Raw genomic sequence first — 144,179 nt, forward strand, 5'->3', positions numbered from 1 at the left:
TTTAAACATGAAAGAAAGCTATTACTTGAAATTTTATTCATTGATTTAGAAGAGATGACATAAATATGTTAACACCTTTCATCTTACTTCTCTATTTATTATTTATTTCATTTATGTTCATCCAAACATATGATTAAGAATATACACTTTCATTATATCAATTATTATAAAATTTAATAATTTTTATAATTTATTTAATCTAAATTATATGATTTAAATATAGTCTTGTAATTTTAGGTGGCCTGGTTTTTGTGACTGCTAGTAATGAGACATGGTTGACTTCATTGTTAGATTTGTTTTCCCACTATTTAAAAAATAATATTGTATATGGAATAAAGAATAATATGAAACACGACATTTTCATAACATTTACTATTTCTTATTTATTTTATTTATTTTCATACACATAATTAAGGATATAAATTTTCATTTTATCAATTATTATCAAATTTAATAGTTTTATTTATAATAATAGTATGTTATGAATAACATCAAAATTAATAAAAATTACAACATTTTTATAATATTTTTTTATAAATTTTATATATGTTCATACATATAATAAAGAAGATCAATTTTTATCTTATTAATTATTATTAAATTTAATAACTTTCTTATTTTACTGAATTTTAATTTAAAAATTGAAATATAGTCCTAGTATATTATGTATAGCATAAAAAATAAATATAAAATATGACATTTTTATAATAATTTGGAGTTGTCTTTAGTGTGACTTTTTGGACTTTCCTAATGGAATAATTTGAGATGAAATTTTGGCTTTTGTTATTTACAGTCATAGTATATTGAATATGGTATGAAAAATAATATGAAATACAACATTCTCAAAAAAAAATATTTTTTACTTAATATATTTATATTCATATATATAATTAAAAAGATAAATTTCCATTTTTATAAAATTTACTAACTTTCATACTCAATTTAATCTTAGTTTTATAATTAAAATATAGACCTAGTATATTATAAAGCATGAAATTTTCATAAAAAATATATTTTTTTATTTATGGTCATCATTTGATAACCACTTTCAACACACAAATCATATATATATAACTTTTTAAATTGATCAATTTTTTTAACTTTTGCATATGGGGTCAATTTAATTGGTCATTGCCATGTTATAAAGTAATGTGAATCATGAGATTGTATATATCATATTGTAATAATAATTGTACATACAAAAAAATAACTTAATATTATTTTAAGTTTTAAATTTAAGTTTCATAATTAGTATGCAGTTTTAAATATATAATATAAGTTGAGTGAATTCAAATCATAAACATGTATGAAGATCAACTTGATTACTCAAATGATTTTACTACAAAGATTTTCATCTTAGCTTCACCATGAGGTCCATGCACCAACATGTCTCTTTCACATGCCATCAGAAAATATTTCATATTATTAGTAGTATGGAGAATACCTTCACTTGTGGCAAGTTCATAGTAAATCATCACACATCAAGCCTTAGGGGAAGGTCTATAATCGGCCATGGTGGCAAGTGATTTTCCCATTGTTCTTCTTCCTTCAATTCCTTCACTTGCAGTGCCTACTTAGTCATCCTGTCCACTTCCTATTCTTCCTAGTGTCACTCTATCACTAGGTTCCTCACTGAATTTTCAAAAAAATGGATCTCGTTTATGCTTTTTGGATTTCCTTCCTTGTACTTTGCTGCTAGTTATTTACGTGTCTTTTATCTTGGAAATTTCCTAAACAACCTTCTCTCACTAGAAATGTTTAGTGGAAGTGGATTACAACCTATTCCTCCTCAAAAATTAGTCCCTCCATAAAACAAGGTAAAAACTGCACTAAACAGAAGATAAAGAAACATGCACACATACTTGGGGTGGACATTCAATTAAAGATATCCATCAGATGGAAAAATAAATATTGGTGGGATATTTCACTATAAAACAAATTCTTAAGGTTCTCAAGAAATGGACTAAACAAAAATTCCTCCAGTTGTTGGGTTATGCCCCAAAATACATGATTCTAGCTAAGGACTATATGGGATGGATCATGGCCATTGAGAAAGAGGCTAAGAAAATTCTAGGAATTAGATACTTATGGGAAACCCAACAACACTTCACTCAAAAATTAGTCGATAAAATTTGATGCATGATAAAAAAAAATGGACATTATCCAAATTTGGAGAGGACCTTAGGAAGGCGATTCAACTTGGAGAATGATCTAGGACATAGTGGCATTTAGCTGGTACAACAATTGACCCTAATAGTGTTGTAGTTGGTCCATGTGTTAGTTAGCAGCCCCACAAAGACGTGTAATCATGCAGGTGTGGTCACAAAAGAAAACAGAAGGCACTCATGCAGGTCTCTTCAAACTTACCAGAAAACGAGATATGGTGGATCACAGGTGTCATATGTAGTTGCAGTGAAAGATAAATAATGAATATGAAGAGAAATGTGGATCCTCACGAGACACAAAACTGTGGAGTAGAGTCCCTAGAATATTTCAAAGGTGCACAAGGATAAAGTGTCATGGGTTAATGCTTGGGCTAGTAATTGGCTCTGTGTAGGCGTAAAGACCATGAGTATGTAAGCTTTGTGAGTAGTGGTTAATCCTTCAATGCTACCTCACATAGAGGACCTAGTGTTGGTTATACTATACAGAGGACCTAGTGGAAGGCGAAAAGTCCTCACCAACTTATTGCAGGGGGGCTACACTGAGGGAGAAATACCATATCAAATGCATTCATATTGGGGGGTATTTATTGAGGAAAAATTGACATAATATAGTGGGGGATATATAGGGGGTAAAGGGGTTTTATATTGACAGGAATGAAAATGGAGATAGAATTTAATGAAAACCTATAAAGGTGTATAAAAAATTCTAATGAGAAAATGGATACCTACAATATCTCATAAGAGTAGGGGTTTTTTAAATTGGGAATCATATTGGTAGGGGGTTAAATAATGCTATTTTTAGAGATATTTTCCAATATCTAGTCAAATTTAAGGTATTGTTTAATATGCCACGAATGCATGTGATATGTCAGAGGTTCATTGAGTGAATACCCCATGACTTGAGGTTGAGGTCTATAGAGTTACTCGCAAAAACATTATTGGTTTCACACCTTATGAATTGTTATATGGTAAATAGGAAGTCCTTCTTACTAAATTTGAAATTAAAACATTAAGGACAACTCTACAAGTTTAGTGGACCGCTCTGGAGCTAACGAGTATCGATTAGACCAACTCAATGAACTTGAAAAATTACACCAAGATTTTGTTCAGAAAAATTACAACAAGAATGGAGAAAGTGGTATGATAAGATCATCAAAAGGAAGAAATTCAAAGATGGATATTAACTCCTTTTGTTTTATTCAATACATAAATATTTGAAAGGGAAGTTTCATACCCAATGGATAGTTCCATACGATATTGAAACTATGTTTGAGAATGGTTTTAGAAGGCTTCATACTATTAATGATGTTCAAACACCATTCATGGTCAATGGGCATCAATTGCAATTATACAGGAAGCCCAAATCTAAGGAAGAACTCATCAAGGAATCATTAAGTAATTGAAGAAGAAATTCGATTTAGATATGATGGAGAAGTTTTCTAGTCAACCCTCCTGTATGATTCCATGATTTTTCAATCCCACTGAAGAAAGAAAAAAAAATTATGCAGGTGAAAACCTACTCTTAGGCGCCTCTAGTACCTAGTTTCATTGGAAAAATGAAAACCTTTATAAGGTGGAATATGATAGGATTTCATTGGAAAACCAAGAAACTTCCTTATATAGACTGCCAAAAAAAAGGAAAATGAGAAAAGAGAGAGAAAGACAAAGAAAGAGGAAAAAAGGGATAAAAAGAAAAGAGAATATCTATATATATATATATATATATATATATATATATATAAAACCTTTGTTTGGCTGTCGATACATATTTCTTGTGAGAAACACCTAATGTTAAAGGCTGCTTGTTTCTAGTGCAGGTTATAAGATTCCATTAGAGAACATGGACATAAATATCTTTCACAACCACAACATTATCAAGGTTTCATTGATCACCAAGTGTTTTCTTTATCAATATTTTGGTTTTTATTTGAAACAAGGAGTCTATGGTTACTAGAAAAATAACATGCATACCTGAATATCTACATCCTTAAAGGATGTCATTCATCCTAAACGTTTTTATCCATATTGACCTAAGAATTACTTGTACCTCTCATTTCCCTAATTTCATTCCTTCATTATAAACCTACCATTTGAAATTCCAAAAAATATTATGAGAACATTATTTTTATTACAGAAGGATCAAATATGTGCTTAAAATTCCTTTCTTCACACCAACCTAAGCATGAAAATCCTTTAATTCATATACCCTCGTACTTAAACCCTTTAGTCTAGCTTATACACCTATTCAAAGAAAATTTACCAACTCAAACATAATTTTAATTATACCATTCTTATAAGTCGCTGAATCCAATAGATATCATGTAATATTGTTTTGAATTAGTCCAGCTCTCAAGGGTGGTATATCATTATCCAACTTAGCCAATATTATTCAATATTGACCAAGGTAATGACATGCATTGTATATAGTGGGAAATAAATTATTTTCCATCATTTTGTTGTATACATAATCATGTTTCCATAGCCACAAATATTTGGAAAGATTTTTGTTTAGAGCACAATCCTTTGTTGGGGTTTCTATAAAATGGATAGAAGACGGAGATAACAGTAAGGGTTTCGATCGACGTTACACCGGAAAGGAGTTATGGGGGCGATCTGTGAACTATGTAGAGCCTAATAGTCTTAATGACGCCCAAATTACATCTAAAGTATGGAAAGTTTTTGTCGGAGCAGGATGGGACAAATTCTAAGGTTGCTTTGAAGGGAATGACACTACCATTGCACTGGAATTTGAAAATAAAATTGATGGATTGAGGCAACTCACTATTATAGTGAGTGGAAAAAGTATGGGGGATGTAACCATATTTTGCCAAGAAGGATAAAGATGGTCAAAGAATTATAAAATTTATGGAGTATGTTGCAGTGCATTTCTATAGGAACCATCTCCTCCGCTAGATTTAAGGAAAGGAATATGTAGGGAAGCTCTACTTCTGCTCTAGAAAGATGTGGTTTAGATTTTTATGAAATTTATTTCATGTGAAGGAAGGGTTACTTTGGTATACCATTACCTTAATTAGATCTTAATACACCTTTTTGGGCACAAGCCACTTAACATGCCTCATTTTCTATTAAAAATCATGACGACTATGGTCACTCTGATTCATAAGAGAAAGGATATTGAACATAGTTTATGTCATGAGGGTTTAATTAAAATGTTGATCATCACAAAGCTTCAGAAATTAGAAATCCCCTATTGTGCGCAACCCAACTTGGACTAGTTTTTTATGAAGGCTCTGCATTTTGTGGAGAAGAGTGTGCAGTGAAGAATGTAGCAGATTGCGAAGTGGACCACACAACAGAGAAATTTTGGATATACCATGTAATATAAGGGCTTCGGGATAGGGCACAGACCCTTCGTTTTGTAATGTTGTAAAAGATCAATGGTTTTCAAACCATAGTTTCTTGTATTAGGGTGTCCATGGTATGTGGACCATGGTATTGTAATGATGTACCCTCAATGTAATCATATATATAATGTCAAATAATAAAGAAGGGAAGTATCAAATTGATCCATATCTGTGTTATGGTTGTATCATTGTGATATGTGGTTTTGTGGACAAGGGAAGGCTCTACAGCTAAATGTGCAGAGGTCTAAATCTGCATCTGATTGTGTAGATGACCTGCAGTTGAATTCTCAAGTCAAGAACTATTTGTTGTACAATAATTATTATTATAAGCAACATTTCTTGTGGACATATTCCCACATTGGGTTTAACCATGCTAAAATTGGTGTCTTGATGTGTATATTTACTTTTTACTCGTTGTAGCACAACAATTTATTACAGTTGCATATTATTATAGCAGAATGATGTTTTATTAGTTTATTTGATGTGTTTAAGTGTTTAAGTTAATGAGGTGAACTAATGTATGCATGTCAAGAGTAATAAAACACAATAATACCACATATCCACATCCTTCAAGGTTGTTGATCCAAGTGGATATTGGTGGCAACCCACCTATTCCACATAGCTCTCCAGTTGGTTTCATTTGTTTCCTTGTTTATTTCATGATTACTATTTTTAGCATTTTTTCGGGTCCTGAACTTCAAGAACACTTTTTACCCCCTAAAGAAATTTATATGAGGTCTGCTATAGGCTCATTGCCATTGGTGGAGGCCTACATTGAAACTTGAATTTCTCGGAGAGACATTTCCAACAACGTATCGTATGCTCCAAATGGAGATAATATAACGAAGGTATGACCTTCAAAAGTTGGCTGCCCAACTAACCCCAATGGGGCCGACAAACGTTTGTCATTACATCTCCTAAGGTTAGGGTTTTTCTTGTTTAGGGTTTTCTCATGTTTTTCAATAATAAATAGGCCCTTGAGCCTTATTGTAACATAGTTCAGAGGCATGTAGCCACCACATATGTTCTTAGAGCTAAGCTACCATCGCTTGAGGTAGTCTTATTTCCCTTATGTTTGTAAGCACAGTTCAACATTTGATATTAATGAAATGAAGTGTTATTTATGATGTATCTTTGTATTGATGGTTATATTTGTAATCTATTGCATTCCTATTTAAATTCGGATCAGTGTTATCATAGCGGTCTAATCTTTCCCTATTTTTCTTTGCATGTCCCCAACGAGGTTGGGATATAAGGAGTTAAGGCTTGAACTGGTCGAACCTTTGCAAGACTAGCCCCGCAAATCCTGATGACCTCCCATGGCAGAAGAAAAGAAATGAGGGGTTAGGATATCCTTTCAAAATATTGCTCGAAGAAGGCCTCAAGCAATAGAGGAATGCGATGATGGACAAGTTTTCCCATATCCTTTAGCGTCTACCTAAGGGTGACACAACTACTTCTAGCGGCTACTCTAGAAATGCCACACCCTTTAAGGTACAAGTTAGCTTTGACATTTCCATATTTGAGGGTCAGGTAGATGCATACGTCGTAGATAAATGGTTAAATCTTCTACAAGGATATTTTTCTGTTCATGATTTTTTCAGTCGGGAAAAGATTACCTTTTCTCTTCTCAAAGATGCCCCCCAAGGATTGGTGGGAAACCTACTCTGAGCAGAAAGATAAAAGTATGCCCTCACTATTTTCTGTTGCACCCACTTGGGATTTGTTCTGGGACACCATGAAGGGGTAGTACTACCCTATCGAGAGCTATGAAGATGAAAAACTAAAGTGGACCACACTATGATAGGGAAGGGACCAAGACATGCCAGAGTTGACCACTTTTTTTTATACCCTTCGCACAAAGATGGGTGTCAAGGACCTTGAGAAACATTTGGTTCTCAAGTATCACAGTTTCCTACATATGTACATCCAAGATGAGACGGAGTTCCTGCACATCTCCTCGGTTGGCACAACATACCGATACGTTGTAAAGATTGAGCAGAAGCTTAAACAAAAAAGTGAGACTTTCGATCTACGAATCCAAAGCAAGGGAAAGGTGCCCCAAAGTTGTAGAGAAAGGGGAAAATCCAAGGTGGGATGACCCAAGACAACTCGTCGAAGCCACAAGAAATGAACAACACCAAGAAGACAAAGAAGGAAATGGTAAGGTGGTGTGAGTTCCATAAGAGCTCCACTCATAACACAAGTAAGTGTCGGGCCAAGCAGTCACTAGTGGCTGAGCTAAAGGTCTCTGTGTTCGACACATGTTCTGACTTTGTGTCAGGACCTGGCAAGGGGAATGACAAAGGGAAGAAAATCATTGATGCAGAGACAAGTGCCACTATGGCCACCACCAAGATATAGAATATTGAGCCTGAAGATTAAGAACGGGAGGAGAACCTATTCCACTCATACATGTGAGTGAAGGGTTCTCTATTGCAGTTCATTGTCAATAGCAAGAGCCAAAAGAACCTCATTTTAGGAGAGGTCATGAAGCAATTGGGCCTGCTAACCACAACACATCCACACTCTTACACCATCGGGTGGCTTCACCCTGGATGATTTCTCCACGTCATCCAGCAAGTTGGCCTTCCCTACAACATCAATCCCTTCATGCATGAGGTATTGTATGATGTCGCTCCTCATGAAGTTTGTGATGTATTATTAGGAAAACCATACTTATGGAAGTGGCATGTTGTATATGAGTCTAGATCTCTCTCTGTTATTATTTCTTTGGGTACTAATTTATACATGATACTAGAGGTAGCCCCACCTACCGCCATCTCTTTGATCTTTGCTAAGCAATGCAGTAAGGTCATCTCCCAAGCTATGAAATTTGTTTCCTTTCTGATTCATTGTCAAGGTAAGGGGGAGGTTATGGCCACATCCATGGCCCCTAGAAACGGTTCCTCCAAGATATAGAAGCAGGTGGATACGGTCATGGAAGAATACAGGGACATCTTCTCCTCACCCACAGGGGTACCCTTGCATTTTTAGATCAAGAATTCAATCGGTCTGACTCTTGGAGAACCTCTACCCAACGGGCCGATATATTGTCAGTTAATTTTGGAAAATGAAAAGATCAAGTGGAAAATCCAGGAGTTGCTACAAAAAGGGCACATCTTACCAAGTTCCTCACCATGTGGGAGCCCAATTGTACTTGTACAGAAGAAGGATAGGACTTAGAGGCTCTAGATTGATTACCAGGAATTAAAAAAATCACTTTTAGGAATAGGTATCCAATCACACATATTGATGACTTGCTCGACCAACTCAAGGGGGCCAATTATTTCACCAAGATTTATCTGGAGTTAGGTTATCACCAGGTTCCAATACAACCCACAGATCTATGGAAGACCACCTATAACTCCAAGGAAGTTCTTTTTGAATGGTTGGTTATGACCTTCGGGTTGACAAATACCCCTGCTACTTTTGTGAGGCTAATGGATGACATCTTGCGGCCGTTCACCAAATCGTTCATGGTGGTTTACCTGGATGACATCCTCATCTTTAGAAAGAGTTGGGAAGAACACTTGCAACTCACTTGGTAGGTCCTTCAAACCCTTCAACAACACAAAATGTGTGCCAACTTGGAGAAATAAACCTTTGGCATGATTTAGGTCCAATACTTGGGTTACATCATAGATGAGCATGGCGTGCATGTCGACCCGACTAAGATACAAGTCATTTGGGATTTTCAAGCCCCAACCACTTTAATCGAGCTTCACAACTATTTGGGCCTTACAAATTTGTATCGGAGGTTTGTGTTGAGATTCTCCCATATTTCTTGGCCTTTGAGTTAGATTACTAAGGACGTGGCGAAATAATTTTTTCCTTGTTCTGAGTCCCAATAAAAGGTGTTCAATATTTCTTGGCCTTTGAGTCAGATTATTAAGGATGTGGCAAAATAAATTTTTCCTTGTTCTGAGTCCCAATAGAAGGCGTTCATTGCGCTGAAGCACCCCCTCTTCTCTACACTGGTACTCACACTGCCAGATGATCCAATATCTTTTTCTTATAGATGTGTTAAATAATTACATGCATAAATTGTAGCTTAACATAGAAATTTAATGTGCACATGAGAGAAGAGGAGAGGCACATAAAGCATGAAAGAAGACAACAAGATTTGATAATGAAGTTCTTCTGACTTGGACTACGTCTTCAGGCCCTGCTCGATCAATGGGGAGGCCTTCATTCATTAAGCGGCATGAGAATGAAGAGTACAAGCATCAGTTACAAAAAGGATTTTTATACCTCCATACTAAAAAATGGCCAAACAATGCAGAAATTTGATGGAGAAGTGGATAGCTCCATTGAGTTTGTGGTGTCGAGAAGTGCTGAAACCATATAGAATTTTTCAAAATCTGACAAAGTGAAAATTCAGCACTCTTGCAAAATTTTGCCTCAAACTACGTGCATTGCCTCTTCTGCCTGGGCACACTGATAATCTACATTTAAAATATAAAAGGGTGACAAATTCTTCAAGGATTTAATTGTGGTGCATTTGTTGAGGAGTTGTATAATAGGGAGGAGGTTGGGTGATCAAATCCCGCCTCCTCCTTTTTTTATACACCAAATCTCTTTAAATTTAAACAGACCCCTTGTTAAATTAAATTATGGGTTGGGTCGTGCCCGCCTTGTGTGGCCTGCCTACTGTACCCACCTCTTTCGATCTTCATTAACTGATGGCGTGTCCTTTGGGCATGGTTGGGTCCGTGCCCCAAGCGTCAGCCCACCACCCACTATATATATAATGCAATGTTGTTTGGTATGAGTTGTGGGGAGGCGGGGTCGTGGCCGCTCACCCCCGTTTTGGGATGTGGTTCTGTGGGAGGGGTCGGGGTTCGTGGCCCACCCCCCCACCATATATATATTAATTATGTTTTGTACGGAGGAGAGTTGGGGTGGCAGGATTAGTGGCCCTGCATCCCCTTTTTTTATATTTTTTTTGTTATATAAAAACAAATTGTAGATTTCGAAAATTCATTTTTTTGGACCGAAGGAGTCATTTAACGAGGCACCAATTTTGCCTAGAATCTGGCCAGATTTGGCCGGATTCTGTCCACCAAAAAAGTCCAAATTTTGCCCTCGTTAATCCTACCATCATCGAAAAATCAACAACTTTGACTGCCTCTATCTCCTTCATCCAGACTTGGATTGGAGTGTCATTTGCACCATTGGAATCAGGGTGACAAGCACTTCGACATGATGTCACATTCATTGTCTTTACACCACTTTATATTTTGAGTTTTGTCCATGCCACTGGTGTTTGAAGATCCACCTGGATCAATCCTCCCCATTGAGGAGCTTTTGTACCGCCAAAATATTTATCAAACAATTGGAAAGTGAGGGAATTGTTCCCTCACTTTTCCTTTTTCCATCCATTTTTTCCTTGCTAGGGTGCATCCCCTTGAAACCAACTTGAAGGTATTCCAAATCTCATCGTCATGAAGTCCTAGTTCTTCTGTCAAGGATGATGTCTTTAGGTAACTCATCGAGATACTAGGGTACAAAGTCATCAACTATAGGACTTTTGTCGAGCCCTTTGGTGTCCCTAACCAATGGTGGCTCATACAACTTTAAGTTTTCCACATTCACTATGGAGTACATTTGCATATATATCGGCAAATTGAGATGAAAGGCATTGTTTCCAATCTTCTCCAAGATGGTGAATGGACCATACAAGATTTGTCACAACTTCTTCCCTTCTCCCTTCATCCTTTACTTTTTGATGTGGAACCACACTTTGTCACCTGATTGAAATTGATGGTCGACTCAGTGTTTATCATGTTGAGTGTTGGGTCCCTATAATACTAGTGATTACCCCATTACTATTGTAGTTATACCCCTTATTTATATTTTTGTACCCCTATGACCCCCATATTGTTATTTCTGTGCCCCATAGAATCCCTCTATTGTTATTTTTGTGGATTTATATTATTATTGTTAGGTCGGCTAGATTATATTATGACTCCTTATACTCCTATATATAAAAAGGAGGTTTTATCATTTGTATCATCCAAGAATTGTTCATTTATGTAATGTAAAGGAGGTTTCCCCCTGGAAGGGGCTGAATTCTAAGGCGTTGATCTATCTTTTCTATCTTTTCTTGAGCTGGTTTCATAACATTTGGTATCAAAGCTTTGGATTCTAGGGTTTCGCTGCTCCAAACAGGTCATCGTGGAATTTTCGCTATAACTTTTTTTCTGTGACGTTTCAAAAGTCGCAAATAAAACCCATTTGAGAAAAAATCGCGTTGAACCTTGGGTCCGAATTTCAGAGCTTTTAGCGTGATATTTGCGGAGATGTGATCTGAGGAAGTTGGCCTTTTTGCAGACTCCTGAATTACATTCAAAACAGGTGACCTGGGGAAAATCGTCATGACTTTCTCTCTGGGGATCAGATTGAAATTTCGTAAGAAGCTACAGAAAGAGGACGGACTGTAGTTTCTTCTTTGTGTGTTTTAGATTCAAAGGTTGAAACAGTGACTCGTGGCACATCGTACAAGTTCGCTCTACTGAACCAGTATAAAAGCATGTCACTGTGGGAGATTTCACATAACTCTTCCTTGGAGAATCCAATTTGGCTCAGACTTGTGGCATTGGAAAGAGGACACAGAAGGCTACTACAGGTAGCAATTTCAGAATTGGATGATCCGAAATTGCAGAGATACATCAGATTTAATATCAGGCTTCTATAAAGTGAAAAAAGGTGTGTAGTTTTTTTTTAAATTTTTCTGTAAGCTTGGTTTAACGGAATTCAAAGGGCATAGTAAAGCATTATTATCGGTAACTGATGCCTCGAGGAAATAAAATGCAAACAACTAGTAAGGAACCTGAAAGCTCTAGCATGACTCATGAAGAAGAGGAAGAAATGCTACATGATATATCAAAATTACAAGAACAAGTGCAACAAATGTCACGCTCACAAAAGCTAACAGAAGCTAAGATAAGTGGCATGGAATCTAAGATAAATGGTGTGGAATCTAAGGTAAATGGCGTGGAATCTAAGATAAAGGGCATGGAAGCTAAGATGGAGGATTTGATGGCAAATTTGAAGATAGATTTGAAGACAGACATGGAAGAATTGAAGAAGTTGCTACAAGAAAGGGTCACTAATGGTGAAAAGGTAGTAAAGGAAACTCATGATGAGAACAAAAGAAATGTTAATCATGATTCCATAGACACTAATGTTGGATTGAAGAATCACCATATTCCAAAAATCGATATGAGGAATTTTGATGGCAAGGATCCCGCCACATGGATATTACAGATGGAGCAATTCTTCGATCTCAATAATGTGCAAAACGCACAAAAGGTACGTATGGCAACTGTATATTTGGAACCAAATTAGTTTGTATGGTATCAATGGCTTTGCTCTCGTAAAAAATTTATCACTAGGGCAATTTTTACGGAAGAATTGATAGCACATTATGAAGATACAAAAAGCAACACTTTTTTTAGCCAATTGATAAGTCTCAAACAAAAGGGTTCAGTAATGGAGCACATTGAGGAGTTCCAAAAATTGAACATAAGGGTAAAAGATATTCCAGAGGAGCATAGGATTGATGTGATCATAGGGTCTTTAAAGGATAATATCCAACATGATGTTCACCTTTGGGAACCTGATTCATTAGAGAAGGCATTCAGGTTAGCAAGAAAAATGGAGAGCAAAATTATGGCAACAAGGAAGCATACCACTCACAACTATAAAGACGGAAGTGTTGTTGCCCCTAGTCTTCCACAACCTATAAGGTTGACACCACAACAATTGGAAGAAAAAAGAGCAAAAGGGCTTTGTTACAGTTGTGATAGCAAATACACTAAAGGTCATAAGTGTGCTAAGAAGAAATTATTCTACATAGATTGTGAAGAGGAAGAAGAAAAGGAGCAAGAAAGGTCAAAAGAAGAAGATATACTCCAGGAACAAAGCCTAGATAAAGAAAAAATAAATCCAACCATATCTTGTAATGCATTGGTGGGAATTACCACTCCTCAAACCATCAAGATAGAAGGACAAATCAAGAAGAAAAAGGTAATAGTGTTGATTGATTTAGGAAGCACCCACAATTTTATTCATTGAAGGGTAGCAAAAGAATTGAATTGCTTCCTATATCCAGCACCAGAGTGTCAAGTGATGATTGCAAATGGAGGAACAATAAATTTCTCTAGAAAGTGACATAATATCAAACTATCCATGGGAGAATATGTATTGACTAGCCCAATGCTTTCCATTCCAATGGGAGGTGCTGATGTTGTACTAGGAGTCCAATGGCTACAATCCTTGCGTACAATAGCTTTTAATTTTCAAGAACTTTTCATCGAATTTTCTATGGAAGGAAAGGAAGTTGAATTAAGGGGTATTGCAGGGAAACCAGGAAAGATAATTAGCTCTAATGGCATGACTAAGCTTCTTAAAAAGGAGCAAAGAGGTGTAATTGCACAATTATGTTCACTAGATGTTTCCACATTGGAATCATCTATTTCTCCAGATCTCCAAAATGTCCTGGACAATCATTCCAAGGTATTTGAGACTCCCAAAGGTCTCCCACCTATGCATGATCGTGATCATGCTATTCCTCTTATTCCAGGAAGTGTTCCTCCAAACATCAGGCCGTACAGATATCCCTATGCCCAAAAAAGTGAAATAGAATGTATGGTTGCAGAAATACTAGAGGTTGGTATAATTCAACCAAGTCAAAGTTCTTTCTCAGCTCCAGTAGTATTGGTGCACAAGAAGGATGGATCATGGCACATCTGTCCGGATTATAGGGAGCTCAACAAGCTCACTATTAAAGATAAGTTCCCCATTCCTGTTATTGATTAATTATTGGATGAATTGCATGGATCAATTTATTTCACCAAGTTGGATCTTCGTTCGGGATATCATCAAATCAGAATGAAGATTGAAGACATTCCGAAAACGGCATTTAGAACTCATGAGGGTCATTATGAATTTTTGGTCATGCCTTTTGGCCTTACCAATGCACCTTCAACATTTCAAGGTTTGATGAATTCAATTTTCAAACCATTCCTTAGAAAATTTGTGTTAGTATTTTTTGATGATATACTAATCTACAGCAAGTCTTGGAAGGATCATGTTGAACATGTTGACAGGGTGCTACAACTATTGGAGGAGAAACAATTATATGCAAAAAGATCCAAATGTTTCTTTGCAGTCCAGGAGGTGGAATATTTGGGTCATATTGTATCTCATGAAGGAGTTAAGGTAGACCCTAGCAAAATTAAAGCCAATAAGGAATGGAAAATCCCCACATCCATAAAGCATCTGCGAGGATTTCTTGGGTTGACAAGGTATTATCACAAGTTTGTTAAGAATTATGGGAGAATAGCAGCACCTCTAACAACATTATTGAAGAAAGATTCATTTTCATGGACTCCGGAAGCAACAAAGGCCTTTGAACATCTTAAAGAGGCAATGTGCCAAGCACCAGTCTTAGCTACGCCAGACTTCACAAAAACCTTTATTGTGGAATGTGATGCTTTAGGAAATGGAATTGGTGTTGTTCTAATGCAAGATGAAAGACCCATTGCTTTTGAAAGTCATCCAATCAAGGGAAAGTTTTTAAGCAAAGCTATTTATGAGAAGGAAATGTTGGAAATACTCCATGCACTTAACAAATGGCGACCCTACCTAATGGGAAGACACTTCAAGGTAAAAACGGATCATGATAGCCTTAAATGCCTTTTAGAACAAAGATTATCCTCTGAAGAGCAACAAAAGTGGGTCACAAAGATGTTGGGTTATGACTTTGAAATCATCTACAAAAAAGGGAAGCAAAATGTGGTGGCAGATGCACTCTCAAGAAAGGATGAGGATGTGGAAGCATTGTTGTGTGCCATTTCTATTATCCAACCAGATTGGATAAACGAAGCAAGGGAGGAATGGAAGAACGACGAAGAAGTGTGGGAACTTATTCAAAAACTACAACAAGATTCCAGTACTTCTGATACATTTAGCTGGAAAAATGATTCGTTATGGTACAAAGATCACTTATACCTCTGTAAGAATTCCCAGCTAAAACAAAAGATTCTTATGGAATTGCACACTTATCCCTTAGGAGGGCACTCAGGATTTTTAAAAACTTACCACAGGGTTAAGAAGGAATTTTTTTGGGATGGCCTTAAATCAGATATTCAAAAGTTTGTGGCGGAATGTTTGGTTTGCCAACAAAATAAAGTTGAAACAATTAAGACACCAGGTCTATTACAACCTTTATCCATTCCAAGCCAACGTTGGGAGGAGGTTTCAATGGATTTTATCACAGGTTTACCCAAGTCTGAGGGAAAGAGTGTCATCATGGTGGTAGTTGACAGACTTACCAAGTATGCACACTTTTGTGCATTATCACATCCATTTAAAGCCAGTACAGTTTCTACTGCATTTATGGAAACAGTTCAAAAGCTACATGGAAACCCAAAGATTATTGTAAGTGACAGAGATCCCATTTTCACTGGAAATTTTTGGACAGAATTATTTTCTTGTCTTGGTACTCAGTTAGCTCATAGCTCATCTTATCATCCTCAATCTGATGGGCAAACGGAGATAGTAAACAAATGTTTGGAAGGATATCTTCCTTGCTTTGTATCTGATAAACAGACACAATGGGTCAAATGGTTGCCTCTGGCTGAATGGTGGTATAACACTTCATTCCATACAGCAACAAAAATGACCCCATTTATGGCACTTTATGGGTATCAATCACCATCCATCACATCATATTTAAGAGAAAATTCTAAGGTTCTGGCAGTGGAACATCACATCGAACATCAACAACAAGTCCTCCAACTCTTAAAGGATAACCTGGTGTTGGCACAAAAAAGAATGAAACAACAGGCATATCAACATCGCAGTGAAAGAAGTTTTGATGTAGGTGATTGGGTATTCCTATGGCTACAACCATATAAGAAAATGTCCCTAAAGCAAGCTAAGAAGGATAATAAATTATCACCAAAGTATTATGGTCCGTACAAGGTGTTGGAAAAGATTGGTACTATGGCATACAAATTGGAGCTTCCTGCAGCTTCTCGATTGCACCTAGTTTTCCATGTTTCATGTTTAAAGAAGGTTATAGGTGACAAGCTCCCAATTCAAACAATATTGCCAGAACTTGACGAGGAAGGAAAAATTATATTGTAACCGGAAGCAGTCATAGAAACAAGAACTCGACAGCTACGAAATCTATCAATTTCAGAGTATCTTATCAAGTGGAAGAACTTATCCGCTGAAGATTCCACATGGGAGGATGAGAATTTTATGCAGAAGTATCCAGAACTTCTCAAGCGTTGAGGACAACACTTTTTTGAAGGAGAGGGGCATGCTGGGTCCCTATAATACTAGTGATTACCTCATTACTATTGTAGTTATACCCCTTATTTATATTGTTGTGCCCATATTACCCCCATATTGTTATTTCTGTGCCCCATAGAATCCCTCTATTGTTATTTTTGTGGCTTTATATTATTATTGTTAGGTCGGCTGGATTATATTGTGACTCCTTAGACTCCTATATATAGAAAGGAGGTTTTTTCATTTGTATCATCCAAGAATTGTTCATTTATGTAATGTAAAGGAGGTTGCCCCCTCGAAGAGGCTGAATTCTAAGGCATTGATCTATCTTTTCTATCTTTTCTTGAGCTGGTTTCATAACATTGAGCCTTGTATCGGGCTTGACTTTTCTCCAACTTCTGCTGTACTGCTTGGTGAATCAGCTGGATCTGTTGAATGAACTACTGCACTTCATCTCTCTCATCACGTCCATTGGAGTCATCTTCCCTTCCAAAGACCATATCGAAGGGCTCTTTTGGAAGGTAGCCAAAACATGTACCAAATGGTGAATGATGCATAGATGAGTGTATTGCTCGATTGCAAGAATGCTGCACATATGGAAGATGCTCATCCCACAACTTAGGATGTTTCCCACAATAGCCTCTCAACAAGTGTACCACAATACGGTTGACAACCTATGTCTGTCTGTTAGTATCTAGATGAAATGCCACGTTTCTTTTCAACTTGGTGTCCATCATCTTCCACAAGTTGGTCTAAAACTCTCCGAGAATGCAAGAGTCCCGATTTGACACAATCGATGTGGGCAACCCAAAATGGACCCAAACATGCTGAAAGAAAAGATAAGCAGTGTTATTTCTAATGATTTGCTTTTTAGAAGGCATTAAAATACACATTTTACTAAAATGGTCAACAACGACATACAAATAGTCGTGACTTTTTCTAGACAAGGGAAAACCTCCTACAAAATCCATGGAGACACTTTCCCATGGACGACTCGGAATAGGGAGTGGTGTGTAGAGCCCAAGTTTTCTATTAGAGGGTTTTGAAATAGAACACATCACACATCCCTTTACATAGTGAGTGACAATATTCATCATATGAAGTAAAAAACAAAATATTTGTACGACACAAAGTTTTTTCAATACAAGAATGACCAGACACAAGGGAGGTGTGGGCCTCCCGGATTACATGTACCCTTTCTTCTATGGGTATGCACAATTTTCCAAGGTGATACAATAGTTTCCCCTACAAGTGATAATTTTCCACCTCTGAACCATGGGTTAGTTTTTCATAAATCTCCTTAAATTCATCATCACTAACATATTTTTCAGCATAGCTTTCAAAAGATAACAAAGCATTATGAAAAATAACAGAAGTAGAAATAGGAGGGTGAGATAACATATCAACCACTTTGTTGCTAGTGCCCTTCTTATAATTTATTACCAGATGAAACAATCGAAGAAAACCCAACCACTTGAAATGACGAGATTGCGACAACTTGGTTTGTGACTGAAGATACTGCAAGAGCTAATGATTTGTATGGAGGATGGTCTCCTTGCAGATCAAGTATTGTTTCCACTTTTTCACACTCTGGACCAAGGCATATAACTCCTTGTCATATGTGAGATAGTTTATCATAGCCTGAGAGAACTTCTATGAATAGTAACATATCGGCTTCTTTCGTTGCATCAATACAACTCCCATGGCATATATGTTGGCATCTGTCTTGATCTTGAATGGTTGTTGGAGATCTGGTAAGGCGAAGATCGGTGTGGTGGTGATCTTTTATTTTAATGTTTCGAAGGATTTTAGTTGCTTTCCTCCCCATTGAAAGACTTTCTTTACACTTGTCAATGCGTGTAAAGGTGTTGCAATAATAGATAAATTGGAAATAAATCTCCTCCAATACTATACTGCACCCAAAAAGCTGTGAGCCTCAGTTACAGTAGTAGGTTTAGGCCAATTTACAATTGCTTCAACTTTAGAAGGATCAATTTTTAGCTGACCATGACCAACAATATGACCTAGGTAAACCAAAGAAGTTTTCCCAAACTGACACTTTGACAATTTACATAGAGTTTTTCGTTTTTCAAGACATCAAGCACATTCTTCACATGACATACATTTTCATTCCAACTTTTACTAAAGACAATAATATCATCTAGATATACAAGAACAAATTCGTCAATGAAAGGCCTAAAGAAATCATTCATGACTCTCATGAAAGTGGTTGGAGCGTTTCAAAGTCCGAATGGCATCACCATCCATTCAAACAACCCATGTTTAGTCTTGAAGGTGGTTTTGGCACACATCCTGCTCTGCAATTCGGATTTGGTGATAACCACTACACAAATCCAAGTTCGTGAAATAGATAGCATTCTCTAACTGATCTAATAAGTCATCAATGTGTGGAAGACGGTAACGATTTTTTACTATGATTTTGTTTAGTGCTCGATAATCCACACATATCCTCCATGAGCCATCTTTCTTTGACACTAAGATAATCAGTGAGCCACATGGAGAAGTACTCAGCCTGATGACCCCTTGGTTCAATAGTTCCTACACCTACCTTTTGATCTCGTCCATCTCAATGATCGACATCTTGTACATGCCAATATTTGGTAAAGGAGTGTCATGCTGCAAATGGATCTCATGTTGGATTTTCCTCTTCAGAGGTAATCCCCTTGGTTCCTAAAACATCTCATCATAGTTAGAAATTAATTCACATAATTCCTTTTTATGAACATGATCACAACCCTAGAAAGCATCAAATAATTCTACATCTTTTCCCCTTACAACTATAAGCATGCAACCCTTGCTAGAATTCACCAACCTCTTCATTTGTCCTGCACTTACAAGGCTGCCATTGATTTTAGTTTGATGAGCCCTATGGAATCCCTAACACCATGCCACAGATATCCAATGGTATCACATCAAGTTTTACCTCATCTAGTAACTTAGAAGCGATCACAAATTTAACCTTGTACTACTTAGTTACATTCAGTTTTACTTTATCATGTATCCATCCAAGTGGGTAAGGTTTTGGATGTGCTTTGGTTTCCAAGCCTAGCTTCTTTAGCAAGGACTCTGAAATTAAGCTTTCTTAGGATTTGGTATCAAATAGAGTTTCCAGTTTTGTATGATTTATAACAACTCTAATATGAAATAGCTCAATTATGTTTCATTCATTAGGAAGAGACTAATATATTGAACTAGTGCCTTCATGTGATTCATAATTAACATGAGGTGTAAGAGTACCTTTTGTTCTTGCTACTGCGATCAATGATTAATCTTCGGAATCGAATCCAAGGTCTTGCTGCACAATTGCCACTGTCTTCTGCTTGCCTTTTCCTCCATACTTCTTTGGTCTCTTTTCTGGGTATTGTTTCCAACAATGATCTTCGTCGTCACCTTACTTTTTGAAGTGATTGCAATAAAGTCTTTCTCCTTCATCTTTCTTGGTTGATGTCATCCTCTTATCCTTTCCTTTTCCTTTCACTTTGGGTTTGCAATTTGGAGGTTTGAAAGGTGGTTTCTTGAAATGATCATCTCTTTCATTTTTTCCCCTGTTCTCAAGATGGATGGCCTTTACACTGGTCGAGTCAAATAGTAGTTGGTTCAAATAATAATAATGAATTTCTAAGGTAAATATATAATGATCCAATATACTTAGTTACTACTTTAGGTGAGTCAAGAGCAATGCCCAAATTAAGTGCCTGTTTTCTAAATTCCTCTGTAAAGCTTTGAACATCCTGACCTCTGCCTTATCTTAAGTATTTCCAATCCATAAAGGATTTTTGTTTATAACCCAAGGGATAAAATTGTTCCTTTAATGTAGAAATGAACATATGCCATGAGGAAAGAAGATTACCCACACTCTTACTGTTTCACAATTTTCTCTCCCACCAAACGAGAGCGGTGCTACTTAGTCAATGAGAGGCCAGCTGAATCTTTGCCTCATCCTCTTCGATCTGTTGAATCCTGTAGTAAATTTCAACCTGTCTAATCCAGTTATTAATATTTTTTGCATTACCTTCACCATTAAACATAGGAAGATAAAATTTGACATCTAATTTAAATAAAGGTTTCTTAGATGCATCCCTTGAATTTCTATGATGATGGTGATGAGAGGAAGAAGAACTTTCACTCCTGGAAGGAGAAGGAGGCAGTTCTTCTCGACTATTTACATGCACTGAACGTTGTTCTTCTAGATTTCTCTCTTTTTCTTTCTCCAGCCTCGAAAGATATTGACCGACATTCTCTGCCATTGTATAGAAGGTTTGGCAGAAATTGTGCTCCTCTTCATGACAAGCCTCTTCATTTGCCATGTTTCTCCTTCGATGTGCATGCCCTGCTTTGGGATCGAAAGAATTTAGTTTCCCTTCACCTCTTCGGAGCCTGTTTATTGTTAGCATACAAACATGCAATTCACATCTAAAAAGACCTTCTTTGATACCACTTGATCCAATATCTTTTGCTTATAGATGTGTTAAAGAATTACATGCATAAATTGTAGCTTAACAAAGAAATTTAATGTGCACATGAGAGAAGAGGAGAAACACATAAAGTGTGAAAGAATACAACAAAACTTGATAGAGGAGTTCGTTTGACTTCGACTATGTCTCCAGGACCTGCTCGATCAATGGGGATGCCTTCATTCATTAAGTGGCATGAGAAATAAGAGTACAAACATCAGTTATAAAAGGGAGTTTTATACCTCCATAATAAAAAATGGCCGAAAAATCAGAACTCGGATGGAGAACTGGACAATTCCATTGCTTTCATGGTGTTGAGAAGTGTTGAAACCATATAAAATTTGTCAAAGCCTAACAAAGTTAAAATTCGGCCCTCCTGTAAAATTCTGCCTCGAACTGCGTGCATTCCCTCCTCTACCTAGGTGTACTACTAAATTGTGTTTAAAATATAAAAAGGAGATAGATTCTTCAAGGATTCTGTTGTGTCAATTTTTTTGAGGATCTGTTTAATAGGGAGGAGGTTAGACTGTCAAACCCCACCTCCTCCCTTTTTTATACACCGAATCTTTTTAAATTTAAACAAAACCCTTGTTAAATTAAATTATGGGTTGCATTAGGCCCGCCTTGGGCGGCCCGCCCACCGTACCCACCTCCACCAGTCTTCATTAACTGATGGTGTGTCCTTTGGGCATGGTTGGGTCCATGCCCCAAGGTTTGGCCCACCACCCACTATGTATATAGTGCAATGTCATTTGGTATGAGTTGTGGGGTGGTGGGGTCATGGCCGCCCACCCCGTTTTGGGTTGTGGTTTCGTGGGAGGGGCCGGGGGTCATGGCCCACCCCTCCACCATATATATATATATATATATATATATATATATATATATATATATATATATATATATATATATATATATATATATATATATATATATATATATATATATATATATATATATATATATATATATATATGTGTGAAGAGGAGAGTTGGGGTGGCGTGGTTGGTGGCCTGCCGCCCCTTTTTAATATATATTTTTGTTATATAAAAAAAATTGCAGATTTTGAAAATTTGATTTTTTGGACTGAAGGAGTCTTTTTAACGAGGCAACAATTTTTCTCGGAATCTGACTGGATTTGGCTAGATTTCGTCCAGCAGAAAAAGTCCAAATTGTGCCCTTGTCCATGCACAGTCATCAATAAGTCAACCCAACTTTGACTGCCTCTATCTCCTTCATCTAGGCTTGGATTGGAGTGTCTTTCGCACCATTAGAATGAATCTAGGCGACGAGCACTTCGAACTGATGTCAATTTCATCATATTTTTGCCACTTTGGATTTTGAGCTTTTTCCATTGCACTGGTGTCTGAAGATCCAACTGGATCACCAAACCTAAAACATCGATTTGAAATTGATGCAAAAGCATCAAACTATGCTATTGGTGCAGTCCTCGCCTAGCACTAGCATCTAGTGGCCTATCGTAGTGAGACACTTTACAATACAATTCAGAAGTACCCCACCTATGATAGAGAGATGTATTGCATTGTACAGGCTTGACGATAGTGGAAGCACTACATTATGGGGAAGGAGATGATCATCCACACTGATCACCGACCTCTTTAGTTTATATAGACACAAGGGATGTGGCAGAACAATCACCATCAGAAGTGGTCTACATATTTTCAAAAATTCCACTTGAACATTAAAGACAAAAAGGGTAGAACCAATAATGTTGCACTCTGCCTCAACCAGTCCCTAGTTGCAACACTGATTACTATTCTCAATTGTTTTGGTCATGAGACCTCTAGATGGCTGCAACTATACAAAAATGATCGATAATTCACCTCCACATACTAGATGGTAGTAGATGGAAAGAAGGTTCCTAATTTCCATCTCCAGGATGCATTATTATGCTACCTGGGCTGACTTTGTGTTCCTTCAAGTGAGTGTGCCAAGATGATTTAGGAGGCACACTATAGTCGGGTCACATGACACTTTGGTGTGGAGAAAAAAGTGGTTGTACTACAAAATTACTACTATTGGCCCAAACTCTGACTCAATGATGGGAAATATATTAGATCCTTCATGGCTTGCAGCATCGCCAAGTCAACCATCAAGAAGAAAGGCATTTACACTCTTCTTCCTACTCCCAACCAGAAGTGGGAATGCATCTCCATGGACTATATGTCTGACCTCACTTCTACCAAGCATGGTAATGACATTGTATTTATGGTCGTGGACATATTTACTAAGATGGAAATATTGGTGGCATGCTAGAAGAGTATCACCGTAGAGGACACTCCCAAACTCTTATTTGAATGGGTATGGGTACATCTTGGGATCCTAAAGACCATTATATCATATCGGGATAGTAGGTTACTAAGCACATTCTAGTCAAGCCTTTGGACACTATTGGACACCAAGATCACCAAGTCGACTACCTTCAATCCCCAAACTGATGGCTAGACGGAGGTCATCAATAGGATGATAGTGCACATAATGTGCATGTACAACTCCAAGCATCCTTCAACCTGGAATGGGAATATTCCATATGTGCAACACAATTATAATAGAGTTTTCCATACCTCGACTAGTCGCAGTCCCTTTCAAGTGGGTCTAGGATTTCAACCATTATGCCTAATTGATGTTGTCATGCCTCACGCGACTACACAAACATAATCCACACATGTATTATTTGATGCTGATAAAGTGACCAAATTTATTGAACGCATCCAACACATCTACTAGTAGTTTCATGACATCCTGGAGAAGTCAAATTCCAAGTACAAGTAGTGTCATGATCAACATCACGCGCCACACAAGTTTCAGGTGGGGGACAAGGCTTGGTTGCATTTATAGAAAGAATGCCTTACTGGATCCCATCAGAAGCTCAAACCACTCTGATATGCTACTTACACCATTACTAAGGATGTGGGAGACAATTCTTATGAGCTTAGCATTCCCCCATTCCTTGGCATGCACCCAATATTCCATGTGGATCGCCTTCGGCCATACTTCCCACAATTATCGAACACATCAAACATTGCACAATAGCTCACACCAATAGAGTTAAACCCACATTACATGGAACAGTCCATAAGTAATCAGATTACACGCACATAAGTCAAGAATGCTTGCCAGTAGAAGATCCAAGTATATTGGGTTTTCAAAGCTAGTTAACTCCTACACCAAGGCAAGTGGCTTACGAAGGACTAGGTTTAGCAGAAATTTGCTCACATAATGGAGACTCTGCACACAATGGGGAACATTTCTTCCTAAGGGGGGAGGAATGGTCTAGGTTGATAATGGTGGCAAACCACCTATTCCACCTAGACCTCCAATCGGTTTCATTTTTTTCCTTGTTTATCTTAGCATTTACTATTTTTAGCAGTTTTTTGAGTCCCAAACTTCTGGAGCAGTTTTGACCCCCTAAATGGCATTTTTTGAGGTTTTTTATCAGCCCATGCCTATCGACAAGGGCTAGTGAAAAAACTTGTAGTATTCATAGAGACCTTTCCAACAAGGTATTGTATGTGCCAAATGGAGATAATATGACCAAGTTATGACCCCGGGAAGTTGGTTGCCAAACTAACCCCAACACGGCCCACAAACTCTTGGCATTACATCTCCTAGGTTAGGGGTTTCTCATGCTTTTCAATAATAAATAGGTACTAGATCCTCATTGTAACCGAGTTGAGAGGCACGTAGATGCCACATATCTTCTCATAGATACGCGACCATCACCTAAGCTAGCCTTATTTCAATTCTGTTTGTGAGCACATTTCAGTATTTGATATTAATGAAATGTGGTGTTATTTATGTTGTATCTTTGTATTTCTGGTTATATCTATAATTTGTTGTATTCTTGTTTTAATTCAGATTAGTTTCAGACACCTTATTCTGCATCCTCCCATAGTCACTTAGGGTGATACTGTGATTTGCTTGCAGGTCATTGCAGAAAGGGCCAGTGATTGAGGGTTTTTTTGGTGCACAGTATAGGTAGAACTTAGGTTTGCCCAAAACAAACCAAAAAATGTTCTATTGCCAGGACTGGGATTTGTTTGAGGGATATGTTTATCTGGAATCCATCAAAGAAACAAATTCAATATTAGGTAAAACTAAAGGAGCATGAATTTGTGAATCAAGATAACATCAATCCCTCTTTAAAAACTGAAGCTTGGTCACAGAAGTATATTTGTATAGATCAATATTAAATTTTATTCACTTCATTCTCTACTGATATTTTCAAGTGGATATCAAGATTGATCGAAAGAAAGACTTTTTTTAAAGGTCGAGAATCTATGACATGGACTTCTGCACTGAATCTCAAGGAAATTTTAAGGATAGAAAATTTTCTTGCAGTTTAAAAGCATTAGTGAATATCATTATTAATCCCTAATATGCAAACTATAAAATGTTTATTGATATATTTGTAAAATTATTCAAATTTGTAATGATTATATATATAGTCTCTATATAATCTTCGCAATTTTTAAGGTAAAATAATCTTATATTCAAAAATTTGGGCGAATCATATTTTCTAAAAATTGGAAATTGGTGAATCTTTTTTGTGGAAAAAACATGGAAAATTAGCCCACTGGGTGAACATTAGCCCCTAAAAAATTCCATGGAATTGATACAATGAATCAAGAGCACTCACAATAATATTTCAAGAATTTTTGATTTCTATACTGGTAACATCTTGAGAAGATTCATTATTGAGTCCACGATAGATTCGACTGTATACTACAACAAAGTAGAACGATGATTCAACAAGGGACATTGTGGTAAGTATTTTAAATATTTGAAACTCTGGATTAAGATGCTTCTGCGTGGAAAGGGAGTTTTATAGATGAAACTAGATTGTTAGTTTGCTTATGTTTGGAAGAAGAGGCAGTAAATCTTAACCAAACATTGAAGTAACACAAAGTGGAAAGAGATGTAGAGAATATACAAGAAAGAGATCTTGTGGACATGACTTGATGACTTTTGTAGAGATTGAATATAGCCCTCTTTTGAGTGAATAACAATGTAAACTTTGAAACGGGAACTATAAACTCAAAACAGGAACTCTGGCTAAAAACCCCCAAAAAAACATCAAAAATAATGCTAAAAATGAAAAGTGTGTATACTGAAATGATGTTTTTATTTTTTAGGTGTTAATTTTGAACATGTTTTAAAAATGGCAGTGACTATGAAATTTTTGTGCAAAATAAAGCTTCAAAATGAAAGTGATGATACTGGAATAATGATTTTTTTTAGGGTCAATTTTCAAAATTTTAAAAAAATGCTAATAAAACCAAATTTTTATGTGTCAAACAAAGTTGTTTATGAGGAAGAAAACACAATAATGTTTTTGGTAGAATATCATTTTTCTTTCCTAAGTATAAATTTAACATGTTTTCAACCATAACATGTTAGATACAAAAGAAATTGAAATTTTTTCAACCATAAAATTAAAAAACCATGACATTATTAACAAATTATATCACTAAATGAATTCAAAAGTCATTATTTGTATATTGAATAAAACATACATTATATCTCTCATTTAATATTGCATTGTAGATATTTAAAAAAAAAAAAAATTATCATAATTAAGACATATAATCCAACAACATAAAAATGCCTCAAAACTTCTCATTTAACACCATATGGAAAAAGATACGATGCATACATCACTGATATAAACTATCTCAAACAATTATTCAAAATCACTCATATTTTCTTTCACACCATCAGAATTCACATCTTCAGATGACTGACTGGATGTTGACGAAGATGTTCCATATTCTTCTCTTTCATTAACTAGTGCCCCATCTGGGTCCACATGCTTGCCCAACATTTCAGGTTTCAAAATACTTCTAGATCGACGACTGGTTTCAACAGACCCCCATGTCAACATTCTTCCTTCTGGTAACAACCTTTTTATAATCTCTATCGTCTTGAAGCGAAGAGTTCCCCTCTTTGTTAAATTGAAGTCATAAACAAGTATGTCAACATCCTCCAATTTTAATATGTCTGTGCAGCGAAGATTTATATTTGCACCCTTTCTTTTTCTTTTTCCGCCATTTTTTTTTGTCAACTACCATCTCTGGCTTATACACACCATTGAATGGTTGTGTATTTGTGGCATACCAATGTACTTCAACACTTGTAAAATCCTCATTTTCTGTAAAGACCTTTATAACTTTAGCAACCCAAAATGGATAGCCATTGGGATCTCCATCTGCTAGCACTGCAATCATGCAACCCTCCTTAATACCCTGTACTGAACCCATATAAAGGTCTTCCATGGCTTCACGTTGTGCACGAGATCTTCTGGAACCAATACACATCTCTCTTTCCGCTGCCTGTAAAGAATTAATAATACCTTGAGATTTTTGTTGTTCAACAATGTTTACTTCCTCGTGTTCATTCAACACATTTTGTGGCCAAATAAATGGATTTTTCAAAGGTATATCTTCATTTGTTGTTGTTGAAATGAGTTCACTTTGATTATTAAAAAATGACTCCCACCAAACTGAATAAGCAACGTCAAAGTACTCATATGTATATCTAATACATTTTTTAATTTCTTCTAGGCAATCAGAATAATTTATATCTATGTTCTGTCTGCGTGCATTATGAACTTCACCAGCTAATTGTAATAACAATATTTTTTATTCAAATATTGGATGATCTGGAATGAACTTCAAAAATTGCAAACCTGATGATGGTGCCCATTCTGCAGTAGTTGAATACTTCTTGCCCCATATTAGTGTTTTCCCATCAATTTTTTTGATACGAAATTGATGTTGGAAGCTAATGTCATTAAGTTGTTCAATGCATTTCCCCTCACCATATGATCCCAGAATAAACCTTCCCATGTCAATAGTTTCTTCCAACACATCAAAAGTAGGCTCTGGCATGTATGATTTCTTAATACATTCAATTAGTGATGGCAAGCTCCCAACTTCCTTCCTCCTCAATGTGACTGAAAAACGACTGAACATCTGATCAATATGGTCATGAGTGTGCCCAACAAGAAGGAAACCAACCTTTACCTTTTGAAAAATTCTCAATTCAACAAGCATGTTTAGATATCCAAAAACAACCTGATTTTTGTTTTCACGGCAAGTGTTGTCCAGTTGTAGATACAAAACTTCAGGAAGATTACCAGACCAATGAGAAATCACATCATGAATTATGGTTATGGTCAGATTTGCATCATTATGAATATTTGGAGCTGTGAAGTACACCTTTGGCAACATTTTCCTATTGAAGACCATACAACCAACCAAGTGAAACTGAATAAAATTTTCCTCCTGTAAATTTTTGGGTGTGCGAACAAAATGTGGTAAAAGCATTTTCTTCTGGTCCATACCATCAATTATCAAACCCAAATATTTATTTGGATTATCATAACACTTCTTTCAATGCTTGTACAATTTCTTCCTTTCGTTTGTTTGTTGTTCACGATGCTCCTGAAGTTCTTTGACAATTACATCTACACAACATAAAAGAAATTCATTAAGAAATACGCTTTCATAGTTGATGACTATACAATTTTAAAAGTTAAAGTTATGAACGCTTACCTCTTTCTAAGCCTTCACATTTTTCCCTTTTTTATTTAAGAGAAGCACATGTACTGCAAATCCCCATCCTTGTCTTCTTAGGAATACGAACATTGTTGAATTCTTTCTTCCATACCTTCACAAAATATTCATATGTAATAAAGTGGCCATGTCCCTCAGCACCTTCTGCATATTCTTTGTATAAGTTGTAGATTTCTCATCTTGAAAATTATTTGGAATATGTATTGTCTCTCTATTTGGCATACACTCTCCATGCTTTGAAAAGAAATCTTTCATCCATGACATTGCAATATTTGATAATGGCCCAAACTGTCTTTTATGATGTACTTCTAAATAAAATGTGGGATCCTTTTCCAAATTTTCTTGAATTCTCGAGAGACGAAAATTCCCAATGGAATGAAACATTTTGAAACCTTTTCTACAGATAAATAAAGTCCCAATATGATAATCATAACCTAACAATGTAGATTGCATGCTTTTATTCATTGAAAAATATCTCTTCCTTCCTTCTAATGCAAATTTGAAATCCATATGTTTCAAGCAATATTTTTGGCAACATTCACTTGAAATGAGGGCACTGATAAAACTTCTTCTCGTCAAATATTCTGCTCTACCCCTTGTATAACTAGAACAACTTGCATTGATACGAAAAGGTCTTCTCCTACTCCTTGATACAATATTTCTTGGTAACATCTCCATCATTGGATCATCATTTGTATAAGGTTTTTCATCATCATTAAGAGGAATGGTATCCACACTATGATCAACTCTGCTTTTCAAATATTGACTTGGAGGATATTCTTCATCTTTTGCTTCTTCAGTGCTACTGTCGTAGTCCTTAGAATTCGAACTGTATGGAAAATCTGACTTGATGTTTAATGGATATTCTTCCTCATGTGCATTGTCAGTGCTACTCTCATAGTCCATAGAATTAGGACTATGTCGAAAATGTGATTTTTTACTTATTGAAGATGCTACATGCTGTCCTTTTTCACTGCTACCTTTATACTCATTACAATTAGGACTAAGTGCATCATCCTGTCCTTCATCACTGCTGCTCTCATAGTCCTTAGAATTAGGACTGAGAGGACACAGTGACACTCCATTCTTTTGAAATTCATCATCACTCTCTTCATAACTATTGCTCTCATAGTCCAAAGAATTAGGACTAAGTGGATACTATGACACTCCAATCTTTTGAAATTCATCATCTGACTCTTCATCACTGCTGCTCTCATAGTCCTTAAAATTAGGACTATCTGGACACCGTGACACACCATACTTTTGAAATTCAACATCATGCTTTTCATCACTACTATGTTAGGATATTTCGACACATAGGAAATAGTTAAGTATAACTTGGTCTACTATAGGGTTAGGTAATGTGTGTTTCTTTACTATGTACATCTCGTAACTTACAATCTGACGGTCACGATATGTAGTGATCCTACGGTTCATTCTCTCCTCGGTATTACCGACACTTGATCCGTGGCTTAACACTCGATTGGTCCATGATCTCTATTTAAAGAGCATGGAGGGTAATTTATAGGTTACCCGTCCATGAGAGAAGCTTATGTAATTTTTCATTCTTTTATTAATAAATTTCTTGAAGTGGCTACGTTGGCTCATGTCGTGGATTGTTTCCCTCTTTGAGGGTTTTAACCACGTCAAAAGTACTCGTGTATTGATATGTGATCTATTTGTGAGAAGTGTCCTTTGGTGTTCTATATGAGGAACTTACCTTATAAATTCCTACATGGTATCGGAGCTATTTGAGGGCCGCGTCCGTTGGTGATCCAAATCTGAAGCCGGTAGAACTGCATCTGACTACTGTTTCCTAGATCTACTGTTTCTGTCTGCTTTCGGGCCGAGAGGACTACTCTGTTGTGTTGGGAGCATCTGTTGCAGTGAGGAACCCCTTTCGTTTCACGCGAAAAGGTTTCCGATATCCCTAGCTGCGTAATTTCTAAGATCTGGAGGTATACAATGTTTATTTGCAGTTTACGGTTATTTTCTCTCTGTTTATTTCAGTTTCAGTTTATTTAGCTTTTTTATTACAGGATCTATACATTTCATTTCTGTGTATTCTCTTTGCCCCGCAACTCTGTGTGATATGGGCAAATCAGAAACAGAAAAGAAGGATATTTCTCATGCGTATTCTCTTTTCCACTGCGCCTTAGTGTGATCTCGGAAAATCAAAAACATTGAGGAAAATATTTAGTTTCCGGCTAAAGCTAACTTCGAGCTGTAAGGTTCAATTTTTTTTTGTATGTCCGTGTTGGGTTTTGTGTTTTTTTTTTTTGTAGGGAAAAAGAGCTTTCTCAAAGCAAGCACGCAACCCAAAGCTTCAACCCCCTCTCTCTCTCTCTCTATCTCTCTTTCTCTCTCAAACCTTTTGTATAGCTCACTTGGTCCAAAGCTAATTTATGAGAGTAGAGGTCTTGAGTTAAAGTCTCCTTTTTTTGGGGGCAGATTTTTCATTTCCGCACATTCCCACACTTCGTCGGCATCTTCATCAAATTTTCTTCAAAAAGCCATAAATTCTTCATCCGGAAGCCATTTTCAATACCGTTTTTTTAAACAACCTAATTTTTCGAGATCTTTCCATTGCAACACTTAGTTTCAGCATCTATAGCTTCAGTTTGTGTTAAAATGGAAAGTCCATGCCAAGTTATTCTTGATAGCACCAACTACTTCCAATGGTGGTCCTACATTGTGGACTTACTTAGAAGTAAAGGTCTCTACAGAATAGCCTCAGGCCAAGAAACCAAACCGAAAGATGAAGATAAGGCAGCTAAATGGGAAAATAGGCAAGATCAAGCACGTGGGTTGATAGGGATGTCTATTTCTCCAGATCTTAGATTCCATATTGCAGAACTTGATACTCTTGATGAAGCATTGAAATAGATTACTAAAGTTTTTGGAATAAAAAATGAACTTAGAGCCCATCAACTTGAAAATGACTTGCTTACATTGGACCCCAATAATTTTTCTTGCATTGAAGATTTTTTGTCCAAGTTCAAGACCCTTAGACTTCTCTTGGAAGGTGTTAAGGTTAAGAAAGAAGATAGTAACCTTATCTATTCCATTCTTACTAAGTTGGGACCAGCCTACTCTGTGTTTGTTTCCACCTTCCATTTTACAAGAGAAGCCTTCATTTCTCAAGGACAAGACTACAAGTCCCCTTCCTTTGATTCTTTTTGTGATTCTTTAATAAGAGAACAAGAAAAACTCTTACACCATGGTCTTCTTAATCTTGGAAACTCTTCTAAGAAAGCGTTAGCCACCCAGCAACAACCAAATCCAAAGAATCCTAAGAAGTTGTATCCTAAAAGGAATGGTCCTAAACCAAACAAGGGTCCTAAGCAATTTCAGCCTCAAAATGAAAAATCATTTGAACAAAATGATAAGACAAATAAAAAAAAAGGGAAGAAGACTGATAGATATTTCAACTTTTGTAATCGAGATGGCCACTTAGAATCCAAATGCTTGAAGAAGATGGAAGCCTTGGAAGCAGCAATGAAGAAGCATAACATCCATTTGGAGCACTCTTCAACTTCAACTTCATCTTCAGGAATGGAACTTTCTGCATGTGGTTGTCAAGCATCTCGATGTGGCTATGCACTAAATGTATCTTCTTCTGCTCATTCTCATGAGTGGATCATTGATTCTGGAGCTTCTTATCACATGGCCAAAAACAAAGCCATGTTTTCTTCTTTAAATAATTGTAACACCAAAAATATATATGTTGGTGATGATAGATATCTTAGTGTTGTAGGGACTGGAACTATTCATCTAGACAATGGTTAGTTTAATGATGTATTATGTGTTCCAACCTTATCCTGCAACCTTCTATCTGTATATCAGATAACGCATTCAGGTGAAGGTAAAATCATTGAATTTTCACCTCACGATGTTGTAATTAAGGACCTAAGAGATCCTAGACAGATTTTAGCTACTGGCATTGCTGATGATTCTACAAGGTTGTATAAGTTTCACAACTTTGGGTCATCAAATATTCCCTCAGTATTTGTTGCTCATAATGATTAAGTGAGCAAACTTTGGCATGAGCGATTTGGTCACTTAAACTATCGCTCTCTTCAGAATCTATGTAAAGAAAATATGGTGACAGGTCTTCTAATGGTATCTTGCAGAGATGGTGTTTGTTTCGGATGTGTACTCGGAAAACATCATCGAGATAGTTTTGAAAACGTGCCTCTTGGCACGCCTCAGCCACTTTACAGCTCGTGCATAGTGATTTATGTGGTCCACTTCCAGTTGTTTCATTCTCTAGCTACAAGTATTTCTTGACTTTCATTGATGATTTCTCCAGATGCACTTGGGTATACTTCTTAAAACTCAAGAGTGAAGTATTTAACATGTTTTTGGCCTTTAAGGCCTTTGTTGAAAAACAATCTGGACATCAAATTCTTAAGCCAAGATCTGATAATGGTGGAGAATATGTTAACAACAAATTCATCAACTTTTGCACTGAGAATGGAATTGAAATGCAACATACTGTTCCATATACTCCACAATAAAATGGTGTAGCTGAAAGGAAGAATCACACCTTAAAGGAAATGGCTAATTGTATGCTTCAATCTAAAGGACATAGTCTTATTTATTGGGCAGAAGCAATTAACTGTGCAAATTACATAATAAATTGCACTCCTACTAAGGTTTTAAAGAATATCACTCCAGGAGAATCATGGATCTCAATTAAACTAGATGTAAGTCACTTTTGTGTTTTTGGAAGTGAAGCATGGGCCCATATTCCAGATGAGAAACATAAAGCTTTAGAACCTAAGAGTGAAAAATGTATTTTTGTTGGATATTCTAAAGATTTCAAAGGATATAGACTTATTCCACTTAAGTCCAAAAATTTTATCATTAGAAGAGATGTAAAGTTTGCTGAAAATATATCGGCCTACGAGCCTAGTTCGGAGGATGTGCCACCTCTCCCTATCTCTTCTACTTTTGAAAATATTTCTTCTTCAGATGATGAAGGCGAGGATGAAAATCCTCTCCCACCTTCTCAGGGTCCTCCTTCAGCTCCTCAGCTTCCGAAATGGGTCCGCGCTACGTGGGATGCAATAGGTGATCTTGTCGGTGATCCTATAGATCAGCGATATACATGTTCTCAGTTTGGTAGAGCCTCTTCTTTACTGGCTCAAGCTTTAGTGAATTATGATCCTGACACATTTGCAGAAGCTTCAGGCCATCCAGATTGGGAAGCAGCTATGAATGAAGAATATCATTCATTATTGGCAAATGATACATGGGATCTTGTTCCTCTACCAAAGGGATGAAAACTTGTTAGATGCAAATGGGTTTACAAAACCAAGTATGGACCAGATGGGAAAGTTGATAAACATAAATCTCGTCTTGTTGCTAAGGGTTTTTCACAAGTTGAAAGCATTGACTATACTGAAACCTTCTCCCCTGTTGCCAAAATGAACTCTATTTGCCTTGTTCTTTCCCTTGCTGCCTCTTTCAAATGGGAAGTCCATCAGATGGATGTTAAATCCGCCTTCTTGCATGGGGACTTGCATGAAGAAATCTATATGGAACAACCTATTGGCTTTATACAAACAGACTCCAGCCTTGTATGTCAGCTTAAGAAATCCCTTTATGGTCTCAAGCAAGCTCCTCGAGCTTGGTATGCCAAAATGGATAACTTTCTTTTAGAAAATGGCTTTTCTAGGTGTCATTCTGACAATACTGTCTACACCAAGAAAGTGGGAAAGTCTCTTATCATTCTTGTTCTTTATGTTGATGATCTTATCCTGACTGGTAGTGATCCCAACCTTATAAACCATGTGAAGACTAGCCTTAAAAGGAAGTTTGAAATGACACACTTAGGACACTTACATTATTTTCTTGGTCTTCAAGTCTTGCAATCCAAGGAAGGTATTTCCCTATCCCAGTCCAAGTATGCCTATGATATTCTATGCCATTTTCACATGGAAGACTGTAAGCCAGCCCCTTCTCCCTTTTATTCTACAGTCAAACTTTCAGTCACTTGTACTTCTCCTAAAGTTGATGCTACCTTATACCGTCAACTTGTAGGAAAACTTTTGTATCTAACCCATACTCGTCTCGACCTTTCCTTTGCTATTGGCCTTGTTTCTCGGTTTATGCAAAACCCACGTGAAATTCATTGGAAAGAAGTTAAGAGAATACTTCGTTATGTTCGAGGTACAGTTCAGTTTTGGATTCATTACAATGCCGAAGAATCTCCTCTATTGGCTGGTTTCACTGATTCCGATTGGACTGGTGACCCTGATGATCGAAAGTCTACTGCAGGTTATGTGTTCACTCTTGGTTCAGGAGCTATTACATGGGCTTGCAAGAAACAAGGTGCCATTTCTCTTTCTTCAACAGAAGCAGAGTATCGTGGTGCCGTAGAAGCTAGTAAGGAAGCCTTGTGGCTTCATCAGATCTTGTCAGAGTTTGGCTTTCAGAAGCAACATTTGACTACATTTTGGTGTGATAATCAAAGTTCCATTCAACTATGCAAAGATCCAGTCCAACATCAGCGTAGCAAACAAATTGAACTGCACATGCACTTCATCAGAAAGCTCATTCACGACCATGTTCTTGAGGTGCAATATTGTTCAACAGATGATCAAGTTGCAACCATCTTTACAAAGGCTCTCACAGAGGCAAAGTTCACTAAACTTCGATTTACGGTTGGAGTTCAGGAAGTTGTCACTAAGGGTGGATAGGCTCTTGTGCCTCCTTCCTTCTCCTTTTGTGTCATATTTGTAAATCCTTCAATCCTATCCTAAGTTGTTCTTAAGGGGGGATGTTAGGGTATTCCGACACAATGGAAATAGTTAAGTATAACTTGGTCTAGTATAGAGTTAGGTAAAGTTTGTTTCTTTACTATGTACATTTTGTAACTTACAATCCAATGGTCACGATATGTAGTGATCCAACGGTTCATTCTCTCCTCGGTACTACTGACACTGTATCCATGGCTTAACACCCGATTGGTCCATGATCTCTATTTAAAGAGCATGGAGGGTAATTTGTAGGTTACCCATCCATGAGAGAAGCTTACGTAAATTTTCATTCTTTTTTTGATAAATTGGCTGAAGTGGTCGCATTGGCTCAGGCCGTGGACTGTTTCCCTCTTTGAGGGTTTTAACCACGTCAAAAGTACTGGTGTATTGATCTATGATCTATTTGTGAGTGGTGTTCTTTGGTGTTCTATCTGAGGAACTTACCCTGTAAATTCCTACGTCTGAGGAACTTACCCTGTAAATTCCTACATACTACTCTCATAGTCCTTAGAATTAGGACTAAGTGGACACTTTGACACTCCATTCTTTTGAAAATCGTTATCACGCTCTTCATCACTACTGCTCTCATAGTCCTTAGAATCTGGACTAAGTTGACACTTTGACACTCCATTCTTTTGAAAATCGTTATCACGCTCTTCATCACTACTGCTCTCATAGTCCTTAGAATTAGGACTATGTGGACACATTGACACTCCATCTTTTGAAATTTACCATCATGCTCTTCAAAACTGCTGCTCTCATAGTCCTCAGAATTAGGACTAAGTGGACACCGTGACACTCCGTTCTTTTGAACTTCACCATCATGCTCTTCAAAACTGCTGCTCTCATAGTCGTCAGAATTAGGAGTAAGTGGACAGCGTGACACTCCGTTCTTTTGAACTTCACCATTATGCTCTTCAAAACTGCTGCTCTCATAGTCCTCGGAATTAGGAGTAAGTGGACATCGTGACACTTCGTTCTTTTGAACTTCACCATCGTGCTCTTCATCACTGCGGCTTTCATAGTACTCAGAATTAGGACTAAGTGGAATCTGTGACTCTTTATTTATTTGAAATTCTTCATCCCCTCTTTCATCAGTGTTTCTCTCATTGTCATTAGAATCAGGACTAAGTGGAAGAATTGAATTTCTATTCATAGCGGAAGAATTCATGCTATATTCATCAATATGAATAGAGTTGTTACGCGATGAAGATGTTGATGGTGTATAAATCGAATCTTCACTATCAGAACAATCCATCCCTTTCAAATAGAAGATGTTGAATGATACAAATGGAGAGTCCCATAAAGATATTATATAGCTTAAAGAATGAAATTTTCCCTCCAAAAAGTTTCGCGAAAATATTTCCCTCCAAAAATTTTCACGAAAATATTTCCCTCCAAAAAGTTTGTTAGATTTATTTACCTTCATTATTTTGTTCTACAATTTATTGAAAAATGTAAACTAAATTTTTTTATGAAATAAATCATTAAAATTAAAATTGTAAACTACAACTTCTACATTAATTATTTTAATAGTTAAAGTATATAATATTTACCAAACAATTGAATTTTTATTTTTTAGATTTTTACAATATATTCTAAAACAAATTATCCCACATTAACCATACGATAAAACATCTCTGTAATTTCACTAATATATTAAAATTTCATTATCACTATTACTCACATCAGATCCAAGCTTTCTGAAAACATTGAAAGACTCATGAATTTGTGGAGCAGCTACATTGCTGTCAACAACATATTCAACGAAGAATTCTCGCAATTGAAAGGTAAGTTAAGTTTTTTCCTCAAAGATTTTTTTTTTAAATTAATAATTTTTCTGAGCCAAAAGAACGATTACATCCGCCGTATGCATGGTGGGCCCGATCAAACTCAATCATCGAATACTCGTGGGTAAACCGTCATGGTGTCACGGGGGTAGGGAGGTCGGGCGAGCGGGCGGGGTGTGAGGGCGTGGAGGGGGATAGGGGGTGTGGGGGCGGCCCAATAGCTTGCCCGCCTATCGTGGGGTTGGGCGATTCTCAGAATCGCCTAGTCCCCGCGGCGGGCTGGTGAGCTGCTAGGGTGGGCGCCACAGCCTGACTCATCCCCAACCTCCAACCCCCTTACTATCACCCTCACTACCTTCACCCACACCCTACGCCCCTGCCCCCTTAATCCCTACCAACCCAACCCACTGCCTGCTCGAGCGCCCTCACCCTTCCCCTTGCCTAGTTCGGGTGTTGGAAATAATACTGGGGAGGTAAATCAGTATTATCAAATTCTTTTCAATATATTTTCCCGATTTATACTTTAATTTATTCTTCAGATATTGATCATTAGTTTGTATGTCAGTCCCATATAATAATGAGCAAGAACAAGAAAAACAGATAATCACACCAAAGAACACTAGATATAAGGTGGAAACCCAATCAAGTAAACACTTCTCTGACAGCTATACCCAGAACACAGTAACAGTAACCGCACACCAAATTCTGAACCCAGAATACTGCAGCAATAAACAGAGGCAGCTAGATCATAATTTTAAGATATACGCTACATCAATAACCTGAAACCTGCGTGCATATGCTCTTGTGTTTGGACCAACCTGCGTATACACCATTTTCATTCACTGAACCAGCGTGCATACGCTCTTTCACTTCACTTAACATGCGTACAGATCTATAAAGGATAATTCATTCTTTCAAATATTTAGACACTAATTAACCCAGATTGTCAGATTTATAGATCAAGCATGTGCCTCATATAACAGATCAAAATCATACAAAGATACTATTATTCAAGCTTAAACATTATGACCCATCAAGAGAACTTATCCTTCTTTATGAGGTAAGGTTCCTCTTTCATTTAGATCCAGGTTTGCATCATAACCCCAATCACAAATATTTCAGATGTAGCACTTATTATATATTCAATTCAATCATATTGATTGCCTTGCCAAATGACCTCCTTCCTCTTTTATAGTCTTAGGCCTTTCACAATACCACGGTCCAAAACAATAATAACACAATACCATGAACCCAATACTTGGGGTCAACACTTTTGGATGCAATACCACGGACCAAAACCATGGGATCAAAAATTGTCAGACTAATACCATGAGCCAACCATGAAAGTATGTGAACTTTTCTCTTCATGAAAGGAACTTTTCTCTGCATGAAAGTGCGTGAACTTTTCTCTATATGAAAGAAAATTTTCTCTGCATGAAAGTGCGTGAAATTTTCTCTACATGAAAGAAACTTTTCTCTGCATGAAAGTGCGTGAACTTTTCTCTACATGAAAGAAACTTTTATCTTCATGAAAGTGCGTGAACTTTTCTCTACATGAAAGAAACTTTTATCTTCATGAAAGTGCATGAACTTTGCTGCACATATAATTTATCATCTGAGATGACTGGGTTGCCATCAAGTACAACATATGTATCATAATGCCAACAATCTCCCCCTTTGGACTTGATGGCAACAACAACCAATCACTCTCCCCCTTTGTCATCAAGGGCAAAGGGCAGACCAAGATAATCTCTTTCCTGGATAAACTTTACGCTGCCCATACTCCCCCTGAGTACCTGCTGAAATATTTGAATGAGCTCCCCCTTTGTATATGCCAAGGTGTACCACTCTGTCCATGCTTCCTCTGAGTACATGCTGAAGTCTCTGCTCTGCTGAAGTGTGCTGTTCATGCTCCCCCTGACTATAAGAAAGGTCTGCAAAAAGATATTTTACAAGAAGAACGATGACTTATACATCATAAAAGACCTTCCTATCACCAAAAGACTCAATACATACATCCATCACCCAACCAAGTGGGGATCATCCACCCAACCAAGTGGGGATACATCAGAGAATTAAATGTGACAACCAAATACATTACATCTTCATCCTAGGCATAGTGGGGAACCAAAAATAGGTCGTTACATGACCTTGACACCATAAAAGAGATACATGACATAGAGACGAAATATCTAGAGCAAGGCTTATGAAAGTCACAATAACTGATAGTAGCAACATCTGTCAATCACCATTCAGATCAGCAACCATGATTTCCTTCTGTTCTCCCTCTGCATTTGTTCCACCTAAATCCAACAACAGTTGTGAACTAGAACCAAAAGCTTCTGAGATAATGCCAATAATGCATCATTAGAAGTTTATCTGCTCCCTCTGAACTTGTGCTAGATGGTCTCTGTCAGACCCATACCAGATTATCTTCAACCAGAGCCTGTCCCTATTGATATCCATCAAACCTCCATATACGCAACTGTCTCTGCACAAACCTGCGTATGTACGCGGATCCTCCTTAGGCAACTCGCGTACCCCCATTTTTGTCTGAAACAGACAAGATTTAACAGCAAGATGATGCATCAACTACACCCAGCTTCTGTCTGAGGTATTCAAAAGTTTCCCTGGGCAGTGGTTTGGTGAGTATATCAGCAACTTGTTCCTTAGAGGGAACATACTCCAGCTTGACCTTTTGTTCCAACACTTGTTCCCTGAGGAAATGATATTTGATAGGTATGTGCTTGGTCTTTGAATGCATAACTGGGTTCTTTGAAATGCTAATTGCACTTGTATTATCACATAAGATGGAGATAGGTGGTGTACAAATGATTTGAAAATCCTGCAAGGTTTGCATCATCCAAAGGAGTTGAGTGCAACAAGATGCAGCAGCCACATATTCCGCTTCAGCTGTAGATAAAGCAATCAAACTTTGTTTCTTGCTGAACCAAGATACTAATATGGAACCCATAAAGAATGATCCACCACTTGTGCTCTTCCTGTCATCCATGCTTCCAGCCCAATCTGCATCTGTATAAGCATGTAGAGTGAGATCTGTATCTCTAGGATACCATAAGCCATAGTTTTGAGTTCCTTGAAGATACTTGAAAATTCTCTTTACTGCCTGGAGATGGGCTTCCTTAGGATTTGCCTGGAGCCTTCCAACTATTCCCACTGCATGCATGATGTCTGGTTGAGTACCTGTCAAATAAAGAAGACTTCCAATCATGGATCTATAGGTTGGTTGATGCACTGCTGCTGATTCATCATTTGCACTGAGGTTGCATCCTGTAACCATAGGAGTACATATTGGTTTTGCATATTCCATGCCATATTTCTTCAAGATATGCTTGAGATACTTGGTTTGAGACAAAAATATACCGCCTTCATTTTGCTGGATTTGTAAACCAAGAAAATATGTCAGCTCTCCAAGTAATGACATTTCAAATTCTTTCTGCATCACCAAGGAAAAGTTTTGACTCATAGTTTCTTCATTGTTGTCAAAGATAATATCATCTACATACACAACAAGTATTAGCAATTTGTCATTTTCAATTTTTATATAAAGATTGCTATCTGTTGATCCCTTTGAAAAGCCTTGTTGATGAAGATATTTATCCAAACAATAGTACCAAGCCCTTGGAGCCTGTTTAAGACCATATAGAGCCTTTTTCAGTCTGCATACAAGATTTGGATCATTCCCAAGAATGAAACCATCTGGCTGCTCAATGTATACTTCTTCTTCTAAGTCTCCATTCAGAAAGGCTGATTTCACGTCCATTTGAAATACTTTGAACTTCTGAAAGCTTGAGAGAGCAAGGAACATTCGGATGGCCTCAAGTCTTGCAACAGGAGCAAAAGTTTCTTCAAAGTCTATTCCTTCTTGTTGAGCATACCCTTTACAAACAATTCTGGCCTTGTTTCCAATTACTTCCCCATTTTCATTCAACTTATTTTTGAAGACCCATTTTGCCCCTATGAGATTCTTCTCTTTTGGTCTAGGAACCAACTCCCAAGTGTTGTTCTTTTTTATCTGCTCAAGTTCTTCATCCATTGCCTTAACCCAACATTCATCTTTGCATGCCTCTCTTACATTTTGTGGTTCAGTGGAGAAGAGTAATGCCAAATAGCTTGAAGCTTCTGCAATTGTTCTTCTTGTTTGTACGCTTGCCTCCTTTTGCCCCAAGATTTGAGATTCCGGATGATTCTTTTGAACATACTTGGATGGAGTCTTCTCTTCTATCCTTGTTTGTTCCTCTGGTGCCTCTTGAGGTTCTTCTTCATCTTCAGTCTGATTTGGAGGGTAGTCTTCATCCTCTTCGATATTTTCATAATTTACTTGCCTACGAATGTTTCCTTTTTCATCAACCACCACATCAATGTTGTCAACAATTATTCCAAGTCTTTTATTGTAACACTTATATGCTTTGTTGTGGGGAGAATAACCAAGGAGAATGCCTTCATCTGCTCTAGGTTCAAGTTTGTCAAGCTTTTCATCATTATTCTTAATATAGCATTTGCTTCCAAAAATTTTGAAATGCTTTACCGAAGGAGTCTCACCATACCATAGCTCATGAGGAGTTTGAGTGTTGTTCACTCAGACATTTTTTTTGTTGAGAATAACAACCACAGCAAATGCAGCTTCACCCCAGAAGGTTGCGAGAGTTCTAGACTCATCAAGCATAGCACGAGCCATTTATTGAACCTTTCTGTTCATCCTTTCCACCACTCCATTTTGTTGAGGAGTCCTAGCTGTAGAGAATTCCCTTCTTATTCCATGTTCTTCACAGAAATCGAAAAATTCATTTGAGGTAAACTCCCCACCTCTGTTAGACCTGAGGCACTTAATTTTGTGATCTGATTCATTTTCAGCCAAGGCTGTGAAAGATTTGAATTTTTCGAATGCTTCGTCCTTGTGTTTCATAAGTCCTAACCAAAACATCCTGGAGAAGTCATCAATGAATAATATAAAGTATTCTTCTCCTCGAGGTGACCTTGTCCTAAATGTACCACATACATCTGTATGGACTAGTTCAAGAGGCCTGCTAGCTGATCCTTCCTTCTTAGGGAAGTTAGTTTTTCTTTGCTTACCAAACTGACATGATTTGCATATGGTGTTGTCTGGAATTTTGATATCTGGAAGACCATGAACTGCCTGGTATTTGCATTCTTTCCTTATTTGTGAAAAGCTTAGATGCCCCAACCTTTGGTGCCATAACCAGTGTTCATCATCCTTGCTAAAATAGCATTGTTGTTGTCCTTCTTCAAATATGTATAAATTATTTGGAGTTCTTTTGCCTTTGGTCACTATTTTTCCTGTATCAAGATCACGAACACTACATCCATTTGATTGAAATATTACCTCGGTTCCTTGATCGCACATCTGATTGACACTCAGTAGATTATGCTTCAAGCCATCAACATACAAAACATTTCTAGCTTTGACCTTTTCTTTCAACTGAGCAGTGCCTCTTCCTTTTATGATTGCAGGGGTATCATTTCCAAAGGAAACTTTCTTTCCCTTTTCTAAAGCACTATATGATTCAAGTTTTTCTTTATCACCTGTGATATGCTTCGAACATTCGCTGTCGATGTACCATTGATTTTCTTGTCCTTCTGCATCAGAAGCTATCCCACATATTTCTGGTTGTGGTTCCTTTATTCTCCATGTTCTGGTACTTGAGGCTTGTTCCTTTTTCTGCCAAAACATGCTCCTACATTCAGAATCTTCATGACCAAAGTTATTACAAATAGAACATTCAATTTCATTTTCAAGGGCCGAAAAGTTGTTATAGGTCCTTTTCGTGATCCCAGTCATACTTATTTGTTTTTGAGCTTCTCTAGTCATGATTGTTTTATACGAAACACATTGAGCTGCTTTGTGGCCAACGTTATGGAAAGAGAAACATTGGCCATTGAAGAAACTTCTGCGATTATCAAATCTACCTACCACATGATTGTAGTTTCTATTGTCATCCATTCTTGAGGCAAATTGAGAAGATTTTACCTATGGTTGGTTGTAGCTTTTGTTCATCCTTAAGGTGGATTGCTCCTGATTTACCTGGTAGTCTTTGTTTATTCTTAATGTAATTCGACCCTTTTTTACCTGGTGATCTCCATTGGGCTTTTGCTCATTCCTCCTTGCTGCATTGAGATAACTCTTTGAGGTGGATGCTTGAGATGCTTGTCCATTATACCCCAGACCTGTCTTGATTAGTGGAGAACGTTGACATTGATAATCTCATGCAGAGTTTCAGATCCTTTAACAAATTTAAGATTAAGAGCCTTTGTTTTCTCAATTTCTTTTCTAAGGCCAACAATTTCACATTCTAACTTCTTAAGAAATTTTTCTTTTTCATCAAGTTGGAATTGTAGAGTTTCAATGATCACATTATTTTCTTCTAAACATGTTTTGAGTCTAGCAATCTCTTCATAAAAGCCATCCACATCTATAGCATCCATGTAATCATCATCTTCAAAATCCATTAAAAGTTTATATTTATTACCTCGTTCATCTTCATCACTATTTGAAAGACCATCACTATCTTCATAAGTGTAGTAACTTTTCTTAGTTACATTCTGTTTCTTGTTCCATCTAATAGGTTCCTTCCCTTTGTCAATTTTATCCTTATGAGGACATTTGGCAGCATAGTGACTGACTCTCCCACAAGAAAAAAAATTGAAAGGTAACTTACCTCTGAATCTTCCAGTACCCTGTTGGAGGTTTTTGACAAGATTTGATTCTTCTTCCTCTTCTGACGGATGTCCTAACTCATAGTAGTCTCCTTTGCCTAAAGCCTTGAAAGTTGCTTCTCTCCTGTCTCATGGTCCTCCTTTCCTCATTTCATAAGGAGTTAGAATCCCATGTAGCTGTGACATGGTAAGGTTTCGAAGATTCTCCTTTTCTTCTATTGCAGAAACTTTAGATTCAAACCTAGGGGACCAAGATCTTAGAACTTTTTCAACCACAACAGCCTCTTTTATTTCTTCACCTAAGTTTTTCATACAATTAACAATCTCCTCTACATGAAGGAAATAGTTAGCCACACTTTCATCATTGTGCATTATGAGATTTTCATACTGAATCCTGAGGGTTTGAAGTTTTGCTCATTTTACCTGTTCATCTCCTTCATAGTTCAAAACAATCTTGTCCCATATTTCTTTTGTGGATTTATACTGCATTACCTTGACAAATTCTGATTAAGATAGGCATCCTAATATGGTATTGACTGCTTTTGCATTTTTTTCATATTTCTTCTTCTCAGCCGGATCTGTAGGAGTTGCTAAAGGAAAAGTGTTCCCTGTAGCTATGATATCCTAGACTTCTGTACCAAGTGATTGAAGATAGGCAGTAACTCTTACCTTCCAATATACGAAGTTTGTCCCATCAAAAATTGGTGGCCTAATAGATGCTTCTCTCTCGTAGTTTCTCATGATTATGGATCTTCCTTCAAGCGATCAAGCTTCTTCAGAAAGACCTGCTCTGATACCAATTGTTGGAAATAATACTGAGGGGGTGTGAATCAGTATTATCAAATTCTTTTCAATATATCTTCCAGATTTAAACTTTAATTTATTCTTCAGATATTGATCATTAGTTTGTATGTCAGTCCCATATAATAATGAACAAGAACAAGAAAAACAGATAATCACACCAAAGAACACCAAATATAAGGTCGAAACCTAATGTGGGTGAAAACCACCTGCTGCAATATGTCTCTATCTTCTTTCAATTAGAAACTTCTTTTACAATGATTTTGTACTGGTGCAGTCCTTTACCAATATGCAGGCTGCAACCTGCAGAGAGCTACAACTCTCTCTCATTTTCTAGTCTCTCCTGGAAGGGAGCTACAACCCCCTTAGCTCTTCTACTTCTTTAAGGACCACATTTCATTAATTTTCAGGCTGGATCTATGAACATCAATCAATGATCAAGTATATCTGCATCAAACAATCTACTGAATCAAGTAAACACTTCTCTGATAGTTGTACCTAGAACAAAGTAACAGTAACCACACACCAAATTCTGAACCCAGAACACTGCAGCAATAAACAGAGGCAGCTAGATCATAATTTAAAAGATATACGCTACTTCAACAACCTGAAACCTCCGTGCATACGCTCCTGTGTTTGGACCAACCTGCGTATACGTCATTTTCATTCACTAAACCAGCATGTATACGCTCTTTCACTTCACTGAACCTTCATACAGATCTATAAAGGATAATTCATTCTTTCAAATATTCAGACACTAATTAACCTAGATTGTCAGATTTACAGATCAAGCATGTGCCTCATATAACATATCAAAATCATACAAAGATACTATTATTCAAGCTTAAAGATTATGACTCATCAAGAGAACTTATCCTTCTTTATGCGCTAAGGTTCCTCCTTCATTCAGATCCAGATCTGCACCATAACCCCAATCAAAAATATTTTAGATCTAGCACTTATTAGATATTCAATTCATTCATATTGATTGCCTTGCCAAATGACCTCCTTCCTCTTTTATAGTCTTATGACTTTCACAATACCACGGTCCAAAACCATAATAACACAATACCATGAACCCAATACTTGGGGTCAACACTTTTGGATGCAATACCATGGACCAAAACCATAGGATCAAAAATTGTCGGACTAATACCATGAGCCATCCATGAAATTGCGTGAACCTTTCTCTTCATGAAAGGAACTTTTCTCTTCATGAAAGTGCGTGAACTTTTCTCTATATGAAAGAAACTTTTCTTTGCATGAAAGTGGATGAAATTTTCTCTAAATGAAAGAAACCTTTCTCTGCATGAAAGTGTGTGAACTTTTGTTTACATGAAAGAACCTTTTATCTTCATGAAAGTGCGTGAACTTTTCTCTACATGAAAGAAAATTTTATCTTCATGAAAGTCCGTGAAATTTTCTCTACATGAAAGAAACTTTTATCTTCATGAAAGTGCATGAACTTTGCTGCACTATAATTTATCATCTAAGATGAGTGGGTTGCCATCAAGTACAACATATCTATCATAATGCCAACATTGGGCGCCCTCACAACCCCCCGCGCCCCAACCCTCCCGACCCCCTGTGCTGGCTCGGGCACCGTGCTAAACCCCCCCGCCCGGGTGCCCACACAACCCCTTATGCCCCAACCCTCTCAACCACCCCCCCGGCCTGGGCACCCTCACCTGCCCCTCGGCCCCGGTGCCCTCACTCATCCCCCGGCCCCGATGCCCTCACCCATCCTCACCTGCCACCCCACCCGGCCCGGACGCCCTCACCCACCCCCCGCCCGAGGGCCCTCATCCACCCTCAACCGCGCCACCACCCGGCCCGGGCGCCCTCACCAGCCTCACTCGCCGCCCACCTGCCTCAACCGCACCCCCGCTTAGCCTAGGTGCCCTCACCCACCTCACCTGCCCAGGTGCCCTCACCCACCCGCCCGCCTGCCTCAACTGTGCCCCCACCTGGCCCGGGCGCCCTCACTCGCCTCACCCTCCTGGCCGCCCTCGCTCGCCTACCCACATGCCTGACGCCCTCGCGCTCCCGCGCGCCCACCCGCCTCACCTGCCTGGGCGCCCTCACCCGTCAGCCCGCCTGGGTGCCCTCACCGGTCCACCCGCCTGGCATCCTCGCCCGCCTCACTCGTCTGGCGCCCTCACCCCCACTCGGCCGAGGCGCCCTCACCCGCCTCATCCACTCGCCCGCCCGCTCGCCCGACGCCCTCACCCGCCCACCCGATGCCCTCGGCCGCCTCACCCGCCTGGCGGCCCGACGTCCTCGCCCACCTCACTCGCCTGATGCCCTCACCCATCCGCCCGCCTCACCCGCCCACCCGCCCGTCCGCCCGCCCGGCGCCCTCGCTTGCCGGCTCACCCGCCCAACACCCTCGGTCGCCCGCCCGCCCGCCCGACCACCCACTCGCCCGCTCGGCGCCCTCACCTACCTCACCCGCCCGCCCGCCCGGCGCCCTGACCCGCTTACCTCCCTGCCCAGGCACCCTCACTCGCCTACCCTCCCCGGCGGCCTAACCCACCCTCCCTCGGTCGCGCCACACGGGCCGCCCTCACCCCTGCCCTACAGGCGGCAGGGCGATTCCGGGAATCGCCCTACCACCTGCCGGGCGCGAGCGAGGGCAGCTCGGGTGGCGCGACCGAGGCTTGTGCTACCCGGGTGGCCCTCGCCCCTACCCGGCAAGCGGCAGGGCGATTCTGGAATTGCCTTCCGCTTACCGAGCAGGGGCATGGGCCGCCCGGGTGGCGCGACCGAGGTAGGTGCGACTCGGGCAGCCCTCTCCCCCGCCCAGCATGCGGCATGGTGATTCCGGGAATCACCCTGCCGCCTGGTGGGTGGGGGCAAGGGCCACCTGGGTTGCGCAGCCAAGGCCTGTGTGACCCGGGCGGCCCTTGCCCCCGCTTGGCAGGTGGTAGGGGGGGTGGGTGAGGGCCACGGGGGGGGCAGGTGAGGGCAGGTGAGGATAGGGGAGGCGGGTGATGGCGGTCAAGCTGGGTGGGGTGGCGGGTGAGGATGGGTGAGGGCACCGGGGCCGGTAGGCGGGTGAGGGCATTGGGGCCGGGGGGCAGGTGAGGGTGCCTGAGCCAGGGGAGAGGGGGTGGTTGAGAGGGTTGGGGCGGAGGGGGTTGTGTGGGCGCCCGGGCCGGCAGGGGGGTAGGGAGGGCTGGGGCGCGGGGGGTTGGGTAGGGAGCGCCTGGGCCGCCAGGCGGGGGGTTGGGAGGGTTGGGGTGAGTGGGTGGGTAAGGCCACCCGCACCAGCCGGGGGGGTTGCGAGGACGCTCGGTCGGGGTGGCGGGTGAGGGCGCCCTGGCCAGGCAGGGTGGAGGGTTTGGGAGGGTTGGGGCGCATGGGGTTGTGAGGGCGCCCAAGAGGGGGGGTAGGTGAGGGCGCCCGAGGGTGTGGTGGGAGGGTTGGGCCACAGGGGCATCGACGGGGGGGGGGGGTGCTATGTGGGCGCTCGTAGGGGGGCCTAGGTGGGCATGCCTGGGGCGCTGAGGGGTTGGGGTGAGGCGCCATTACATATTTTTTTTACTTATTAAAAAAAATTAACATTTCATATAGTATATCTATATCTATATATATATATATATATATATATATATATATATATATATATATATATATATATATATATATATATATATATATATATATATATAGTTAATTTTGAAATGTTTTATTCGTGATTTACCCTTTTTACAGTAGAATGTTAATGCATGCCCTTTTGAAATGTGAGGGGTTGTCGGTGGTGCGATTGTTGATCATACAAATAAAAAAGTTATGATATATTTTCGTTGTTAATTTAAGTTAATTTGTTTTTATTATTTACTCATTTATATGTTTCTATTATTCAGGAAAATGGCATCAAAGAGAATTTCAGTGAATCTTTCTGGACCAAAGACTCTTAAAGGTGCATCTTCAAGAAACATTGGTGAACAAACTCCACCTAAGATGATGACTAAAAATCTTTCAAGTGATAAGAATATGATTTCAGACTAGAAGAATTCGAAAGAAGTCAAATTTCCATCAAGAATCTAGTATGTGAAAGAAAAAGAAAGGACAAATGTGAATATATATCTATATATTGATATACAGAATGATAATGGAATTTTTGAGGTGATGGGAAGAGTCATAAATATGTGTTCGGTACCGGACACTGAAGTTGTTTACATACTTACAAAGGCTCCCAAGTCACGTGAAATGATTAAATACCGACTATCATATTCATTGTATGACACGAGAGAGGTATCTACAAAGTTGTGTAAACAAATCGTAAATGAGATGACACAAAACATCGTAAGTATTGTTATTTATATTTGTACTTTGTGTTCTTGAAAATGTCTCGCTATATTTTTTAGCTTTGTTTTTTATTGACATATGATATTTTGTTTGGTAGAATTTTGTTGAAAGTTGTTCAATTAGGTTGGGAGGCATTCATTTCATAGAGCATGATATCATGAAAGTTGTCAGTAGTTTTTACTCAGTGTCAGAAGAAGATATGGAAAATAGGCAAAATGTAGTAATTGATGATGCTACAAAACTACATCCAAAGAATCAGAAAAAAAGGCCTCTGGTGGATAAATCTAGCAAGGGTAAACAAGTTACTTTTGAGAACAATGAAGTTGAAATTGATAGTGAAGCATATGTTGTCATTACTAAAGATGACATTGGAACTGAGAAGAGCCATTAAAAACCAAAAGTAACAATGCCCAAGAATAAATTTGTTGTGAATGTTATGACCAAGAAAAGCAACACTGAAAATTTTGAAGCAGTCATTACCAGCAGTCAAGAACCTAGTGAAACTTCAAAAGAAAGCAGAGAAATCATTACACGAGGAGCTGATTTAGAGGATGGCATTATCAAAACAAAACAAAATGTCATTCGAGAGAATTTGACAAAGAGAAACTTAATTGATGGTGGTCACACATTTCAGCTTAATGTCAGGCAAACCTATAAAGCAAGTGAAGGACAATGTCAATATCAAGTTAGAAAGCCACATTATCTGCATGTTCACAACTTGAAGACATTGATGAGGTACAATCCATATGCTCATGTGGTTAGTTATGTGCTTCTTGTTGATCCACTTCAAGTTCCCAACAAAGAAGCATTTGATAAGTCAAAATGTTTTGAATACAATTATTATGTGCTTGGGGGGAACCATTATGTAGAAGCTCAAAGACAATTGATGGATGAATATCCTAATAACCCACATTTTGAAACAATGAAATGTATCATTTATGTTGGTTTATTAGACACAGAAGCAAATTTAGTGGCATGGGATCATAATTCAGATAATGAATATAGGATGTCTATGACTTTCATCCAAAGGGTTAGATTTATTCATAGTGAATTTGAAGAAAAATGTGGTGTGGATAGGATAAATGTTACTGCAGATTTCCGAAAGGAATGTTGTATGGAAATAGGATATCAAATTGAAGAGAAAACAAATTAAAAAGGTGGAAAAGGAAACAAAAATAGTGATTTATTCATAGGTTTTGATAACATTTTCCAATTGGCATTTAGAACTGGAGATGTTTGGAAGTTGATTGATGAGATTTTTAGCATGTGGGAAGACATGGCCATTAAAAACTAGAAGGTCAAAAAGTCTAAGCCATTGATATGTAGCAATAGTAAATTAGCTCCTGAAATGAAGCATCTTCCAGACGATATGACTATCACACCTTGGAGGGCGATGCAAGGAGTGAAAGATGATAAAATTTTCAAAACAATATTATCTCGTGCGAGGTCAGGGGAATTATCATTGGAGGAAATGTCTGAAGAATTTCAAAAGTAAGTTTGTTGAATTATTTTTATTTATTTCTAGATTATATTTACATTTTAAATAAAACATGTTGTTCTTGGCAGTACTTGTTATACATATCATTATAATAAATTTTTGTTACTTTATCTATGTAGTCACAAAGTTTATATGAAAATTGACGAACAAATGGTTAGATTGTTGAATGAAGATAGTTGGGATGATGTTGTATGCAACTATCCAGATTCAAGTTCTACATCAACAATAAAAGCTTTTTATCTTGCATTTAAAAAGTTATCTTGATTTATACATTCATTTTTATTCACCTATGTACTATTTTTAATTTATAACTTACACATATATTTGTTTATTTTATAAAAGATGAGTAAGGATGATAATGGAGCGCCAAATAGTTTCAAAACCTTTATTGGAAAAATAAAGATCGAAAGAATAAAAAAGAAATGTATTAAGAATGTTCAACTTGATCCAAGTCTTAATCATTTCATTTGGAATGGGCTAGACACTATTCAATATCAAGTAATACAAGGTGATTGTGAAGACATTGCTAAACTCATACCTAAAAGGGATTATGCCCTAGTCATTGCAGATATTCCCCATGGTTTCAATATTCCAAACATTGACTATGATAGTGACCCTTATACTTATCAAGCTTTTAGTAAAGTGGTTGCGGGATTTGTAGAAGTCACGTCATCACCATTATGGAGATTTGTGACATTTCATTCAGACACATAATTGGCATTGATATTGTCAAGCTTCAAGGGGAAAACAAATTCAAGGATGCAGCTTACATGGTAAGACGTTTAAAATGTATATTTGATTAATGTTGAAAAATTTATTTATGTACAAGTTAATTGAACTTTTACTATTTCATGATACAGGAAAAAGCCAAATCTTCTTAACAATGAAGATCAACAATTTATAAATGATTGTGAGTTCATTTACATTGATAATTGGGTGAAAGATGATAGCCATATGTCTATGATTTTTAATCAGGTAGATGGAAAGAGTCATAGCCAAATACTGACTTATGATGTTGTTGTGAGAAAACTAATGTATGAAGACAAAGAAGCAAAAGCAGAGATAGTTAACATTTATCAAAAACCTCAATTATTGATTAACTATCTTATAGACATTTGTTCGGATGAAGGAGATTGGGTTCTGGATTTATTTTCTGGCTCAGGTAAGTTTTATTATATGGAATTGAATTTCAATATGTTATTTTTAATTAATATGTCATTGTACTAATTTAGTTCATTATTTCTTTTGTGCTTGATAATTAGGTACAACACTAGCATGTTGCCTTCAAAAAGGAAGAAATTGCATTGCAATTGAAAAATATCTAGTACAGTGCAATTTCATTCAGCAAAGAATTAATGCTCTTCAATTTCTTCCAAATGCAATGCAAGAAATTGGGTTGAAGAAAGGGGACTTTAGTGAATCACGTGTGGCAAAAAAGGCAAAGGAACCCCAACCACTATTACATGGAATGTTTGGAAAGACATACATTGGGAGATTCGCAGACATCAAAGACCCATTAGAAGAGGAATATGAGCAAAATGAAACCGAAAATATTGTGGAAGAAGACAATGATGAAACTCTACAGGACGAAGATTTTGGATTACGTGACATTGTTGATTAAATTTAAGTTATGCTTGTAAATCAAGCTTTGCAATGTTTTAACTTTGACATTTTATGAGAAGAATAAACACTCAATTAGGGTTGTTATACGTTCAATATTTGTAATATGTGATTTTCGCATTGATTTTTAAGTTAATCGTTATTTATTGAAAAACAAATGATTATTATTATTTTTTTGACATGAAATTCATAAAAAAAGCTATTATTTTACCATTTTTAGTTAAAATTATCGTATAAAAATTGTGATTTTGACATGTCAATTATAGCAAAAAATTCTCAAAACATGTAGTTTTTTAGTTATATTTATGTTAAAAATGGTTATTTTTATGTCCATTGTTAAAAAAAATTGTTTTTTAGAAACAATTATTTCATGTGGATTGAAAAATTAATTAAGGATGTATAAATATGTAGAATATCGAAAATTCTAAATATTTACCTCCTAATTTAAAAATGCAAAACAATAAAAACCTCACTAAAAAAAAGTTAAAATAAAAATAAAAAACAAGAAAATGTGAAGAAAACGACCACTTCAAAAATGATCAAATTTACAAAATAATTATTTACATTTTATACATTAGAAAATTTAAAGCCAAAAAACAGGGCTTTTAAAAAAAGGGGGTGATGCAGAATACTCACTTTTTTAAATCAGCATGAAAATCACTACCATTTTAAAACGATTCTAAAACGTAATGTACATAAAAAAATGAAAGTGCCAAAAACGATGCTCTAAAAAAAACATGTTCGTTATGCATCACCCATTTTCAGAATCAGGTCACTTTTTTGCTATCTCTACGAAATAGGTAATAGTATCAGTTCCCATTTCAAAGTTTACATTGTTGAATCTAATAGTGAAGAAATTCTCCATAATAACCCTCAGGTAACTCCACATTATTCAGACTTCCAACCCGAGAGTTCACTGAAGCCAAAATTGAGTAAAAGCAAGGGTGTTCCTAATTGATCCCCTCCCCCTCCCTCTACCCATTCTACCCCCCATCACCCTCCCCTTACTTCTCCTCCTCCCCATATTCCTTCAAGAATAGGTATGGCTAAATATATTAAGCTACCTATTTTCAAAGGAACTGGAATAGAAGATTGGGAATAGATTTGGTTTTTATGTGAAGCAGTATGGAAAGTGAAGCATATCAATGATGAAAATATAAAGAAAGTGTATCTCATTACAATGCTTGGAGATAGATATCTAACATGGTATATGAAGTATTCCAATAATCAGATCAGAACATTTTTAGATATTAAAGCAACATTGTTAAGAGAATTTAAGAAGTCGAAGTTTGAGTCGCAGTGTATCACTGAGTTAAAAGAGATCAAATAGAAACCTATTGAGTGTGTTTGGGAATTTGATCAAAGATTTAAGGTATTATTAGATAAAGTGAGCTTCAACGTAGCTCCAGAGAAACATCAGGAGTGGTTTGTAGCTATTCTACAAGTATGTATCAGATTTCCATTAACGCAACAAAAGGTAGGAACCCAAGTCAAAGCCATGGAGATTGCAATGAAATTAGAAGCTTCACCTATAGGAGATACTGATGCTAGTATTGATGAGCCTCATCATTGAGAAATTATATGGGCCTTAATTGGCCTTAATTCACCTCCTAGCTTAGTCAAACCAAATATTCTCACAATTTATTGCATACTTTTGATTACATTATGTTTATGAAATGAGTTAGAGTTGGATATTTGGCTTTCTAGTCTAATGTGCATATAATGCAGGAATAAAAGATAAAAGCAAGGAGAAATGCAGGGATAACGAATGAAAGAAAAGAATTATGGAAAAGACCTTGGAAAACACTCGAATGGGATAAGGAAGAATAATTATAGGAGATAAATCCTCCTCATTCACTACACCTCCATTCGAATATTCCTCCGACATCTCAGAGTGCAAACAACCATCACTTTGAAGACTAGAAGAAAGCCAAGCAAATGAAAGGGACATCAATCAACTTTCTTGAGTTATAGGCCAAGCCTCCCTAATGGGAAGGAAGTTGTTAGAGACTTCACATGTATAAATAAGAGAGGTTTAATACCTCATGAGGATTCAGACTTCATTTGTAAAAATCTGTTTTATTCCTAAACTATAAAGACTTGTGAACTTGCTCTGTAATCCATGGTTTCTATACTAAAGATAAGTTTTGTTTAAGCCATCTCTGAGTTAAACTCTGAGGGTTGAAGCTCTTGGGTTAGGGCCTGACCCAAGAAACTACAAGTCCCCTTTACTGTATTGTTATTATAGCATAGATTTTTGTTCTATTTATTTGTTAAGTAGTTTCATGATTTGTTGATTCATTTGCTTCAGTAGTTTCATGGTTTTCTGATGCATTTTCTCAAGAACTTTCTAGTTCAAATTCATTTGGTCAAGCAGTTTTCTGGTTCTGTCCATTTGTTTGAATAGCTTCTTGTTTCTGTTCATCTGCTTCAGTAGTTTCATTTTTTTGTAGTTTACATTCAGTTACATTTTTAATTCACATGTTAGTTAGAGGAAAAGATTACTATCAGATTGTGCGTAGGTGTATTGGCCTCATCTCCTCCCTCTGGGACCATAACTTGAGGAAGAGACCCTCCAGCAACCCCAAAAACATAGTCTCTGGTTCTCGCATGGGCTATCAAGTTAATTGTTTAAATGCAGTTAGCTATTTGCCAACACCAGTTCTCTATCACTTTCCTTTGAAAACGCCTCTGGCACATTCCCCCTACATCGCTTCCTCACCGTCTGATCACTAAAAAACCTTCACAATCACTATTCAATTCACTATCTTCTTCAATTTCTACCTCAAGTGGAGTCCACCATTCACTTTATGAATTTTAAGTCCCCACTATCAATCTACCTTGCCTGATCTGACGGCTGATGCTTCACCCAATCACTTTAGGCATTTTAAACCCCCACCATTGATTTGCATTTCCTGATCCGATTGTTGTCACTTCACCCGATCGCCAACTATCTTGGTTGATCTCCACCATTCATCAGTCCCACCCGATCTAAAGGCTATCACACAATCTCACACCGATTAGTGCACGAAAGTTATCTGCCCAAGAGCACATCAGAAAAGTGGTTTTCTCGTGCTACATGTCGAGCAATAAGGCTAATCATGCGAAAATTTTAAATACTATTTACTGCTTGAAGGGCACGTGAGAAACTACTTTCTACCTGTTGAGGCCTCGAAAATCGCTGCAACAACATAGGGGAAACCACCCGGTCCGGACCTTAGTACAACTCCTTTTCCGTTTGGAATAGTGGCTCCGACTGGGGATAATGGGACCAGTTTCCAAAAATAGATAAAATGGGATGGATGAATGAATTATAGATTATGCTGATGATAAGCAAACAACTAAACTATCGGCATGAATATAATAACTATAATCTACCCCGGGGTTTATCGATCTCTAAAGTGTAGCGTTTGATGATCTGGGCTTTTAGACAAGCATATAGATGACTCTGTCTCCAAACATAGATATTAAATTGTTCAAGATTGCTGTGCATAAATAGTTACACAAAGCGATAATAGTGAAATTACTACACTATCATCTATATCATTGTTTACATACATGTTTAAAAGAAATGCAAATCACAAAACATCCAATAGTGGGCTGAGATAAATATTTGTTGTTATAGCGTATGCATGTATTCAATAATAGCAAGAATATAGAGCATAACAATTCATATAAAAGAAATGACTTTAGACATAGATAAAAGTACCAAATGAGCTGCAGCACATTCCCAAATATCAATCGCTATTAGCAGTTCTTCCTTCAACACAGAAATCGTCCTCAACAAAGGCAATAGTGCGCAATTGCATAAAAAAAAATTGATGTCGAATTCAGAACAACTGGTCCAATTTCATAAAAGAATAGCGACTGAAGCACAGTAGTGCAAACTTCAGCCTATTAAGTCCGTTACAAAATTTTACGACCCTTTCCAAAACAATGAAAGGGTCTATAAATACTAAGCTAATCTAAATATCTAAGAAACTGAAAAGCTATTAAATTGGCATCAATAAATATTTCTTCCATCTTCCTTGGCGATCTGGCAGTCAGCGGCAATGCTTCATCAGGTGGCCTCTTTGCCTTTACACCTTAGCTGACATATCGCCAGCATTGGCTCTACTTCCGGTGGAGTGTTGAGACGGGAAGTGAGTTGGGCATCATATGTGGCATCCTGAATGTCGGGGATCAGGCATCCGAGAGCATCTGTTAAACACTTGAGGGCCGACCTTTGAGTGTGTGGCTTGATTAGAAAGAGCCAATATGCCTCGGAGGTTAAAGTATTTACTCCAGCGAGTAACCTATCCTTTTCCTCCAAGTCATGATAACTTGTTCGTTCAATCATGTTTGTTGTTGTTATGCTTCCAGGTGTGCACTGGGAGATCATGTTTGCCAAATAGAGTGTGTTGTTGACTAAATCAATCATATTTCTGGCAATCATTTTACACCTTGAAGCTGCCCTTCCCGCTTTCATCACCTGAGTGTTCCATTCCGTGAAGAGTATGTCCTTGTATGTCTCATAGATTCTAGGCAAGTTCGCTGCCTTCCCCACATCAGAATCTTGCCAATCAAGATATCCAGCTATGGTTTCTTCGGCCTGATCTAGCTCATTTCTGGCTTTCTCTATCTTCTGACATACTGCTGTAGATATTTCGCATAATGGCTCAGCCTCAGTAAGTTGTTGGCATAGGATTCTAATCTGAGATATTAATGCGCCATTTATTTGAGCTACTTCTGCTTTGAAATCCTCCACTTTCAGGGTGCCCTTGATGTCTTCAAGCTGCGCTAATAGTTGAGCTATTTGCTCGTCTTTTGATTTCATCATCAGCTCATTCGCCGCTCTCAACTGTGCCAATGCCTCCGACAATTATTTCTGCTTCTGGATTGCGCTCTGGTCGATTCTATGTTTTTCAGTCTGCAGTTGCTGGGTTAATATATTGTTTTCTTGTTGTTGTGCCAGCAACTGCTCTTCTACCTACGCTGCCTTGTTTTGCGCGTCGGTTACTTCTGCCTGTAATGCACAAATTTCCTGGTCCTTAGTCTTCAATAGAAGACTTACCTCTGATGCCTTGTCAATATTCGCTGCAGAATAAGCTCCCGCATACTGCGACAACTTTGTTAGATCATCGGAGGGATCCAATTCCTCCTTCCAGACTACATTGCCCGTGACTGTTTGCTCAGGAAAGATAGAAGGTTGATCAAGCCTTCGTCTCTTCTTTGAGCGCTTAACAACGGATTTATGCCTTGGGCTGTAGAAAACATCCAGGGGAGGAATATCTTCCACCTGGAGAACAATTTGATCGGAAGGGTTTTTAGTAATTACCTCGACATCCTTTGAAATGGGTGGGCCGTTGGTTCCGCTTAGAACCTGAGAAGAAGTGGTATCTGGTGCATCACTTGTCTTAGAGGTGTCTGTGTCTTTCGAGCCTTCTTTTCCACTGATAATGGAATCGAATTGGTTCCATTGTTTAAGCAATTGAGGATCAATGGAGGTCTGTTTATGTTGCTCTGCCTGGGATTTGCTCCGCTCTTTTTCTTGTTCTAACCTCTGCTGCTCCTCTAGTCCTTTTCGCTGCTGCTCCTCTAACTCTTTTCTTTGTCTCTCTTCTTGCTCCCTTTTCTGCCTATCTGCCAATTCCTTTTTCTGCCTATCAGCCAGTTCTTTCTTTTGTTTTTCTTCTTCTTCCTTCTTCCTCTGTTCCTCTATCTCTTTCTGTTTTCTCTGTTCTTGATCCTTCTGCGCCTTCTGCTGTTTTTCTATCTGCTCCTTCTTCTACCTCTCAGCTTGCTCTTTTCTTTGATTTTCTGCCTGCAGCTTCTTTTGCCTTTCCTCCTGTTGTTTCTTTTGTTCCTTAGTTGTAACAAGAGGTTGGCTCGTCTGTTGCCGACCAGGCTCGCTTGAGGAAGACGCTGGGGTTGTTGATAATAAATCTAGAGGCAGAGTTTGCAACCTCTGCTCTCTAAGTTTATTGAACTCAGTTAACGTCTCATCATTGTATTTCATTCTAGCAAGCTCTTTGGCATAGCCTATTGTATCGGCGGCGATGAACAGGTCATCAAACTCATCTTCTTGATGGTCAACCTTTGTTAATTTGGCCTGTTCTAGGGCAGTGTAGGCGGTTTTATTTGGATCAAAGAGTCTACTTGGGATAGTGGCTAGGGATAAAGCTTGCATCTTTATTGCCTCTTTTTCTGCATGCTTAATATCATGTAGAGTAAAAACACCAATTCTCAAGGGAAAAGAGGGCCAGCCCCTCTTCTTTTCTTTCTTGAGAGTTTGTGTGACACTCTCGGCCATAATCTGGTAGGAGATTTCTCGGGCCAACAATTTGTCTGGAACATATAAAGGGAGAACATGCGGCTTGGCCTGGCTCCCGAAAACCCTAACATAGGTAAAATGCTCTTCTCCGAACCAACTTGCTACAACTGGTAAGTCGAAGGAAGCCAGATAGGAGATTTTGGGAATATGCCGATCAAAAATGGAATAATGAATGGGAACCATAAAACCATTGCAAATTTGATACAAATGATCCTTGTAAGAGGACTTCCACAATTTTTGATGGTACAAATGAATGGGTGAAGGGTCTTGGGTGGTCCACCTCCAACCGAGGATAGGAAACTCAGAATTAAAACACAAGGTATCCATAATGTAAGCACTATAATAAAATGGTGGGATTTTCCTTTCGGTGACTACGGATTTGGCTCTAAAGTCACGAACAGCTACGGCCAACTTATCAGAAAGAATGGTGGCCCAATCCATGATTATACTATTAACAACTGCTTCCATCAGGGGAACCATTTCTATGTCGAAATTAGCAGAGTCATGTAACCCCCATAGTCTACACATCATAATCCCCGCATAGAAATAGGGAGAAGACAAAGAATCGACGGAGTACTTACCCGAGCTTTCGTGCTTGTGTTTGGTCGGATTATGCCTGCAATCCCAGATGGGTTCAGATTGTACTTCATTTTCAGCTGCAAATTTCTCCACGAAGGCTTTGTTATAGATTTTCTCCGGCTCGGGCAAATGATACATTTGCCTTAGGTGATCTGGCTTGAACGACCCGAAAATCGTTCCATCCCTTGTGTGAAACGTTCTATCGATGATTGGAATTTCCTTGATTGCCCAGCGCACTACATCAGTGTAGGGAAGGACCTGCTCTCTGGCTGCTATCCTGTGAAGAAAGGAGTCGGCCAAGTCTTTGAGAGTAGCATCGGACTTCTTTAGTACATCCACACTAGCCTCTGTCACTGTCACTTTCGGTTGCTCAGCCTCTAATAGATTATATGTGCCTTGCCATGAAGTCCTAGTGAGACCAGTGCACGTAGTGTCTGAAATTAGGCCTTTCTTCTTATCTGCGGCAGCTTGTCCTGCAACAGATGTAGCAGTGGAGCCCGCGGTCCTCTTGGATTTCTTCCCCATCATGCTCAGGCGTCTCTCAACAAATGAATTCTACACAAATGCAAGAGAAATCGTAACAAGGAAATAACAATGACAATCCATAACGGGAAAGATATATCATTTGAAGCGTGGTGAGATTAATTCTCAAAAGTGGCTGCGGATCCAATCACTGGGAAGATATTGCAGATGCATTAATGGTGATTTAAGGCCTGCTACCCATTAAATGACTATTACACCGTTATCCGGCTGAATGACCCCCTTAAGCGTGCAACATATATTTTGGCGGTTAAACGCAAGTGTTCGTTAATCGAAGGGGCAAAGTTTTAAATACACATGCATTACCTTATCCCTGCATTTAACGGCATTTTGAAATTTGCGCTTTATCAACCGGATATCAATATAACTTTAAGGCTTCAAGCGATGACTTTTTGAGAATTCCGACCGCCGATGAGCGATATCGCATCGCATCGGGGAATAGATGCTACACAATCATTAGAAAAAGATCCTGCCGAGTGCCGATTGCGACATCGCATCGGACTAGCGCGTGGAAACATTACAAAGTGCATATAAAGTGATTTGCTGATTTCCGATTGCGATATCGCATCGCATCGGGGGTAAGACGGCCGATAGCGATATTGCATCGGGTCGGGGTTTATAACTTAAAGCGTTTTTCCCACATGAGGCAGCGCCGATAGCCGATCACCGATATCGCGTCGCGTCGGGGCGTGAGTTATGTGCCCTTATTAGGTGTGCATGGAATATCGCCGATCGCCAACAGCGATATCGCATCGGCAGAGAACAAGGTGCCGTTTTGATATATTTCTCATGTCATTGCGATATGCGATCTTGCGATCGCTTTATCGCAATAACAAAAGATTGTTTTATTATTGGAACACTATTATTCAAAAAGGCTTAAATACATAAACTCATTTGATTATCATACCTTTTTGAACACAAAAGCATTGATGCCAATTAAATTTTAAAAGGGACCCATTCCATATGTTAATTTTTTGTGTGAATGAAAATGTTAAGAAATGGGGGGTTGTTGTAGAGCACAACAATTGGCGATTCGCTGGAAGAACCAGTTATCTCTGAAACTAATACAAACACTTAAGCTTTTCCAAAATAGAAACTCAATCAGAAGGGGAAACTTCTGATATAACTGGATATTCATGCGTTCTGAACAAAGTGAACTTATTCTGTTAACTTCTTCCCATTTAGTTTCAAGAAAATAAATACATTCTAAGTTTTTAAAATAGGCCTTTATTGGTTTATAATGATAAAACAGAAAACTTTCCCAAATCAACTTTTATAATTAACCCCTCTGTCATAGGTAGAGCCTCTGTTGCCAGCAAACGTTTATAGTCTCGACAGGGATACCTTTTAACCATAGTATTGTCCACTTTTCCATTCACATAAGAGTGTGATTAACAGAATGAATCCAAAACATGTTCTCATATTTTATTTTTCATCTGTTTTTACCTTCTTTGTCATTGATAAGATAAAAAGCCATTGTCTTGGTTTGGTGGCCAGCTGTTGACAATGCCATTCACTGGTAATAATTTAACTGAACAAGCTGGCTCGTGATGAGACCTCTTGTCTTGAAATTTCAAGCCATTACCCTGTTTTGATAGGCAGTATTGGTAATGTCAGTCAAACTATTTTCCTATGAACATGGTAAGCAGGCTTGTAATAAGACCTCTTATCTTTAATCTTTTATATTTTAGAATTACACTCTGAGTAACCATAAACTTTAGTGAATGGGGTGAACAATCTTCTCCTTAAGAGCAAATGGATGACAGGTGAAGAGTTGAAGATGCTGAAAATGGGTTATTTACTATCTTAAAATGGATAACTTTTGGAGACCAGTTTTGAAAACAGAAAATGATTCACAGAACTTTTACATCATGAGAAGAGTCTTCAAAAGTTAGATTGTAGTTTCAGAACACAAGGATATCTAATTTCCTAAAAATTATTCCTTTTGATTGAGGGTTCTACTATCTAAAAGCAAATATTCTTATTATTTTTGTGAGACAGCTTCTTCAAACACAGCAAAAGGTCAATGGGGATACTCTACAGTTTTATTTCCTACTGATCCTACAAACTACGCAAATCTACAAAGAGGAGAAGGGATTACCTTCTCAATTAAAGAATTTCTTCAGGATCAGGCCATTAACAAGGAGAGAATCTCTCAACCCTGATAAGTCTTGCAATATAAAGGTTGACTGGCCTATCTTTTCACAGATCTGAAATGGTCCAAGCCACATTTTCTGAAATTTGGTATGCTTACCTTTATCTTCATGGGCCTTGTCCCATTTGAGAACTAAGTCACCAACTTGAAATTGTTTGGAACCGGATGAGGCTGAGTCAAAGGATGCTTTGATGATTTGTTGATGTTTGGCATGAGTGATTCTGGCTTTTTCCCTTTCTTCTTCTAATTTGAGAATTTGGTCATGTCTAAGTTGGATAGAAGAAGAAGGAGTCTCTTCAATGTACTGTACTAGGGCTAAAGAGGGTAGAACAAGATTCGTAGGCAATACTGCTTCTTTTCCATATACCAGATTAAATGGGGAGGAACCTATAGAAGCCTTTTGTGTTATTCTATCAGCCCATAATGCAAACACTAAAGATTTGTGCCAGTTTCTATGATTCTGTTCAACAGTTCGCTTAATGATTTTGATGAGATTCTTATTAGTAGATTCGGCTAAACCATTTCCCTAGGGATAATAATTAGCAGAATACTTCAGTTTAAACCCCCTCTTAATAGCGAAATCATATATAGCATTTCCTGAGAAATAGGAAGCATTATCAAAAATGAGAGCGTTTGGGACCCCAAACCTGGTAATGATGAATTGGTATATGAACTCGATGATTGCCTCTGAATTCGCTACCTTCAAAGGAATAGCCTCTACCCATTTAGTAAAATAATCGGTAGCAGTGAGGATATACCTATGTTGTTTGGAAGATGGTGGAGCAATTTCCCCAATGATATCTAATCCCCATTGTTCAAATGGTTGTTCAATGTTGACAGGTTGCAGAGGGAAAGCTGATTTCCGTTGTCTTCCACTAGAAGTTTGGAAATTGAAACATTTTCTTACGTATTCATGAGCATCTCTAAACAGAGTAGGCCAATAATATCCAGCATGAATAACTTTGTGAGCTGTTGTGTCTGCTCCAAAATGTCCTCCTGCTGGTCCATCATGTAGCTCCTGCAAAACCTTTTGAGCTTCAGGTTTCTCAAGACATCTTAACAGGATAGAATCATACTTTTGTCTAAAAAGCACATCATCAATAAGAGTGAAATTCTTTGCTTTTAACCTAATGGCCCTTTTATTTTTGTAAGATAAATTTGGAGGAGCATAACCGTTCTTTAAATAAAATATTAAATCTGCATATTGAGATTCAGAATCAGTGACACTTATCTGATTGATTGATTCAGTCTGATCCATATCGCTTGATTCAGGAATGTTTGATGCTCCTGCCAATATCCTACAAAAACCTTGGCCCCTAACAATCTTTGCTGGCTTTATTTCTAAGTCATACTCTTGAAGCGCTGTGACCCAATTGGCCCTTCTTTCACCCAGTTCTTTTTGAATTAATAGTTGCCTTACCGCTGGGAAAGGGACTATAACTTTTGTGTGAGTTTTCAAAAGGAAGGGTCTGTAATGTTTGACTGCTTTGAATACAGCAAAGGCTTGTTTCTCCACATCGGAATAATTTAATTCGGCACCTTGAAGATTTGAACTGAAAAATGATATTGGTGCCTCTAAATTGTGAGCATTTGGCTGCGTGAGAACTGCAGCATAAGATACATCGGACGCAATAGTATACAATGTAAAATGATTAGAAAAATTTGGAGTATTCAAGGCTGGGGCATTGATTATTGATTGCTTGATATCATCAAAAGCTTGCTTTTCTTCTGATCCCCACTTGAAGACTGAATTCTTCTTGATCATTGTTTGAAGTGGTAATACAATTTGAGAAAAATCTAGAACAAATCGTTTAACAAAATTGATCTGGCCCAAAAATGACTGCATCGATTTTTTATTGTGTGGGAAAGGGATTTCAGAAATTTCCTTAATCCGATCAGGATCAATATAAATGCCATCTTTGGATACTATAAAGCCTAAGAGTTTTCCTTGATCAAGAGCAAAGAAAGACTTCTTTGGGTTCAGAGAAATACCATATCTTTTGCATCGCTGAAAGATTTGATTTAAGTCATGCAAATGATTATATCTCTTCTTAGAATATATAGTAATATCGTCTAGATAGATGACTACTGATCGATTAATCAACCCTTTAAAGGTTATATCCATGGCTCTCTGGAATGTAGCTCCTGCATTTATGAGTCCAAAAGGCATTTTCTGATATGCGTATGTTCCCCATTTTGTTCTGAATGTGGTTTTAAGTTGGTCGTCAGGATGAACCAAAACTTGGTTATATCCTGAGAATCCATCAAGAAAGGACATCAATTCAGAGCCTGCTACTGATTGGAGGATTTGCTCCATAGTAGGTAATGGGAAATTATCTTTCAAGATCGCTTTATTCAGGTTCCTGAAATCAATACAGATTCGAATGTTGCCATTTTTCTTTCTGACTGGCACCATATTAGAGACCCAGTTTGAATGTCGGACTGGAAAAATAATCTTGGCTTTCAAGAGCTTGTTAAGCTCTGACTTTATCTGGCTCTCCAAATTTGGATATATTTTTCTTAACTTTTGCTGAATCGGTTTCTGATCAGGAAGCATAGGAATGGTATGCTGGATAATAGATGTATCATATGTCTTCAAGTCATCATATTTCCAAGCAAAGACCTATTTGTTTCTTCTTAACAGTTTAATAAATGCTTCCTTTTCTTCCTGGGAAAGTCCTATTCCTAAGTTGATGTTTTGAGGAGCATCGTTAGTGCCTAGATTTATCAATTCAAACCTAAGGGTAGAACTTTGAAGCTTTGCATTAATTACAGGTTTAAACCTGTCTTTGATATCATAAAGGTCTTCAAGCTTCACCACTGGTTTAGGGATCGAATTTTGTTGGGGCGTTTCTTTCATCTGTAGATCATGATCATCTTCCTCAATAACTTGATTGTCATAGGATTTTTCCGAAGTTAGAAACTGCAAGATATCTTCGTCATGGTTAAATACTCTCCAATTAGTGACATTGTCAGGAATTAAAGGCCTAAAAAGTAATTCTACAGAAAATCTATCAAGGCTATAGTCTTCAGAAGGTAGAATCTTAGAAGCTACATTGGCTAGTAGGTCGGCTGCCGAATTCTGGGACCTAGGAATGGAAGAAATGTTGAATGCTGAAAAGTGTGAGGTAAGATCCTGTACTAGCGATTGATAATGCTTGAGGTGACTTGAAAGACAATGAATTCCATTCCTCACCTATTTGACAATGATTTCCGAATCGCCGAAAACTTTTAGATATCGCACTTCAAGGCCGATTGCTTTATATAATCCCTGGACTAAAGCTTCATATTCGGCTGTGTTATTAGTGCACTCAAATTCTAACCTACAAGACAGCATTGTCTTTTCTCCTTACGGACTAACCAAAATGTAACCTGCTCCTGAGCCTTCACTGGACTTAGAGCCATCAAAATATAAAGACCAAAATAAAGGAGTATTAACAAAAATATCTACATTTTTCTCAGCATCATTAAAACATCTGGACTTATCAGTTTGTGAAAAAATTTCAATCTGAGATGTAAAATGATTGACTGAAAAAGGAGATGGTTGGGCAACAAAGTTGCCAAAGAATGATTCTGACGAATAGTTCCCCAAAATGTTGTTGTTGAATGCCACAGGTTGGTTTTCTTGCTCAAATTCAGTAACTGTGTGGGTCATATGCTTCTCTCGATCGATCCTTATTTGGTTTGGCTTTCCCTTGTAGGGAAGCCACATATGTGACCAATCTGTGGAAATATAACCATGCAGTTTTTCGGACCAATCTCTGCTCAAAATTAAACCATAAAATTCAGGTATGTCGGCAATTAAGATGTCAATCCTCTGTACAATCCTGGGGTCGGCAGACAACCTGATGGTTACAGAATTAATTTCTCCCACAACCTGCACTTTAGTATTATCCAACTGTACAATATGAATGGCAGACTTCTGGGGTTCAATGTTCAGCTTAGAGAAAACTGAAGCTGGCATTATATTAGATGAGGCCCCTGAATCAATTAAACAGTTGTGCAGGTTTCTATTATAAATCTCATAAGTCAGAAGGAAGGGTGGAGTGTGAGAATTTGATTTATCTCCAATTAGAACTGAATCGGTAGCTTCAACCATACCTGCAGGAGGCTGGCCTGAATCGTTGGCAGCTCTTGACCTAGGAAGGGGAGTAGAGGGAACAACATTCAATTCTTTAAGAAGTAATTTTTGCTGATGCTTTAATTTACTAAGCTCAAACATAGTTATGTTTGCCTTAGTTTTCTTCATGTCATCAACAATGTTATATTCCATTGAATCGGATACTACTAATGTCTTGGATGTTGAAGGAGAATTAGAAGTTGAAGGCTGGTTTTGGGGAACTACTACAGGCGACTTCTTTGGGGGGACTTTTTCCTTTGTTGTAGCAGCACCTACGCTCCTCTTCTTTGAAGTTGCCTGGGCAGGTTCAGAAGTACTTTTACTTCTTGTAGTAACCGGAAAGGCTTCTTCTTCATTCTCGGTATCAGAGTTTGGGAGTATAAAATCCCACATTCCGTGGCATTCAGCTACTTCTTCTTCATCATCGGTTTGTGAAGTTGTTTCCTCTTCCTCTTCTTCTTGCTCTGAATTTGCGTTAGATATAACATTGGGCGGCTTTGATTTAGTTTTCTTATAAGTTCTAAATGGTCTTTTGTTTGAGGTTTCGGCCACCTGCTTTTTTATCTCGACCATTTCGTTAGACAATGTTTTAAGAACCTTTTGTAAACCTTCCATGTCATACGGGTCCTTTGGGGTTTTCTTCTTGGAATCTTCTTTAAATGAGACTTTTTTAGCTTTTCTATCTTCCAAAGCAGCTTTCTTTTCTAGAGCATTGATGCACTTTTCAATAGCAAGTGCTTCTCTCATGTTTTCAACTAAGGTAGGTTTCCCAGCCCTGTCTACAAAAATAGCTATGTTGGCAGGTAGGGCAGTAATATACCATTCGCTTCGGATTTGTTCACTTGGTTTAGAAGCGGTAGGGATTTTATTCAGGAGTTTATTAAATCTGGCATTAAACTCCTTTATTGGTTCCCTGTGCTCTATTCTCAGATTGGAGAGGTCGTTTATTAAAGTAGCTAAGGACCTATCATCTCCATATTTGGTAAGAAACTGCTCTTGGCATGTGTTCCAACTGGTAATTGAACCAGAAGGTAAGGAAAAATACCAGGATCCTGCTGATCCTTGTAAGGTGTAGGGGAAGAGTCTTACAACAACATCTTGCTCTGTCACTCCTTTTAAGTTAACTGCTAACATAAAATTGTTAATGTGTTCTTCAGCCTGGGTTCCGTCATCTGGATTAAATTTAGGCAGCCATTTTTCAGGAGCATCTGGTAGATCATGCAATGGTGCAGGCATGTTGACTGCTCCTGGCCTAGTCCATGGGTCTGCCATTATGATAGCGACAGTGGTTGACACTACTGTTGGGATTCCAGATGTATGGGAAGGGATCAAAGATGAGGAGTGAATAAGTTGGGATATTGAGGCTTCTGATCCCTGATGAACGACAATTTGTAATGGGGGAGTGGATGGTTGACCTCGCAGAGGGGAAAATGCAATGGAGGACGTGGATGAGAGCTCTTCACTATCAGATCCTTCAGTAATTTTCTTCACCCTTTTCCTTTTAGGTAAAGGAAACTCAGTGGGTTCAATACCAAGTTTTTCGCTCTGAAGTCTGGTGAGAGGATGAGTGAGATTGAACTGCGAAGTCGCACTGCTTTTTGATACCTCAGATTTCTATGGTGAAATCGAGAAGCTCTGAAGTTTATGGATTAGAGACTGGACTTCAGGTGATTCAAGACTTAATTGTTCTATGGTATGGTGGGTTTGAGCAGTGGTAGTTGATTCCCCTTCTCCTTGTTTGGATATCGGCGAACCAGTATGCAAATGGGAAGGTCGAGGGGATTCGGAGGGGGAAATACTCTTGGAATGGCTTATAGGTTTGGACTTATGTGCCATTCACAGTTGAGGCCCTCCTTCTAGCGCCAATTACGTTGAGGCCTCGAAAATCGCTGCAACAACATAGGGGAAACCACCCGGTCCGGACCTTAGTACAACTCCTTTTCCATTTGGAATAGTGGCTCCGACTGGGGATAATGGGACCAGTTTCCCAAAATAGATAAAATGGGATGGATGAATGACTTATAGATTATGCTGATGATAAGCAAACAACTAAACTATCGGCATGAATATAATAACTATAATCTACCCTGGGGTTTATCGATCTCTAAAGTGTAGCGTTTGATGATCTGGGCTTTTAGACAAGCATATAGATGACTCTGTCTCCAAACATAGATATTAAATTGTTCAAGATTGTTGTGCATAAATAGTTACACAAAGCGATAACAGTGAAATTACTACACTATCATTTATATCATTGTTTACATACATGTTTAAAAGAAATGCAAATCACAAAACATCCAATAGTGGGCTGAGATAAAGATTTGTTGTTATAGCGTATGCATGTATTCAATAATAGCAAGAATATATAGCATAACAATTCATATAAAAGAAATGATTTTAGACATAGATAAAAGTACCATATGAGCTGCAGCACATTCCCAAATATCAATCGCTATTAGCAGTTCTTCCTTCAACACATAAATCGTCCTCAACAAAGGCAATAGTGCGCAATTGCATAAAAAAAATTTGATGTCGAATTCAGAACAACTGGTCCAATTTCATAAAAGAATAGCGACTGAAGCATAGTAGTGCAAACTTCAGCCTATTAAGTCTGTTACAAAATTTTACGACCCTTTCCAAAACAATGAAAGGGTCTATAAATACTAAGCTAATCTAAATATCTAAGAAACTGAAAAGCTATTAAATTGGCATCAATAAATATTTCTTCCATCTTCCTTGGCGATCTGGCAGTCAGCGACAATGCTTCATCAGGTGGCCTCTTTGCCTTTAAACCTTAGCTGACATATCGCCAGCATTGGCTCTACTTCCGGTGGAGTGTTGAGATGCGAAGTGAGCTGGGCATCATATGTGGCATCCTGAATGTCGGGGATCAGGCATCCGAGAGCATCTGTTAAAAATTTGAGGGTCGACCTTTGAGTGTGTGGCTTAATTAGAAAGAGCCAATATGCCTCGAAGGCTAAAGTATTTACTCCAGCGATTAACCTTCCCTTTTCCTCCAAGTCATGATAACTTGTTTGTTCAATCATGTTTGCTGTTGTTATGCTTCCAGGTGTGCACTGGGAGATCATGTTTGCCAAATAGAGTGTGTTGTTGACTAAATCAATCATATTGCTGGCAATTATTTTACACCTTGAAGCTGCCCTTTCCGCTTTCATCACCCGAGTGTTCCATTCCGTGAAGAGTATGTCCTTGTATGTCTCATAGATTCTAGGCAAGTTCGCTGCCTTCCCCACATCAGAATCTTGCCAATCAAGATATCCGGCTATGGTTTCTTCGGCCTGATCTAGCTCATTTCTGGCTTTCTCTATCTGCTGACATACTGCTGTAGATATTTCGCATAATGGCTCAGCCTCAGTAAGTGCTTGGCATAGGAGTCTAATCTGAGATATTAATGCGCCATTTATTTGAGCTGCTTCTGCTCTGAAATCATCCACTTTCTGGGTGCCCTTGATGTCTTCAAGCTGCACTAATAGTTGAGCTATTTGCTCATCTTTTGATTTCATCATCAGCTCATTCGCCGCTCTCAACTGTGCCAATGCCTCCGACAATTCTTTCTGCTTCTGGATTGCGCTCTGGTCGATTCTCTATTTTTCAGTCTGCAGTTGCTGGGTTAATATATTGTTTTCTTGTTGTTGTGCCAGCAACTGCTCTTCTACCTGCACTGCCTTGTTTTTCGCCTCGGTTACTTCTGCCTGTAATGCACAAATCTCCTGGTCCTTAGTCTTCAATAGAAGACTTACCTCTGATGCCTTTTCAATAGTCGCTGCAGAATAAGCTCCCGCATACTGTGACAGCTTTGTTAGATCATCGGAGGGATCCAATTCCTCCTTCCAGACTACATTGCCCGTGACTGTTTGCTCAGGAAAGATAGAAGGTTGATCAAGCCTTCATCTCTTCTTTGAGCGCTTAACAACGGATTTATGCCTTGGGCTGTAGAAAACATCCAGGGGAGGAATATCTTCCACCTGGAGAACAATTTGATCGGAAGGGATTTTAGTAATTACCTCGACATCCTTTGAAATGGGTGGGCCGCTAGTTCCGCTTAGAACCTGAGAAGAAGTGGTATCTGGTGCATCGCTTGTCTAAGAGGTGTCTGTGTCTTTGGAGCCTTCTTTTCCACTGATAATGGAATCGAATTGGTTCCATTGTTTAAGCAATTCAGGATCAATGGAGGTCTGTTTATGTTGCTCTGTCTGGGATTTGCTCCGCTCTTTTTCTTGTTCTAACCTCTGCTGCTCCTCTAGTCCTTTTCACTGCTGCTCCTCTAACTCTTTTCTTTGTCTCTCTTCTTGCTCCCTTTTCTGCCTATCTGCCAATTCCTTTTTCTACCTATCAGCTAGTTCTTTCTTTTGTTTTTCTTCTTCTTCCTTCTTCCTCTGTTCCTCTATCTCTTTCTGTTTTCTCTGTTCTTGATCCTTCTGCGCCTTCTGCTGTTTTTCTATCTGCTTGTTCTTCTGCCTCTCAGCTTGCTCTTTTCTTTGCTTTTCTGCCTGCAGCTTCTTTTGCCTTTCCTCCTATTGTTTCTTTTGTTCCTTAGTTGTAACAGGAGGTTGGCTCGTCTGTTGCCGACCAGGCTCGCTTGAGGAAGACGCTGGGGTTGTTGATAATAAATCTAGAGGCAGAGTTTGCAACCTCTGCTCTCTAAGTTTATTGAACTCAGTTAACGTGTCATCATTGTATTTCATTCTAGCAAGCTCTTTGGCATAGCCTATTGTATCAGCGGCGATGAACAGGTCATCAAACTCATCTTCTTGATGGTCAACCTTTGTTAATTTGGCCTGTTCTAGGGCAGTGTAGGCGGTTTTATTTGGATCAAAGAGTCTGCTTGGGATAGTGGCTAGGGATAAAGCTTGCATCTTTATTGCCTGTTTTTCTGCATGCTTGAGATCATGCAGAGTAAAAACACCAATTCTCAAGGGAAAAGAGGGCCAGCCCCTCTTCTTTTCTTTCTTGAGAGTTTGTGTGACACTCTCGGCCATAATCTGGTAGGAGATTTCTCGGGCCAACAATTTGTCTGGAACATATAAAGGGAGAACATGCGGCTTGGCCTGGCTCCCGAAAACCCTAACATAGGTAAAATTCTCTTCTTCGAACCAACTTGCTACAGCTGGTAAGTCGAAGGAAGCCAGATAGGAGATTTTGGGAATACGCTGATCAAAAATGGAATAATGAATGGGAACCATAAAACCATTGCAAATTTGATACAAATGATCCTTGTAAGAGGACTTCCACAATTTCTGATGGTACAAATGAATGGGTGAAGGGTCTTGGGTGGTCCACCTCCAACCGAGGATAGGAAACTCAGAATTAAAACACAAGGTATCCATAATGTAAGCACTATAATAAAATGGTGGGATTTTCCTTTTGGTGACTACGGATTTGGCTCTAAAGTCACGAACAGCTACGGCCAACTTATCAGAAAGAATGGTGGCCCAATCCATGATTATACTATTAACAGCTGCTTCCATCAGGGGAACCATTTCTATGTCGAAATTAGCAGAGTCATGTAACCCCCATAGTCTACACATCATAATCCCCGCATAGCAATAGGGAGAAGCCAAAGAATCGACGGAGTACTTAGCCGAGCTTTCGTGCTTGTGTTTGGCCGGATTCTGCCTCCAATCCCGGATCGGTTCAGATTGTACTTCATTTTCGGTTGCAAATTTCTCCACGAAGGCTTTGTTATAGATTTTCTCTGGCTCGGGAAAATGATACATTTGCCTTAGGTGCTCTGGCTTGAACGACCCGAAAATCCTTCCATCCCTTGTGTGAAACGTTCTATCGATGATTGGAATTCCCTCGATTGCCCAGCGCACTACATCAGTGTAGGGAAGGACCTGCTCTCTGGCTGCTATCCTGTGAAGAAAGGAGTCAGCCAAGTCTTTGAGAGTAGCATCGGACTTCTTTAGTACATCCACACTAGCCTCTGTCACTGTCACTTTCGGTTGCTCAGCCTCTAATAGATTATATGTGCCTTGCCATGAAGTCCTAGTGAGACCAGTGCATGTAGTGTCTGAAATTAGGCCTTTCTTCTTATCTGCGACAGCTTGTCTTGCAACAGATGTAGCAGCGGAGCCGGCGGTCCTCTTGGATTTCTTCCCCATCATGCTCAGGCTTCTCTCAACAGATGAATTCTACACAAATGCAAGAGAAATCGTAACAAGGAAATAACAATGACAATCCATAACAGGAAAGATATATCATTTGAAGCATGGTGAGATTAATTCTCAAAAGTGGCTGCGGATCCAATCACTGGGAAGATATTGCAGATGCATTAATGGTGATTTAAGGCCTGCTACCCATTAAATGACTATTACACTGTTATCCGGCTGAATGACCCCCTTAAGTGTGCAACAGATATTTTGGCGGTTAAACGCAAGTGTTCGTTAATCGAAGGGGCAAAGTTTTAAATACACATGCATTACCTTATCCCTGCATTTAACGGCATTTTGAAATTTTTGCTTTATCAACCAGATATCAATATAACTTTAAGGCTTCAAGCGATGACTTTTTGAAAATGCCGACCGCCGATGAGCGATATCACATCGCATCGGGGAATAGATGCTACACAATCATTAGAAAAAGATCCTGCCGAGTGCCGATTGCGACATCGCACCGGACTAGCGCGTGGAAACATTACAAAGTGCATATAAATTGATTTGTTGATTTCCGATTGCGATATTGCATCGCATCGGGGGTAAGACCCGAGCGCCTTATCAAAGTGCATGGGATTCTGCCGACGGCCGATAGCGATATCGCATCGGGTCGGGGTTTATAACTTAAAGCGTTTTCCCACATGAGGCAGCGCCGATAGCCGATCGCCGATATTGCGTCGCGTCGGGGCGTGAGTTATGTGCCCTTATTAGGTGTGCATGGAATATCGCCGATCGCCGACAGCAATATCGCATCGGCGGAGAACAAGGTGTCGTTTTGATATATTTCTCATGTCATTGCGATATGCGATCTTGCGATCGCTTTATCGCAATAACAAAAGATTGTTTTATTATTGGAACACTATTATTCAAAAAGGCTTAAATACATAAACTCATTTGATTATCATACCTTTTTGAACACAAAAGCATTGATGCCAATTAAATTTTAAAAGGGACCCATTCCATATGTTAATTTTTTGTGTGAATGAAAATGTTATGAAATGGGGGGTTGTTGTATAGCACAACACTACCTTAGAAATCTGCTCCCTCATTTCTGCACATTACTTTTCCCTGCAATGTGATCTCTGTTTTCCATCTCTGACCTTCACCCGCACAATAAGATCTTAGCCTTCCATCACTTCTATAAGCCTTGCATGTCCATCTCTTGATATCACTAGCACGATTACATATAAGCCATTCATCTCCTTCGTTCCCTTATATGTCCATCCACTCACCTAATCCCTCGTGACATGATCTTCGCCATTCATCCGCCTTACTCCCTTGTTCATCCATCCCTTCACTTAAAAACTTCACTATAAGATCTTAATTGTCTATCTCGTTAGCAACCCTATTCACCCATCTAACTATGTAACCTCCTGCAATCAAATATTTGTTGTTCATTAGCTTTCACCCGAATGATCCAATAGTTCTCATGCATTATTTCTCCCTCATGTCCTCCTTTCACTGATTTCGACCCTTGATCCCCTTTTCTGCTTGAAATCCGATTTAGCCTAAGTTTCATTGTTACCACTTAGTCTAGTTTTAATGTTTTTATTTCTGTAATATAGATAATTAGCATTAGATTAATGTTAAATTAGCAATTCTGCTTAGCATAGGTGTTTGATTTATTAGCTAGGTTATAATGCAATTTTAGCATTTCATGTTGTTTTCTTCATTTTTACAGTAGAAGTAGCTTTCTCTCAGAATAATGTTTTGTCTCCATCCATCAAAGAATTAAAGCTTCTTCTAACTCTATAAACAATGACAACAAGCAGGACCTTCACTTCTTCTTGTGCATATAGCACTATCACCTCTAAGTTTTTACGAACCCCAGGTTGATAAGTAAACCTGGTATCCCTAGAGTTGCAACATTATTGTTGCAATACCTTGGCTCATCACTTTCTGGCACCGTTGCCGAGGAGGTGTCTAAGTAGAAGTAATTACCATTTTTCTTCTATTTCTAGTCTCCTACTTTCTTTCTTCTACTTCTAGTATTAAAACTTTCTTCCATTAGTTTATTTCTGCAAAAGTAATCTTGTTTCTTTGTTTCTTTTAGCTATCTCTAGCTACTTTCCTTTCCATTCTGCAAGTAATTTCTAGATTTAAAGAAAAACCTACAAAAACCAATCCAAAAACATTTCCTTTCATGCCTCATAGAAATAGGGACAATTTGGGAAAATTCTTGACAAATACCCCGACTGCACCTAACAGTCAACCTTCTCTCTTCTTTGGTGACTCTGAAGTGGAAGAACCTTTAGGAGAGAAACCTTTCATATTTGAAGAACCCATTTATACTAAACCAATGGCTAGAAATGAAATTGACAGGAGAGATAGAGAGAGAGCTAAGAGTGCCTTCCCTATCAGGGAAACCAATGGGGATACTAAGATGAGGAATATAAGCCCCTTTGCTCTACCTCATTTCCATGGCACGACCACAGAAGACCCTGACACTTTCATACTTGAGTTTATTGTCATATGTCAAACCTATGACTATACAAATGATGAGAAAAAGTTAAAATTATTTCCATTTACCCTCAAGGATGTAGCATTGCACTCGTTCATGGTTTTACCTGGAGATAGCATCACAACTTGGGGTCAGATGCAAGAGAATTTTAACGAAAAATTTAGGCACTACTGTAGGTCAAAGGATACTAAAGAGGATATTTTTAGGATGACCATAGGCCAGGATGAATCCCTAGAGGACTATGAAGAAATATTCCAGCTTAGTTACAAAAGGGTCAGGTGCACACTTGACCCTGAGTCACTAAAGCTGGTCTTGCTTAGAGGAGTAAGGGAGGACCTTCTGGATACCTTAAATATGATAACAAGAGGAGTTGTCTACCGATTACCCTATGATGATATTAATACTATCTTTAGAAACCATTCTAGGGAAGCCAGGAAAAAGGGTAAGGGTAGTAAACGTATGGCCAATACATCATCCTCCAACTTATCCATCAACTGTGAAATTGGAAATATTCTGGAAGATTTCAAGAGTTACATGATGCAAACCCTTGTCTTGCAATTAGACACCATGAATATAAAAAGGAAGTAAGAGGAAGAAGAGAGATCCTTGGCCATCTTTGGTCCTAGGTGCACCAAGAGGCATCTTAGGTATGAATGTCCATTAAATTGCATTAATATTTGCTCAATTTGTGAAGAAAACCACTCTACAGACAAGTGCCCTTCTTTACCTGGAATCAAAGACGTATATTAAGGAGCTAAAGGGGTCACTGAGTAGCTTTGCTACATCAACCAAATGAGACCACCTAGGCCTACACCATACCAATAGGGTATGTAAGGGCCATCCAATGCATACTGCAACCCCAACCAAGCCACAACTATGCCTTCTTGGGGACGTCTTGCTCATCCTTCCTAATCTACAACTCATCCTTGGTCCTATACATTTTATTATCAATCTTAGCCAACCAGCCAGTCATTTCAACCTTATGGTCAACCATAACATCAGCGGAATGCCCCACCCTAGGGGTGGAGGCCCTAATTCAACAATGTTCCAGCCATATTACCTCCATGATCTGTACAACCACAACTCCTACACTCTGATCCACCCAAGAAGGCCCATATGCCCGCCCAACGAAATTCGAACCCAAACAATAGGCAGGCTGAACAAGCATACAATGGAGAGACATCATACCCAAATTATGCTATAGAAATCCAGGAGATTAACTTAAGATCTCAAAGAATTCTCCCTGATAAACAACCTCCCTCTCCACATATGGAGGTTGAGGAAGAAAGGGAAGAAAGCAACCTTTAAGTAAATCCACCATTTCCTCAAAGATTAGCCCAACCACTCTAGCCTAGCCTAGAGGAAACTGAACTTTTGGGAGAATTGAAAAATTTATGTGTAAATATCCCCCTTCTCCAGGTAATCAAAGATGTGCCTATTTACAATAAATTGATTAAGGAGAAGTGCTTCAAGCATCTGGGAAGAAGAAAAGGGGACACCCCTACCATTAATGTCATTGTCTAGTTGTTTGACTTAATACTGGGACAGGTAATACGTCCAAAATATTTTGACCCTAGAAGCCCTGTAGTAGATGTCCACATCAATGGCACCATTGTCCCACACACTCTGATTGATCTTGGGGCTACCATTAATGTGATGACTAAGGACACCATGCTCAAACTCAACCTCCATGGGTCATTGACAAACAAGACAACGGTGCTACAACTTGCAAACCGTTCCACAGTCACCCATGAGGCAATTGTGGAGGATGTGATGGTCTCCATTGATTCCTGGGAATACCTTGAAGATTTCCTATTTCTCCTACCTAAGGCCAAGCTTACTGGTTACCCTGTCATGCATGGGAGGCCATGGTTAGCCTCAGTTGATGCTTACATTAGCTGTAGAGCTGGGAATATGACCATCAAGAATGGGCATATGTCCAAAAAATTAGTCCTATACCCTCATGCTCAACCTTCTCTAGAGAATGATTTACCTTTATGGTTAGAGGAGGAGGAAGAAGATGAGGGTTACTTTTCCCAAATCTATACTTTGGAAGCAATCATAGGAGGAGGATAGTAGGAAGAGGATGATTTAATTGAGCACCTGCTCTAGAATCCAACTCCTAGTTCCCTGCCATTAGAAGTAGAAGTAAGGGAAACCCAGACCAAGCATCCAATTGACTTATGTCTCACCAATTCCAACCCACTCCGTGTCAAAACCATATAATTTGGCCCAGAGAAAATTTTTCAAATTAATCCATCTCTTTCTACTTTAAAAGAGGAAAAACTATGCAACATGCTGAGAGAGAACCTAGAAGCCTTCGCTTGGAGCTATAAGGAAATGAAGGGAGTACACCCCTCAGTGTGTACTGACCACATCTACATCCAAGAAGGTCGCAAGCCAGTCAGGCAAGCACAAAAGAGGGTGAATCCAACTCTTAAAGAGATAGTCAAGGAAGAACTACAAAAACTTGTAGATACAAGATTTATTTACCCTATCTCAGACAGTGAGCGGGTCTCTCCCCTCGTGTTAGTGCCCATGAAAAATGGTAAGTGGAGGATTTCTATGGATTATAGGGAGCTGAAAAAAGCCACAAAGAAGGATCATTTTCCCCTACCCTTCATTGACCAAGTTCTAGATGGCCTGATAGCGAAAAAATTCTTCTCTTTCCTATATGGAATTAGTGAGTATAACCAATCCAAATTTGCCCAGAAGACTAGGATAAGACCACATTCACCTGTCCTTGGGGTACTTTTGCCTATAGGGTCCTTCCTTTCAACCTATGCAATTCTCCCATCACTTTCAAGAGGGCAGTTTTGAGTATTTTTGCTGAGTTAGTACATGATGTTGTGGAAATCGATATGGATGACTTTACACCTTATGGTTGTGATTTCCAAGAAGCCCTAACTAACCTAGGCAAACTATTACACAAATGCATTCAAGTGAACCTGTCCCTCAGTCCAAAAAAATGTGAATTCCTAATGACTGAAGGGATTGTACTAGGTCAATCAATATCTCAGCAAGGACTCCAGGTGGATCCAAACAAAATAGCAATCATCGAAAGGGTCCCACCTCCATAAAAGTAGAGATATGTAAGGAGTTTCTTAGGTTTAGCTAGATACTACCAGAGGTTCATAAAGGACTTTAGCAAGTTGGCCTCTCCTTTGCTTGTATTGTTGGCCAAATATTCTGAGTTTATATGGTCAAAGAACTATCAAGAGGCCTTAGACATTCTCAAGGGTAAGTTAACTACTGCACCAATCCTTAGAGGCCCAAACTAGGCCCTCCCCTTTCATATTCATGTTGATGCCTCACAGAAAGCCATAGGAGTAGCCTTAGGCCAGGAAGAGGAGAAATTGCCTTATGCCATCTATTTTATCAATAAGAACCTGTCAAAGGCTGAGCTAAACTATACTGTAACTGAAAAAGAACTCCTGGCTATTGTGCATTCGTTGAACAAGTTTATGCATTACATTACAGGCTATCAAACATTTGTGCATATTGATCATGCTGCAATCAAATATTTAATGAACAAACCAGATGTAAATGCTAGAATTATAAGATGGTTGCTTCTATAACAATAGTTTGATCTAACTATTGTTGATAAGCCTGGTAAGGAAAATGTTGTTGTTGACTTTATATCTATAATGAATCTACCTGTAGGTGAAGAAGGAATGGTGGATGACCAGTTACCAGATGAGAATTTGTTTTCCATTTCAGTTCTCTCTCCATGGTTTCTTGATATAGAAAATTATCTGGTATCATCACAGTTCCCACCAAACTTGCCCTCCAAAGAAAAGAGCAAGATAGTCAGAAAGAGCACCCCCTTCACTTGGATTGGGGGCAATCTATTCAAACTTGGCCTAGATCAAATATTAAGAAGGTGTGTAAGGGAAGAGGAAGTCTTTGACATCCTTCTAGCCTATCATGATGGGCCTTGTGGAGGTCATTTTTCAACAAAGAGGATAGCATTTGAAGTGTTGCAAGCAGGATGTTATTGGCCTACTCTTAATCAAGATGTAAAGAATTACATTAGTCAGTGTGATTGGTGCCAGAGGATGGGAAAGCCTACTTCGAGAGATGAAATTCCCCAACAACATCAAGTGAATTTCAAGCCATTTGACAATTGGGGCATGGAGTTAATTGGGCCTATCAACCCTCCTTCAAAGAAAAAACAACAAATCATTGTGTGCAGTAATTGTTTGACTAAATGGGCTTAAACCAATGTAATTAAGGAAACAACATAAGAAAAGGTGGTTGAGTTCCTAAGGGAGAATATATTCTACAAATTTTGGTACCCTAGAGTGTTAGTGACAGACCAAGGCAGCTAGTTTACCTCCAGCGGAATTGAAGAACTGCTCAGCCATCATAAAATCAAGCATAAGACATCCACTCCTTATCATCCACAAGCTAATGGGCAAGTGGAGGTGACCAATAGGGCACTTGAGAACATCTTAACCAAGGTGGTGAGTAGTAGTAGAAAGGAATTGGCAGAGAGACTAGTTGAGGCCACCTGGGCCTATAATACAACATGGAAGACCACCATTGGATTTACACCCTATGAGTTTGTCTATGGTAAAAATGATATGTTGTCCATTTAATTTGAGTAGCACACATTGAGGATTTCAACCCAACTAGATTTAGATCTCATTCATGCACAGAAAGAAAGGTTGTTGCATTTGAATGGCCTGGATCAATTCAGAAAGCAAGAACTCCTACATACAGAGATAGTTTAGCTTCAGAGGAAGGTCTGGCATGACAAGCACATTAAGGAGAATTAATTTCAAGTAAGAGACTGGGCATTGTTATATGGTTCCAGGTTTAAATATTTCAAGGGAAAGCTAAGGAAAAGATGGCTTGGACCATATGTGGTGGAAAGAGGCCATGACAATGGTTCAGTGCAAATCAGAACTATTGATGAAGAATCCATTCCATTTCTAGTTAATGGACATAGATTGAAAATTTATGAGCCCCATAAATGGGTAATTATATGGGCTCATTTTGCCACCTAACATAGTTTCATTAACCAATCTCATTATTTTATTGTATGTTTTTTATTATATTTATGCTAATAGAGTGAGTTGGGTTGGTCATTATGCCGTGGAGTCTAATGTGTGCTTAATGCAGATTTTTGGTCAATTTTGGAGACAAAGTCAAATATTTAATGAACATTTGGCAGCAGATATTCAAAGAGGACAAGGGAGAGGATTGATAAGAGTGTGTCCCCCTCATATATGACTCCCTACTTCGAATTCTCCTTTAGAAAGCTTAGAGCACAAGTAGCTACATCAATGCACGAAAGAGGTAGTCGTGCAAGTGGAGGATAACTTCTGTTTATCTCATGTTTTGGGAGCCAAGCCTCCCTGCTTTTAAGGAATCTGTTTGGAGCTTTAGTTGTATAAGTAGAGAGGCCTATGGCCTCATTAGGTTGTTGGATGTTATTCAAATTTTCTCACTTTTGTTGCAAGTTTGCTCTGCTCCACTTCGAGCTTACTTTTGTAGACAGTTTCATGTAATATTACTGTTATTTTGATAATGAAGATGATATTTTATCTAAGCTAACGCAGAGTTACCTTAGAGGGCTAAAGCTCTTGGGTTAGGGCCCAATCCAAGCATCCAAGCACCTCTTGTTTTGTATTGATATGCTTTGTTTCAGTTTATCAATTAGTTGCAGTTAGGTAAATTTCTTTCTTGGTTAAGAATAGGTTGCTTTTGGTGATTTAGAAGGTTGTTTCCATTTAAGTTTTCTATAGCAGGGTGAATAGTGATAGGAAAAATATACAAAAAGGCCATAAATAGAGCCTTGGCCTCCTTTCCTCCCTTTGGGACCATGAACTGAGGCCAAGACCGTCTTACTGCCACAAAAAAACACAGATTTTCCTTTTCCATAGAATTTATAGTGTTGCAGTTTGTTAGAAGGTTAATTCTTTGTCATAGATCTATTTCACCATGCTCATTTCTATATTTGCAATACATTTCCTTCCATTATTTCTTTCCATGTGGTATTTTTCAGCATTTACTTTCCTAGATCAGAATTTAGACTAGCTTGATGTAAAGTTCTGTTTTTTTGATGTAGCTAGTTCCTTGCTTGCTTAATCTCATGATGTGAGTTTCAATTGTCTTGAAGAAATCCTCTTCTGAAAATAAGTCAGCCAATCAGCCATCACCATTTCTCTTTGATCTATGTTCCACAGGTCACCCAAATTCCCTCACAAATCTGCCTTAGTTTTCTGCACTTTTCTCATCAAGTATCCTCTCTTTCCTTGAACAATTCCAACCATATTTCTCTTTCTCGATCCTTCTTGATGAACCCTAGACACCTTAACACATCCCCCTAGCCTTCAGCTACCCTTTCCACCTGTTTTCCCACCTTCCAAACCTCTAAAACTGCTCTCTACGTGCTCCTGTAGACCTCTTGTAGATCCATTACAGCCTCCTGTAGATTTTCCTATAGGCGTCTTTTTGAAGTCTGATTGCAAGAAAAGCCTCTAGAAGGCCACCTCGGACCTCGCAGGACCCATCCACACCTCCCTACACCTTTGCAAACTCCAAAGTCGCCCTCCATCACCACCTAATCACTACCACATTCACAAACATATAAATTACATGCATGACAATTTCACCTAAAAATACATAAAAATCCAAAAATATGTTTTTCCCTCATTTCCTTCTAGAAATAGCTTGAGTAGGTATTGTTTACTTTCCAAGTAGGTAATGGCATTCATTTTATGGTTTTTCATCTCTCTTTATGCAAAAGTAATATTAGTTGGTTAATTAGGGTTTGCTAGGTTTACTTCACATTTCAGTGTTCTTTCTCTTTCTGCAAGTAGAGTAGCCTTTGTAGAGTAAAATTTCCTTTCTTTCATTACATATAAATCTTCTTCTGGAATTCATAGAAGTTGGATTGAGACCCTAGTGATCTTGTACCATCTGACCAAGTGACAGCCTGTAGTAAGAACTAGTAAGTGTGCATACAGCACCGTCGCTTCCAAGTTTGTTACGAACTACCGGTTTGATAAAAGTAAAGTAGGAAGCCTAGGAATTGTAGCATTATTGCTGCAATACTGGTGCTCACCACTTTTTGGCATCATTTCTGGGGAAGCATCATAGTATTTTGTGATTACTTCTTTTCTTCTATTTTCTACTGCCACATTCTGCTAAGTAGTTAATTCTAGAAAAAGTAGAGTAGTTGTTTCTTTCAATTTTTGCGTTTCCTTGCTTTCATTTAAATTCTGCGATTTCCATTCCAGCAAAAGTAGATTATCCATTTCCTTGCTTTCATTTCAATTCTGCAATTTTCATTCCAGCAAAAGTAGATTAGCCATTTCCTTGCTTTCATTTCAATTCTACAATTTCCACTCTAGCAAAAGTAGATTAGTCATTTCCTTGGTTTCACTTCAATTCTGCAATTTCCATTTCAGCAAAAGTAGATTAGTCATTTTCTTTCCACATTTTAGTTGCTTTCATTTTTCAGTCGTGCAATTTCATTTCAGCAAGTTCATTTCAGTTAGTTGCACTTTGTTTGTTCAATCAATTTCGGTTTTGCAAGTAGAAGCAGAAAAAAAGCAAAAACCACCCAAAAAAATATTTCCTTTCATGCCTCGTAGGAACAAAGATAATTCAAGAAAATTCTTACCCAAAACCCCCATCACATCACATAGCCACCCTTCTTTCTTCTTTAGTGGCAGTGATCAGGAAAAACATTTATGTGAACAACCAGAGATATTTGAAGAACCTATAGAGGAAGAAGAAAAAGAAAATATCCCTCCTGAGACAATGGCTGAAAATAGAAATGCTAGGGGAAATGGAGAAAGAGTAGAGGGTACCTTTCCCATCCAAGAGACCAATGGGGACACTAAAATGAAAAAAATAATCCCTTCAGCCCTACCTCACTTCCATGGGTTAACTACAGAAGATCCTGACACCTTTTTGTTTGAGCTTGTTGTTATCTGTCAAACCTATGACTATGCAGAAGATGATCAAATGTTGAAACTCTTTCCTTCTACCCTCAAGGATGCAGAATTGCGTTGGTTCATGAGGTTACCTAGCAATAGCGTCACAACTTTGGCTCAGATGCAGTAGACCTTTAATAACAAATATCGAGTCTACTGTAGGTCAAAAGACACCAAGGAAGAAATCTTTCGAATGACCATGGGAAGTGATGAATCTTTGGAAGATTATGAAGAGAGGTTCCAGCTTAGTTATAAAAGGGTGAGGTGCACACTCAACCCGCATCTCTGAAGCTGGTCTAGCTCAGGGGAATTCTGGAAGACCTTCTATACACCCTCCATCTACTGGCTGGGAGAGACATCTACTAACTACCTTATGATGACATAAAAACTATTTTTAGAAACCATTCTAGGGTAGCCAAAAGAGAGGTAGGGGGAGTCAACCCGTAGCCAGTACCTCCTCATCCAGTTCATCCCTCAAAGCTGAACTTGGGAACATGCTGGAAGATTTCAAGAGTGAGACGTTGTAGACTCTTGCCATGCAAATGGATACCTTGCATATCAAAAGGAAGTAAGAGGAAGTAGAGAGGGCTTTGGCCATTTTCTATCCTAGGTGAACCAGAAGGCATCCTAGGAATGAGTGTCCATTGAGCTCTATACAGGTTTGTTCAGTCTGCGAAGAAGATCATTCTACAAATAAGTGCCCTTCCTTGCCCAGACTTAAAGCTGTATACCAGGGGGCCGAAGGAGCCACTAAACCACTCTATTTCATGAACCAAAGGAGACTGCATGGACCTAGACCATACCAGTTGGGAATGCAAGGGACATCTCAGGCATACTACAACCCCAATCAAGCCACTTCCCTACCTTCTTGGGCCCCCCTGCTCATCCTTCTTGGTCCACACCTCCTCCTTGGTCCTATCCATCTCAATATCATGCCCAACCAACCGCTCATTCATTTCATTCCTATTCTCAGCCACAACCTTAGTGGAATGCATCTCATCATGGGTGGAAGCCCTAATACAACTCTCCCCCTGCTCTTTTTCCTCCACCACCTGCTCAACCACAACCATTGCCTCCTGCTCCACCAAGGAAACCCCAAATGTCTGCTCAAGTGTACTTGAACCCGAACAACAGATAGGCTCAACAAGTATATAGTGGGGAACCATCTTGCCCAACCTATGTTGTGGAGATTCAAGAGATTAACCTGTGATTTGGGAATGTTCTCCCAGATAGCCAGCCTCCCCCTCAGGAGGTTGAGGAAGATAAAGAGGAAAGTGAACCGAAAGCAATTCCACCCTTTCCTAAGAGACTATCTGGGACAACACAGCCCACCCAGAAGAAACTAAACTTCTAGAAGAATTGAAACAGTTATGTGTAAAGATACCACTTCTCCAAGCCATAAAGGATGTGGCTATATACAATAGATGATCAAAGAGAAGTGCTTCAGGCATCCAAGCAGGTGCAAAAGAGATTCCCCAACCATCAATGTCATAGGACAACTATCCAACCTGATGTTGGGGCAGGTAATTTGTCTGAAATATCTAGACCCTGGAAGCCTAGTAGTTGTTTATCCACATCAATGGCACCATGATCCCACATACGTTGATTGATCTGGGAGCTACCATTAATGTGATGACAAAGGATACCATGCTCAAGCTCAAACTCCAAGGCTCCTTGAGAAAGACCACAACAGTACTGCAGCTAGTAGACCGCTCCACTGTGACCCCTGAAGGGATTGTGGAGGATGTGATCGTATCCATTGATTCTTGGGAGTACCCTGCTGATTTCTTGGTTCTCCAGCCAAAGGAAAAGCTCACTAGGTATCCTCTCATCCTGGGAAGACCTTGGTTGGCCACTGCCAATGCTTACATCAGTTGTCGGGATGGGAACATGACCATCAAGAATGGGTATATGTCCAAGCAGCTAATCCTATACCCTCCTGCCCAACCCCTGCTAGAACATGATCTACCTCTCTGGTTGGAGGAGGAGGATGAGGATGAAGTCTATTCTACACCACTGTGTGCAGTAGAAACTGTCATGAGGGGGAAACTGCAAAATGAGGATGATATCATTGAAAATTTAATTCAGAACCCACCCCCCAGTATTTTTCCATTAGAATATCTAGTGAAAGAAACCAAATACAATCCCCTAACTGATCTCTGTGTGGCTGACCCAACCTCTCTCCATGTTAAGAATATACAGTTTAGCCTATAAAGAACCTTGAAAATCAACTCATCCCTATCAACCTCTAGCTTATTAAGAAAACATTTAGATGCCTTCACTTGGAGTTATAAGGAGATGAAGGGAGTGCACCCTTCAGTATGTACTCATCATATATACATTAAGGAAGATTGCAAACCAGTTAGGCAACCTCAAAGGAAGATGAATCCAGCTCTTAAAGACATTGTTAAGCAAGAATTGCAAAAATTACTTGATGCAGGATTCATCTACCCCATCTCTGACAATGAATGGGTCTCCCCTTTGGTGCTAGTGCCAAAGAAAAATGGTAAGTGGAGAATCTATGTCGATTATCAGGAAATGAACAAGGCCACTAAAAAGGACCATTTTCCTTTACCTTTCATAGATCAAGTGTTAGATGGTCTGGCGGGGAAAAAGTTTTTCTCCTTCCTAGATGGGTTTAGCAGGTACAATCAGATTCAAATCAGCCTGGAAGACCAAGATAAGACCACTTTCACTTGTCCTTGGGGTACTTTTGGATATTGGGTCCTTCCTTTTGGTTTGTGAAATGCTCTAGCCACTTTTCAGAGAGCAGTATTGAGTATATTTTCTAAATTGTTTCATGATGCAGTGGAAATATATATGGATGATTTTGCTCCTTATGGTTCTAACTTTCAGGAAGCTTTATCTAACCTAGGAAAAGTTTTGGACAAGTGTATGGAAATGAACTTGTCCCTCTGTCCAAAAAAATGTAAATTTTTAATGACTGAAGGGACCGTGCTAGTACATGCAATATCACAACAAGGATTGCAGGTGGACCCCAACAAAATTACCATCATCCAAAGGGTCCCAACTCCTCAAAAGGTGAGAGATGTCTGAAGTTTCCTAGGCCTAGCGGGATATTACAAAATATTATTTAAAGATTTCAGTAAGATAGCCTCTCCATTTTCTGGTCTTTTAGGAAAATATGTTGAGTTCATATGGACTGAAAGCTGTCAAGAAGCCCTAAATACCTTGAAAAGAAAACTTGTGACTGCCCCAATTTTGAGAGGCCCAAACTGGGCCCTACCTTTCCACATTCACACAAATGCCTCGAAAAAAGCAATGGGAGAAAATTTGGGACAAATTGATGAAAAGTTACCTTATGCCATATAATTTATAAGTAAAAATTTGTCAAAGGCAGAGTTAAACTACATGGTCAACGAGAAGAAAGTCCTAGCTGTAGTGCATTCCTTAAATAAATATAGACATTACACCACAGGCTATCAAACCTTTGTACACTTTGATCATGCTACAATTAGGCATTTAATGAATAAACTAGATGTAAATGCTCGCATTATTAGATGGTTTCTTTTACTGCGGCGGTTTGATTTAACCATTGTTGATAAGCCTAGTAAGGAAAATGTTGTTGTTGACTGTTTGTCTAGAGTAAATTTGCCTGTAGGGGAGGAAGGAATGGTGGATGATCAAATGCTAGATGAACACCTATTTTCTATCTCAGTACTCTCTCCATGGTTTGCTGATATAGAAAATTACTTGGTTTTAGCATAGTTCTCACCACACCTGTCCTCAAAAGAGAAGAGCAAGATTGTGAGGAAAAACGCCCCTTTCACTTGGATTGTGGGCAATATCTTCAAACTTGGCCGAGATCATATCTTGAGAAGATGTGTCAGGGAGGAGGAATTTTTTGACATTCTCCTAAGCTATCATGATGGGCCTTGTGGAGGCCATTTTGCAGCAAAGAGGACTGCCTTCAAAATCTTGCAAGCAGGTTACTATTGGCCCACTCTTCATCAAGATGTGAAGAGATATACAAGCCAATGCGATCAGTGCTAAAGGATGGGGAAACCTACTCCAAAGGATGATATTCCCATGCAACCTCAAGTGACATTTGAGCCATTTGAGAAGTGGGGAATGGATTTTGTGGGTTCTATCAACTCTCCTTCAAAACAGAAGCAATACATCATTGTGTGCACCGATTATTTGACAAAATGGGTAGAGACGAAAGCAATCAAGGTAGCAACAAAGGAAAAGGAAGCTAATTTTTTAAGAGAGAACATATTCTATAAGTTCAAGTATCCAAGAGAACTGGTTACAGATCAAGGCAGTCAGTTCACTTCCAATTTGATTGAAGACCTACTCACACATCATAGAATGAAGCACATGAATTCCACCCCTTACCATCCACAAGCCAATGGCTAGGTGGAAGTCACTAATAGAGCTTTGAAAGGAATTTTGACCAAGGTAGTGAGTAGTAGTAGAAAATATTTGGCGGATAGACTAGTTGAGGCAACCTGGGCCTAGAACACAACATGGGAGACCACCAAAGGGTTCACACCCTATGAACTTGTCTATGGGAAGAAGGCTTTGCTGTCAATAGAATTTGAATACAATACACTAAGGATGGCAGCTCAACTAGACCTAGACCTCAACCATGCACAGAAGGAAAGGCTACTCTAGCTCAATTGATTGGATGAAAAAAGATTGCAGGCCCTTCTCCACACAGAGGTAGTCTAGCTTCAAACGAAAATATGGAATGATAAAAATATCAGGGAGAAGAAATTCCAAGAGGGAGATTGGGCACTGCTCTATGACTCAAGGTATAAAGACTTCAAAGGAAAGCCGAGGACAAGATGGTTGGGACCCTACACTGTAGAAAAATGCAATGACAATGGTTCGGTTCTAATCCGAACCATTGATGAGGAATCCATCCCCATGCTTGTCAATGGACTTAGGTTGAAAATTTACAAGAATCCCCTCTCCAAGCGAGAGTTCATTGAAGATTTGAATAACACAGTGTTGGTAATGGAGCAAGTCTTAGCCTCCACTCCACCCACTCACTGAAGAAGTAGAGAAAAAAGAAAAAATAATAAGGACTCAAGTGAAAACATCCATGAGGTGCTTGACTCCCATCATTGGGTTGAAAACCTCTTTTGAGGTGGCCTAGCAATGACAAAAACAAAAAAAATAAGGAAAAGAGAAAGAATAAGATCCTTGGATGAAAACCTCCCTTGGAGGTGCCCAAGGTAGGAAATTAGGGTGAAAACCTCCTTGAGGCGCCCTAGTTGTCTTTCAAAAAAAAAGAAAAAAAAACAAAGAAAATAAGGAAGAGAAAATTGACTTTTAAAATGCATTGCAGGTTACAGGTGGACCACAGGAAGCAAGAGAGGATGCCATAAATCCTATTTCACATCCTCCACACTCTTCTCCATCATTTCTAACCTTTGTTCCACCTCACTGTGTGTTTTTTCCGAACACTGTGTATCCTACAAGAGGCCCGTGTGTTCTACAACAAGCTCCTATAGAAATCACAGAGAGCTCGGAATGGATTTCAAAAATAGTTTGAGGAGCTGGGAAGTTTCATGAAGAGCATGTAGGCCCTCCTACAACTATCCACCCTCTTGGCTATCCATCCCACACCTGTACCACCTCATCATCATTGATTTCTTCCCTTCTTGCTAAAAAAAACATAGAAACCAGTTTTAGAAAAAAAGAAAATATAAAAGCAACTATACCTCCAAATCTCACCTGCAGCTTACCAAATACCTCTCCATCACCATCAACATCTCTGGTAGCATCCTCACAACTCCCAGCACAAAAATCAGCTAAAAAATTTAAATGGAGAAGCAATTACCAGAGCTCTTCTAGGATTTCCTATAGCAGTTGATCCCCTTAAAATCAAGCCACAGCAGCAAAATAGGTGCAGTCACAGGATTGGAGAGGATGTTTGAAGCCAGATCTAGCTAGAGGGTACCTACACAAAGTAAACCAACAACACATCAGGGAGAAAAAAGCATACAACAGAGGAGATATATGTATGCAGCAACTGAAATATGAGCAAGCAACAACAAAGGAACCAAGATGCACCATAACACGTACATTCGACTTGCAGGTAAGTGTCTAACCCTCTCCTCTGTTGCATCTGTGTAATTCAAAAATATGCATAAGCGAATGAGATGGTTAGGATTGAATGAGAAAAGGTGGCTAGTTAACAAGCCACCCTCATCTAGTTGATTGTGCTCATCCGAAGATGCCACCACACATGTGCCTAGTCAACTCACAGAAAATCCAAAGGATAGGTAGTGAAGGGTATACAAACTCCAATGTAATGATGGGGAGTGATTGTGGGAAGGAGTCATGAAGAGTCATGATGAAAAGGCAATGGGGACCAATGGTATAAATATGGCAATGTACCTTTTTTCCAACTCACCCCATCACCAAAAATATCTAAAAGAAGAAATAAGCATTCCTCCTTGAAACTCATTCACCACCTTTTCTTTCATTTCATCCTCATCCACTTAGCTACAGCAGGTTCTATGTCACCTCCATAGCCTCGAAACCATCATACTCTATCATTTTCAGCCATCCTTATGCTATCATCATTCTACAGGAGCAGAAACAGGTTCTACATGAGCAATAACAGGTTCTACAGGAGCACCTACAACTAGTTCTACGGGAGGGGCAATAAGCAGTTTTTAAGGAGGAAACAGGGGGTTTTTGGTCAAATTCTAGCTTGAAGAGGTAGGTTCTGTACAGACCCACCTTGAATATTAATATGTACAATAAATGATACAATTTTAAGGAGGAATTAAGCCTACAGAAGGAGAGGAATTCCATAAAAACAATTCTGCTTGTTTTCTTAAAAAAAAAAAAAAAACACAGTTTTTCTCTGTTTCCTGTTTCTTGAAATTTTTTTGTCTCCATCTCTACCTAGGGTGTTCCAAAAGGGTATAAGAAAAATTACAGGGGGATTCATGAGCAAGGAACCCACAAATTTAGTTAGGCTCCATGAACATCCCGAGATGGTAGCGATTTTCACCAAAGAAAATTGGATGCCATTTTTCGAAAAAATTTAAGCGTTTGATGAAGAAGTGCCTCAGGAGTTTTCCCTTGCTTTAGTACCTCACTCAAAGACCCATGCCACTATTACTTTCAGAGGTCTCACCATGGAAATCAGCCTAGAATTCAATAGTAGAGTTACCGGCCTTCCCCTTGGATTACCTTGGAGCAAAGATGAAAAGCCAATGGGACAAGTTTCCAAGAAAACCTTCTTCCAACCAAATGAACATTCTGTAGAAGACAAAAATGGAATTAGAAAAACAAGCATACCTTACCCTTGTGATGAGGTCAGTTACCAAATCATCAAGTATATTTCCTGTGAAGGGAGGTATAACATAGTTTATGGCTACCATTTTAGACTTCTCCATGAGCTCAGATATGGCATGGACACTCCCACACCCCAAAAACTCAACATCCCCTATTTTCTCCTGCAACCCCTTATAGACTCCAACATTAAGTTAAAGGTAGGAGTTCCAAATCAGTTGGCTCATGATGGGTTAATTAAACTATTAGTGGAAGAAGCCCTCCACACCTTCACAATCCCCATAGCATGGGAAATCTTCAGAAATATGACAAGAGAAGATGATATAAAGGCCCTCACATATGACCAAAGTCCTTCTGAAAGTGAGGGGAAGAGCAACAAGGAGAAGAATGGGAGGAAATTGAGGAATAAATAGAGGAGGAAGATGCCAAAATAGAGAAGGAGGAAACTAAACCAGAGGAGGAAGGAACCAAAACAAAGCAAGAAGAAACAAAGCCAGCAGAGACAAAGAAGACAAAAGGGGAGGAAGAAGGGGTAGAGAATACAAAAGTGTCTCCTGAGACCCTAGAGAAGGAGGCAACAACTGCTCTTACTACCCTTAGCACCCCAGTTAAACCAAAACAAAAGAGGAAGAGGTAAACATCAATGTATTTCAGGGCTCAAAAAAAGCATAAGGATAAAAATAGGAAAATCACAGCAATCTTCAACAATGCCTATTATAATTGAAGATTCACACACTGTCAAAGGGGAAGAATATCCCTCTAAAACCCCTATCACATATGAAAGAAGAAGTCCCAGATCTTCCACCTGGAAGGAAAGAATGCAACTACAGGACCCCAAAACAATTCTACAGGAGGCACAAACTCTTCTACATTTTACCTTGACAAAGCTACAGGAGACCGAAAAATTGGAGAAAAGGGTAGAAGAATAGCCAAATGGGAAGGAGGAAACAATAGAGGCACAAGAACCTGATCCCCAGCCTAGTTTGGGCTCTTACTACAATCTTCTTAAGGGGGGGAAATCATTCCGTAGAAATTTGCAGTCCCAATTTTCTTTGAGTTGGAGAAAGAAAGGATAAGGAGCCATAAATGGATGCAAATCGCCAAATCCAAGGGGGTATAGGATATTGGCCACTTGGAGAACAAGCTTAGAGAAATGGGTAAGGAGTTAAGTGTTGTAAGACATAGAGAGGCAATCGCAAGAACTCACTTGGCAACAGAAAATGAGTTGCTAAGAAGACAGCTGTAAGAAAAGGAGACACAATCAGCATGCATGGCCAGCTGGCCTATGGAGGCACTATAGTGCAGAACACCAGCAAAATCATATGGATTATACCTCAAGGACCAGTGGCTACAGTTTTAGATCAAGACTTTGGCACAAAGAGGCACAATTCCTTTTGAGGATTACAAACAGTTCATGGGCCTATGTGACCAAATCTCTTCAGAAGACAAGGCAAAAATAGCATAGTTTTATTTGAATAGCTTGGCCCTCACAGACTTGAATGTGTGGGACCCCAATGCTAGGCTAGGGGACTTGCAGCTAATGGCCATGGCTTCATGGATGAATCATGAGGAGGAAAGGGCAACATAAATAAAAAATCTGATGGCAAAAGAGAAAAATGAACCCTTAATGATCAGAGCTGAGCCATCAGACCTGATGGCTCTCATTAGCACACACTAGCTTCTTGTAAATAATCCTCAAAGTGCCCCTAAGTATATCAATGATCAGGGTCCGACCATTGCACATTTTGAGAATATGGAAAGATTACTTGGGGAAGACGATATTCATGCTTGTATGAGGAGTTGGAACACTCTACCACATAGTCTGCAAATAAGGGAGTATCACTCGCCAACAAGGATGAAAGAAACATTAAGAAGAGTGCCACTGTACAAGCACTCTATACAGAGTTTGAAGCTAAATTGGATTGGCCTCAAACTAAGTCCCCCACTGTTGCTAGGACTGCTAGAGGGCATAAAACAGGAAGAAGAACAATAGCAGTGGAAAGAAGTGGATAGAAAGGTAGGATTCCATGATAAAGAAGATGATCTCACGTGAAAAGCATGGGATGTCAGGGAGGCCATCAGGGCCATCAAAGATGAGGAGATGAGCTAGTTTCTTAGAGGATGAGCAACACATTCAGTAGGGGGTGACGATGAGCACCATAAATAGGTAATTATATGGGCTCATTTTGCCTCCTAACATAGTTTAATCAACCAATCTCATTAGTTTATTGCATGTTTTTGAGTATATTTATGTTAATAGAGTGAGCTGGGTTGGTCATTATGCCATGGAGTCTGTTGGGTCCCTATAATACTAGTGATTACCCCATTACTATTATAGTTATACCCCTTATTTATATTTTTGTGCCCCTATTACCCCCATATTGTTATTTCTGTGCCCCATAGAATCCCTCTATTGTTATTTTTGTGGCTTTATATTATTATTGTTAGGTCGGCTGGATTATATTGTGGCTCCTTAGACTCCTATCTATAGAAAGGAGGTTGTGTCATTTGTATCATCCAAGAATTGTTCATTTAGGTAATGTAAAGGAGGTTGCCCCCTCGAAGAGGCTGAATTCTAAGGCGTTGATCTATCTTTTCTATCTTTTCTTGAGCTGGTTTCATAACATTTGGTATCAGAGCTTTGGATTCTAGGGTTTCGCTGCTCCAAACAGGTCATCGTGGCATTTTCGCTATAACTTTTTTTCTATGACGTTTCAGAAGTCGCAAAAAAAACCCATTTGAGAATAATTGGCGCTGAACCTTGGGTCCAAATTTCAGAGGTTTGTACACAATATTTTAGAGATATGATCTGAGGAAGTTGGCCTTTTTGCAGACTCCTGAATTACATTCAAAACAGGTGACCTGGGAAAATCGTCATAACTCTCTCTCTGAGGATCGGATTGAAATTTCGTAAAAAGGTACAGAAATAGAACGGACTGTAGTTTCGTGTATGTGTGTTTCAGATTCAAAGGTTGAAACAGTGACTCGTGGCACGTCGTACAAGTTCTCTCTATTGAACCAGTCTAAAAGAAAGTCACTGTGGGAGATTTCACATAACTCTTACTTGGAGAATCAAATTTGGCTCAGACTTGTGGCATTGGAAAGAGGAAACAGAAGGCTACTACAGGTAGCAATTTCAGAACTAGATGATCCAAAATTACGGAGATACATCAGATTCAATATCAAGCTTCTATAAAGTGAAAAAAGGTGTGTAGTTTTTTTTTTTTTTTTTTATCTAAGCTTGGTTTAACGGAATTCAAAGGGCATAGTAAAGCATTATTATCGGTAACTGATGCCCCAAGGAAAGAAAATGCAAACACCTAGTAGGGAACCTGAAAGCTCTAGCATGACTCATGAAGAAGAGGAAGAAATGCTACATGATATATCAAAATTACAAGAACAAGTGCAACAAATGTCACGCTCACAAAAGCTAACAGAAGCTAAGATAAATGGCGTGGAATCTAAGATAAATGGCGTGGAATCTAAGATAAAGGGAATGGAAGCTAAGATGGAGGATTCGATGGTAAATTTGAATATAGATTTGAAGACAGACATCGAAGAATTGAAGAACTTGCTACAAGAAAGGGTCACTAATGGTGAAAAGGTAGTAAAGGAAACTCATGATGAGAACAAAAGAAATGTTAATCATGATTCCATAGACTCTAATGTTGGATCGAAGACTCACCATGTTCCAAAAATCGATATGAGGAAGTTTGATGGCAAGGATCCCACCACATGGATATTACAGATGGAGCAATTCTTCGATCTCAATAATGTGCAAAACACACAAAAGGTACGTATGGCAACTTTATATTTGGAACCAAATCAGTTTGTATGGTATCAATGGCTTTGTTCTCGTAAACAATTTATCACTTGGGAAATTTTTACGGAAGAATTGATAGCACATTATGAGGATACAAAAAGCAACACTTTTTTTAGCCAATTGATAAGTCTCAAACAAAAGGGTTCAATAATGGAGCACATTGAGGAGTTCCAAAAATTGAACATAAGGGTAAAAGATATTCCAGAGGAGCATAGGATTGATGTGTTCATAGGGTCTTTAAAGGATAATATCCAACATGATGTGCGCCTTTGGGAACCTGATTCATTAGAGAAGGCATTCAGGTTAGCAAGAAAAATGGAAAGCAAAATTATGGCAACTAGAAAGCATACCATTCACAACTATAAAGATGGAAGTGTTGTTGCCCATAGTCTTCCACAACCTACAAGGTTGACACCACAAAAGTTGGAAGAAAAAAGAGCAAAAGGGCTTTGTTACAATTGTGATAGCAAATACACAAAAGGTCATAAGTGTGCTGAGAAGAAATTATTCTACATAGATTGTGAAGAGGAAGAAGAAAAGGAGCAAGAAAGGTCAAAAGAAGAGGATATATTCCAGGAACAAAGCCTAGATGAAGAACAAATAAATCCGACCATATCTTGTAATGCATTGGCGGGAATTACCACTCCTCAAACCATCAAGATAGAAGGACAAATCAAGAAGAAAAAGGTAATAGTGTTGATTGATTCAGGAAGCACCCACAATTTTATTCATTGTAGGGTAGCAAAAGAATTGAATTGCTTCCTATATCCAGCACCAGAGTGTCAAGTGATGATTGCAAATGGAGGAACAATAAATTGCTCTGGAAAGTGCCATAATATCAAGCTATCCATGGGAGAATATGTATTGACTAGCCCAATGCTTTCCATTCCAATGGGAGGTGCTGATGTTGTACTAGGAGTCCAATGGCTACAATCCTTGGGTACAATAGCTTTTAATTTTCAAGAACTTTTCATCAAATTTTCTTCGGAAGGAAAGGAAGTTGAATTAAGGGGTATTGCAGGGAAACCAAGAAAGATAATCAGCTCTCATGGTATGACAAAGCTTCTAAGAAAGGAGAAAAGAGGTGTAATTGCACAATTATGCTCGCTAGATGTTTCCACATTGGAATCATCTATTTCTCCAGATCTCCAAAAAGTCTTGGACAATCATTCCAAGGTATTTGAGACTCCCAAGGGTCTCCCACCTATGCGTGATCATGATCATGCTATTCATCTGATTCCAGGAAGTGTTCCTCCAAACATCAGGCCGTACAGATATCCCTATGTCCAAAAAAGTGAAATTGAACGTATGGTTGCAGAAATGCTAGAGGCTGGTATAATTCAACCGAGTCAAAGTTCTTTCTCAGCTCCAGTAGTATTGGTGCACAAGAAGGATGGATCATGGTGCATGTGTCCAGATTATAGGGAGCTCAACAAGCTCACTATTAAAGATAAGTTCCCCATTCCTGTTATTGATGAATTACTGGATGAATTGCATGGATCAATTTACTTCACCAAGTTGGATCTTCGTTTGGGATATCATCAAATCAGAATGAAGATTGAAGACATTCCAAAAACGACATTTAGAACTCATGAGGGTCATTATGAATTTTTGGTCATGCCTTTTGGCCTTACCAATGCACCTTCAACATTTCAAGGTTTGATGAATTCAATTTTCAAACCATTCCTTAGAAAATTTGTGTTAGTATTTTTTGATGATATACTAATCTACAGCAAGTCTTGGAAGGATCATGTTGAACATGTTGACAGGGTGCTACAACTATTGGAGGAGAAACAATTATATGCAAAAAGATCCAAATGTTTCTTTGGAGTCCAGGAGGTGGAATATTTGGGTCATATTGTATCTCATGAAGGAGTTAAGGTAGACCCTAGCAAAATTAAAGCCATTAAGGAATGGAAAATCCCCACATCCATAAAGCATCTGCGAGGATTTCTTGGGTTGACAGGGTATTATCGCAAGTTTGTTAAGAATTATGGGAGAATAGCAGCACCTCTAACAACATTATTGAAGAAAGATTCATTTTCATGGACTTCGGAAGCAACAAAGGCCTTTGAACATCTTAAAGAGGCAATGTGCCAAGCACCGGTCTTAGCTACACTGGACTTCACCAAAACCTTTATTGTGGAATGTGATGCTTCAGGAAATGGAATTGGTGCTGTTCTAATGCAAGATGAAAGACCCATTGCTTTTGAAAGTCGTCCAATCAAGGGAAAGTTTTTAAGCAAAGCTATTTATGAGAAGGAAATGTTGGCAATACTCCATGCACTTAAGAAATGGCGACCCTACCTAATGGGAAGACACTTCAAGGTAAAAACGGATCATGATAGCCTTAAATACTTTTTAGAACAAAGATTATCCTCTGAAGAGCAACAAAAGTGGGTCACAAAGATGTTGGGTTATGACTTTGAAATCATCTACAAAAAAGGGAAGCAAAATGTGGTGGCAGATGCACTCTCAAGAAAGGATGAGGATGTGGAAGCATTGTTGTGTGCCATTTCTATTATCCAACCAGATTGGATAAATGAAGCAAGGGAGGAATGAAAGAATGACGAAGAAGTGTGGGCACTTATTCGAAAGCTACAACAAGATTCCAGTACTTCTGATACATTTAGCTGGAAAAATGATTCGTTATGGTACAAAGATCGCTTATACCTCTGTAAGAATTCCCAGCTAAAACAAAAGATTCTTATGGAATTGCACACTTCTCCCTTAGGAGGGCACTCAGGATTTTTAAAAACTTACCACAGGGTTAAGAAGGAATTTTTTTGGGATGGCCTTAAATCAGATATTCAAAATTTTGTGGCGGAATGTTTGGTTTGCCAGCAAAATAAAGTTGAAACAATTAAGACATCGGGTCTATTACAACCTTTATCCATTCCAAGCCAACATTGGGAGGAGGTTTCAATGGATTTTATCACAGGTTTACCCAAGTCTGAGGGAAAGAGTGTCATCATGGTGGTAGTTGACAGACTTACCAAGTATGCACACTTTTGTGCATTATCACATCCATTTAAAGCCAGTACAGTTTCTACTGCATTTATGGAAACAGTTCAAAAGCTACATGGAAACCCAAAGATTATTGTAAGTGACAGAGATCCCATTTTCACTGGAAATTTTTGGACAGAATTATTTTCTTGTCTTGGTACTCAGTTAGCTCATAGCTCATCTTATCATCCTCAATCTGATGGGCAAACTGAGATAGTAAACAAATGTTTGGAAGGATATCTTCGTTGCTTTGTATCTGATAAACAGACACAATGGGTCAAATGGTTGCCTCTGGTTGAATGGTGGTATAACACTTCCTTCCATACAGCAACAAAAATGACCCCATTTATGGCACTTTATGGGTATCAACCACCATCCATCACATCATATTTAAGAGAAAATTCTAAGGTTCAAGCAGTGGAACATCACATCGAACATCAACAACAAGTCCTCCAACTCTTAAAGGATAACCTCGTGTTGGCACAAAATAGAATGAAACAACAGGCAGATCAACATCGCAGTGAAAGAAGTTTTGATGTAGGTGATTAGGTATTCCTACGGCTACAACCATATAAGCAAATGTCCCTAAAGCAAGCTAAGAAGGATAATAAATTATCACCAAAGTATTATGGTCCATACAAGGTGTTGCAAAAGATTGGTACTATGGCATACAAATTGGAGCTTCCTGTAGCTTCTCCATTGCACCCAGTCTTCCATGTTTCATGTTTAAAGAAGGTTATAGGTGAAAAGATCCCAATTAAAACAATATTGCTAGAACTTGATGAGGAAGGAAAAATTATATTGGAAATGGAAGCAGTCACAGAAACAAGAACTCGACAGCTACGAAATCGATCAATTTCAAAGTATCTTATCAAGTGGAAAAACTTATCCGCTGAAGATTCCAAATGGGAGGATGAGAATTTTATGCAGAAGTATCCAGAACTACTCAAGCGTTGAGGACAACACTTTTCTGAAGGAGAGGGGCATGTTGGGTCCCTATAATACTAGTGATTACCCCATTACTATTATAGTTATACCCCTTATTTATATTGTTGTGCCCCTATTACCCCCATATTGTTATTTCTGTGCCCCATAGAATCCCTCTATTGTTATTTTTGTGGCTTTATATTATTATTGTTAGGTCGGCTGAATTATATTGTGGCTCCTTAGACTCCTATATATAGAAAGGAGGTTGTGTCATTTGTATCATCCAAGAATTGTTCATTTCTGTAATGTAAAGGAGGTTGCCCCCTCGAAGAGGCTGAATTCTAAGGCGTTGATCTATCTTTTCTATCTTTTCTTGAGATGGTTTCATAACAGAGTCTAATTTGTGCTTAATGCATATTTTTTGTCAATTTTGGAGAAAAAGTCAAAGATTTAACGAACATTTGGCAGTGAATATTTGAAGAAGACAAGGAGGAGGGTGCCCCCCCTCATTTATGACTCCCTACTTCAAATTCTCCTTCAAAAAACTTAGAGCACAAGTAGCTACATAAATGCACCAAAGAGGCAGTCGAGCAAGTGGAGGATAACTTATGTTTATCTCATGTTTTGGGAGCCAAGCATCCCCAATTTTAAGGAAGTTGTTGGGACCTTCAGTTGTATAAGTACAGAGGCCTAGGGCCTCATTAGGTTGTTGGATGTTATTCAAATTTTCGCACTTTTGTTGCAACTTTTTTCTGCTCCACTTCGAGCTTACTTTTGTAGACAACTTCATGTAATCTTATTGTTATTTTGATAATGAAGATGAGATTGTTTCTGAGCCAGCACTGAGTTACCTTAGAGGGTTGAAGCTCTTGAGTTAGGGCCTAATCCAAGTAGCCAAGCACCTCTTGTTTTGATTCATATGCTTTGTTTTAGTTTATGAATTAGTTGCGGTTAGATAGATTTCTTTCTTAGTTAAGAATAGGTTTCTTTTAGTGATTTAGAAGGTTGTTTCCATTTAAGTTTTCTGTAGCAAGTTGAACAGTGATAGAAAAAAGATACAAAAAGGCCATCAATAGAGCCTTGGCCTCCTTTCTTCCCTTTGGGACCATGAACTGAAGCCAAGACCCTCTTGTTGCAACAAAAAATATACAGATTTGCCTTTTCCATAAGATTTCTAGTGTTGCAGTTTGTTAAAAGGTTAATGATTTGCTATAGATCTATTTCACCATGCTTATTTCTGTCTTTGCAATAAATTTCCCTCCATGCTTTCTTTCCATGTAGCATTTTTCAGCATTTACTTTCCTAGATTAGACTAGCTTGATGCAAGGTTTTGTTTTTTTGATGTAGCTAGCTCCTTGCTTGCTTAATCTCAAGATGTGAGTTTCAGTTATCTTGTAGAAATCCTCTTCTCATAATAAGTTAGCCAATTAGCCATCACCATTTGTCTTTGATCTATGTTCCATAGGTCACCCAAAGTCCCTCACAAATCTGCCTTAGTTTTCTGCACTTTTCTCATCAACTTTCCTCTCTTTCCTTGAACAAGTCCAACCATCTTTCTCTTTCCTGATCCTTCTTGATGAACCCTAGACACCTTAACACATCCCCCTAGCCTTCAACTATCCTTTCCACCCACTTTCCCACCTTCCAAACCTCCAAAACTGCTCTCGACATCCTCTTGTAGACCTCCTATAGACCTCGTGTAGATCCCTTGAAGCCTCTTGTAGATTTTCCTGTAGGTGTCTTTTTGAAGTCCAATTGCAGGAAAATCCTCTAGAAGGCCACCTGAGACCTCCTAGGATCCACCCAAACGTCCCTACACCTTTTAAAACTCCAAAGTCACCCTCCATCACCACCTAATCACTGCCACATTCACAAACAAATAAATTACATGGATGACAATTTCACCTAAAAATACATAAAAATCCAAAAAGATGTTTTTCCCTCATTTCATTCTAGAAATAGCTTGAGTAGATGTTTTTTTACTTCCCAAGTAGGTAATGGCATTCATTTTATGGTTTTCCATCTCTCTTTCTGTAAAGGTAAGATTAGTTGGTTAATTAAGGTTTCCTAGGTTTACTTCAGATTTCAGTCTTCTTTCTCTTTCTGCAAGTAGAGTAGCCTCTGTAGAGTAAAATTTCCTTTCTTTCATCACATATAAAGCTTCTTCTAGAATTCATAGAAGTTTCCTTGAGCTCCTAGTGATCTTCCACTAGCTGACCAAGTGACAGCTTGCAATAAGAACTAGTACTTATGCATACAACACCATCGCTTCCAAGTTTGTTACGAACTATCAGGTTGATACAAGTAAAGTAGGAAGCGCAAGAGTTACAGCATTATTGTTGCAATACTGGTGCTCACCAAAAATGTACAAGAGGCCTTTATTAAGACAATAGTTCGTTGAAAACATTAATAAGGCAGTGATGATGGTAGAGCAAGTTCCACCTCCTCCCTCATCTGGTCACTGTAAAAGAAAAAATAAGGACTTAGGTGAAAACCTCTATTAGGCACCTGAGTCCCATATTTGGGTTGAAAACCTCATGAGGCAGCCCAAGGATGAGAAGAATTAAAAGGATAAAAGCATCCCTTGGTGAAAACCTTCCTTAAGGTACCCAAGGAAGATATCTACAGTGAAAACCTCTCTAAGGCAGCCTATGTGTTTTGTTTAATATATATATATATATATATATATATATATATATATATATATATATATATATATAAAGGAAAAAAAACATAATTGTTATGTGCATGTGGGTGAGAAAGACAACTAAGCAGCAAGGAGAAGATCTAAAGGGAACCCTACCTCACATATATTTCATCACCTCCACTCCTTACCAATGCATCCCTCCATCAATTCTATTGTGTTTCACTTCGTTTCTTCCATTCAGGTGAATATTGTGTTTTCTAACAGAATCACCTCAACCATTACGATCATCCTTGCATCCACATATACTCCTACTCCCTTTATCCATTCATTGCAACATCCTCACAACACCATCCAGAAACATGATCAATAATTCTAAGGAGGACACCAAACATTGCAAAGTGGTAATCCAGGAGCTCCACAACAACAACAACATCAAATCCAAGAGCTACACAATAACAGCAACATCAAACCCAAGAGATCCAGAGCAACAACAACATCAGATCTTCAGTCACAAACACCTGCAAAAGCTAATAAACCATCCACGGACAACAGGGGAGGAAGAAGAGTGACCATTAGTAGCACCTCTGATCTTTTATAACTACAGCATGGCATCAAGACCACAGGTAAGTAGCCTACTCACTCACTCATATGCATCATGTGATCAAAATTGTAAAGGTAAGAGGTAGTTGGTTTATAAGTGAAAAGGAGGAAAAAAGGAAATTATTTGTGAAGTCAAAAGAGAATCCAAGAGTCCATAGATAAAGTATTGTTATGGAAACCATTTGAGAATGCTTGAAGAATTAATATTTGGGGTAGAAACACCAGTTCAGCAAAGACTCAGCATACCCTATTTCTTGATGCAATCACTCATAGACTCTAGCAGCAAACTAAAGAAAGGAAATTCCGAACATTTAATTCACCATGCGTTGATCAAAATCCTCATTAAGGATGCCCTCCAAAACCTCAGAATCCATATAAAATGGTCAGTCTTTAGAGGCTTTCCAACAGAGGATGACATCAAGACCCTCACCTATGATGATAGTCCTCCTATGAGTAAGGAAGAGGCAAAAAAAGAAGAAACTAATACAGAGGAACATGATGAAACATAACACAAGGAGGATGATGCTAAACCAGAGGAAGAGACTGATGGAGATGAGAAAGAACAACAAAAGGAAGAAGATAAGAAAAGTAGAGAAGACAACCGTAAAAAAAGGAAAACTAGCTAGCATGTATGGCCAACGTCTCCTGGGAGGCCATCCAGTGTAAGCTACCAACTAAATCCTATGCTCCCTAACTTAGAGAACAATGGCTACAATTACAGATTAAAACATTAGCACAAAGGAGCACCATGCCATTTCAAGACTGTAGACAGTTTCTTCATCTTTGTGATCAAAGTGCACGAAGGGATGGGGCCAAAATTACGAAGTTTTATTTGCATAACATAACCCTCACAGATATAAATATTTGGGACCCTAATGCAAAGCTAGGAGAGCTCCAATTAATGGCTTTGGCATCATCGATGAACCATGAGAATCCAAGGGCTTGTTACACTAAAAAATGTCACCATGACTATTTACAGTTAGTATGGCTCTATCAACAGTCATGCTATCCTGCTGGGCAAGTCTTATGCCTCTGCTCTCCATGTCAAAACTCCAAAAAGAGAGAAAGTCTTTATAAATGTATTTATCTCTGGGTACGCAAGTTCTCTCAACCTTACCTGCGGATACGCGCCTAATGTTCACAAAATCTGCGTACTTGTACGCTCTGTATGTAAAGGGGCAGGTGCGTACCCCTGTAAAGGTCAAAATGTGCAAGTTTCATCTTTAAAAAGTTACTTGTGGTCATTTCTAGAGCATTCTAGAAGGTTGTTCGACGTGTATTGAGCGCCTCCAGATGGTTCATGTACCCCTACCAAAGAGGAACTTATCCCATCAATAAGGGAGCTATCCCATCCAAAGAGGGGATTATCCCATTGATGGTGGACCTGAATAACTTCCTCTTGAGCACTATAAATACAGGCATTGGGCCAGAAGGAGGAGAGGTTGGAAGCTAAACATTTCTAAGGGTAGATGCTGCTGGAATTAGGACTCCCATTTAGAAGCTTGTGAGGAGAGATTGCCATCTTTGCTTGTTCTATTTGGAAGTGGGTGAGCTTTGTCAAAGTAAAGGAGAACTCTTGATGGACCCTGGGAGGGACTTGCACAACACCAAGGCTCAGGTTGTAATTGTTCCTTTTGTTTCCTATTAATGCAAATGAGTCCATTCTTCTCAATAACTTGTTATTTATGAGTTGTTTCATGTACTCCTTGGTCTATGTGTTAAATATGTTTTATTTTATGAGATTATCAAGTGCTATTTAATCGTTTGATTGTTAGTGAATGCAGGTTTCGAAGTGAAGGAGGAGCTCATCCGGATCAGCGAGGCTGGACTGCTACAATAGCGTTGGACTACAGGTAGGATCTAAACACTTGATTTCTTATATAGTAAATGCATGTTTAGAGAAGGATTGCTCTTATTTGTCTTGTTTGTCACTAGAGAGTCTTAGGCTCCTAGGGAGGTTGGTTGTGTCTGCACTATCGACTCTTTCTGTCTAACAAAATGGCGACTCCACTGGGGACTCCATTGATGTGAAAGTTTTTTCCTTTATATGCAACTTTGATCTGAGAAAAGTCATTTATTTTCTGATTTTTGGCTCTGTGACTTTGTATTTGGGTGGGTTAGCTTAGGGTTAGATTGAATTTAGTTTTTCTTGGCTTTTTCAGTAGTACGCACCCTCTGAGTATTGCACAGTGCGTACTTGTACGCACTGTTTCTGTGTGCACAGAGCGGGCCCGCACCTATCTTAACGGGTTGCCTGCGTACCCTGCTAAAAATTAAGAAAATTCCATTTTTTACATTTTTCCTCTTAGATTTTTCTTTTTCTTAGATTTTACTACCCAGATCCATTAGTCTCTTGTCAAAGATCTTCACCTAAACTTGTTTCGATAGCATTGAGTGTTTTAGTGGATTTCATAGAAGTTTAAGCCCTAGGGTTTGATTTTTGAGTAGGTCTTGTAGTGACTTTGGCGGTAGAAGTTGTCAAGCCTTAGATCTCTCTGGTTTTGTCAGCCTTCTTAGAAGTCGGACCTGTCATAAAGTCTACCTGTGAGAGCAACTTACCTTTGAGTGGTCTCTTTGGCAAATTTCGAAGTGCTTGTTGATTGAGTATTGAACTCCATTTTACAAAAAGAACAAAAAGATTTGAGTTTTGTTTTGACTGGTCTTTTGATTCTGCATTAGCTGGTCCTTGGCTTGATTGTGGTCAAGTAAAGCAACCTAGAATCATCTTTGTAGGCTTTTGCCTCGTTAGGTTTGCTTAGAGTAAATTTCTTTTTGATTTACTTGTGAGTCAAGTTTTCATAGATTTTATAACTTTTGAGATTGATTTTCGTTAAAATATATTTATATGCTTTATTAAATAAGAGAAAATACAAAAACATCTCCTTTGAAAAGTTTTGTTTCAAGTAGCTTTGAGGCGTTTTGAAAGAAAAAGAGTTTTTCGTGCACGTAAGGAGTGGTCATGTTTGTATGCTTGGAAAGATAAAGAGAATTGTTTCTTTGATTGTCTTTACTAAGAAAGTTGTTTTCTATAAAATTTGCATTTCTCAACTCTCTTAGTTAGGAATTTCATTGAAAGGGAAAAGTAGCGTAAATCATCTTAGGTGCATCTTTGTAGTGGTTTGAGTCGAGTCTACACACCATTGGTTTCATTTCCGCTACCTTTTGTCTTTAAGAAAAACCATAAAATTAACGCTTAAAGTGAAATCAACGTAGTAACTTTTATTTACTAGGGCTCTGAAACACCAATTTAGATCAGGCTAGTGTCTTGGAGTAGGAGAGTAATTAACTCTCCAAGACAACAAAACCAAACAAGTAGCTTATCTTGTGATAGAATAAATCCAATTGTCTCATTTGTACTCTGGGAAAGCTCCTCTTAAAGGAGAAGCATGAGCTCGTGTCCGAACTAGTGAGGGGATCAATCCTCCCTCATTGGGAACGACGCCAAACATGCACGTATTACAAACGGTAAACCTCGGATTAACCATTGTCGAGGAACCAGGGGTCACTTGTCGGTAAACCTTGGATTATTGTCAAGGAACTGGCAAGGGGATTGAGCTTGATACTCTGCCCTTGCGTGCTGTCGGAGTGTAGACTGTTCCCCCAGGTGCATTTGTTGCGATTGGTAACCTTAGTGACCATTATCTTTAGGATTCTACCGAGGTGACGGTGGAGAGAAGATCCCACTGTACCTGGAGCAGACGTCGGCTAGACTCACTTGGATTTTCTGGGGGGTTCACTTCACTCGAGACGGTTAAAGTGGAGGAACTTGTGCCGGTCTATTCATTAAGCAGGTTGCCGGGGTAACTGTTCCACCCGCCACTTCCGTACTGAATCCGGCGATGTTGGGTTTCATCTCCAACTAGCGTTTTCGGTCTGGAAGGCTACTATTTGTGCTTGGTTTGATGCCCTAGATTCTTTAGGCGTGTGATTCAAATTTGTTTGGTTCTTTAGAGACTTTAGGTGGTTTGATTTGAGATTTTAATTTGTTTTCGTGTGTAGTAGTTAAAAGTTTTTAGCTGTGGCGGAATCACCGAGACAGTCCCGTAGACTTCGGGGCCAGTCTCCCGAAGTTGTTTCTGTGGCCGAATTGTTGAGGAGATCCCGTAGACTTCGGGGTGAACCTCCTCGAGACGACCCCAGTAATCTAGAAGGTTTGAAGGTCCTTGTAACTCCTCCTAGTGGCAGTAGAGTAGGTTCACCTGAAGAAGGAGAATCTTCCTTGGTAGTCCATCCAGATTACCAAAGTCTAGAGACAGGTTATAATCCTGAAGCTGTTACAGTTTCTGAGCTTGCTGGTAGTTTTTCGTCTACTAGTGATATAGGCGAAGAACCTGAAATATCTGAACCTGTTACTCCGACTTCTAGTGTTCCAGATTCACCAAGAGTAGAACGAGTTATCACCGAAAATCTTCCTACTGGTTTGATTGCTATTGAAGAACTTGCTCCAGAGGAAGAAATAGGCGTCTCTAACCTTGAAGATCAACTTACTATTGACCTCAGGGAGCGTGAATCTATCTTTTACAGTCCTCCTAGAAGTACCACTTGGTACCTTTCGTTAACCAATTATTTAGACAACTCAGGGGTAGGTTTTTCTACACCTCGTACTCCTTTTCCACCTGGAGGTATTTATACTCCTGTAAATATGTCTGGTCAGTCATCCGTGTTTACTCAAACTCCTGAATATTTCTTACACGGCGGTCCTTCTGTTCCCACAGGGTATCAATCACTTTCTGGTACCTTTGCGGGGGCATCTCCTCAACCCATTGATCATGGGTTATCAGCTGGAAACAATGGTAATATACCATTGGGTGTAGGAGACATTTACATGATGTCAGGTTCAGTTCCCGTTTCCCAACCTCAAGGTGGCCAATTACCGCCTGGGGGGCAGCCTCAGTTAACGCTTGGGGGGCAACCTCAAGGTACACAAATCGTGTCTGGGGGGCAACCTCAAGGTCAGTATGTACCTATGGTGCAATACATGCCTCAAGGTCAACCCCAGCCTCAATATGTACCCTAGGGTCAACCTCAGTATCAATATTTACCTCAAGGGTATCAACCCCAAGGGTATCAACCCCAAGGGTATCAACCTCAAGGGTATCAACCTCAAGGTCAAGGTCAACCCCAGTATCCGTATTTACCTCAAGGTTATCAACCTCAAGGTCAATACTCGAGTCAAGGTTATCAACCACCTCAAGGGCAGTCATATGTTCAAGGCATGGGAACTGCACCTTTCAATTATCAATCCTATCCTCAATCCGGTTATGGATCTCAGTATCCTCAACCTGTTACGGGTCAATACCCCGAAATGCTAGTGTGGGATCCGTCACAGGGTCAACAGGTGTTGCAGCCAAGTATACAGTTGGTACCTCAAGCTGGACAACCCATAGTTTCTGGTCCACCCCAGCAACCGCAACCTGTCCAGTCAAATGTTCAAACTTCTGTAACTTCGGTAGTTACTCAGCTGCCAATTGCACCTAGTACTCCATCTCAAACGGCTGCTGCAACTACCGCTACATCTGCCGCACTTACTTCTGGAGTATCGACAGCTCCGGTTTCTACTGTCTCTGCAACCACTCCTCAGACATCTTTACCGTTGTCTGGATCTACGATTCAAACCACGGTCCAGATGCCTATAGGTCAGCCTGGTATAAGTACGGTTGTCACTACTCAACCTCAATTTGTTCAACAACCGTACCAGGGACAGTACCAACATGGGCAAGCTGTCCAACAGCCGGTTTACCAGTATCAACCGTATCCTGGGTACACTTATCAACAACCCCAGTACGGTCCGGTTAATCCTGGTTTTCCAGGAGGATATAATATCCTTAATGCGACTCCTGTTCCTAGTTATCCTGGATATCCTCCTCCTGGGACTGGTCTTGTGACCCAGAGTTTTAGAGATCCTAACCGGCAATTACCGTTTATCGCAACTTTGGATTTACCAGACTTGACGCGCCTAACGAACGATCCAATTCAATATCTTCCGTTCTGGCCGCCAATGCCAAATAAGTTACCCAGTGATATACCCAAGTTCGAAGGTAAGTCTGGAGAGGATCCGTCCAATCATGTGATGACTTACCATCTCTGGTGTGCTTCAAATTCTATCTCGGATGATTCGATCCGCTTACGTCTTTTCCAGCGTACACTCATTGGTCTCGCGGCCAAGTGGTACATTGAGTTACCACGGGCCTCTTTTTACAATTTTAGCCAGTTAGCTACCTCGTTCTTAACTCACTTTCAGTTGCCGGTCAGATACGATAACGACACGGAGTTATTAACTTCACTAAAACAATCAACGTCCACGTATATTTCTGATCACATTCATGAGTGGAGACGTCGAAGAAGGCTAGTGAAAGTTTTTATTCCGGACCAAATCTTAGCTGAATGGTTTGTTAAATCATTATTACCGAAGATTACTGAAGATGTAGCTAAGGCCGGGGTAGTTACTGAGGAGCAAGTCATTGCTCAGGCACAGTACCTTGACTTAGTTTATACTCAGTCGGGTACGTTACACGAGAAGATTCCAGATCTTCCAAAATCAAATCAAATCGCTGCTGCTCCTTCGGGATCTCATGCCGCTGATGGTATGATTGGCATCGTGAATACAAAGAGCAAAAAGAAATCTTCCAAGGCTTCTACTACTCCTATAATCACTTTGCCCGATTCCCCGACAGGAGAGTCTTCTCCTGAACTTTCCGCCGATATTCACGCTGTAGAATCATCTACGGCCAAATCAAAAAACGGTGGAAAGAAGAAAGGAAAGAAGAAGGCTAAAGCAGACAAGGCTCCGAAGGAGAAATCGGAAAAGTCGGAAACCAATGACGAAAAGCGCAAACCTCGATATCCTTGTCTTATTTGTGAAGAGGATCATTTTACAAGAGATTGCCCTCATCGGGCCGAGGTTGTGAAAATAGTCAAAGGTTCTCCCACTCCTGCTGTGTTAAAAGATCCATTTCCAAAGCAGGAGAGTAAGATGATAGGTTCTTCCTCGAGTGCCAGTGAAGAACCCATTTTGATGATGTCTCATGTGAGGATTGCGACTCGATCGCAAGATTATGGTAGTAAGAATCCTGTTGATGGTAAGGAAGCAGAATCTTCTCATTCTAATCCATCAACCTCAGCTCCTGGTTTCGATCCACTACAGATCGAGAAACCTAACCCGGACTTAGTAATCAAACCGCCCGCCAAGGGTGTACTTCGAAGGTCTGCTTTCAATCCACATGCGAGAGCAGCCCAGAATTACAACATTGTTGAGGACTTAGCTGTTTCACCCTCAGCAATGTCGGCTTTAGAAGTGCTGCAATCATGCCCAGCACAACGAAAATTACTTTTGTCGGCTATCGGAGCTGTTGATGTTCAGGACCCGAATCTGATAATCTTCGATCTAGAAAATAGTACACCGCGTCTACCCCATCAAATGGCTTTCCAAATTCCAGTGATAGTCAAAAACAGGCCTATTCATCGGACTGTGATTGATGAGGGAGCTTCTACGTGTATTATGTCGATTCAATGTTGGAGATCACTTGGTTCTCCTTCGTTGAACCAATCCCCGACCATCCTTAAGGCCTTTGATGGCCGTGGGTTCCGTCCGTCTGGTATTCTACAGGAATTGCCTATAGGGGTAGAAGGTAAAACCGTTAGTCTGGATGTGGAAGTGGTTGATGCCCCTCTAGACTACAACCTTCTTTTGGGTCGAAGTTGGTCATATGCTATGACAGCGGTCGTTTCATCGGTCTTCAGAGTAATAAAGTTTCCATATAACGGTAAGATCATGACAATTGATCAGCTGACATAATTTTTGTCCGACCCAGCCTCTTCAGAGAGTATCCAGCATGTCGGTAAGACGACAATCCCTTATAGGGACGTTGGCATAGGTTTAGTTAAAGATTCCGGTTTACTGGGAACTTTTCCTTTCCCTCCAATCAACGCAGACCCTTCATTTGCATCAATTCATATGATTACATCAGACAACATTATTTATGATGATCCTTGGATTGTCCCATCTGAATCTGAGATAAACTCATTCGGTGATGCTATGCCTTTGAGTCCATATGAAATTGCTTATGAAGCTGTCATGTCTTTTACCGACTCGCGTTCAACCCAAATCGACCAAATGAATGTGGTCAGTGAAGAATCACTTTTCGCATCAACCTTAGAACGGATAGCGTTTCCCGAAGTCGTGTCATCTGATGAGCAACTTCGTGAAATCCTAAGTGTAGACGATCTACCATGGGAAGATCTCCATCACAGATCTTCGTTTTTACCTAAGGATGATGCTTTTGAAAATGATTTTTCATCTATCTTTACCGCTGAATATGTCAAAGACGCTCAGAATCCAACGAAACATTCTGATTCAGAGTTGAATTTAGGGAATATTTCTCGCACTATTCCCATTGATATTTCAGTGAAGCCCGGAATTGAGGAAAACATTCATATAGGTGCCTCATGTACAGAAGAAGAAATCCAAACTTACAAGGCCCTATTCCAAGAATTCCGCAATGTGTTTGCCTGGTCTGACGAGGAAATGCCAGGAATCGACCCTACCATTGTTGTTCATGAAATAAAGACCTACCCGGACGCTAAACTCGTCCGGCAACGGTTGCGTCAGATTCACCCTCGGAAAGCGGCTGCGATTAAAGCAGAAGTCGAGAAGCTGTTGAAAGCAGGTTTCATTTATCCAATCCCGTTAACGGATTGGGTATCGAATATTGTTCCAGTCAACAAGAAACAAGGAACAATAAGAATCTTTATCGACTATAGGGATATAAATCGAGCTTGTCCAAAAGACAACTATCCAATGCCTTATATCGATCAAATTATTGATGATTGTGCCAGAAGTGAAATGTTTTCCTTCATGGATGGTTTTTCGGGCTATAATCAAATCAATATTCTACCTGCCGACCAACCAAAAACGGCATTCATTTGTCCATGGGGGACATTTGCTTATTGCAAATTACCTTTTGGACTTAAGAATGTCGGGGCCACTTTTCAACGGGCGATGTCTTACGCATTTCATGACATCAAGCACATTGTGCAACCGTACCTCGATGATTTGCCTGCTCATTCTTTACATCGAGCTGATCACCTTGTCCACTTACGAGCAATCTTTATGAGGTGTCGGCATTATCGAATTCGGTTGAATCCCCACAAGTGCGTGTTTCTATATAGAGACGGGTCGATTGCTGGGATTTTTTGTTTCAAAATCTGGCATTCGCGTCGATCCCTCGAAAGTCGAAGCTATCATCAAATTGCCTCCTCGTTCGAGTTTGCGCCAACTCCAAAGTTTGCAAGGGAAAGCGAACTTTTTACGCCGATTCATCCCAAATTACGCCGAGGTCACTAAAGGTTTTACACGGTTGTTGAAACAGAACGCTCAATTCTTTTGGGACGAGATTGCCCAACAATCTTTTGATGCACTTAAGCACGCGTTGACCCATGCACCGTTGTTGCATCCTCCCAACTACAACCAGGACTACTTCTTATACCTCGCAGCTTCGCATTCCACCATTGGAATGGTGTTAGTTCAAGAAGATGAATTCGGAGCGGAACATGTGATATATTATCTTAGTAGGACATTAAACCCCACTGAGCTAAAATATTCGCATGTGGAAAAGTTGGCCCTGGCAGCCGTTCAAGCTGTCCAGCGTTTTCGACACTACATTCTTCTCCGTAAAACTACGGTTATTTCGGATTGCAACCCTATGATTTATATTTTGACAAAACAACTGCCAGGGGGCAAGTACTCTAAATGGATTGTTATCCTGCAAGAGTTCGACTTGGAGTTTGAGAAGTCCAAGTCTAAGAAATCCTTAGTTTTTGCGGAATTGATGTGTGATTTCCCGCATGCTGACACAGAAGCTGTGGCAGAGGAGTCCATTACGGACGAATCTTTGTTTCTTATCAGTACTTTAGATCCGTGGTACGGGGATATAATCATCTATCTCCAAACCCAAACCTTTCGGCCTGAAGCTTCAAAGTCGGAACGTCAAAAAATTCAGTTTCAATCCCAGCAATACAAGATTATTGGAGATACACTTTATCGCCGGGGGGCAGACTTAGTTTTTCGACGTTGTTTAACTCACGAAGAGGCTGAGAGGGTTTTGAATGATTTTCACTCTGGAGCATGTGGTGGTCATATGTCTGGGTATGCCACAGCTCAGAAGGTGTTGCGCGCTGGCTATTTCTGGCCGTCCATGTTTAAAGATTGTATCATTGCGGTCCGGAAGTGCCACAACTGTCAAGTGTTTGATCGCAAGATGCGCGCACCACCTACTCCTCTCCATCCTATAATTGTCGTTGGTCCTTTCGCCAAATGGGGTATCGATTTTATTACTTGTAACCCTCACTCGGCCGGGGGGAATGCGTATATCATCCTTGCGGTTGATTATTTTACTAAATGGGCCGAGGCGATGCCTACATTCGACGCAAGCGGCAAAACAACTGCAGTTTTCGTATTCAATCATATTATAACTAGGTTTGGTGTCCCACAAGCAATCATCACTGACCATGGGAGCCATTTTCGAAACATCATGATGACTGAGCTTACAAGCCAGCTTGGTTTGCGCCACGATAGCTCTACTCCTTATTATCCGCAAGCCAACGGTTTGGTTGAGTCTATCAACAAAGTTCTGGTTATCATGATCCGACGAACCATTGGTATTCATCGGTCGAATTGGCACAACATGTTATTTTCAGTGCTATGGGCATACCGAACCTCAGTGAAAACTTCAACAGGGTTCACTCCTTTCCAGCTAGTTTATGGCTTGGAAGTTGTGTTACCCATTGAATACGAAATCCCATCACTTCAAATGGCTGTCGAATTACTCCCAGCTACTTCCGAAGAGGAGAAACATTTATTATACTTAGCTCAGTTAGATGAGACTCGACGTGACGCTGCATTGGCAATCGAGACTCACGCGAAGCGAATGAAAGCTCAGTATGATAGAAATGTGACCCCTCGAAGTTTTTCGGAGGGAGACCTAGTGCTATTATATGATCAAGCTAACGATAAGCTAGGTGCTGGAAAATTCGTTCCTATGTGGCATGGACCCTACATTGTAAAGCGAAAGCTAGCAAAAGGGGCCTATGAGCTGGTAGATTTTGATGGGGACTCTTTAGGTAAACCCAGAAATGGACTTTACCTTAAGAGGTATTATGCTTAAATGATGGGTATGGAGAATATTAGTTAGGTTAGGTTTTCTTTCTAGCTAGTATGTTTGTTAGTTTAGATAGTGTGCTTAGCTTAGAAAGTGTGTTTTTAGTCGTTATTCTGGCTTATCTTGGTTTTACTCTTGATATTGCAGATGTCGACGCCTCTCCAAACATACATTGGATTCGCTGATGGTGCTTGTTGTAGTACACGGAATATCTCTTCCACAGCTTGGGTTATCTATTCACCCTCTGACGAGTTAGTTTCTATGCATGGGGTGAGCCTCGGTCAAACGACGAACAACATTGCAGAATACATTGCAGTGGTTGAATTATTGTCTGAATCCATTTCATTTGGAATTCGACGTTTGATAGTGAGGTTAGATTCTGAACTCGTTGTATTATAGCTTAATAGAGTATATGCCATTAGAAATCCTGTGTTATTAAGGTTGTTTTTGAGAGTGCGTCTCTTGGAACGTGAATTTGATTACATTGAATATCAGCATATTCCAAGGTCTTTAAATACATTAGCAGATGCAATTGCTTCTCGAATGTTGGACAGACATTTGCGATAATCATACAAGTAAATTTAAAAACATTTCATCACATATGTTAAACAAAATGAGCCGGTAATAATGATATATATATAGATAGGAGTGTGTCAAAAAATATATATCGTCTTCGATCATAGGTTGAAAAACACCTTATGATCGGCAAAAATGATAAGTACAAAAAACCAAAAATGTCATATGTGTCTACAAAAGTGACTAGCCAATCACTGGTGGTGCTCTCTATACGAGACCACTACCCGCGCTACCCTACACAAGAACCTCCTAAAATGTCCTGGGACTGCGACCACATAGCGCTGAAGTCGAATGGGAATGTCATCTATGGTGGTCTTTGGTATATCCGCTGTCAGACGCTCTAGATCCTGTTCCAGCTTGGCTAGGGTCTCTGCGGCCGCATCCTGTGGGGCTGGTGCTGGTACAACTGGTACTCTCCTCTCAAAAGCCCGGAGGTTGGCTGGACGCCGTGGACCTACATCTGCATTGTGAAAATTTGTGCTGTCAGTTTGAGGCGATATATAAAAACAAAAAAAAAACATAATTTAAAAACTCGTGGAAAATGAAATACCTCTATCGTCCCACTGTTCTCCCTGTGGAAGAACCATGTCCGGATCATTCCGAAAATCCATTCCGGCATAAGGAAAGTCCTGAATAGCAAAGACCTGGCTCTCTAACCAGTGAAAGTAACCATCAGGAAATCGAACAACTGCCGCGCCCTCATCAGGATGTCGGGCCATTACCGCAACCCATCTCGTCAACTTAGGCTCCCGAGGCGCCCCAACTGGAACTGTAAGATGCTGGGGAACCAGCATTGGAACTCTCTCTAGGGCAAAGCTTACAACTATAGGCCCATATCCAAAGGTCTTCAGTTGTCCTCTCTTTGCCCTGGTTAGTTGGCCCTTCAAATTAGCCAACACAGCATCACACCAGTTGAAAATGGTGCCATGGAAACAGTCTATAGCCATCCGCATTTGGGACCCGGTGGCTTGGTGCAAAGCGGCTGCGCCGCAAATTCTGGTAACAGTAAAGGCTATCACCATAAGTTCAGGTCGGGATATGTACTTGATTTCTATCCCCTTCTCCTGGTTCTGGTTGTTGCACCACTCTAGCCGGAGACTAGCAAGGGATTGGCCACCCGGCCTAGTCCCGAATAGAGAAAGTTGCTCGCCCCTGTTAGGCAAGCCAGTGAGAAAATATATGTCGGAGGGCTCTATCTCGAGCTGGTGCTCTCCGATATAGAAACATTGCTCCTGAATGTTCCACCTTTCAACCAGCCACTCAAGAAAAGGCACTTGGCCCCTCATGCCAGGTATGGCCCAGTATTTGTACAGTCCACATGCTTTTAATGCATCAATGGAAGGTTGATGACCTATCGCGGCCAAATCAACATCCTCGTGCTCTCTTTCACGCCAATCAAGCATGGTGTGCTCCCTGCACATCATAAAACATCAGTTAAGATCCATAAAATTTAAAAATTTTGGTCTATTTTGGAGGGCCGAGGGTTTCAATTTGTGTTTTGCGGGGTACGCACCCCGGCCTTTAGGGACAGAGCGTCCGGACGCAGGTTCCCTTAAGGCCGGGTGCGTACGCCCCGTAATTTTCCCATTGGGAAAATATCGGGGTACGCAGGTCAGCAGTGCATGACCTGCGTACCCCGAAGGGCGCATTTTGAAACCCCAATGCCCCCAAAAAATCAAATAAAAGCTTAAAACTGAATTCTAAACGGATGGAAAACAAGAGAGGGGTGTTGTAGAATACCTGGTGAAACGGCGTTCGATTCTGACGGTCGGATTCTCCGCAATCTCCATGGGAAGTTTCTTGTCAAAAGCCCTTTTCTCAACCTCAACAGTAAAATGGTAAAAATGACATGGTAAGAAGTCTTTTTATAGGTTTTTTGGATAAATAAATGCTAGATTTGTTTATTTTTCACCATGAAAGGACATTTTCAATGAATTTTTGCCCATCTTAAACAGGTACGAGTAATGTGTTGTTTTTGTGCAGGACAAAGGGACTTTAGGGTAAATTATCATTTTTCACGTCAGAGTCATCTTTTAAGCTCTTTTCTGACTCCTAAAATATGAAAAGATCGCCGAGCGTTTCTTTTACACTCGTTAAAAAAGAATTAAAAGACGGTCCCCTTATAGCTCTTTTCTGACCGTAAAATCAGGAAAAGATTGCCGGGTTTTTGTCGTTTCAAACTCGATACGGAAATAAAACGACGTGTCCTTGATCGCTTTTTACTTTTCAGGTCAGAGACACTAATCATGAAAGTACTCCTTGGTCGCAAGATCAAGCGGTTCTCCCAAGTATTATTTTATACTTTTTCGGGCTTGGGGGACACAAATTTACGAAAAAGTTCAACCTGGAGTCTTCTTAAGTTTTTCAGACTCTCTAAAATTGAAAAACGCCGAGTTTCTCCTATACTGGGCTCGTTAAAATTTCACAGTAAAGGACCTGTTCAATTACAAACAGGAACGAACCACTCCTTCCTAGGGTTCGAATCAAAACTAGGTTGGACTCATCCGAAGGATGAGCTTATAATCAAGCATATGTTATCCTCCTCAAGCTTGTTAAAAATAAAGAGGTACTTGCCAGAAATGGTGGGGGAAAAGAAAGAAGAATGAGCCTGTTTGTCATCTTTTGTCTCAGAAGAAACTTTATTACCACTCTTGGACACGACACTTTTCATTCACCTGGGTTGGGAAATCATTTACCTCACAAATGATCAAACCACATTGAAAGTCTTCAGCCGGGTTCCGGGGATTAACTTTGAGTCGTTTATCACCAAGCCATCTGTTGTGTCGTTATGTGTTCAAGAGGTCTGCAAGCAAAACTTTCATCTGTAAAATACTTGTCGTCCATTTGACCATCCCTGAGTCAGTCCTTACAACAACATTTCTTCAACTTGAACAATGATTTCGTGTTGTGGGCTTGCCTGCAACGGGTCGCTTTCTATCGACATCAGCACATTATCTAGAGAGATGACTTAGAAATCGTCAGTACCTTGAAGTCTGCATGCATCAATGGCAGGTTTCTCGCCTTTGACGTCAGTTTACATCATTGATTTTCGATCAAAGGATTCCGTGAAATGTTCGACTTCAACTCATTCATTCACATCTCATGGATTGTACTGGGTACTTTGAGAACCATTGACATTACTGGTGGTCTCTCTCACACTTTTTAACAGTTTACATCATCGACTGATAATCAAGTGGTTTCTACCATGTTCGACATCAACCCATTTAATCACATGGCTAGAATCGTACCAATTCGGGAAGCAGAAATGAAGACCCTGGATCTAGTTTCCACCATCCAGGCTGCAAGGAGTTTTGTATTCATTATCTATGTAGACTAATCATAATCTATAATTATGATGTACTGCAAGATCATTCCTGTATCAGAGTAGTTAGTCTGTTAGTTAAAGTTTTGATCTGAGTATGGGAATGCCTACCTCAGTGTTGATATAATCTTATACATGTATTTTGTGTTGAAAATTGCAGGTTCTGACCAGGCTCTCCATGAGATAATCCTTGAAATGATAAAGCGCTTCACCCTTCCTAGATAATACAAAACCCTAATCTACTACAGGCTTCGCACTTTAGGGGGCAATCTGTTACACTAAAAAATGTCACCATGACTATTTACAGTTAGTATGGCTCTATCAACAGTCATGCTATCCTACTGGGCAAGTCTTATGCCTCTGCTCTCCATGTCAAAACTCCAAAAAGAGAGAAAGTCTTTATAAATGTATTTATCTCTGGGTACGCAGGTTCTCTCAACCTTACCTGCGGATACGCGGCTAATGTTCACAAAATCTGCGTACTTGTACGCTCTGTATGTAAAGGGCCAGGTGCGTACCCCTGTAAAGGTCAAAATGCGCAAGTTTCATCTTTAAAAAGTTACTTGTGGTCATTTCTAGAGCATTCTAGAAGGTTGTTCGACGTGTATTGAGCGCCTCCAGATGGTTCATGTACCCCTACCAAAGAGGAACTTATCCCATCAATAAGGGAGCTATCCCATACAAAGAGGGGATTATCCCATTGATGGTGGACCTGAATAACTTCCTCTTGAGCACTATAAATACAGGCATTGGGCCAGAAGGAGGAGAGGTTGGAAGCTAAACATTTCTAAGGGTAGATGCTGCTGGAATTAGGACTCCCATTTAGAAGCTTGTGAGGAGAGATTGCCATCTTTGCTTGTTCTATTTGGAAGTGGGTGAGCTTTGTCAAAGTAAAGGAGAACTCTTGATGGACCCTGGGAGGGACTTGCACAACACCAAGGCTCAGGTTGTAATTGTTCCTTTTGTTTCCTATTAATGCAAATGAGTCCATTCTTCTCAATAACTTGTTATTTATGAGTTGTTTCATGTACTCCTTGGTCTATGTGTTAAATATGTTTTATTTTATGAGATTATCAAGTGCTATTTAATCGTTTGATTGTTAGTGAATGCAGGTTTCGAAGTGAAGGAGGAGCTCATCCGGATCAGCGAGGCTGGACTGCTACAATAGCGTTGGACTACAGGTAGGATCTAAACACTTGATTTCTTATATAGTAAATGCATGTTTAGAGAAGGATTGCTCTTATTTGTCTTGTTTGTCACTAGAGAGTCTTAGGCTCCTAGGGAGGTTGGTTGTGTCCGCACTATCGACTCTTTCCGCCTGACAGGGCTGCAGAGATAAAATAATATTGGCCAGAGAGAAAAATAAACCTATTTTTATCTAAACTAAACAATCAAATACCATGGCCCTAATCAGCACCCATAATCTAGTTGCAAATGTTCCTTAGTTGCCACCTAGATATCTTGCTACCCAAGAGAAATAAATTTCACATTCCGAGGATATGTTTAGGCTGCTAAAATGATAATATACATGCCTGCTAAAAGAGATGGAATACTATTCCACATAGCTTGAATATTAGAGAATATCACTCCCCTCAAAGGTCGAGAAAAGCACTCAATAGAACATCTATGTATGAGCACTCAATGAAAATATTGAAGGTCAATTGGAGAAGCCTAAAACGCAGTCCTCCACGACTCCTAGGAATGCTAGAAGGAAGAACAGAAGAAGAAGAAAGGAGATAGTGGGAATAAGTAGAAAGGAAAGCACGCTTCTATGAAGAAGAAGAGACCACAGCAGAAGCATGGGATGTAAGAGAAGCTACCAGAGCCATGAAGGACATCAACATTGACTAAGTTTCTTAGAGGATGAGAAACACTTTTCGTAGGGGGGTGATAATGAGCCTCATCATTGAGCAATTACATGGGCCTTAATTGGCCTTAATTCACCTCCTAGCTTAGCTAAACCAACTATGCTCACAACTTCTTGCATATTTTTGATTATATTTTGTTTATGAAATGAGTTAGAGTTGGATATTTGGCTTTGTGGTCTAATGTGCATATAATGCAGGAATGAAAGATAAAATCAAGGAGAAATGCAAGTATAAATAATGAAAAAATAGAACTATGGAAAAGACCTTGGAATCCACTTGAATGTGACAAGGGAGTATAATTATAGGAGATAAATCCTCCTCATTCACTACACATCCATTCAAATATTCCTCCAACAGCTCGGAGCGCAAACAACCATCATTTTGAAGACTAGAAGACATCCAAGCAAATGAAAGGGACAACAATCATTTTTATTGAGTTAGATGCCAAGTCTCCCTAATGGGAAGGAAGTTGTTAGAGACTTCAAATGTATAAATAAGAGAGGTTTAGGACCTCACGAAGATTCATACTTCATTTGTAAAACTCTGTTTTATTCCTGAACTACAAAGACTTGTGAATTTTATCTGTAATCCATGGTTTCTAAAATAAAGATGAGTTTTGTTTAAGCCAGCTCTGAGTTAAACTCTAAGGACTAAAGCTCTTGGGTTAGGGCCTGACCGAAGTAGCCACAACTCCTCTTTACTGTACCATTATTCTAGTGTAGAGTTTTGTTCTGTTTATTTGTTAAGTAGTTTCATGGTTTGTTGATTCATTTGCTTCAGTAGTTTCATGGTTTGTTGATGCATTTGCTCAAGAAGTTTTTGGTTCTGTTTCATTTGGTCAAGCAGCTTTTGGTTATGCTCATTTATTTGAATAGCTTCCTATTTTTGTTCATCTATTTTAGTAGTTGCATCTATTGTAGTTTACTTTTGGTCGTGTTTTTAATTCACAGGTTAGTTAGAGGAAAAAATTGCTATCAGGTTCTGTGTAGGTGTCTCGGCCTTATCTCCTCCCTCTGGGACCATGACTTGAGGTAGAGTCCCTCCAGCAACCCAAAAAACGCAGGCTCTAGTTCTCACATGGGCTATGAAGTTCCCTTTTTAAATGCAATTATCTATTTTCCCGCATTGGTTCTCTATCACTTCCCTCTGAAACCACCTCTGGCACATTCCCCCTACATCACTTCCTCATCGTCTAATCACCAACAAACATTCACAATCACCATCTGATTCACTATTTTCTTCAACTTCTACCTCGCGTGGAGTCCACTATTCACTTTATGAACTTTAAGTCCCCACCATCGATTTTTCTTGCCTAATCTGACGGCTATCGCTTCACCCGATCACTATATTCAATTTAAACCCACACCATCGATCCGCCTTTCCTAATCTAACGGTTGTCACTTCACCCGTTCGCCAACTAGCTTGGCTGATCTCCATCGTTGATCAGCCCTGCTTGATCCAACAACTATCATGCAATCTCGCGTAGATAAGTGCACAAAATTTATATGCCCAAAAGCACGTAATATAAGTGTTTTTCTCATGATACATGTTGAGCAGTAAGGATAATCACCTAAAAATTATAAATATTGCTTACTACTTGAAAGGCACACGAGAAACTACTTTTTGCCTTAGAAACTTGCTTCCCCATTTCCACACATTACTTCTCCCAGAGATGTGATCTCCGTCGTCCATCTCTGACCTTCACCCACATGATAAGATCTTAGTCATCCATCACTCCTATTAGCCTCGCCCGTCCATCTCTTGACCTCACCAACACGATTACATCTCAGCCATTCATCTCCTTTGTTCCCTTATCTGTCCATCCCCTCACGTAATCCCTCACGACATGATCTCCATTGTTCATCTGCCTTGCTCCCTTGTCCGTCCATCCCTTCACTTAAAACCTTCACGATAAGATCTTAACCATCTATCCCATTAGTAACCCTGTTCACCCATCTACCTACATAACCTCCTATGATCAAATCTTCATTGTTCATTACCTTTAACTCAACTGATCCAATGGTTCTCATGCGTTGTTGATCCCTCATGTCCTCCTTTCACTGATTTTGACCTATGATCGCTTCTTTCACTTGAAACCCGATTTAGACTAAGTTTCATTGCTACCCCTTAGTCTCATTTTAATTTTTTTACTTCTACAATATAGATAATTAGCATTAGGTCAATGTTAAATTAGAAATTATGCTTAACATAATTGTTTGATTGATTAGTTAGGTTATAGTGCAAGTTTAGCATTTCATGTTGTTTTCTTCATTTATGCAGTAGAAGTAGCTCTCTCTTAGAATAAGGTTTTCTCTCCTTCCATCAAAGAATTAAAGCTTCTTCTGACTCTATAAAAATGACAACAAGTAGGACCTTAACTTATACTTGTGCATATAGCACTGTCACCTCCAAGTTTGTACGAACTGCGGGTTGATAAGTAAAGATGGTAGCCCTGGGAGTTGCAGCATTATTGTTGCAATACATAGGCTCATCAGGTATGCAATAGATTCAGAATCAAATAGAAAACCTAACACTATAGTTACAAGATATCAAGAAAAGTAAAGAAGTTAGAGAAGAAGTATGGTGTACAAAATGAAAATCAGAGGGACATTCTAAAGAGTAATGCCCTATTTTCATAAATTACATGGCTACTGGAGCACCAAATCCCTTGAATGCAGGTTCCAGCCTATGGTATGAAATATTTATGACTAGAGGCGAATATCATTCAAAATATTGTTATTTGTTACATAAATATGTGCAGACTCCAAGGAACCTATACTAAAAATTTTGTAAATCACTACGACATGATGAGAACAATTGTTGAGCTTATGAACTACTGACGGAGCACAGTGTCGATGATTATAAATGAAATCAAAAGAGCATGGACATGAGAATAATGGATAGTGTGGTGGTCGATGTGGATACCAAGGAAGAGGTTGAGGTGGTGGATCTTTTCTAGGACATGGAAAAATTATTTGCTATAACTGCGACCAACCAGTTCATTTTACAAGAGATTTTCAGAACCCCATGACGAGATGTAAATCCTTTGACCATGGAATTGGGGAATGTCCTGTACTTTTGTTGAAGATGCAAGAAAAAAGGTATTAGTAACCGACACAAAATGTTCAAATGATGACTGTCGAAAGAAGGAATGATCAACCTCGAATTAGTATGGTTACTAGAAGTGGAGATACAACTAATAGTGATAAAGAGGATGGAAAGAAAGAATCTAAAAATACATGGGTTAGAAAGACTGTTGAGAAAGCTCCTCTTTTTATAATCTGAAGGAAAAAGAAGTATTTATGGAATCAAAGTTAAGTTTTATGGATGTTGGAGCTTCAACCTCTAGCGCACAACCATGTTAGAAAAATAATTACGATATATCATTATCTTTGACACAAAACCAAACTTTCATGTAGGATCGAGCTCCAATAGAAGGCCAGTAGTCAATAAATGGAGGCACTTTAAAGTATTTCCTACAAACTTGTATGAAATTATTAAGAGATCAAAGGGATTTAGAAGGGCTTCAGAACTTGGTATACTCTTGTCCACCCAAAGAAACACTATGAAGTGAGATGCGCGCAGTTAATAATCTGCACCGATAGAAGAGAACTGCTAGAGAAATCAAGCTTAGTGCGCAGATAATAGAATAGGAGATGGATCAAGTTGTTCTAGATCTGGGATCTAATGCTAATGTTTTGACAAAGCAGACGTGGGAATTAATGGGTAAGCCAAAGCCACAATGGTCACCTATTCAATTAAGTATTGAAAATCATCAAAATATCTTCCCCTTATGAAGTGTACCAGGTGTAATAGTGAATATTGACGGAGTTCACACTACTATTGATATTGAAGTAATAGATATCGTTGATGATAGTAACCCTTATCCTGCATTGCTTAGACTTGATTGGGTAGTTGATAATATGGCCATAATTAATCTAAAGGAGAGACAAATGATAGTGGAAGGAAGTAATATGAGGGTAATTGTTCCCTTGGGTCAATTAGAAGGAAAAAGATATACAAAGCCAGTTGAAGAAGAGTATTGTGCAACTAACATAGATAATATCTATAAATTGACAACAAAATAACATGATTTTTGTAACCCTGGTCCTTACCATAGAAGGAAAATTGAGTTGGGAGCATGATAGTTTGTTTACATTAGACTCAAAAGAAGAATTGGAAAATTGGTAGAATAGGTTGCGTGAAGTATCCACAAGGTGTTGTGCTAGAATTACCAAATAAGTTCATTGTATGACATCTGAGGTATGTCACCTACCTTCTTATGATGGTCTAAGTGGTGTGAATACTTTTATTAATGATTATGAAGAATAAGTCCCACAAAATCAAAGGTTTTTAGCCTTGTATATAGCCTTGAAAGCTACTCTTGCTAGATGTTGGGGTGCACACAAAATGAATATAGGAGACTAGCAGGAATTTCCAAGATTGATGTGGATAATATTTGGTGAGATAAATATAGAGATGGATATAAAGTATGATTTTTAGACTAATCCTAAAAATAATACCGAATTATGTACTACGACATGGGAGGATATTCCACAACAAGAATGGGTACATGGATTCATTCATACATTAGAGAGAATCCATAAGAATTTGTACCTAGAAATAGAACTTCAACATGGTACTGTGAATTTGGAAGACATGGTTGATGGTTTCATATTAACATTTAGCTTTGAAGATGATTTTCCATATATAGATTTGGCCCTTCAAACATTCAAGAAGATGATCTTCGAGAATGTGACTCCACTGACATGCCAACAACCTGATCGGGCTGCGCAGATAGAAAATGCACTAGAATGTTATAACCTTACTATAGAAGAAGAAGGAGATCCTCAAAACATCAACATAGTAGAAGTAGAAGGATAATGCGAAGTAAATGGACCTGAGTTAGAGATACCAGATATAATGCAGCCACTAAAGACAAAGAAGGTAAATATAAGATCAGAAAATGAGCCCAAGTTTGCAACAATAAGTGACTATTTGGGTGACGAAAGAATCAATGAAGTTATAGAGTTACTTTGTGAATACCAAGCATGGTTTCCCATCAATTTTTTAAAAATGAAGGGTATAATAAAAGATATGGGAGTTATGAAGATTCCCCTTAAGCCTGATCCAAGGTAATAGTTTAGAAATGTTATGTAGATTTATGCTCCTTAGTTTGTCATACAAAATAATTTGCATGCATCTTATAATAGATTTTATAAGAGTTGAATTACAGTGTTAATTACAACTTTAAATGCTATCTTAACATTAATATAGAATTTAACATTAATATAACATTCCTCAACACGAATTGGAAAGAAATGACAATTTCATTGCTATAGGTCAATGGACAAACATGTGGTCGAAAGATATATTTCATAATCCAATGCATGTTTCAAGAGTAAAGGCACATTTCAAAATAAGTTTTGTAGGTAATATATACATGTTTTAAAAAACCAAGTTTGAATGGAAGTAAATATTATTTTAATTCATCATCATGTGGTGGCAATACTTAAATGGTATTGTAAGTTATTTTCATAGTAAGTAAATTTTTAATTACACTGTAAGGTGTTCCCCTCTCAAAAGAACTCCCTCCACTGCCACATGTACCCTCGTGCACCCTCTGATGACTTGTTAGATGATTAAGAAACTTTGTTCCATCAGATGATTCCCTTGGTGGTTAGGGTAACGAGGTAACCACCTACCTGTTACAGTTTCTCCATTTTACTTACCATTACTTCGCTGCTTCCACTGTCAAAGCCACCTAACATGAAGCCTAAAATTTTCCCTATATTCCTCTTGAAGAAATTACACTCAAATATCTATAGAAGATTTCAACTTTGGGGCTTGGGAGTAGTGGCAAGGTCTACAAGGTTAAGCATGCCAAGACTGGGAAAATTTATGCCCTCAAAATCATTCTGGAAAAGCACGAGCATGTTGTTCAAAAGAAAATAATGAGGGAAATGGAGATTCTCTGAAGGGAAAATTCTCCACACATCCCGCAGTGTTATGGCATATTCGAGTGAATTCTCTACACATTGTGTAGTGCTATGATCAAGGAGGAGAGATCTTTTGTGTTGGACTACATGGATGGTGGAACCCTTGTGCAGGTACTTCAAGCCCATAAGAAAAATCCCAGAGCACTATTTGGCTGAGGTTTCCAGGCAAGTGCAATTTCAAAGGTATCAAAGGAAAGTCTCCAAAAACCCTTCCATCACATCCAGGAAAAGTAGCCCATATTTCCTAAACACAAAGGAAGTCTGAGCGATAATCAACTTTGACGTCTATAAATACTAATTTCACAAGTTGATTTTTGTTTTTTAATATAAAGGTTGTCTCCAACTTTTCATTGAAACAAAAATCCATTCTAATCAACTAAAAGTATTACCACAATTGCCACAATAATATAGTAATTATTGTATCAATGTCAAGTCAATTTGAAAAAGTTGTGTCAATGTCAAAGGGATTTAATACTGTTGTACTTCATCCATAACATCAAACTGATTTTGTCTTGTAGGCTCTTCGAACAAAAACTTGGATTAGATGTTCGCTGAGGAAAAACCAAAAATAAAACACAACAAAGATTTATGATCATCTACCCTGCAGTTTTAGGCTGGTTGGGCATGTGCTCAAGGGCTTGCATTACTTGCACCAGAACAAAATTGTTCACCGTGATATAAAGCCCTCCAATTCACAGATCAATAAGAGAAGTCAAGATTGCCAATTTCGATGTGAGAACTATGTTGACTCACACTTTGGCTCATTTCCAATTCCTTCGTGGGTACTTGTGCTTATATGAGTCCTGAAAGGTTCAACCTTAATGGGTACGGTGGAAATTATGATGGATGATGTGCATATATATGGAGTTTGGGTTTGGGATTATCTTTTCTCGAATGTACGCTTGGAGTTTGGGATTATTTTTATTTTAAAATTCAAAGATAATATTAATATATAACTTAATTTTACGTATGATAATAGTTTTACTTATAATAATAATTTTACTTATAATAATAGTATGTTATGAATAACATGAAAAATAATAAAAATTACATCATTTTTATAAGATTTATTTTTTTAATTTTATTTATTTTCATACATATAATAAAGAAGATCAATTTTTATCTTATTAATTATTATAAAATTTAATAACCTTCATATTTTACTTAATTTTAATTTAAAAATTGAAATATAATCTTAGTATATTATGTATAGCATAAAAAAAAATATAAAATATAACATTTTTATAATAACATGGAGTGGTGTTTAGTGTGACTTTTTGGATTTTTAGTTTGGAATGATTTGAGATGAAATTTTGACTTTTGTTATGTAGAATCATAGTATATTGGGTATAGTATGAAAAATAATATGAAATATGACGTTCTCAAAAAAAAAAATTTTGTATTTATTTTATTTATATTCATATATATAATTAAAAAGATAAATTTTCATTTTTATCAATTATTATAAAATTTACTAACTTTCATACTAAATTTAATCTTAATTCTATAATTAAAATATAGTCCTAGTATGTTATAAAGCATGACATTTTCATAAAAAATATCTTTTTTTATTTATGGTCATAATTTGATAACCACTTTCAACACACAAATCATATATATATATATATATATATATATATATATATATATATATATATATATTTGTTAACTTTTGCATATGGGGCCACTTTAATTGGTCATTGCCATGTTATAAAGTAATGTGAACCATGAGATTGTATATATCATATTGTAATAATAATTGCACATACAAAAAAACTAACTTAATAATATTTTAAGTTTTAAAATTAAGTTTCATAATTAGTATGGAGTTTTAAATATATAATATAAGCTGAGTGAAGTCAAATCATAAACAGGTATGAAGATCAACTTGATTACTCAAATGATTTTACTACAAATATTTTCATCTTAGCTTCACCGTGACGTCCATGCACCAACTTGTCTCTTTCACATGCCATCAGAAAATATTTCATATTGTTAGTGGTATGGGGAATACCTTTGCTTGTTGCAAGTTCATAGTAAATCATCACACATCAAGCCTTAGGGGAAGGTCCATAATCGGCCGTGGTGGCAAGTGATTTTCCCATTGTTCTTCTTTCTTCAATTCCTTCACTTGCAGTGCCTACTCAGGTGTCCTGTCCACTTCCCATTCCTCCTATTGTCACTCTATCACTAGGTTCCTCACTGAATTTTCAAAAAAATGGATCCCCATTTATGCTTTTTAGATTTCCTTCCTTTGGCTTTGCTGCTAGTTATTTACATGTCATGTTTCTTGCAAATTTCCTAAACAACCTTCTCTCAATAGAAATGTGTAGTGGAGGTGTATTATAACCTATACCTCCTAAAAAATTAGTCCCTCCATAAAACAAGGTAAAAAAATGCACTAAACAGAAGATAAAGAAACATGCACAGGTACTTCGGGAGGACATTCACTTAAAGATATCCATCAGATGGAAAAATAAATATTGGTGGGATTTTTTTCTTGAAAATAAATTCTTAAAGTTCTCAAGAAATGGACTAAATAAAAATTCCTCCAGTTGTTGGGTTATGCCCCAAAATACATGATTCTAACCAAGGACTATATGGGATGGATAATGGCCATTGAGAAAGAGGCTAAGAAAATTCTAGGAATTAGATAGTTATGGGAAACCCAACAACACTTCACTAAAAAATTAGTCGATAAAATTTGATGCATGATAAAAAAAAATTGGACATTATAAAAATTTGGAGAGGACCTTGGGAAAGAGATTCAACTTGGAGAATTATCTAGGACATAGTGGCATTTAGGTGGCAGGACCATTGACCCTAATAGTGTTGTAGTTGGTCCATGTGTTAGTTAGTGATCCCACAAAGACGTGTAATCATGCAGGTGTGGTCACAGAAGAAAACGGAAGGCACTCATGCAAGTCTCTTCATGCTTACCAAACAACGAGATATGGTGGATCATAGGTGGCATATGTAGCTACAGTGAAAGATAAATAATGAAGGTCAAGTGTCATATGGGACCTCACGAGACACGAAACCGTGGAGTAGAGTCCCTAGAATATTTCAAAGGTGCACAAGGATAAAGTGTGAGGGGTTAGTGCTTGGGACTAGTAATTTCTCTGTGCAAGCGTAAAGGCCATGAGTATGTAAGCTTTGTGAGTGGTGGTTAATCCCTCAATGCTACCTCAAATAGAGGACCTAGTGTTGGTTATATTGCACAGAGGACCTAGAAGAAGGGGGAAAGTCCTCATCAACTTATGACACGAGGACTACATTGAGGGAGAAATACCACATCAAATGCATTCATATTGGTGGGTATTTATTGAGGAAAAATTGACATAATATAGTGGGGGATATATAGCGGGTAAAGGGGTTTTATATTGACAGGGATAAAAATGGAGCTAGAATTTAATGAAAAAATATAACGGTGTATAAAAAATGCTAATGAGAAAATGGATACCTACAATATCTCATAACATTAGGGGTTTTTTAAATTGGGAATCATATTGGTAGGGGGTTAAATAATGTGATTTTTAGAGGTATTTTACAATATCTAGTCAAATTTAAGGTATTGTTTAATATGCCAAAAACGCACGTGATATGTCAAAGGTTCATTGACTAAATACACCATGACTATTATTCAACAACAATGGATAAAGTGGCATGATAAGATCATCAAAAGGAAGTAATTCAAAGCTGAATATTGACCCCTTTTTTTCGATTCAAGACATAAATATTTGAAAGGCAAGTTTCATACCCAATGGATAGGTCCATATGATATTGAAACTATGTTTGAGAATGGTTTTATAAGGCTTCATACTATTAATGATGTTCAAGCACCATTCATGGTCAATGGGCATCAATTGCAATTATACAGGAAGCCCAAATCTAAGGAAAAACTCACCAAGGAATCATGAAGGAATTGAAGAAGAAATTTGATTTAGAAATGACGGAGAAGTTTTCTAGTCAACCCTCCTGTATGAGTCCATGATTTTTCAATCCCACTAAAAAATAAAAATAAAAAATAAAAAAAATTATGGAGGTGAAAACCTAGTCTTAGGCACCTCTAGTACCTAGTTTCATTGGAAAAATGAAACCTTTATAAGGTGGAATATAATAGGATTTCATTGGAAAACCAAGAAACTTCCTGATAGAGACTACCAAAAAAAAGGAAAATGAGAAAAGATAGAGAACGAGGAAAAAATGGATTAAAATAAAAGAGTATATATATAAGCCTTTGTTTGGCTATCCATACGTATTTCTTGTGAGAAACACCTAATGTTAAAGGCTGCTTGTTTCTAGTGTAGGCTATAAGATTCCATTAGAGAACATGGACATAAATATCAACCACAACATTATCATGGTTTCATAGATGACCAAGTGTTTTCTTTATCAATATTTTGGTTTTTATTTGAAGCAAGGAGTCTACAGTTACTAGGAAAATAACATGCATACCTGAATATCTACATCTTTAAAGGATATCATTCATCCTAAACGTTTTTATCCATATTGACCAATGAATTACTTGTACCTCTCATTTCCCTAATTTCATTCCTTCATTATAAACCTATTGTTTGAAATTCCAAAAAAAATTATGAGAGCTTTATTTTTATTACACAAGGATCAAATATGTGGTTAAAATTCCTTTCTTCACACCGACCTAAGCATGAAAATCCTTTAATTCATATACCCTCATACTTAAACCCCTTAGTCTAGCTTATACACCTATTCAAAAATATTTTACCACCTCAAAATATCATTTCACTTATATCATTCCTATAAGTCACTGAACCTAATAGATATCATCCAAGATTGTTTTGAATTAGCCCAGCTCTCAAGGGTGGTCTATCATTGTCCAACTTAGCCAATATTATTCAATATTGACTAAGGTAATGACATGAATTGTATATAGTGGGAAATAAATTAATTTCCATCATTTTGTTGTATGCATAATCATGTTTCCATAGCCACAAATATTTGGAAAGATTTTGGTTTAGAGCACAATTCTTCGTTGGGTTTTCTATAAAATGGATAGAAGATGAAGATAACAGTAAGGGTTTAAATTGGAGTTACACCAGAAAGGAGTTACGGGGGGGATCTGTAAACTATGTAGAGCATTATAGTCTCAATGACATCCGAATTACATCAGAAGTATGGAAAGTCTTTGTAGAAGTAGGATGGGACAAATTATAAGGTTGCTTTGAAGGGAATGACACTACCATTGCATTAGAATTTGAAAAACAAATTGATGGATTGAGGAAACTCACTATTATAGTGAGTGAAAAAAATATGGTGGATGTAACCATATTTTCCCAAGAAGGATAAAGATGGTGAAAGAATTATAAAATTTATGGAGTATGTTGTAGCACATTTCTATAGGAACCATCTCCTCCCCTAGATTTAAGGAAAGGAATATGTAGGGAAGCTCTACTTCTGCTCTAGAAAGATGTGGTTTAGATTTTTATGGAATTTATTACATGTGAAGGAAGGTTTACTTTGGTATACCATTACCTTAATTAGATCTTAATGCACCTTTCTGGGCACAAGCCACTTAACATGCCTCATTTTCTATTAAAAATCGTGATGAATATGGTCCCCTTGGTTTATAAGAGAAAGGATATTGAACATAGTTTATTTCATGAGGGTTTAATTAAAATTTTGATAGTCATAAAGCTTCACAAATTAGAAATCCCCTGTTGTGTGCAACCCATCTTGGACTAGTTTTTGTTGAAGACTTTGCATTTTGTGGAGCAAAGTGGGTAGTGAAGAATGTAGTAGATTGCAAAGTGGACCACACAATGGAGAAATTTTGGATATACCACACAGTTTAAGGGCTTCAGGATAGGGTACAGTCCCTTCGTTTGGTAATGTTGTAAATGATCAATGGCTTTCAAACCATAGTTTCTTGTATTAGGGTGTACATGGTATGTGGACCATGCTATTGTAATGATGTACCCTCGATGAAATCATATATATAAGGTCAAATAATAAAGAAGGGAAGTATCAAATTGATCCATATATGTGTTATGGTTGTATCATTATGATATGTGGTTTTGTGGCCAAGGGAAGGCTCTGTAGCTGAATGCGGAGAGGTCTAAATCTGTAGCTGATTGTGTAGACGACATGCAGTTGAGTTCGTAGGTCAAGAACTATTTGTTGTACAAGAATTATTATTATAACCAATATTTCTTGTGGACATAGTCCCACATTGGGATTAACCATGGTAAAGTTTGTGTATTCATGTGTATATTTACTTTTTACTTACCATAGCACAACATTTTATTACAATTGCATGTTATTGTAGTGCAATGATGTTTTATGAGTTTATTTGATGTGTTTAAGTGTTTAAGTTAATGAGGCGAAGTAATGTATGCGTGTCGAGAGTAAGAATACACAATAATATCACATATACACGTCCTTCAAGGTTGTTGATCTACATGGATATTAGTGGCAACCCACCTATTCTACATAGCTCTCCAGTCAGTTTCATTTGTTTCCTTGTTTATTTCAATATTACTATTTTTAGCAGTTTTTCAGGTCCCGAACATCAGGAACAATTTTTTACCCCCTAAATGAAATTTATTTGAGGTCTGCTACACGCTCATAGCCATTAGCTGAGGCCTACATTAAAACCTGGAGTTCTTGGAGAGACATTTCTAACAAGGTATCATATGCCCCAAATGGAGATAATATAACCAAGGTATGACCCTTGAAAGTTGGCTGCCCAACTAACCCCAACGGGGCCGACAAGCGTTTGTCGTTACATATCCTAAGGTTAGGGTTTTCATTTTTTAGAGTTTTCTCATGTTTTTCAATAATAAACTGGCCCTTGAGCCTCATTGTAACATAGTTCAGAGTGTATAAATTCTTACTTGTAGATCACCTGGTAATGCAATATACTAAAGCAAAACACTTGATCTACTTCTACGAACAATTTAGTGGAAGCTTAATCGAAGATGAGAAACATCAATAAGAACACATATAACTGATATGGAGAATTTAATCACACATATAATAGAAGATATAACCAGGGGAAAGCCTCAACCTAAAACCCCAACTCTGTATTATCATACAAGTGGAAATATAGCCAGTATTACAAAAAGAATTAGCTCAAAATCTATCTTGCTCTGTCTGCAATATCTCTTCTCCTCATAGACAGTCAGAGGCCTCTATATAACCTCTGGTCTACCCTCCAAGCCTCCTATTTCTTTGCACAATTTTGATTGGGGTCTAGTGCAGACACTTGTGTGAATTGACCTCTTCACACACTCACTAAACTCTGATCCAACTACGCAGTCCCAAAGAGATAAATCCTAATCATGGATGAGCTTCCTTTATAGGAAAAATATTCATCCAACTGATAGTACAATTTCCCTTCTTTGATCTCAACTGGGTCTCTATCTGAAATGACATGCATGAGTTATTCATGAGAGAATCTTCATGAATCTGAAGTGCAACAGTTATATGCAAGCATGCATTAACTAACTAAACTTACTTAATTTAAACAAATTGTTTAAATCAATTATAACTCGACTTGACTCAGTTAATTGAGCCAACTAATTACTACTCAAATCAGAACTCATCTTTATCTCTTTAACTGATGGACAAATTCCTCAATTAATAGATAAACTGTTGCATGTCCTCTCATAGACTTCATGTTTGATTTTTCACAACTAATTAACTCATGGTGAATTAATTAATTTATTTTCAAACAGCTATTAAGTTCAAATTCGAATTTTACTTCCTATTTTTCATCCAGGGACTGACAAAAACAGGAATCCATCCTGAACTGCTAAAAATCGCAATTCTATTTTTATCACTCCAATTTTTCATTCCCTATTGCCCAATCCAGCACTGGTACCCAAACTGCTATTTTTAACAGTGTTATTTTTAGTACTTCTATTTTTAGCATTTCTTGTTGCCATTTTTCAATGCTCCCTCTCAAAAAGAAAGGTTTCAACTCAAACCCATCCTATATCTCTGGAATGTTCTGCATGCAACACTTGTACCAAGTGTGGTTGCTCCAACAACTCTCGGGAAAAAAAAACTCCCCACTGACCTCTCTGTTGGGCTAGAAACATACTCTGATGCTGAACCTCTTCCTGTTGCTGACAAGTGCTCCCTCTTTGACCTTTGAGCTGCTGCAACACTCCATGCATCTCGCACCATTGCGCACCTCTCTATGCCTTCCTGCACTAGTGCAACACTCTTGTGCCTCTCGCATTGTTGCAACCTGCTAGCTCTACAGAGTCCTGAGACTCACGCACTGTAGCTCTCTCTGCTGCTCGATTCACATCTGTCCTACTACTCCTCAATGGGGGTCCCGTAGCAAAGTCGAATTAAAGAGGTTGGGTACCTCAAGGATCCTGCCCCTATTCTAGCCTACTTGGGACGATCACTCCACATTGCCCCACCTCCTACCTAGAGGTATGGATGCATGTGATCCCTCTGCCCACCTGGCTCGAAATTCCCCCCTAGTGGAGGTCTCTGCATGAGTAGACGCCTCTACTCGATCTCCTCTCAGCTTCTCTGATTGTGGCTGCTCCACAACCTCCTGAAGCTACTTCACCAATTGTGGCTCCTCCACAATCATCTGAGACTTCTTCTGGTGCTACATCTTGAGAGGTAATTTACTCTCCCTCTCAACCACCAAGTATCTAACTTTTGCCTTGCTCCTCAAGGCTTTTCATGCATCGTGTACCTCAAGTGCATACAAGCTCTTGGCTAACACACCAATCCGTTTCATATTTCCCACTGTCACAAAATTTTCTAGTAAAAGAGGTGATTTTAAATAAGTGATATTTCCCTCATCCGAACTTTGATTCAACCAATTTTTTTTTTTGAATTTGGGTCTTGTTCTGCAAGGAATCCAAATCTGCTATTTGGTTCTGAAAATTTTGTACAAAAATTTTCAGATCTGCTTTGCAAACTCTCAGCCCAAAACTAAAAACTTTGAAATCTCCTCTCAGTATACTTTTCTCTCCTTCGATCACCTTTGCTCTAATACCATGCGGAAATTCCCACCTGTAGATCACCTGCTAATGCAATATACTAAAGAAAAAAACATGATCTACTTCTACGAATAATTTAGCGGAAGCTTAATCGAACATGAGCAAAATGAATAACACATATAACTGATATGGATAATTTAATCACACATAACACATAAGATATAACCAAGGGAAAGCCTCAGCCTAAAATCCCAACTTTGTATTATCATACAAGTGGAAATATAGCTAGTATTACAAAAATAATTAGCTCAAAAGCTATCCTGCTCTCTCTGCAATACCTATGTTGCTCTTAGACAGTCAAAGGCCTCTATCTAACCTTTGGTATTCCCTCCAATCCTTCTATTTGTTTGCACATTTTTGATTGGGGTCTAGTGTAGCCACTTTTGTGAATTGGCCTCTTCACACACTCACTAACCTTTGATCCAACTACGCAGTCTTGAAGGAGATAAATCCTCATCATGGATGAGCTTCCTTTATAGGAAGAATATTCATCCAACTAATAGTACACTGTTCATTCTTTGATCTCAAATGGGTCTCTGTCTGAACTGACATGCACGAGTTATTCATGACAGAATCTTCAGTTATCTGAAGTGAAATAGTTATATGCAAGAATGCATTAACTAACTGAACTTACTTAATTTAAAGAAACTGTTTAAATCAATTATAACTGGACTTGACTTAGTTAACTGATCCTTATCTCTTTAACTGATGGATAAATTCCTCAATTAATAGATAAACTATTTCATGTCCTCACATAGACTTCATGTTTGATTTTTCACAACTAATTAACTCATGGTGAATTAATTAATTTATTTTCAAACAGTTGTTAAGTTCAAATTCGAATTTTACTTCCTGTTTTTAGTCTAGGGACTGACTAAAATAGGAATCCATCCTGAACTACTAAAAATAGCAATTCTATTTTTAGAACTTCCATTTTTCATTCCCTGTTACCCAATCCAACACTGGTATCCAAACTGCTATTTTAGCAGTGCTATTTTTAGTACTTCTATTTTTAGCATTTCTTGTTGCCAGTTTTCAACATAGAGGCATGTAGCCACCACATATGTTCTTAGAGTTAAGCTAACATCTCTTGAGCTAGTATTATTTCCAATTTTTTTGTAATCATAGTTCAATATTTGATATTAATGAAATGAAGTGTTATTTATGATGTATCTTTGTATTGATGGTTATATCTGTAATTTGTTGCATTCCTGTTTAAATTTAGATCAGTGGTATCATAGTGGTCTACTCTTTCCCCTTTTTTCTTTGCATGTCCCCAACGAGGTCGGGATATAATGAGTTAAGGCTTGAATTTGTCAAACCTTTGCAAGACTAGCTGCGCAAATCCTGACAACCTCCCGTGGTGGAAGAAAATAAAGATGAGGGGGTAGGATATCCTTTCAAAATATTGCTCGAAGAAGCCCTCAAGTGACAGAGGAATGCAATGATGGACAAGTTTTCCCATATCCTTCAGCATCTACCCAAGGGCGACACATCTACTTCTAGTAGCTACTCTAAAAATTCCACACCCTTTAAGGTACAAGTTAACTTTGACATTCCCAGATTTTAGGGTTAGGTAGATGCATAAGTCATAGATAAATGGTTAAATCTTCTAGAAGGATATTTTTCTATTCACAATTTTTTCAACCGGGAAAAGTTTACCTTTTCTCTTCTTAGAGCTGCCCCCAAGGACTGGTGGGAAAACTACTCTGAGGAGAGAGATAAAAGTATGCCCTCACTATCTTTTGATGCACCCACTTGGGATTCATTCTAGGACACCATCAGGGGACAGTACTACCGTATTGAGAGCTATGAGGATAATAACTAAAGCGGACCACACTGTGATATGGAAGGGACCAAGACATGCCAGAGTAGACCAATGGTTTTATACCCTTCACACAAAGTTGGGTATCAAGGACCTTGAGAAATGTTTGGTTCTCAAGTATCGTGGTTGCCTACATAGGTACATCCAGGATGAAATGGAGTTCTTAGACATCTCCTCACTTGGCGCGACATACCGTTACGCTATCAAGATTGAGTACAAGCTTAAATAGAAAAAGCGATACTTTCGATCTACGAATCGAAAGCAAGGGAAAGACACACCCAAATTGTAGAGAAAGGGGCAAATCCAAGGCGGGATAACCTAGGATAACTCATCGAAGCTGCAAGAAATTAAAAACACCAAGAAGACAAAGAAGGACATGGTAAGGTGGTGTGAGTTCCATAAGAGCTCCACTCACAACACATGTAAGTGTTGGGCCGGGCAATCACTGGTGGTCGAGCTAAAGGCCTCTGAGTCCAACACATGTTCTGGCTTTGAGTCAGAACCTGACAAGGGGAATGACAAAGGGAAGCATATCATTGATGCAAAGCCAAGTGCCACTATGGCCACCACCAAGATCTATAATATTGAGCCTGAAGATCCATAAGAGGAGGAGATCTTATTCCACTAATAGATGTGGGTGAAGGGTTCTTTATTGCAGTTCATTGTAGACAGCGAGAGCCAAAAAAACATCATCTTAGGAGAGGTCATGAAGCAACTGGGCCTACTAACTACAACACATCCACACATGTACGCCATCGGGTGGCTTCACCCAGGATGATTTCTCCCCATCGTCCAATAAGTTGGCCTTCCCTACAACATCAATCCCTTCATGCATGAGGTATTGTATGATGTCGTTCCTCATGAATTTTGTGACGTATTATTAGGAAAACCATACTTATGGAAGTGGCATGTTGTATATGAGTCTAGACCTTGCTCTGTTATTATTTCTTTGGGTACTAATTTATAAAGGATACTAGAGGTAGCCTCACCTACCACCATCTCTTTGATCTTTGCTAAGCAATGCAGTAAGGTCATCTCCCAGGTTATGAAGTTTGTTTAATTTCTGATTCATTTTCAAGGTAAGGGGAAGGTCGTGGCCACATCCATGTCCCCTAGAAAGGGTTCCTCCAAGATATAGAAGTAGGTGCTTACGGTCATGAAAAAATACAAGGACATCTTCTCCTCATCCACAGGGGTACCCTTGCATTTTCAGGTCAAGCATTCAATCGGTCTGACTCTTGGAGCACCTCTACCCAATGGGCCGATATATCATCACTCCATTCTAGAAAATGAAGAGATCAAGTGGAAAATCCAGGAGTGGCTACAAAAAGGGCACATACTACCAAGTTCCTCGCCTTGTGGGAGCCTAGTTGTACTTGTACAAAAGAAGGATGGGACTTAGAGGCTCTATATTGATTACCAGGCATTAAACAAACTCACTTTCAGAAATATGTATCCAATCACATGTATTGACGACTTGTTGGACCAACTCAAGGGGGGCAATTATTTCACCAAGATTGATCTGAAGTTAGGTTATCACCAAGTTCCAATAGAGACCACAGATCTATGGAATACCACCTATAACTCCAAGTAAGTCCTTTTTGAATGGTTTGTTATGCCCTTTAGGTTGACAAATTCCCCTTCAACTTTTATGAGGCTAATGGATGACATCTTGCAGCCGTTCACCAAATCATTCATGGTGGTTTATCTAGACAACATCCTCATCTTTAGAAAGAGTTGGGAAGAACACTTGCAACTCATTCGATAGGTCCTTCAAACCCTTCGACAACACAAACTATGTGCCAAATTGGAGAAATAAACCTTCAGCATGAGTTAGGTCCAATACTTGCGTTACATCATAAATGAGCATGGTGTGCATGTGGACCCGACTAAGATACAAGTCATTTGGGATTGCCAAGCCCCAACCACTCTAATTGAGCTTCACAACTTTTTGTGCCTTAGAAATTTGTATCGGAGGTTCATGTTGATATTCTCCAATATTTCATGGCCTTTGAGTCAGATTACTAAGGATGGGGCAAAATAAAGTTTTCCTTGTTCCGAGTTCCAATAGAAGGCATTCATTGAGCTAAAGCACCGCCTCTCGTCTACACGAGTACTCACACTATCAGATGATCCAATATCTTTTGCTTATATATGTATTAAAGAATTGCATGCATAAATTGTAGCTTAACATAGAAATGTAATGTGCACATGAGAGAAGAGGAGAAACACATAAAGCATGAAATAAGAGAACAAGACTTGATAATGAAGTTCATCTGACTTGGACTATGTCTTCAGGCCCTGCTCGATCAATGGGGAGGCCTTCATTCATTAAGTGGCATGAGAAAGAAGAGTACAAGAATTAGTTACAAAAAGGAGTTGTATACCTCCATACTAAAAGATGGCTGAAAAATGAATAACTCTGATGGAGAAATGGATGGCTCCATTGCATTCGTGGTGTCAAGAAGTGTTGAAACCATATAAAATTTGTCAAAATCCGACAAAGTGAAAATTCAGCCCTCCTAGAAAATTTTTCCTCGAACTGTTTGCATTGCCTCCTTTCCTAGGCACACTGATAAAATATATTTAAAATATAAAAAGGTGATAGATTATTCAAGGATTCTGTTGTGGTGTGTTGGTTGAGGAGTTATTTAATAGGGAGGATGTTGGGCGGTCAAACCCCGCCTCCTCCTTTTCTAATACACTGAATCTCTTTAAATTTAAACAAACCCCTTGTTAAATTAAATTATGGGTTGGGTCGTGCTTGCCTTGGGTGGCCTGCCCACTATACCCACCTTTGTTGGTCTTCACTAACTGATGGCATGTCTTTTGGGGATGGTTGGGTCTGTGCCCCAAGCGTCGGCCCACCGCCCACTATATATATAGTGAAATGTCGTTTGGTATGAGTTGTGGGGTGGCGGGATCATAGCCCCACCCGGTTTTGGGATGTGGTTCCGTGGGAGGGGCCAGGGATTGTGGGTCACCCCTCCACCATATATATATTAATTCTATTCTGTATGGAGGAGAGTTGGGGTGGCAGGCTTGGTGGCCTGCCACTCCCTTTTTTTATATATGTTTTGTTATATAAAAACAAATTGCAAATTTTGAAAATTCATTTTTTTGGATTGAAGGAGTCATTTTAATGAGGCACCAATTTTGCCTAGAATCTGGCCAGAGTTGGCCGGATTTTGTCTGCCAGAAAAGGTCCAAATTTTGCCCTCATCAATCCTACCCAGTCATCGAAAAGTCAACCCAACTTTGATTGCCACTATCTCCTTCATCCGAAGTTGGATTAGAGTGTCATTTCCACCATTGGAATTAGGATGACGAGCACTTCGATCTGATGTCAAGTTCATCATCTTTCTACCACTTTGGATATTGAGCTTTTCCCATGCCACTGGTGTCTAAAGATCCACCTAGAACAATCCTCCCCATTGAGGAGCTTTTTGACCGCCAAAAGATTTATCATTCAATTGGAAAGTGAGTGAATTGTTCCCTCGCTCTTTCCTTTTCTAGCCATTTTGTCTTGCTAGGGTGTATCCCCTTGAAACCAACTTGAAGGTATTCCACATCTCCTCATCATGAAGTCTTGGTTCTTCTATCAAGGATGATGTCTTCAGATAACTCATCGAGATACTCTGGTGCAAAGTCATCAACTGTAGGAATTTTTGTTATAGGACAAATTAACCTCCTAGTCAATTCAGAGGTGAAAGACAAGATGACTGAAGCAATGACAACAATTGCAGGCCCAGAATCCACACTAACGCTCTCTATACATTGACAACGTGTTTATAAAGCTTGTTAACAAGCATAAAGGAGCGTTAGTCACCCTGCTAACTCTTGTTGTTAGACCAGGGGAGCGTTAGTGAACTTAAGTGATGTTCAAAAGTCTATGCCAATGAATCTACTCATAAATATCTAGATATTAAATCCCTAAATTTGTGCAAGAAAAGGAAGGAAACTCCAAATATCAATATATTTGGAGAAATTATATTCTGAGAATGAAGGAAAATGGGAAAAAGCTTGTAAACAGGGTAGGTTCATGGTTTTTTCCCTAATGAACTCTAGATGTAGCTTGGCAGCCCTAATTCAATTGCTATATAAGCAGCAAGAGGACCATTGCAAAATGGATCGGAGCATTTCAAAGGATAACCTATAGATATATTGTGAAAAGTCATATTCTTGAAGGAGATAGCTGAAAGAAGGAGAGAGAGAGAGGAAGAAGGGGTAAGGAAGGCTGATACAATGGATTGTTGTAATCATTCTTCCATTCTGAATATAGAACTGCAGTTGTGTTCCCTACTCCAAAGTGTCGGCGATATTGTGCATTTATTTGATCATTCTGATGCTTGTCGAGTTAAGTATTTAAGTTATACATTTATACATGCTTGTTACAGATTCTTACATTTATTTTTAGAAGCGCATGCTTGCCTTGTCCTTTGTGCAGGAATTGTCTTGGGGCCTGCTTAGAAGGAGTTCTTCTTGCTGCACATTGATCCCAAGTGAATCTAGAAGGAACCAAAGGTGATCCTCTTTCCATACCTTGTCAATTTATGTTTGATAGATGAACATGTGTGTAATTGGTAGCTTTTGCAGATAATCTTACAGTTTGTCGAAGGTCCCGGGAAGGCCTTTGAGGGTAGTTCTCATCCCGTGCATTTTACCCCATAGCAGAATTGGCGACTCCACTAGGGACTATACATCTAGTTCCCTATTACCCGGACTCCTCTCATATCTTCCCTTTCTTCTATGAGATTCCCGCTTCTTCAAATCCTTTTCTGATCCACCATATATCTTGTTGCATCCTACAAAGTTGCATTCTCCTCAGAAATTGATCCTAAAAGCCCTCTTTTTGAGCTATTTCCCTCACTAACCCAGTCTGCTAGTCTACACAGAGCTTTATAAAGCTCTTTGACTGTGCACAGGGAGCATTAGCGGCCAAAATAACTCTATGTTTACAAAGAAACAGAGCGTTGGTCTCCCATTTCCATGTTTTTCAGAAGATTTTGTGGACCAAAAGGGGGGAAGCTTGTCTCAGGGGCTAAAGTAAGATTTGCAACAGTATCATGTTAACAGATTTGGTGTCTTGAAAATTTATTTTTAAGAAAATGTTTTAGTTTTTCTCTCTTAAAAGACATTTTATTTTTAAGAAAAGATGATAAACTGTATATTTCCTTCTATCGAAATAGTTGTAGGCTGCCTCATTTTGGTTTTCAGTAGTTGTTAGGGAATATTGAGAAAAGAAACGTTCATTTATGAAAGTGTTGAATGGATTTAGATGCAGTGACGAATCCATGAATATGTGAAATGATACAGGTGTAGAATAAGAATTGTTTGCATAAGAAATTGATTTTTTTTTTCAAAGCATTGTTTTGCATGGTTTATTGAGTCAAGAGTCTCATCATATTCATACGTTAACACCCTTACCGAAGACAAATAAGCAAGTACACTAAAATTTACATTAAAATAAATCAGTTACTCTTTTTTGAGAAAACCAACATTAGCTAGATTAGGACCTTGGGATAAGCATGTGAGTGAACTGCCCGAGGTTGAAAATTAAAACTAGTGTTGTTAACAAGTGAAAAATCCTTCTGCACTCATATTACCAGGACCACTCCACTAACAATGGAGCGAAATACGAGACAACATCGGACTATAATTGAAGGTAGCTTGCCTTCTCTTACAGCTCCTTTGGGAATTCTGTGTATTGGGGGTCCCTTCGGGGATTTCGGAACTGAGTCGGGGACTTAGGTATCCTGCCCACACAGTGTGTTGTCTACGACTATGTCCCCCCTGGTAATGCCTGTGATTTGAGGTATCTCTAGTGGTCAAACCTTCTAGGTACTTATATAAGGTGATTGGGATGGGCTATCCTGGTACCTAAAATGGACGGACCTACTTTGTCTTCAATTTTTGGGAGGGTGATCGTCTTCACGAGAGTACTTGGCCCCTCAATCTAAGGTTTGGGAGAAGCTAAAAAATAACCATAACTGTACATTTGGCCATCCTTCTCTGTTATTCATTGAGAAACTGGGTTTCATCTCTAGTAATTGGTGCTTATCAGACAAGGTATTTTCCCTGTACTTGTTGATTGACATATTTAGTGTATTATTTCTTTTTAGGTACGTGAGTGCTATCATTTTTTGAGACTTTACAGAATATCACATTAAATATATTTGATAAAACTTAACAGTCATTGTGGCTACATCTAGCCCTCATCAAAATCCAGATGATTGTTAGGACTTCCTCCACTCACTGTGGAGGATCTTCCGAGTTCCATTGACTTGGATTCCTCATCTTCGAGGAATCAGTCTCCTAAATCGCACACAAGGTCTATGTGGACAACTGACAATTCTGGTTTGCCAGAGTATTTCTTTACAGAAGGATTTCTTCCTCATTTTAACACTCCACTCACATATCTGTCAGAACTTATCATTACTCTCGCAGTACCAATACTTCCTTCTTCAGTAGGTGGAACTTTCCCATCTATCCAGTTAGCACCTCAAGGGTTGTGGAATTATAAAGACACTGTTGGTCCTCTACCACTTCCCCAGTCGACGGTCATCACAATGACGGTAATGTGGAATCTCGCTATCCCGGTCGTTCCAGGTACTGCAACTCACATAAAACCCTCTATAAGTGGAACCCAACAGATGCCAAGTTCCACCCTATAGTGCCACAAAGCATATCTTTGACTAGTGCCACATATAGTTCTCCATATAACACTCAATGCGGCACTACGGGCATGGTCCCAGTTTACCAACACTAAGGTCAACCGCCAATGTATAGTTCCAACCCCGAGATTCAAATATTTGGGGCAGTTCCCAATATGCACATGCCAGCGGGGAATGTCATAGTTCCCCTGCCGTTCTCAGGCATGCAAGGACAGTTGCTGATTGACATGAGTGTTCCCTCTATCAATCAAAGCCATATGGTTAGTTCTGTGTTGGTTGGGAATCCACAAGGGATTCCCACCCAATCCATGGGGGCACCCTACTCACAAGCTCAGATGAGTTAAGCGAGCAACGCTTATACTAGGGGCAACTTCATACCCTAGTATTAAAATCCTCATGGAAATCCCATCTACAACACCATACCGCAAAGCAGCTGTTACACCATGCAACCCATGTACACCATGGGGAACCAAATGATGGGAGGAACAAAGAGCTCCTTAGGTCATCCATCATCACTATGGTCTGAGTCGTGGGTACCCAGCAATTTTCCTTTTTTGGCAACATTAGATATCCCCAACTTATACAAGTTGAGAAATGACCCCATCTACCACAACTTACAATGCCCGCTGATCTCGTATAAAATACCAACAGACATTCCTAAGTTCCACGGTAAACAAGGGGAGGATCCAGGCACTCATGTCACCACCTACCATCTCTAGTGTGTTTCTAACGCTATGGTGGATGACAATGTCCTATTACAGCTTTTTCCCCACATCCTCACTGGAAATGTAGCAAAGTGGTATATTGAGTTACCACGTGTGTCAGAGAATACCTTTGACGCTTTAGCAATGGAGTTCCTAAAGTACTTTCAATTACCTATCCATTATGAGATAGGGACAGAGCTCCATACTTCGCTTCGTCAGGATACCGCCACCCACATCTCCGATCATATCCATGAATTGAGACGTAGATAAAAGTTAGTCAAAGCTCCCATCCCTAATTTTCTCTTAATAGACTGGTTCTATAAGTCGTTACTCCCACAAATTGCTAGAGACGTCGCTCTAGGTGGTGCGGTCACATAGGACCAATCCATACATCGTGCCCAACACTTAGATTTTATGTATTCATAGTCTAGCACTCTCTGCGACATTATCCCCTATGCTCCCAGTAACCCCAATCCTCCCACCACTCATCACCCTAGAGCACATGCCGACGAGATCATTGGCGCAACCTCCGGGGTCGCTATAAAACAACTCAGTGGTTCCATTGCCGAGCTGGCAGTGGACCCCTATACCAAAGCGACTACTCTTCCTACCGCCACGGTTAATTCTGTGCAGTCTACAGAGAAATCCGGTAGCAAGAACAAGAACAATAAGTGCAAGACCACTCCTTCTGAGGAGCAGTCATCTAAGTAGCCCAACCTGAAACAGAAGGCCATTGTGCCTACTAATGCGGAAAAGGATAAAGGCACCAACTATTCATTTAAACTTTGTCTTAAAGAACACGTAACCTGGAATTGTCTGTGTATTCAAGAATGCACGGATTACCTTGCCAAGAAAGATTCTGGTAAGGTATCTGCTGTCCTTAGAAATCCCTTTCCTACTCAACAACAACAAAATCTCATTGCCAACCAACCACAACCCATGTCACGAGGCAGCGACTGTTCGCAACATCCTTCAGCTAGTGAAGGAAGTTCTACCATTTACACATTTGAAACGGTAGAACTAGCCATAAGAACCAAATCTTATGGAGCTCTTGTCGCTTCTGTAGTAGAACCATCCACAGGTCAAAACCCATCACCGCCCAAAAATTTGCATATCGAAAGGCCGGTTGAGGACTTTGTAATTCAACCGCCTAAGGGGGCACTTCAATGCACAATGCACAATACATCTACATGTGCTGCCCAACACTACAACATTGTAGAAGATTTGGCACAAGAGTTGTCGGCTATGTCAGCACTTGAGGTATTACAAACATGCCCCAGCGAAAGGAAAGTTTTTCTTTCGGCTATTGGGGGTATTGAAACTATGGATTCCATGCTTTTTATTTTCGACATGGACAAGTGTAAACCTCCCCTTTCCAACCAGTGTGCATTTCAGGTGCATATCACTTCGAAAGGTAAAGGTATACACCAAACTGTCATTGACGAAGGTGCTTCAACTTGCATCATGTCAGCTTCAATTTGGCTCGCCTTGGGTTCCCCAACCCTCTCCCCACCATCGAACTCCCTTAAAGCTTTCGACGACCACACCTTTGTCCCAAAACGATACTTAGCTAGTTTTCCCATCACTTTGGCTGGGAAAACAATAACGGTGGATGTAGAAGTCGTGGACAAGAGACTCGACTATAATCTATTGTTGGGTCATAGTTGGACATATACCATGATGGCCATCGCATCCACTGTCTTTCATATCATCCTATTTCCATTGGATGGAAAGGTCATTACAGTGAATTAGTTGTATTTCTGCAACCCTGATTATTCACCATTACCAAATGGCTCTATACCCCTAGTAGGAGGTGTAACTGATAGTTTTGTCAGTATAGGTATCGATTTGTTGAAGGCTTCCTCCCTGATGGGTTGTTTCCCTCTTCTGTCATCACAGGTTCCACAATCAGTCAACATGCTCTCAGCAATTCGTTATGAACTGACCAATCCTTGGATCCTAATGGCACCTTCAGACCTTGACACATTCAGAGACCACATGCCGTTGTCACCAGCTGAATCAGCCTACCAAGGCATTCAATCAGCATCCACATCTCCAATCA

This window comes from Pinus tabuliformis, chromosome 2_2 (genome assembly GCF_031772625.1).
Source record: "Pinus tabuliformis cultivar Carrire ecotype Pingquan chromosome 2_2, CPIR1, whole genome shotgun sequence".
NCBI lineage: Eukaryota > Viridiplantae > Streptophyta > Pinopsida > Pinales > Pinaceae > Pinus > Pinus tabuliformis.